General features: G+C 48.9%; 3 protein-coding genes and 1 long non-coding RNA gene across 9 annotated transcripts in view; 1 reads left to right on the forward strand and 3 right to left on the reverse strand.

The window, feature by feature from the left end:
- Positions 1 to 4,316, reverse strand: part of ESPNL (espin like) — a 27,505-nt gene extending 23,189 nt beyond the window's left edge. Inside the window, exons 1-3 of the mRNA XM_040637054.1 lie at positions 4,023 to 4,316; positions 2,605 to 2,795; positions 638 to 824 (exon numbers count right to left, since the gene is read on the reverse strand). Coding sequence (XP_040492988.1) covers positions 638 to 824; positions 2,605 to 2,795; positions 4,023 to 4,316 — 672 coding nt within the window. The remainder of the gene's footprint in view (positions 1 to 637; positions 825 to 2,604; positions 2,796 to 4,022) is intronic.
- Positions 4,317 to 5,410: 1,094 nt separating this feature from the next.
- On the reverse strand, positions 5,411 to 42,253 carry SCLY (selenocysteine lyase). 3 transcript variants are annotated; one of them, XM_040638651.1, is made up of 12 exons: positions 42,121 to 42,253; positions 39,356 to 39,468; positions 35,241 to 35,341; positions 30,589 to 30,769; positions 23,060 to 23,187; positions 22,483 to 22,647; positions 21,491 to 21,597; positions 12,813 to 12,849; positions 9,963 to 10,046; positions 9,354 to 9,456; positions 8,152 to 8,227; positions 5,411 to 6,510 (listed from the first exon to the last, which is right to left on the reverse strand). In XM_040638651.1, exons 1-12 carry the CDS (start codon positions 42,207 to 42,209, stop codon positions 6,357 to 6,359), a joined length of 1,338 nt encoding a protein of 445 aa, XP_040494585.1. In that variant the 5' UTR covers positions 42,210 to 42,253; the 3' UTR covers positions 5,411 to 6,356. The 3 variants fall into 3 exon arrangements, with proteins under 3 accessions (XP_040494585.1, XP_040494580.1, XP_008688503.2); XM_040638646.1 differs by having other exon boundaries at positions 39,356 to 39,471; positions 42,121 to 42,239; XM_008690281.2 differs by lacking the exon at positions 42,121 to 42,253 and adding an exon at positions 35,761 to 35,858 and having other exon boundaries at positions 39,356 to 39,474.
- Positions 42,254 to 43,531: 1,278 nt separating this feature from the next.
- LOC103662624 lies at positions 43,532 to 57,757 on the forward strand. Its single transcript, XR_568503.2, has 3 exons — positions 43,532 to 44,284; positions 44,553 to 44,972; positions 57,627 to 57,757. It is a non-coding gene; the product is annotated as an uncharacterized LOC103662624 (long non-coding RNA).
- UBE2F (ubiquitin conjugating enzyme E2 F (putative)) lies at positions 53,336 to 107,799 on the reverse strand. 4 transcript variants are annotated; one of them, XM_040638658.1, is made up of 11 exons: positions 107,643 to 107,799; positions 103,178 to 103,311; positions 93,712 to 93,741; positions 90,292 to 90,357; positions 74,536 to 74,603; positions 67,120 to 67,190; positions 62,952 to 63,009; positions 61,833 to 61,910; positions 60,255 to 60,287; positions 57,723 to 57,785; positions 53,336 to 53,963 (listed from the first exon to the last, which is right to left on the reverse strand). In XM_040638658.1, the coding sequence occupies exons 2-11, from the start codon at positions 103,293 to 103,295 to the stop codon at positions 53,913 to 53,915; spliced, it is 636 nt and encodes a 211-aa protein (XP_040494592.1). In that variant the 5' UTR covers positions 103,296 to 103,311; positions 107,643 to 107,799; the 3' UTR covers positions 53,336 to 53,912. The 4 variants fall into 4 exon arrangements, with proteins under 4 accessions (XP_040494592.1, XP_040494595.1, XP_040494599.1 ...); XM_040638661.1 differs by lacking the exon at positions 90,292 to 90,357; XM_040638665.1 differs by lacking the exon at positions 61,833 to 61,910.
- Positions 107,800 to 129,868: the final 22,069 nt, after the last annotated feature.

The following is a 129,868-nucleotide window of genomic DNA, read 5'->3' on the forward strand; positions in this document are numbered from 1 at the left end:
CTCCTCAGAGAGACCCCCTACTCTGAGACCCCCCTGGGCCTCTGTAATGAACCCTCAGGGGTCCCAGAGACCTTGCCTGGTCCAGTTTTCTGTGGTTGAAGCAGGAAGTCCCCAGCCCATCCTGGGAAAATGCATCCCCCCAACCCGGGCCACTATGCGTCTGGGGTTTTGGGGCTTCCTTCCAGAAAGTGGCCCGAATGCCCCCTCCCCTGGTCCAGAAGGGAAGAGACTGGGGACTGGCCAGGGGCTGAGAGAGCAGAGCAGGAACAAGCGGCCAAATGCAGGGCCAGGAGCAGCCATTGCCCCCTGCGGGCCCCCAGCCCTGAGGACGCCAGGAAACCCACCAGGACTCCTGGGGGAGGCGCCATCAGAGTCCCCACTGTCCTGGAGGGGCCACTGCCCCTCAAAGCTGCATTCCCGGGCCCATGCTGGGCCTGAACAGCCCGGTGCTCAATGTGATGGCTGGACACACCTGACCCGTCCCCAGTTTTCCTGTGGGCAGACTGAGACCCAGAGAGGTAGAGCCCCCACCCCAGCCAGGCCCTGCTCGCTTGGAGGTGGCTCTGGGGCTGAGGAAGGAGCAGGTGCCAGCCTTCCTGGACTTCCCATGCCCCCAACACCCCTGGCGCCCCCTTACCAGCCAGACGACCAGCGAGTAGTGGCCGCGGGCAGCAGCAGCGTGCAGCGCGCTCATGCCGTCGAGGGCACGCAGGTGCACATCGGCACCACAGTCCTTCACCAGAAACTGAGCCAGGTGCAGGTGGCCCTCCTGGCAGGCCAGGTAGAGCGGGGAGGCCCCACTGCGTGTCTGCCGGTTCACGCCGCTGTGGGGAAGGTGAGGTTCAGAGGGTGCTTGGTGGGGCTTGCAGGAGGCAGGGGCTGCTCCAACCAAAGGCCCAGATCAAGGGGAGGGGAGGCCCAGCACGTGGCCGGACTGTTTGTGCCCAGCCCCCCTTACTGGCTGAGGGGCCCCCTAGCTGGTCACCTGTAGGGGTGTACAGGTTGTGCACTGCCTCACACCCCTAGCCCCCTCGCCCCTGACCACTGGGATCCTGGAGTCCAGATCTGCACACTCCCCATCAAGCCGTTCAGCTGGTCACGGTGCTGGGGCCTGCTGGTAGGTGAATAGCCTAGTGGGGCTTGCAAGGCGCAGGTCATTGAACCTCCAGAGCCCAGGGCCTGCTCTGCAAGAAAGGGGCATTGTGAGCAGTGCCCAGACCTGGCATCCGAATTCAGACTGGAGGAGGGGGGTCATGCGTTCCCCCAGTCCCGCTCTGCCTCTGAGCTGCCACGGGGCCCGGTGAGCTCTTGGTCCTCAGTGGAAGGCTGCAGGGAGGGACAGTCCCCTACCCAAGGCCGACCCCAGCCCCTGGTGACGCAGACGTCACCTCTGGCCCCTGCGGTCGGTGCCAGGTGGGAATGGGGCGCTGGGGCATGAGACACTGCATGCACACTGGTGTGTTTAAATGTGAAGTCTCCAGGTTTTTCATGGTAAAAACTACTTTAGGGGCGCCTGGGTGGCACAGCGGTTAAGCGTCTGCCTTCGGCTCAGGGCGTGATCCCGGCGTTCTGGGATCGAGCCCCACATCAGGCTCCTCTGCTATGAGCCTGCTTCTTCCTCTCCCACTCACACTGTGGCTGGCCAGGCCCAGGGTGCCCACAGTGTCTCCAGAAGCAAGTCCCAAAGACCTTCGCCAAAGGGGTGGGATGAGCAGACCAAGGAATAGAGCGCTACTCCACAGCTGAGCTGCGGCCTTGCTGGGGAGCAAGTGTGCGGCAGCCGGAAGAGCCAGCCATCCAGAGGCCCCCAGAAGCAGAAGAGGCATGGCTGGAGGCGGGCGGGTTTGGGAGGAAAGGCTGGGTCAGGCGTGGGGTGGACGCTAAGTCCCACACCCGGCCAGGCCAGCAGCCCTGGGAACAGGGGGCAGGGAGGCCATGTGCATGACACCCCCAGATGGCCTATCACAGTGCCCACGGCATCCTTTGTGTGGGCCAAGGACTGGACGGGCTCTCAGGATGGGAAGGGGAACCTGGCTGCCCTCTGCCTCGGCTGGGCCCATCCCATCCCTGCCACTCTGTTTGTCCAGCACCAACTCTGGGCAGCGGGCACAGGGCCACCGGCACAAGACTGGCCACCCTGGAGGGGTTCACAGTGACAGAGAGGGAGGGCACAGTGTGGCAGGACAATCTGGGGTGCCCCTGAGAGTACTGTAGGCCTCTGCTGCTTGCAGGTGACTTGAGGGTGCCCACCTTCCCAGCTGGGGGAGTGTGGGTCCTGACATGGCCCCAGGCAGACCAGGAGTAGCCTGAGCGTCGCGGGCAGCTTCCAGGCCCTTCCCACTGCCCCTCCGCGCAGCTAGACCGCGCCTGTGTCTGCCCGAGGCACTGCCCTCGGCCTGCAGGATCAAGGTCCTTCCCCCTTCCCTGAGTCTCATCGGCCCTCTGCCCCCGCTCTGGCCCCACACTTGGCCCTCCCTGTTCCCCCCCAGTGTGCCTGCCCTGCAGGGCCCACCTCACCGGCCACCAGCCTGTCCCCTCAGCCACCAGTCTGTCCCCTCAGCGCAGCCTCCCCGGCAACCAACAGGCGGCGCTCGGGCTCCTCACCTGCCATGGGCCGCCGCCAGGAGCTTCAGGCAGGTCAGGTCCCCGCTGACGGCGGCGTGGTGCAGGGGCAGGGCCCTCTCCAGGGTCTCCAGGGCGGCCGCGTGGCCCTCCCGAAGCAGCCACTGCACTAGCAGAGGGTGCCCGAAGCGCGCGGCCAGGTGCAGTGGGGAGACGCCCGAGTTGTCTTGGTCCTACGGGGCACAGAAGGGCAGGGAGCGTGTGGCAGGTCTGGACCCGCCCCGGCTGGGCAGTGTCCGTGCCCAGGAGCCCGCCGCCCAGCCCGCGCTGCCAGCCTGGCCCGAGAGTGTCTGCTCCTCCCTCTCTGCCGCTGAGCCAGGCGGCCTGCTTGGGGCAGGGTGGGGAGTCGCGGGGGGGAACGCAAGTCCAGATCTTCCGGGTCCAAACCCCTGATCCCCCTGCACCTGGGCCCCTCTCTCAAGGGCAGTCATGACCCTTTCCTGCACTCAACTCACAGGAAGAAGGGCTTCCACGGGTCCAGCCTTGCCCATGTCAGGCTCTGTGGCCTCTTGCCTGTCCCGGGGTCCTGCCTCCGGGCCTCTGTCCCCTACCCCTGCCGAGCAGCCGTCTGCCAGCCACGAGTCCTCGAGGCCAGAAGCATTCCCACAGCAAGCAGCTGGCAGGCCTGGGCGTGCTCCCAGGCACGGAAATGGGCGATGCTCCCCCCTGCTGCCTCTCAGGGTGGGGGAAGAGCTGATGGGGCCGGTGTGTCTTCCCTGTCGGGGACCCAGCGCCACTTCTCAGAGGCTGCCCTTACATGCCCTAGCGGAGCTTGCCCTCTGTCCCACGTCCTCCTGCTGCACAAAGGGACACCGGGCAGGCAGGAAAAGGGAGAGGGCGGGCCCTGCTGGAAATGCTGCTGCCGAGATGATCACTGAGCCCTGGAGACCCTCCTTCTTCCCACCGCCCCCCACAGCAGGACCCACGCCGTCACCCGCCAAGGCCTCCAGTTGTACCAGCTGGGCCCACAGCTCCTGAGCCCGAGTGCCCACCGTGCTCCCTACAGGCTCCTGTCTGGACCCTTGAGGAAACAGGCCCCATGGGTCCGGCCTGATGGGAACACCGGAGCCCCTGCCCCCGGGCGAGGCCAGGCGCTCCTAGGTGGGGGAGGGCACCGGGAGAGCGCGTGCTCTCTGCTGCTCTGTGCCAGCCCCGGGGAACACTCGGTGGGAAGCGGCCTGGGCTTACAAGGGCTTGGTGCTGGTTTGGGGTGAGGCGGGCCTGGGGCAGAGACAAACACCACTGTCTATGCCGTGGGGGTTCCACGGCGAGTCCCCGAAACAGAACCCAGAGCCACAGTGCCCAGGGGAGCCCGAGGGCTCTGGATTTGCCGGCTCACAGCTCCCGTTCCCCCAGTCCACACGAACACTGGCTCCGCCTCGACAGATCTCCCCACTCACCTGCAGCCCGCAGCCCCCGTCACGCACCAGCCAGCACAGCTCGGCCAGGCTGCCCGTGGCAGCGGCGTCGTGCACCGGGGTGGCCCCGTTGTGGGCCCGCTGGTTGCCGGGCAGCTTGGCCTGCCGCACCAGGAACTTGACACAGGCCAGGTGGCCGGCCCGGGTGGCGTGGTGCACCAGGCCAGCCCCCAGGGCGTCGATGATGCCCGCGCCCAGGGCACCAGCCTCCAGCAGCCGCTTCAGGGTGGCCAGGTCCCCGTCCTTGGCAGCCGCGAGCGCCCGCTGCCCCTCCATCCTCCTGCCCAGCCGCCCGGTGGCTCTCGGCGGCTCAGCACAGGCCCGGGCTTCCTGTTTCAGGCGTGGACGAAGCTCCCAGCTCTGGTTACCCGATAAGCAGTGCACAGGGCAGATGGGAGGCGGCGAAGTGGCGGGGGGGGGACGGGGTGGGCAGGCCTTGGAGACTGGGCCTCACAGCCCTACCGCAGCACTCCCGCGGCACCCAGAGCTGCAGCGGGCGGAGGCCCAGGGGAAGGGTCTGCGCTGCGCTCAGGTCAGGGGTGCTGGCTGGCAGGTGCGGCCCTGTGACTGAGCCGTGCCTCTTCCTCCTTCAGAGCAAGTACGGAGGACACACGCTGTGCCTCTCATCCTGAGAAGGACTTCCCGCATCTACGGGGTGTTTATGGCTCCCAGGATTCTTCCAGGAAGGCAGGGGCTCGCCAGCATCTGCCTCCTCCTGTCTGGGCAGCAGCCCAGAGGCTGTGCTGGCCCAGGGGGAGGCACCTGAAGGCTCCTCTCATGGGACAGCAGACCTGTTCACAGAAGGGCCCTCTGGGAACTTAGGACCACGTGTGCCGGAGTTCCGGCTAGGTCTTCACCCAGGGAGCCAAGGGCCTGCCTGCCTCCTGGGAGAGCTATGCCGGGTCCTGGCCCTCCGCTGGCCTTGGGCCTCAGAGGCTCCATGAACCTCTGGGGAGCAGCAGCTTGGCAGAGCCAGCCATGCGCCCAGGCCCCTAACACTGGACAGGAAGGCCTCTGAGGCGAGTGAGGGTCTCTGGGGCTGCAGCTGAAGGTCAAGGGGGTCTCTTGGGGGCTGCCACACATCTTTTCCCGGACTCTTCTCTTCAGTGGGGCTGGACACCCGTGGCTTTTTCCTGGGCCAACCGGGATCAGCGTGGCCTCTACTTGGAGGCAGGAGGACGCTGACTTTAGTGACCCACTTTCTAGGGACCCACAGAGACACAATCTCAAGCTGAATTTGTTTGGCTGAAGCCTAATCGTACAGCGATAAACTGGGGTCACTACACAACCCCCCAACGCCACTCTGCGGCCGGCTGAGACACATCACTGACCCCCAGAGAAGCACCCACTAGAGAAACCATAAACGCTAATACCAGCACTGGAATATTTTATTAGTTCACGTAATTTGTGACAGTGGCTTCCTCAATGCCATCATGTAGTTCTTTGCACCTTAAAACCGTGTGTTAAGAGTGTCGCTCCATTAGGACGTCACTTCCATGGGATACTAGTATCTCCGTCAGTCGTGCCACCCAAGCAGGACGCCGCAGAGCATCGGTAAAGACAGAAGAATCCGTCTGTGAATAACATCCTGATGCCGGCAGAGCTAGGGACCAACTGGTTTCCCACCGCAGGAGCGACCCGGTGTCACATGAGCCCGGCCACCCTGTGACCCTCACGTCTGAGCTGGAACCCTGAGGAAATGACAAGGCGGCCGGGGCCTGGTGGCTCTGGGTGGCCGGCAGGCTGAGGGAGGGACAGGTTTCGTGAGGAGGTCAGGTGGGGAGGGGAAGTGGAGCGACACGGAGCAGGGAGCGGGGCCTGACCTCGGAGGCCCCTCTGCCAAGGAAGGGCTTGGGAAGGGCGGAGAGCAAGGTCAGGGAACACACGGGCAGACGGACCTCGGTGCCAACAGGCAGGGGAGGCCAAGATTGCAGCAAAAATCAGGTTTCCTATGTTCATCGTAGCAACTGACAACGGTTTATAAATACTTGGATTTTATCTTCCGGATGAAAACAGGCTCACCCCGCTTCCCAGAGGGGAGCACTGACACAGCCAGAACGTTTCCACTTCAGCCTGTGCCAGCGGGCGGTGGGGACAGTCCTACACAGGTGTTTGTGTCCCGGGCCTAGAAGCACCTGTGGGGTCTGCCTGCCCGACAGACCAGCTCTCCACTGACCCGAGGATGGGGGAGGGGGCCTGGAGCATGTGCGCACGCACCCACCGCCCAGTCACCGCACCGGATACTCTGGGACAAATCAGGAGGAGAGCCATCGTGGCACGGCCCTCGGAAGGGCTTCCTATGAGGCGCCCCGGGCGCTAGGCCTGTCCCTCCAGCCGGGCCACAGCCTGCTTCAGGTCCTGCACGACGAGGTCCACCTCGGCCCTGGTGGTGCTGCGGCCCACGCTGAGCCGGAGCGCGTTCCTGGCCACATCGAAGGGAATGCCACAGCTCAGCAGCACCGGAGATGGCCTGGGGAGGGGGGCGGCGAGAGCCTGCATCAGCTGTCGGAGGGGAGAGGCTGTGCTCCCCGGGGCACAGGGCAGGGACCTGCCCCTCCTGCTCTCCACCAGCACCCCAGGTTACGGCTGCGCAGCCCATCTCCCCTCTCTACCAACATCTCTAGGCCCCCGTCCTCCGGGTCCACTGTCTTGTGCTCGGACTCCTGCACGGAAGGTACTACGGTCTTGCCCGGCACGGCCCCTCTGCCCCAGGGAGTGCTGTGTCTGGCAAGCCTGAGAGCCCCCTTCCAGGGCTTCCGACCCCCGAGGAGTGGGACAGGTCTCAGAGGCGATGGGGGGCGAGGCGCGCCTGGCGCCGGGCTCTGCGCACCTCAGGGCCCCACCAGTGTTTGGGGGCTGTGAAACCACTGGGGGGGGCAGCTCTGGAGCCCTCCCACCCCCAGAAGGTGTGCAGTTCAAGGGCCTGCGGGCCGTCCACATACCCAGGCCCTGGGGCTGGAACAGCACAGCAAAGGTCGCTGTCACATTACAGAGCTCCTAAAAGCCGTCAGCATGAACGCTCCCCGCTCCCAGTGCACAGGGCTAGGTGGGAGGGGTGACTTTCATCACCGTGGTTCCTGAGGGTCCATGCCAGAGACCCCTGCAGTGCAGGTGGAGAGGGGACAGGGCCCGCAGCTCTTGGTCCCCTGGGTGGGTGGCCTCACTGCCTATTCCAGGGGAACACCCCCAGAGGGGCACCCCCGCTTCCCACAAGAGCTGTGAGCGTCTGCCTCTATCCTCTTCCCCTCCCACCCTCGCAGGGGCCTCACTGGACACCTGCCCCCTCCCAGCTGTGTCGCCAGCCCCTCCTCATGCCCCTCCTCCTCTCGCCCTCATCTTGTGGCTGGTGAGACTGCAGACTGCACCTGCCTCAGCTTCCCCATCTGGGAATGGGCCACTCAGATGCTTTCCGGAGGCCTGTGGGGAGCACTCTGTGAGCGGTGGCCCTCTTTCTGCAGTCCAGACTGGCCCCACCTCACGGCCCCCGATAGCCACACGGCTGCCACACGCCGACTCCTGGCCTCACCCACCCTCGCGCAGCCCTCCCTGGCACAGCTCTGCGCCCTGTCGTCCCCACCCAGCCCTCAGCCCTCAGGAGCCCCCTGGCCCGAGGTGCTCAGACTCCCGAGCAGCCCGCTGCTGACCACGGCTCGGCTCTTTCTGGGGCCCCTGCTGCCCCACCCGACACCACACCCCCCTCTGCAGGCTCCCCAGCTCATGGCGAGCAGGAAACCGAAGCCCTGCTCTTCTTCCACCAGGGTTGGGCACCATCTGGGATGCCTGGGCCCCACATGCTCCCCTCCGGCCTTGGCCATGGCCACTCAATGGGCCTGCTCTCCTGCAATCCCCCTGGAACCAACCTAGCCTGTCACAGCCCTTCCGAAGCCCCTCACTTTATAAGGACAAAGGGAGCTCCTGCAGCCTGCCCTGCCCCACCCAGCCGATCCTCCTTTAGGCTGCAGCTTCCCCTCCTCCTCTCAGCCCTGTGACGTCTGGTCACCGTTTGTGTCCCTATTGGCTGCGCAGCCCGGAAGCCCCCAGTCCAGTGGCTTGCTCTGGCTGCCCACCGGTCGTGCCCTGGGTACCACAGCCCAGCATGTGGAGCACTTACCGATCCACGTGGTCCGAGTGGCACGCAGCCCCCACGCTGGCCAGCAGCGTCCTGCACTGGGCCAGCACCGCGCGGCCTGCAGAGACAGGGCACGCGGCTGTGAGGCGGAGAGAGCAGGTGGGGCTCCACCTGTCCGCCCTCCTCTTCCCGCTGCAAGTTTGGAGGCTCCCTCGTGCCACCTTGGTGGGGGGGGGGGTCCCAGGGCACAGGCCCCTCTCATCCCAGGTGACAGTGCAGCAGGGTCCAGACAAGATGGTCCCTCCCAGACACGATTCTGCCCCTAAAACTGGCCTCGAACACGTTATTTGCGGTCAGCTGCCAAGGGATACCCCCAGAACTCTCATCAGCGGCCTTACTTCATACTTTGTTGTCCCACTAATAACATTGAAACTGACATCTGTGTTTTCTAAAGGTGGGGACACTTGGGAGCTGTCTTGATTAAACGCAAGCACAGAGATTAAAGTTACAGATCCACTGACTTCTTAACAGAATCTGTCTCATTTAAGTGGACACAGGCCTCACTGAATACAACACATGTGTCCCCACAAAAACGGGGAAGAGGACCGAGGAGCTCTCCCCCAAGCAGCAAGGAGAGCCGGAGCGGCGGCCAACAGCAAGACTGCATCCCAGCGCGGGGTCCCGTCCCCGGGCACAGTGACGGCTGCCCAGGGACTGTACGTGGTGCAGACACGCAGCGTGGCCTGCGCCACCCTGCGAGACAGAGGGAACCCCCTCCTCCCTGAGAAGCCCCAAACTGCCCTGCGGACGTGCCTCCCTCATGCCGGGGCACAGAATCTCCTCTTGGTCAATGCCCTGGATGCGCCCCAGGGCCCTGGGTGAGCCACATTTTATCTTCTGGATTCCGGTAATCCTGACGGTTTCCAGCCGGGAAAACGCGAGGCAGTTATCGCAGGAACAATGAGTCCCACGCATGTGCACTTCATCCTGACTCTGAGCCGAATTTTAAAGTTGACTGCCTCTCCTTTCCCTTATCCTCATAAAATATTTTGTCAAACCTGCTGACGGAAATGGATGAGCTAGCCCGAAATTTGGTCAAGCTCATCTCCTTCCCTCTCAGCTTGGGGCAGGCAGACCGCGCCCCCTGCTCTAGGGCGAGGAGCCCAGCCTCGCCTCGTCCCTAGGGGCCGCTCTGCTCCCTCTGGCGCCCCCTGCCCCACACGGAGGCCAGGAGAGCTCCTCACCTTGGAGCTGGGGTCCCCGGATGGAAAAGTTGCATGTGTTGGGGAGTCGTTCGGTCCCTGGAAACTGGCTGTTCAGATGGATTCTCTGCTTATCAAATTCAGCCTGAAAAGTCAATGAAGTATTCAGAGATAGTTTTAAAGCACACAGCGCCCCCCCCCCCCCCCGCCCCACTGTTTGACCTCGAGCCTTTTCTGGAAAACAAAATCTCAACCTTGACACATAAAGTAATTAGTTCGTCAATAAGCATCTACCTATAATAGTTACGGGACTGACTTTCCGGGAAGCAAAGTTAGCCAGGAGAAAAAATTCTGAATACGTGTGACTCTCCTCCGTAGAACCACCAAACACACTAGCTCTGTGCGTTTCTACCACGACTTTATGAAGATCAGCCCCTTGGTCTAGAGCCCAACTTGGGGGGTCTCCTGACTCAGGCTTCCGTCCTCTAGCCTCTGCCCTGACTCCCTGCACCGAATTCCAAACAACCCCCATCCTTGTCCTGCCTGTTGCCTGGGGCGGCTCCCACCCCGACCCTCAGCTCCTCGGAGGAAGGCTGAGGCCCCCGCGGACTCCAGCCCCTGCCCCCCACCCTCCGCGGACCCCAGGCTCACCGCCAGCCGCTCCTCCAGGTAGTCACGAACATCTCGCATGTGGGCCTCGTAAGCCTCACAGTTCCTGGTCACCAGCTCGGCGGCCTGGGGGCAGGGATGGCAACGCAAGAAAGCGCGTTCAATTGTCATAAAAGAGGGAGACTAAAGCAGTCTTCAAGAGCGGAGGTGAGATTTCCTGATAGAGAAGTGACATTTCCTCCAGCTGCTCTTTTCCGGGAACATCAGGAACAGACAACATTTACGGCGTGCAAAGTGAGACAGGGGCCATGATAAGAGTTATCCTCGCTTGTTCAACAGGAATTTACTTTATCAGGCGCTTCCTGATACCTCCAGGCAACAGAGATACCGCCAGAAAGAGCGAAGAGCACTCCCAATTTTCAAGGCACAACCATTCCCAATTCTCGAGGCACAACCATTCCCGAGACCAAGCACCGAAGGGAAGAGGGAACAGCATCATAGCAACTGGGGAGAGCACTCCGACGGGTGCGCAGGGCACGAGGTGTGAAGGTGACAGCGCACGGGGCTAGAGTGTTCATGGCCATGGCAGAGGAGGGGCAAGCACGCTCCTGGGACGGGGTGACCGAGGGGGACAGGGCCCCGGTGCCCCATGACAGGTGGGGTCAGGACACAAGTGCAACAGCACAACTGCACGTAGGTTTTGAGAAAGAGGTGAGATGCCCTGACTTGCATGTGTAACCATCATTCTGGATCTGGATGCTGCACAGGGGATGGAAAGGACCAGGGCAGGCGTCTAGACTACAGATGGGGATGACCTGCTCCAGAGTCCGCAGCCACGGAGACACACAAGATGCAGACCTTGATACACTGTGGAGATAGGACAGATAGGACTGACTAGCTGCCCACCAGTGCAGGGAACAGGACCCGGTGGGACCAAGGAACCACCTAGACTTCAGAAGTGAGGTCCCGGATGGCGGGAGGCACTATGGGGAGAGAGGGGAACCAGGGAGGAGAGACACACACGTGGGGCCAGAGGGAATGTCAAGTAAGCAGGTGGGGACCTGGGTCTTGCAGGAGAAAGGTCGGGACCTGCCCCGAGAGGCCAAGTTCAAAGCCCTGAGCACAGGTTGCTGCTGGTGGAGCTGCAGGACAGGAGGAGTGCTACGAGGGAGCCGCTGTGCAGAGGAGGCTGGGATGGTGCTGGGAGGCCCACCAGCAGGTGAGGAGGCAAAGGCCTGGCCAGGGCGGATGGGAAACGAGCCGGAGAGAGGCTTGCCAGCAGCGGAGTACAGGGCCGGGCCTCCTCTGCAAGTTCCGGGGAAGCAGAGGAAGGAGCGAGACTGGGTGTCGGGAAGGGAGGGAGGGGAGGAGGTTGCAGGGCTGTGGAGGCTGAAACATTCTAGTGGAGAGGAAGAGGAGGACAGGCAGGGGGGACGACTACAGGAGGCGCACAGGGAAAGGGGCGGTGGGAAGCCGGGAAGACACCTGGACTTAGCTGGGGACGTAGCTCTGGGGAAGCGGGGCCTCGTGAAGCTGGGTGTGTGAAAGGCCAGACTGCATGCACCGAGGGCAGTGGGGGGGTCAGGGAGGGTCAGAGAACCCGGGCGAGGTGCAGCTGCAGGCTGGAGCTGAGGGGCCAGCGAGCCGGGGGGCTGCCATCACGAGCAATCGCTTTGGGAAGCTGTGTCTTGTAGGTGGGACAGCCAGGGCTTGGGGGGTGGAGACGGCCCCAGGGAACAAGCCACCCATGGGCCTGTGGGTCTCTGCTGTAAAGACGGCTCTGTATTTCTTAAGTTAGCAGAGGCTTGAAAAGAGCTTTTCGTGTCAGGGCTAAACAAATGCAATCGATCACTCTACAGATCTCAAAAAGTACACCTCTGGGGTGAGGAATACAATGTGAGGCTTTTTCTGACCTCAGTGCATATTTTGGGCTCATGAACATGATCTCCCCAAGGCCCCGGATACCTGGTAAAGCTGCTGGGGGAATGGACTGTAAGATGATAGAAAGTACACAGGTCTCTGCCCCGGTCCCAGCACTGAGCTCCTGAAAGCCCGGTAATTTCCTAAGTGACAGGAACACCAGGAGCCGCTCTTGTTCTAATATTTGGACTTTGGTTCCTGACACTGAGTTCCTAAATCCCTTGGAATTTCCGGGGAGATAGGAGTGTCTTTTGTTCTAATACGTGACTCTGGGTGGGCTCCTGGATGGGGCTGGCCACTGAAAGTCACGAGTAGAAGCTTGGAATTTACATCCCCCACCTCCATTCTCGGAGAGGAGAGAGGGGCTAAAAATGGACTTATTGTTAGATCAAATCCCCAAAAAAGTCCCAATAGCATGGGTCTGGAGCACTTCCAGGTTGCCCGAACACATGCGGGTGCTGGGAGGGTGGCGCCCCCCACCCCCTGCCCCCGGTCCAGATGTTCATCTGTTTCCTCTAGTATATACTTTCACAGTAAACCAGTCATCTAGTAGCCAAGTATTTCCGAAAGTTCTGTGAGCTGTACTGGCAAACTAACTGAACCTCAGGAGGGGGTCACGGGGCCCTCCGATGGACAGCTGGCCAGTCAGAAACATAGGTGACCCTGGGACTTACACCTGGTGTCTGAAGGGGTGCTGGCTGCGGCAGTCCTGTGGGCCTGCGCCCTGTGTGGGGTCTGACGCAGCCTCCAGGTAGCCAGTGTCAGAATCCAGTTCAATGGCAGGACACCCAGCTGGTGTCACAGACCTGCTCTGGGTGGAAACCTCCCCCCTACACGCACGTCCGGCATCGGGAGTGCTGTGCGCTGGGCAGGCATGGGGGAGTAAAGGAGACTCTGCTGGAGGAAGACTCAGGTCTTCCTACACGCGAGACAAAGCACCCGTTCCATCGGCCCGAGCTCACCGAGGCTTACCTTCCCGAGGCCGGCGATCATCGGCGTGTTCTCTGTCCTGGGAGAGACAAGGGATTCAATCATGCCAAGTAATGAACCAACGTCCCAGGACGGACTCCCGTCTGTGAAAGTCATGAGTTCAACTGAAAACATCACACCCACGTCTTCCTGAACACGGGCCATGTGCTTGCCCCCATGGCACTGCTGCCCCCAAACCCTCCGTGCCAAGCTTCCTGGTCCACTTGTGTCCACACGGCCCGCCCCGGGCAACATATGCTGGGTGTCCACAGGGACAATTCTGTCTGGACCCTTTTCCTATGCAGGAGAAACTCCTACTCCAGCTGCAGAGCCCGGGGCCCCCCAGGTGGGGGTCCAAAGACCTCAGCTCCGCGCTGTTCCCTTCAGCTGACAGCTCAGCGGCAGCCTCTCGACTGACACGTGGGATGAGCCGTTGGTCACTAGAGACCGTGTGTGCAGCAGAGGGGCAGGGGGACCCTGAAGACCAGAGGCTCTCTCTCAGATCCAATGAGCTGAGAACAGAACTCTTCACTCTATTTTCAGCAAAAACAAAATAAATCACTAACGTAATAATTTTCTGAATTTTGTTTTGGCTGAAGTTTTCTTAAACCTTGGGAGCTGGCTGCTACTTGCTGACCAGCAGATAACAAGATAAGCGAACAGGAGGCACAGGGCGTTACAGGTAATGCGAGCCTGCTGATCTCCCTTTGACACGTTCATTGGTCACTTCAGTTCCCGGAGACGGGCTCTGACACCTGGGGGTGGGCTGGGAAGAGCAAGGGCCTTAGCTTGACCTACATGCGGACTCCTCGACCACTGTGGGATCCTAAAGCCATCCCCTCTTCGGGCCTCTCCCCCTCATCTGTGGGACAGCACGGCTGGACCAAGAGCATCTCTCAAGGTGTACTACCTGCGAGTGCCTGGAGGGGCTGCCCAGGTGCAAGAGCCGGGACCCTGTGTAGGACCTGGAGCCTGTCCCGCCCCCCTCACCCACCAGCATCCGGTCAGCCTCCTCTGCCCCCATCTGGACTCATGCAAACCCTGCTTCCCACCCCCAGTCCCCATACTGAGCTACCCTGTTAGGGCTTCCCGAACACCTATGATCTACCTCTTTTTTTTTTTTAAACTTTGTTTTAAAGGTAATGTAGATTCATATATGGTGATAAGAAATAATACAGACATTCTGTGTACCTGTTACTCAGCTTCTTCCCAGTAACGCTATGGTACAAGATCACAACCAGGATATGGGTAACATACAGAACATTTCCACCACCACGAAGGTCCCTCCTGCTGGCCTGTTACAACCAGACCCACGTCCCTTCCGCCCCACCCCTTCCCTAGCCCCGGGCAACTGCTAATCTGTTCTCCGTCTCTAATTCTGTCATTTCAAGAAAGTTCTATAATCCGAATCATAGTTATAATTGGGGGGGACTGGCTTGTTTCATTCATCATAATTCTCTGGACACTGCTTCCAGGCTGTTGTATCAACAGTCAATCCCATCGTACCGTACTGTCCGCACACAGATGTGCCGCGGCTCGTGAAGCCGGCCTCGCGTTAAAGGACATCTGGGCTCCCTGCAGTTTGCGGCCATTGCAAATAAAGCTGCTAGACACGCTTGTGTACAGGCTTCTGTGTGAACCTAAGTCTGCATTTCTCTGGGATAAACGTCCAGGAGTGAAATTCCTAGGTTGTATGGTGGGTGCATATTTAGTTTTAAAAGAAAGTCCCAAGGGGCGCCTGGGTGGCTCAGTCGGTTAAGCGTCTGCCTTGGCTCAGGTCATGATCCCAGGGTCCTGGGATCGAGCCCACATCAGGCTCCCTGCTCAACAGGAAGTCTGCTTCTCTCTCTTCCTCTGCCCCTCCCCCCCTGCTTGTACAGGGGTGCACTCTCTCTGTGAAATGAATAAATAAAATCTTGAAAAAAAAAAAAAAAGGAAGGAAAGAAGGGAGGGAGGGAGGGAGTTAGAAAAACGCCAAGCTGTCCCGTTTCCGCCTCTAGCTTGTTGTAGCCGTTCTGGTAGGTGCGATGTCTCATTGTGGTTTTAATCTCCATTTCCCAAACAGCTATAGATATTCAGTACCTTCTCATGTGCTTATTTGGTGAAATGTCTGTATCTTTTGCCCATTTCTGACAGAATTGTTTGGGGGTTTGGGTTGAATTGTGAGTTTTATGTATGTATTCCAGAGACCAGTCCTTCGAGGGTATATTCTCCAACGTACAGCTTGTCTTTTCATCCTCTTAAGTTCTTTTGCTGGGTGAAAGGTTTAAATTTTGATGAAGTTCAATTATCAATTTTCCCTTTTATGGATGCTTTTGGTATCAAGTCTAAGATCTCTTTGCTGAGGCCTGAGCCTGAAGATGTCCTATTTTTCCCCTAGAAGTGTCCATCCTGTTTCCTGAGTTAATATTTTATAAGGTGTGAGAATTAGGTAGAGGTTTGTCTTCTGGGGAAGGATGTCTAATTGCTAAAGAGGGTCTTTCCTCCACCAAATTACTTTTGTATCTTCATCAAAAATCATTTGGGCACATTTCCGGTTGCACGTATTCTGTTCCATTGGTCTACTTGCTGGGCTTTGACAGAAACTGGGCTAAACGGATTTATCAGTTTGGATAGAATTGACCTTTACTGTATGGAGTCTTCTGATCCATGAACATGTATGTCTCCCCACGTATTTGGATCTTTGCTTTCTTTTAGCCACACCAGGAGCTGTCAGCGTACAAGTCCTATATCTGAGTATTTCTGAGTGATTATAAATAGTACTGTGTTTTTAATTTTGTTGTTCTTACGTTCGTTACCAATATACAGAAATACAATCAATCTTTGTATGCTTATCTTGTAACCTGTGATCTTGCTGAACTCACTCATCAGCCCTAGGAGTTTTCCTATCCGTTCCCTGGGGTTTTCTACAGAGACCATCATGTGTGGTGATCGGTATTCCTTATATTTCCTTTTCTCGCCTTCTGAACTGACTAGAACTTCCAGCACTGCTGAGAAAGAAGTGAGTGGACATTCCCAAACTGTTCTGGTCATAGGGGTGAAACATTCAGGCCTTCGCTGCTGAGTGTGATGTTGGCTCTGGATTTTGTTGTAAATGCTCTTTTCAAGCTGAAGAAGTTCTCTCTAGTCATATTGTAAGAGTTTTTAATGAATGTTGAATTTTATTAAATGCTTTTTCTGCATTAAATTATGTTATTTTTCTTCTTTTTAAGTAAGCTTCATGCCCAGTGTGGAGCCCAGCATGGGGCCTGAACTCATGATCCCGAGATCAAGAGTCAGATGCTCAACTGACTGAGCCACCCAGGCACCCCAATTTTTCTTCTTTAATATGCAGATTACTTTGATTGACTCTGGAATACTGAAACAGCCTTGCCTCCTTGGAACAAACTCTGCCAAGGTGTATATATTATTTTTATATACTGCTGAATTCCATTTGCTAATATTTTGTTAAAGACGTCTGCATCTAAATTCATGAGGGATATCTGGTCCATAGTTTTATTTTTTTGTACCATCTTTGTCTGGTTTTGGTATAAATTCATAAAACGAACCGGGGAAATGTTCCCTCCTCCTATTTTTCTGGAAGAGACTGCATAGAAATGGTGTTAATTCTTTAAATGTTTGGTAGAATTTTCCTGTGAAACTACCTGGGCCTGGAGATTTCTTTTTGGGGAGTTTTAAAATTACAAAATTAATTTCCTTTTCATAATGGTTATAAAGCTATTTAAATGATCAAGTCTCCTATGAGGTGAGCTGTGGCCATCTGGTTTTTGATGAAGTATTCCACTTCATCTGAATTGTCAAATTTGATACTGGCAATTTGTTTCTTCTTTCCCTTTTCGGTCAGTCTTACTACAAGCTTGTCAGGTTTTTGTTTTTTTTATTTATTAAGTTTTTCTTTTAATTCCAGTATACTTAACATACAGTGTTATATTAGTTTCAGATATACAATATAGTGAGAGATTTGTCAGTTTTATTAATATTTTTAAAAGGCTATTTCTTTGTTTCAATTATTTTTTAAAAATTAATTTCGTTTTCAGGGAGCCTGAGTGGCTCAATCGGTTCAGTGTCTGCCTTTTGATTTCGCCTCAGGTCATGATCTCAGGGTCCTGGGATCAAGCCTTGCAAGGGGCTCTGCACTAAGTGGAGATTTTCTCTCTCCCTCTCCCTCTGCCCCTCCCCTGCTCTCGCTCTCTCTCACTAAAAACAAATAAATAAAATCTTTTAAAAATTATTTTTGTTTCCAATTTCACTAATTTCTGTTCTTATCTTTAGTATTTCCTTATGTTTGCTTTGGGGTTATTCTGCTCTACTTTTTCTAAGTTCTTCAGGTGAAAGCTTATTGACGTCAGAGTCACCATCTTTTATTTATTTATTTATTTATTTATTTATTTATTTATATTTATGTGACAGAGAGACAGCCAGCGAGAGAGGGAACACAAGCAGGCGAGTGGGAGAGGAAGAAGCAGGCTCCCAGCGGAGAAGCCTGATGCGGGACTCGATCCCAGAACGCCGGGATCACGCCCTGAGCCGAAGGCAGACGCTTAACGACTGCGCCACCCAGGCGCCCCACCATCTTTTTTTTAAATTAAGATTTATTTAGTTATTTATTGAGGAAGCACTCATGAGCGGGGAAGGGGCAAAGCGAGAGGGAGAGAGAGAATCTCAAGCAGACTCCCCACTGAGCTTAGAGCCCAACATGGGGCTTGACTTCATGACCCTGAGATCATGACCGGGGCTGAAATCAAGAGTCAGATGCTTAACTGATGAGCGACCCAGGTGCCCCAAGAGTCGCCATCTTTTTTAACATATACATTCAGTGCTATAAATTTCCCTCTCAGCTGTGCTTTAGCTGTCTCACGAATTTTGATAAGGTGTATTTTCATTTTCATTCATTTTAATGTATTTAATTCTTTTTTTTTTTTTTTTTAGATTTTTTTATTTATTTATGTGACAGAGAGACAGCCAGCGAGAGAGGGAACACAAGCAGGGGGAGCAGGAGAGGAAGAAGCAGGCTCCCAGCCGAGGAGCCCGATGTGGGACTCGATCCCGGAACGCCAGGATCACGCCCTGAGCCGAAGGCAGACGCTTTTAACGACTGCGCTACCCAGGCGCCCATAATTCTTTTGAGCCTTCCTGTTTGACCCACGGCTTATAGAGAAGTGTGCTGTTTGTTTCTAAGTGTTTTGAGATTTTCCTTTTACCTTCTAGTTACTGATTTCCGCTTTGATTCCACTGTGATGAGAAAACACTCTGTATGATTTCAGTTCTTCAAATGTACTGAGGTTCGTTTAATGACACAGGAAACGGTCCACCTTAGTGTATATTCTGTACGTATCTTGCTGTTGTTGGGTGAAATGCTCTAAACACTTCAATTAGGTCCTGTTGGTTGCTGGCTGTTACCGAGTCCTTCCATACCCTGGCTGATTTTTATCTAGTTGTCGTGCCCATTGTTGAGGGAAGGGTACTGAAGTCTCCATCTGTAATTGTGGATTTCTCTGTTTCTCTTTTCAGTTCAATATGTTTTTGCCTCACATACTCTGCAGCTCTGTTGTGTACTCCATCACCATTTAGGATTGCTAGGACTTCTTGGTGGACTGACTCTTATCATTATATAATGTCCCCTTTGTGTCTCTGGTAAATTTTCTCTGCTCTGGAGTCTCCTTTATCTAATATATAGCCATTCCTGCTTTCCTTTGATTAATGTTTATATGATACCTATTTTTCCATTTTTAATTTTCAACCTCCCTCTATCAATATATTTGAGATGAGTTTCTTGTAGGTACCACATATAGTTGATCCTTGAACAACACAGGTTTGAACTACATGGGTCCACTTTCATGCAGGTTTTTCCACACCACTATAAATGTATTTTCTCCTCCTTATAATTGTTTTAACATTTTCTTTTTACTAGCATGCTTTATTGTGAGAATATAGTACATATAACATACAGAATATGTGTTAACTGATTGCTTATGTTACCAGTAAGGCTTCCAATCAACAGTGGGCTACTAGCAGTTAAGTTTTACGGAGTTAAAAGTTACATGCAGATTTTCAACTGTGCAGGGGATTGGCACCACTAACCCCTACGTTGTTCAAGGGTCAACTGCAGTTGGGTCAATTTTTTTTTTTTTTTTAAGATTTATTTAGAGAGAACAAGAGCATGCACACACGAGCACAACTGAAGGGGGAGCAGAGGGAGAGAATCTTAAGCAGACTCCTGCTGAGCATGGAGCCTGACATAGGGCTCAATCTCACGACCCATGAGACCACGACCTGAGCTGAAATCAAGGGTCAGACACTTAACTGAATGAGCCATGTAAGCACCCCAGTTGGGTCAATTTTTTAAAAAAATTCACTCTACCAATCTCTTTTAATTGCTATATTTAGGCCATTTGCATTTAATGTAATTAATGTTAGGGCTTAGGTCTAATTCCATTAAAAAACTTTTTTTCCTGTTTGTTCTGTTTTTCTTTTCTCTGTTTTCTTCTTCCTACCTCTCTGTGGGTTACCTGAACATTTTTCAGAAGTTCAAGTGAACAGAAACCTTATCTCTTTTTACATACTTTTAGTCTCCTCCATTTATAATTACCTTAAATTTTTCTTCCACATATATTTGGAGCCACACCAGACAGTGTTATAATTTTTGCTTAAGCCATCAAACATAATTTAGGAAACTGAAGAGAAAAGCTTGTTTTATTTACCCATACTTTGCTTACCCTGCTCTCTTTCTTTCTTCTGATGTTCCTTTAAAAAAAAAAAAAGGTTCCATTTTTTTTACTGTTTCCTTTCTGTTTAAAGAACTTCTTTTAGTCATTTTTAGCATAGGTCTTTTGGTGACAAATTCTGTTAGTTTTCCTTTATTTGAGAATGTCTTGATTTTCCTTTATTCCTGAAGGATATTTCTGCTTAACAATGCTTTCAACACTTGCTAATACTTCATCACTTCTTTCTGGCCTCCATGGTTTCTGATGAGAAATACACTACCATTTGAATTATTTTTACACCATAGGAAAGGTGTCATTTTTTCCCCTCTGGCAGCTTCCAAGATTTTTTCTTTGCCTTTCATTTTCAGAAGTTAACTATGGGCCTTGGCATGGATTTCTTTTGGTTTATCCTGCTTGGGGTTTGTTCAGCTTCTTGAATCTGTACGTTTATGTCTCTTGCCAAATTTGGGAAGGTTTCACCCATTATTTCTTCAAGTTCTTTTTCATCCTACTCTTTTTCCTTGCTTCCTAGGATGTCAATGAAATGATTGTTAGATCTGCTGTAGTCCCACAAGGTCTCTGAGGGGTGGTTCAATTTTTTTCCCATCTAGAGTCTCCCTTTTGTTTAGATTGGGTAATTCTATTGTTCTCTTTCAGTTCATGGGTTCTTTCCTCTGTTGCCCTTTTCTGCTCGTGAACTCATCCTCTGAGCTTGGTTGGGCTTTGGTTGCTGTAGTTTTTAGTTCTAAAATTTCCACTTAGTTCTTCTTTATATCTTCTTTGTCCTTGTTGACACTTTCATTTGTTTCAAGTGTTCATAATTGCTCGCTGAAGCATTTTTCTTGTGTCTGCCTTAAAATCTTTGTCAGATAATTCTGACATCTTTGTCATCTCAGTGTCAGGACTAGAATCTATTCTCTTTTTTTTTTTTAATTCAATTTAAGATCTTTTTTGTTCTTGATATGATGCATGGTTTTCAATTGAAACCTGGACATTTTCATATTATGTTATGAGAGTCTGGATGTTACTTAACCTTTCTGTTTTAGCTGGCTTCTTCTGACACTGCTGTGGCAGGGGAAGGAGTATGCCAGCTCACTGCTGCCAGGTGGAGGTAGGAATCTAGGTTCCCTTCTCAGCTTGTGTCAACACACAAGGGGAGGACACACCGTGTCAGGAAGGCTGTGCGTGGAAGCCCTTGTGGTCTCCACTGACACTACGGTGAGGGTACCTCATAACTGGCTGCCAGGGGTGAAAGTCCTGGCTCCCTCCTAGGACCTCTCTGACACACCTGGTGTGGGTATGGGAACATCCTGTCACAGGCTGTGCAGGTGGAAGTCTGGGCTCCCTATTCTGCCTTTGCTGGCATGGGCGGGGATGGCAGCAGTTTACCATGTGGTGATTGGTGAGAGTAAAGTGGGTATTGTCTGAAAGTTCTCTGTCTTGCTAGGCTGTCCTGTTCCTGGTCCACTGTCTAGAGAGAGTTGGCTGTGGATGGACGTTTTTTTCTGCCGTCATTAGTGTTTCTGAGTTACAGGCTACTTCAGCTCTAAGTCAGGGATAAAGGAGGCGAAAGAAAACCCAGGGAACACACCACCATGTTGTTCCTGTTTCTCCTTCTTGTTAGAATTTCTGATAGAAGATGTCACCCTAGTACCACTTCATTCCCTGGTTACAGTATCAGCTTATAGCACAGGGACACAGGAGCTACCAGAAAGGAAGCCAGGTGCTTATGTGCAACTCTGCTCATCCCACCATCATGAAAACAGCAGCACATCTCAGTCTGGAGGGCTCCAGCTTAATCATCCCCATAGAGACTAAAGACGTGTGAATCTACAGAATCCATCAGTGGAGCAAATTCTGACTCAGTAGTGACATAGAATGTGCTATTACAGTTCTTCCAGGACAAAGAAAAGTTACTGCCCTACAGAACAACAGGATGGCCAGCAGGTCAGAGACTTCGTTAACTTTCCATCTTACCCTGGCCTGAAATTCCGTTCTTGTCCACCTCCAAACAGCATAGGGTACAGAGGGGTAAGTTCACCGAGCCCTCGGACGTAAAGTGCTCCAATCCTGGGACCATAGAACTGAAAGGAAAAGTCAGTCATTTATTCAACAAGAACCTTCTGAGTTCCTACTCTGTGTGCATGCTGAGTGCTTAGAGGCACACAGAGAAATACTCTACTGTATGAGCCCCACAGCTGTGCCACCCATCACCACTCTGGACATGTCAGAGTCACAAAAGCCTTGCGGGTGCAGGGCAGAGCCTGGACTCTTGTTCTTAGCCTGGCGGCAGCAGAGCTTAACTGCTAACACAGAACAGAATTTGTAAAAGGAGAGGGGCTGGAACTAGAGATTGCCAAGGGCTTTTCCTGGGTATGACTCCATGTTTTCAAACTGACATTCTCCAAAAATCATTAAGTGCCACAGTGTCAGGTCAGCACACACTCCTTTGGAAACTAGCTGAGCACCATGCTTCAACATAGAGGACTACAAATATTTCGGGTTCTAGTTAGCTGCCAGAAAGATGAGCAAAGTCTCAGAAGTGTCTTCACTATTTAAGGTGAGAGCTGCTAAAAACTGACCTTTGCATTCAGGAGCTGCACTTCAAATCAAGTTGGAGAAAGCATCTTGAATCTCACATCTTCCGTCCTTGGGGTGGGGGCCTATTGGTGGGCTGATGAGGGGTCTACAGGCGCTCTCTGCCCACTGCAGAGAACATTCAATATCTGGCTAAAGCCACCTGCCTTGTCTCCATGCCCTCCCACAGCCCTGCCTGGGCACCCCTGTCCTGTCCCAGGTTAGGGTACTGCTACTTTCTCCTTCTTCAGCTCGTGAGGGTGGGGACTGCAAGTCATGCCACTGTGCCCCGCGTTTGCACTGGTCAACAAATGGATGATCAGTGGTGCTGTGGGCTCTGCTCTAAGGTGAGCCTCAAGGTCATGGAGGGAAGGAGGCCTCCGTGAATGTACCTTGTGCCCCACAATGGTCAGGAAGTCCACGCCCAGGTCCTCCACATCCACACGCCGTTTCCCCAGGGCCTGTGCCGCATCTGTGTGCAGCAGAATGACCGGCAGCCTGGAAGCTGCCCGCTTCTGGTTCAGGGCTTTGATTCGCTGACTGATATCAGAGATGGGCTGAAGTAGGGAAAAATCAACAGTTGAGTATGTTGCTTTGATTTCATGAAAACTGAATGAAAGAAATAAGGAGTCATTAATGAGGAGAGGAGAAGGAAGAGGGAGGAGGAGGAGGAAGGAGGGAGGAGGAGGGAGGAGGGAGGAGGAGGGAGGAGGGGGTGGAAGGAGGGAGGAAATAAGAGGGAGGATGAAGGGAAGAAGAAGGAGAAAGGAAGGAAGAAGGAAGGAAGATGATGAAGACAACAACAAAGACGAAGATGATGAAGATGAAGACGACAGAGACAATGAAGATGATGAAGATGATGAAGAAGAAGGAAAAGAAGAGGCCCCAGGTGGGATGCGTGAGAATACCAAGTAGAGTCTGGGCCCCCTTCATTCCTCACTAGATCTTCTTAAGGGATAAATAACTCACCATGATGACACCAGTCTCGTTATTGGCCAGCATGATAGTCACCAGGCACGTGGCCGGGCGGACAGCTGCCAGGATATCCTCGACCTCCACCTGCCCATTCACCTTGGATACTGGCACAAAGGTGACCGCTGAGGGGAAAAACACACGTACCAAGGTTAATCTTATAAAACAACCTCTTTTGAAAGTTCATTAAGATACAGCTTAACAAAAGTATTTTCCACATTAAAAAAGCAATTTATTGTAAAAGTTCAGAAAACTATAAGGAATATAAGCCGCCCATCACCACAGCACACGGATATAGCCAACGTGAATGCTCCTTTAACGCAGCTTCAGGTGCTGAGTTTGTTCTGTGGAACACTCTCCATTCTGCTGCTGAAGGGCCCACAAGGAGGTAATGCACTCTTGGTTCATGAGGGCATCTATTTAAAAAACATTCTATTTTAATTCCAGCATAATTAACATATGGTGTTATATGAGTTTTGGGTCTACAATATAGTGATTCAACACTTCTATCCATTACTCACTGCTCATCATGGTAAATGTACTCTTAACGCCCATCACCTATTTCCCCCATCCCCCCCACCCACCTGTGATATATATCTCACATCTTCTTCCATCTATCAGTGGGCACTCGGGTTGCTTCCATGTCTTTACTATTGTAAACAATGCTGCAATTAACATAGGGGTGCATATATCTTCTCAAATTAGTGTTTTCGTATTCTTTGGGTAAATACCCAGTAGTGTGATTACTGGATCATATGGTAATTCTACTTTTAATTTTTTGAGGACCCTCCATACTGTTTTCCAAAGTGGCTGCACTAGTTTGCTTTCCCACCAACAATGCACAAGGGTTCCTTTTTCTCCACATCCTTGCCAACACTTGTTGTTTCTTGTGTTTTTGATTTTAGCTATTCTGATAGGTGTGAGGTGATATATCATTATAGTTTTGATTTGAATTTCCCTGATGAGTGACGTTGAGCATCTTTTCATGTGTCTGTTGGCCAACTGGATGTCTTCTTTGGAGAAATGTCTGTTCACTTTTTAATTGGATTATTTGATTTTATGGTGTTGAGTTGTAGTTCTTTTTATATTTTGGATATTAACCCTTTATCAGATGTCATTTGCAAATATTTCCTCCCATACAGTAGGTTGTTTTTTTGTGTTGTTGATTGTTTCCTTCGCTGTGCAAAAGCTTATTTTGATGTAGTCCCAACAGCTTATTTTTGCTTTTGTTTCTCTTGCCTAAGGAGACATACTTTGAAAGAAGTTGCTATGCTGATGTCAAAGAAATTATGGATTGCTCTCTCTTCTAGAATTTTTGTGGTTTTGGGTCTCACATTTAGGTCTTTAATCCATTTTGAGTTTATTTTTGCACATGGTATAAGAAAGTGGTCCAGTGTCATTGTTTTGCATGTAGCTGTCCAATTTTCCCAACATCATTTGTTGACGAGACTGTCCTTTTCTCCATTGCATATTCTTTCTTGCTTTGTCAAAGATTAATTGACCACATAAATGTGGGTTTATTTCTGGGTTTTCTGTTCTGTTCCAGTGATCTATGTGTGTATTTTTGTGCCACTGCCATATTGTTTTGATTACTTCAGCTTTGTAGTATATCTTGAAATCTGGGATTGTGATACCTCCAGTTTTGTCTTCTTTTTCAAGATTCTTTTGGTCATTTGGGGTCTTTTGTGATTCCATACAAATTTTAGGATTGTTTGTTCTAGTTCTGTGAAAAATGCTGTTGGTATTTTGATAGAGATTGCATTAAATCTGTAGATTGGTTTGCGTAGTATGGACATTTTAACAATATTTGTTTTCCCAATTCATGAGTGTGGAATGTCTTTCCATTTGTGTCCTCTTCGATTTCTTTCATCAACTTTATAGTTTTCAGAGTATGGGTCTTTCACCTCTTCGGTCAGGTTTATTCCTAGGTATCTTACTGGTTTTGGTGCAGCTGTAAATGAGACTGTTTTCTTAATTTCTCTTCCTGCTTCATTATTAGTGTATACAAATGCTATGGGTTTCTGTATATTGATTTTGTATTCTGTGACTTTACTGAATTCGTTTATCAGTCCTAGCAGTTTTTTGGTGGAGCTGTTAGTGTTTTCTATATAGAGTATCATGTTTACTGCAAATAGTGAAGTTTTACTTCTTCCTTACCAATTTGGATGACTTTTATTTCTTTTTGTCTGGTTGCTGTGGCTAGGACTTTCAGTACTCTTTATTTTTTGCATACCTATTACTGGTTTTTAATTTGTGGTTACCATTAGGTTTAAATATAACATGCATAATAGCAGTTTGTATTGAGTTGATGGCTGCACCTGTTCTAAAATCACTAAATTCTTCCTCCTCTGCCCCACAGTTTTTAGGTATGTGGTGTCATACTTTACACCCTTTCATTTTGTGAATCCCTTGACTGATTTTTATAGATATACTTAATTTTACTGCTTTTGTGCTTACTTTTCTTATTCCTATTTATGGTCTTTTATTTCTACAAAAAGAGTCCCCTTTAACATTTCTTGTAGGACCGGTTTGATGGTAGTGAATTCTTTTAACTTTTGTTTGTCTGTTTATTTCTCTTTTTATTCTGAAGGATAGGCTTGCTGGATAGAGTATTCTTGACTGCAGGTTTTTTTTCTTTCAGCACTTTGTATGTATCACACCACTCCATTCTGGCCTGCATATTTCTGCTGAAAAATCAGCTCATACCATGATGGGGTTTCCCTGGTATGTAATTGTTTTCTCTTGCTGCTTTTACCGTTCCCTTTTTACCACTACTTTTTGCCATTTTATTTATTTTTTAAAACGATTTTATTTATTTGATAGAATGTGGAGCAAGAGAGAGAGGACGAGTGGCAGGGGTGGGGCAGAGGGAGAGGTAGAAGCAGGCTCCCCACTGAGCAGGGAGCCCACTTGCAGGGCTTGATCCCAGGACCCTGAGACCATGACCTGACCCAAAGGCAGACACTCAACCAGCTGAGCCACTCAGGTGCCCAAACTTTTTGCCATTTTAATTACTATGTATCTTGGTTTAGACCTCCTTGGGTTGATTTGGTGGGAGCTGTCAGTGTCTCCTGGATCTGGATTTCTGCTTCCTTTCCCAGATTCAGAAAGTTTTCAGCTATTATTTCTTTAAATACATTTTCTGCCCCTTTTCTCTCTGTTGTTCTTCTGGGATCCCTATGACACCAATGTTATTACTCTTGATGGTGTCGCTGAGTTCCCTTAATCTATTTTCATTTTTTATTATTCATTTTTCTCTCTTATGTTGTTTGATTGCTTTCCATTACTCTGTCCTCCAGGTCGCTAGTTCCATTCTTTTGCTTCCCCTAGTCTGCTATTTATTTCCTCTAGTGCGTTTTTAATTTAAGTTATTGAGTTTTTCATCTCTTCTTGGTTCTTCTTAATGTTTTCTATCTCTTTGAGGGTTTCCCTGAGGTCCTCCACTTTCTTCTCAAGTCCAGTGAATACTAAATGACCATTACTTTAAATTCTCTATCAGGTGTATTATTCATCTCCATTTCATTTAGCTCTCTTGCTGTGATTTTGTCCTGTTCTTTCATTTGGGACATATTCTTCTGTCTTCTGATTTTGTCTAATTCTGTCTCTTTCCACGTGTTAGGAAAGTCAGCTCTATCTCCTGCTCTTAAAAGTAGTGGCCTTCTGAAGGAGAGGTCCTATAGTGTGCCCTGCTGTGTGGTGTTCCCCGTTCACTAGAACCTAGAGCTTCAGGGGTGTTTCCTATGTGCACCCTACTATTGTGGCATTTGCCTTCAGTCCAATTGTCTGCAATGGCTGTCTTTGCCTGTTGTAGGCAGGGTTTGGTCACTGTGTTGTTGTTGGGTGGGTCTGCAGGAAAACGTGGGGGTGGGATATGCAGTGCCAGCAAGGTCCACACCAGTCCCCTGCAGGAAGAGACCTGCTGCTGCCTGGGAAAACTACCCGGGCCAGGATGGAGGGTGTGGGTCCACTCGTGGGGCACACTGTTACCAAGCCAGGTGGAGAGTGTTGCACTACACTGGTTCCCACAGGTGTCCATGTATCTGGCTGGGAGGTGGAGGAGGGAAATGGCACCCACCAGCTCCTTTGTTCTTGGAGAAGTTTACCAAAAGACACCCTGCCCCTCCAGCAAACACTCTGAGATTAGTAAATAAACCTCCTTCCCATACACCCAAGGAGTTTATCAAGCTGCTGTCACTATGCTGTATCTCCATGGGGCTGTTAGTTGTACTGTCTCTGTTAGGGTGGCGCCTCAGTTTCCTCTTGGTCTCCCTGGTCTTCCAGAGCCAAGCCTGTTGATTTTTGAAGTTCTAGGTATTAAGCCCCACTGACTGTAAGAACTCACGAAGTTAGGCCCCTCTGGTTTTCAAAGCCAATGTTATGGAGATCCACCTTCCCAGTGCAGGTACTTCATACCTGGGGTTCCTGGATGGGGTCTGCTCCTCTCCCTTCTCTGAGGCCATGGTGTCCCTCCCCCCCGTACAGTCCCACAGGTCCATCTGGCTTCCAACCACATCTCTGCCCTTCCCACCCTCTTTGATGTGGCGTCTTCTCTATGTTTAGCTGTGGAGAATTTGTTCTGCCAGTCTTCAGGTCATTTCTGGGGTTCTTTACACTGATGTGGACGCTATCTAGGTATATCCACAGGACGAGGTGAGCCTAGCATCTTCCTACTCCACCATCCTCATGAGAGCATCTTAATGTACCAAGTACCTAACCTTCAGTCACTCGACACAGAGCAAACGTTCATTAGTCACTTACTAGGTTCTAGGCACTGCTCCAAGCTCTTATAATCTCCTTACCGCAGATGATTAATAAGCAAAGGTGACTGAATCAAGATTTTGGTTCAAAATGGTATAAGACAGGGGCGCCTGGGTAGCTCAGTCGTTAAGCGTCTGCCTTTGCCTCAGGGCGTGATCCCGGCTTTATGGGATCGAGCCCCACATCAGGCGCCTCTGCTGGGAGCCTGCTTCTCCCTCTCCCACTCCCCCCTGCTAGTGTTCCCTCTCTCGCTGGCTGTCTCTCTCTGTCAAATAAATAAATAAAATCTTAAAAAAAAAAAAAAAAAACCACCCAAAATGGTATAAGACAAATGCATCCACTCTCCGTTCAAGGTCCAAGATGAGAGAACAGATATTTTCTAAATTAGGGGTATCACCTGTGGACGAGGAATTCCTAGAATATAGAAGGATGATGGCATCAGATTAATAAGAATAGGAAATAAACACTCAGAACAGTAATAGGCGAAAACTATGAAAGGATCTAGTGGTCACCCAAGTGCAGAGTGCACAGCGTGAAGAGGGCAGCCTGCTGAAGCAGGCAGGGCTGGGTGTGACGACCTCGCTCCCCCACTACATACCCTGCAGGTGGGTGGCCAAAGCACTGGCTATGACTGAGAAAGAGCACCACGTGCCCAAGAGAGGACTGGCAGGCCTGGACGGGCTCCAGCGACAGGGTAGGGGCCAGAAAGAGAAGGGCAGGACTCATGTATCCACTACAAGACTCAAAGGAAAGCAAAGGAAAGGCTGCTCTGGCCAGGATTCCTCGACTTGGGGCACCCGGGTGGCTCAGTCGGTGAAGCGTCTGCCTTTGGGTCAGGTCATGATACCGGGGTCCTGGGACGGAGCCCAGCGTCGGGCTCCCTGCGCAGCGGGGAGCCTGCTTCTCCCTCTCCCTCTGCCCCTCCCCCTGCTCATGCGCACTCTCTCTCTCAAATAAATAAAATAATTAAAAAAAAAAAGGAATACTCTTCTTTTTATTAAGCGCATGAAAGGACGCTCAACATCATCAGCCATCAGGGAAAGGCAAATCAAAACCATGAGATACCGCTGCACAGCCCCCTGCACAGCTATGATAAAAGATACAGACAATCGCAAATGATGTGGAGGATGCAGAGAAACAGGAACCCTCGTGCCCTGCTGGCCGAAACACAAAAGGGTGCAGCTACTCCAGAATGCAAAGGTCACCTCCAAAGGTTAGACACAGAGTCACTATGTGACCCAGCTATTCCTCTCCTAGGTATACAAGCCCAAGAGAAATGAAAACATACGTCCACACAAGAACTTGCACACAAAGGTTCACGACAGCATTATTCGTAATGCCAAATGATCATCAAATGTTCATCAGCAGATGAACGGATAAATAATGTATTATTTATATAAACTGGAATTCACATAAAACGGAATATTATAAATCCACAAAAAGAAATTAGGTACTGGTACATCATGAATGAACCTTGAAAACATGCTAACTGAAAGAAATCAGTCAAAAAGACCACATATTCTATGATTCCATTCATACAAAAGTCCTATGAAATAGGGCAATCTTTAGAGACAGGACATGGATTAGTGGTTGTCTGGGGGTGAGGCAAATGGAGAATTACAGTGGATGGGTACAGGGTTTTGGGGGTGACGAGAGGTTCTATAACTGATTATGGTGATGGCTGCACAACTTGGTGAATAAACGAAGAACCACTGAACAGGAGGGGGAGAAGCAGACTCCCCGCTGAGTGGGGAGCCTGATGTGGGGCTCAATCCCGGGACCCTGGGATCATGACCTGAGCCAAAGGCAGACGCTTATCCGACTGAGCCACCCAGGTGCCCCCAAATCTGTGTAATTTAAGCAGGAGGTCAAACGCAACAGCAACTAAGAATAATGTGTTGCCCTTCCCTGTAAGTACAGAAAAGTAAGAAAGAGGAAAAAAAAAAAAGGTACCAGAGATTAAAAGGAAAAAGAGCTGAAATAAAGTCAGACTTCATCTCTTTTTTTTTAGTGAAAGTAGTGCATCTAGGTAAGACCAGAAAGAGAAAAACTCTTGTAGTCAAACAGGAAAATCCATAGGAAGCTTCCTTCCTAGTCAAGTGGAACGCTATGGTACAGTCCTTTACCTTTATGATAAAAATACTTTCCCTCGATTCACCTTTAGGTTTCCAGGCAGATTAGAGAGGCTGAGAGGAAAGTCACTCTGTTTAAAGGAAAGCATTCACCTCAGCTGTCTTGGGGGAGAAAAGGGCTCTGTGTCTGTGTCTTGAGACTTCATAGCACGGGAAAAGTGAAAGTTCAGAGCCGCTGCCACTGCCGGCCAAGCCTCCCTCCCCTGTGTTGAGATGGAGTCGTCCAGCAAAAGCGCAATTATTCTGGTGTTTACGCCCTGAAGCTGATGTCTATTTCACCCTTGTTCTTCTTACCAGAGGAAGTGGAAGCCAAGTTCTAATCATTAAAACCCAAGTGAAGAGCACTGTGTACCATTTCAATATGTTTATATTTATTACACACAAGAATCCGAAGTGTCTGGACTAGACTGGATCTACACGTTGATGCCCATCTTTTTCCTAAGGGACAATCTGGCAGCATTTACTGGCTGCCATGTGGGGACAGGCTGTGCAACCTTTGCACCTGTGTAGGGCCAGGGAGGCTGCGTGCGGAGGGTAAATGATTCACCAGCTCTGGGGCGCCCCCCCACCCCCCGAGAATCAGTGAGCAGCAGTAAGCAGAGCCGCCCTGCGGGATCCGCCAAGCTGGTCACTCACCGGCCGCCTGCTCTTGCACCAGGTGCTCCAGGGGCAGACGGATGGAGTCGTGTTCCACGGTGCAGGTGACCAGGTGGGGCGCGGCCCCGTCCAGCGGGCTGCTCAGCTCGGCCGGGCTCCCCTTGGAGGGGCGGGTTTGGTGGAAATGTTTCACCGCGGAGTGGATTACTAAGTTGTTTGACTGCAGAGAGCAGAAAGAGCACTTACGAGACTTGCGCTAAGGGGAGAGCGACAGTGGCACTTTCTTGGACTTCCTTTTCCTTGTGGCTAACATTTAAAAAGGAAAGAATGGTCTCAAAGACATCCAGCTTCCGAGCTGCACATCTGAATGCACAACAACAAAGATTTGGGGTTTCAATGTTTCAAAAGTGTCAGAATTCATTTCCAGTCAATTAATGCCTGTCTTATTAAACAATGTTATAATTTTTTAAATTTTATAAGTCTATTGAAAAAGAATATTTTGTCCCTGTACCCACTACTGATGGGAGTATAATCTGGCATATTAAGAACCATTTGTCATATCTATCAAATAAGCCCTGTGACCCAGCGCGTCGGTGTCTTGGACTCGATCCTATCACTACACTTGCATGGAAGCAAAATGACGTACAGAAAGGTCGCTTATGAGGTGTAGCTCACTGTTCGTAACAGCTCAACCTCAGAGAGCCCTTCGATGTCTACCATTGAGGGGACTTGTTAAATAAATCATACAACACTGTTCAACGGACACCGAGGTATAAACACCAAGGAAATGGTTTATGTGCAGAGACCGAAAGATCTCAAATACAAATATACTTGCTAAGTAATAATAAAAAAAAGGTAGCAGACATTATATACAGTATTCTACCCGATTTGTATAAAAAAGGAGAAATACACATTTGCTTATATATGCAAAAATACCCTTGAAAGGGTAAGCAGGGAAGGAGATAAGAATACATAAATCTACGTAGTTACTTGCTTTTAATGCATGGACTCTCTGGGAGACACCAGGAAGCTGACAATATTGGTTTCCTGTAGCCAGAGTGGATAACTAAAGGACTCACAGTAGGAGAAGACTTAAAACAAAACAAAACACAACACTTTTCTCTTATTTTAAATTACAACATATATACAGAAAAGTGAATAAAATACAGGCGTAAGTCTAACAGGGAAGTATGGCGGTGAGTACTGAGTGACTGTCACCTGACCAAGACGGTGGACACTGCCCCACGCAGAAGCCCCCAGGCCCCCTCAATCACTGTCCCCTCCCCACCCCCAGGAGCCGACTACCAGCCTGATTTGTACAGTCATCCTTTCCCTCTTTTCTGGATACTCTGACTTCCTATGCAAGCACCTCTAAACAACACTGTCTTTTCGACCTTCACATTAGTAGAGCTGAAGGAACTTTTTCTCAGTAAAGACCCAATCCCTTGGAGCATCTGGAGGTACCCCAACTGGTGGGGGGCGGCACTTGCGCTGTGCTGAGGTGCGCACGTGCTGCCATCCTGTGCGCAGAGGACTTAAGACAGTGTCCACCTGGTGGCATGCAGAGTCTGCCCCGCTGTGGCTCATGGATGGGCGACATATCGGATTGGGGATGGACGACTCAGATGGGTTTCTCCAACCAGTGGATGCTTCTTTAGAGATCCCAGGTCACACTGCTGGTGCCCCACACAGCCACGCAGCTATTCTATCCACAGAGAGGTTCCATCGGGGCACCACATGGCTGGAGAGTCCCCACAAGCCCATTTAAGGCCATCGTGGAGCAGTGTAAGAGATGACCCGATGACTGTGAACAGGATGGAGATGCCCAAGCCCCCGCCACGTACTGCGTGTGTCTGCTGAAACCTGGAAATGGCTGCCCTGGGCCACAACGGGAGCACAGCGGCCTCAGGTCACATCTGAAAATGCACCACGTGCTCGCAGGCCACGAACCTCCTTCGCACCAGATGAGACCAGGATGGCCCTACCGGGCAGCTGGGCCTGAGGTAGCTCATTGTGGGCCACCGAGAGTCTGGTCTCAGTGGTGTCACAGGGCCCAGGGGCGTGGTGGCAGCTCCCTGACCCCTTGCTCAGCCAGACCAGGCTCAAGAGACCCTTCGACTGACTTCATTCATTCGGCATCTCAAGATCCGTGCACACTGCTGCAGGTGGCCGTGTGACGTCCCGCTACAGGAGTGCAACACAATGTATTAACATTGGTCCATGCTAATTTTGAGGGACACCTGGGCTGCTCCCACTTCCGGCTGTCGTAAACAGGCTTTACCTGCCCCTGGTGTGCATGCGTCTCACTTGTCTAGGCTGCGCCCCACGAGTGAAACTGCTGGCTGGCAGAGTACGTATGTCTTCAACTCCACCAGATAACGCCAAGCGCTTTCTCAGACGGCATTCCAGGCTATGCTCTGCCATCTGTGAGTGCTTACTGCTCTACGGCCTGCGCCCATACTTACTACCATTGCAATTCTTAATTTTTATCATTCTGATGGGCGTGCAGACATGTTTCAAGGTTTTTTCCTCTGATGACGAGGCCAAGTATTTTCACATGTAGAAACTGGGCTTCTGCTTTGTGAAGCACATTCTCCAGTTTCTTGCCCATATTTCTGTTGGGTGACCTGCCTTTATGTCCCAGATGCTAGTCTTTTGTCAGTTATATGTTGCAAATGTCTTCCCCCACTGTCTAGCTTGTCTTTCTGTTTTCTTCATAGGACTGTTGATGAAGTAAAGTCTGTTTGGTGGTGGTGGTGGTGGTACGATTTATCAGCCTTCTCCTTTATGGTTAGTGCCTTCTGCATCATATATAAGAAATTCATTGCTCTTAATCATCACAAAGATATAAACCTGTCACCTGAATCTTTCCAAATTTTATTTCTCATAACTGGGTATTTGTAACACCTGAAGTTATGATTATTTTATGTTGTGAAGCAGAAATCCAATTTCCTTTTTCTTTGTGAATATACAGTTGTCCCAGCACCACTTACTGGAGGCCATTCTTTCCTCCTGCTCTCTTAGGCTACCTCAGCCATATATGGTGATCATATAACCGAGCATCTGAGCCAGAAAAACTTGAGAATAAGAGGGCATTATTAAAATTATGTCAGGACAACGGGCATATCTTGGGACTGTCCTGAGCAAACCAGGATACACAGCTACCCCAGTCATGTGACAAGTACCCATACATGCAGTGTTGTTTCTGGTCACCGTCTGTCCCTGCCCGAAGACCACCTGCCTTAATTAGTAAGCTTTACAAAAGGCTGGATATCTAGTGGAGCAAGTCATTTCACTGTGTTCTTAATCTTTCAAAGGTCTTGATAGTTCTTGGCCTTTGGTATTTCCATAAAAATTAGCTTGTGAGATTCCACCAAAAAAGTGTCAGGATTTTGACTGAGGTTGCATTGACTCTACAGATCAACTGGGAAGAACTGGTGCGTTTATGACACTGGGTCTTCCAATCTGGGAGCAGGTGAATTGCTCCATTTTTTCAGAACTTCTTAGAAGGCGGTATACACTAATATTTCTATTACTTTCCTGGTGGGGTGGGGTCTATTAAAAAAGTCTTACAAATTCTTTTTTGTTAGATTTATTTCCTAAGTATTTGATGTTTTTCGTGCTCTGGTAAAAACCCGAAACCGCTATAGAAATGCAGGGATGGTTGGCAATTAAGAGGGACACACTAATGCTCCAGCAAGGTCTGACTTCAAACGGAACACATTTTTCTCCTTCTCATTCTTAAAGCCACCCCCACCCCTTCACTGCTTTTCTGCAGGATCCTTTATTCCAGGGACTTGGTATCAATACTTAGTATGAGACTCAGATGGCCAGTGCCGACACTGGTCATGAGACCACCATGGAGACATGACCAACAGGGCTGGTAGGACACACCAGACTCCTATCGACGCTGCCCGGATCCTGTATTTTCCTATGAAACCCCTCAGCCTTTTGCCTGGGGTGGGTCTGCAGTTCTGATGCATTAGCCTGCTGCAGCCTCCCTTGCCTGGCAAAGTAATAAACTATCGTTCCTCTTCATCCCCAAACTCTGTCTTCGCTCTAGAAGAGCGAAAGTCCCCAAACACTTTGGCTCTAGAGCATAGAGATCAATTTTTGACAACATGCCTGCTTGTTGCTGGTACATTAAAAACACGATTGATTTTTGTATCTAATTAACTACTAAATTTTCTTATTAACTCTAATAATCTAGCTGCAGATTCTCTTGGGTTCTCCATGTGGACAGTAACATCACCTGTGGGTGACAGTCACACCCTCCTTCCCAGAAAGGGAGACACTATTACTAATTGAGCAGAAGCCCTGATGCCATCCCACTGCCTTTGAGAATTTCTATCAATCTAAAAGTACATCTGGAATGGGTCAAACCTCAAACTCTTAATAAGGCAAACAATTTAGTAGGGATTTAAATGGATAATTCCAGGGCAAAATGAAGGGGAAACTCTCTGTTGAAATAATGCAAGTTAATTTACACATTATGGTCTGAATATCCTATCAGCCGCCTGGAATTTACTTTTAGGATAAATGCTGGCTAATTATATGAAGCTAATTTGCAAAACAACAAGACCAAGACCAAGCATTACTCTTAAAAAAAAAAAATACCAAGAGGGAACCATGTCCTATTTTTTTTCATATAACTTACAGTTAAAAGACTGTGAGCCTGTTTAGAAACTTACCTCAGTGCCGCCAGAAGTGAAGATTATGTCCTGAGGTCTCCCACCTATCATCTTTGCAATGTTCTCCCGAGCTGTGTCAATAATGTCCTTGGCCTTCCTACCTTGAGAGACCAAAATGGAAACTCATTAACATTGCTTCACTAAGCCCAATAAACACATGTTTAAAAGAACAGCCAGACATGGGGCACCTGGCTGGCTCAGTTAGTGGAGCGTGTGACTCTTGATCTCTGGGTGGTGAGTTCGAGCCCCACAATGGGTGTAGAGATGACTTAAAAATAAAATCTTAAAAAAAAAAAAGAACCAGACATGAAGGAACAACTCTAAGTGGGCAACTCTAAGACGACCCATGTCCCATTAACATGAATACAAGAGGCCACAACCTAAAAATAAGCTGGTCGAGGGGCAGGAGCAAGATAGGAGCAACTCGGTGACACCTACTGAGACTTAGTAAGAGGTGGAAACAAATACGGGGGGACGCGCGGGAACCCTAAAATCCCCGAAGACGTGGGCTTCCTCTTACCGGATGCTACAGGAGAGGGGAAGCTGTGGCCATCTGCCTTGCTCCCCATTCATCAAGACAGGAGGGTGAAGGGATGAAATAATTTGCTTAAGATCACGCTGCAAAACAACAAAAATAAGCAAAAAGAATGCTCGTGACTCCTCAACACAAGGTCCAACGCAGCACCTCACAGTGCAGGTCCCCCGGGCGCATGAGAGAGGTCCCTGCCTCAGGGACAGATCTGCCGTCACACGGGGGCCGTGCACCCCAGCTGTGAGCCAGTTCCACTGGCTGGCACAAAAGAAGGGACCAAACTGTATGTGGCAGAGAAAGGAAGGCGCCAGGACGGGAAATGTGACGATGTCAGTGGCCATTCTTCGTTGGTCTATAGATCGACAGTCTCCAAAGTCTGTTGACTATCCAGCCCTACTTGTAAGAAACGCGTCCTGGGAACACAAGCTGTTGGACACTCAGAATCCGGAATCACGTCCACTTTGCACAGGTCAAAGAACTGCCAGAAATGACCTTGTGGTTGCTCTTATCCTTTACTTACAATTTATATTTTCATGAGATATTTGCTAGCACTGGTTTTCTCCCCCACCCCAAGCTGCTAATTCAGTTTTTATCTTTTTAACAAGTAATATCCTCAATTGAGGAAACGGGAATATGGCCTGAATACAGAGCAGGACCTTCCTGTCGTGTTCTGAGGTTTACCCACGGCACTGTGATGGGACAAAGTCCCTTCTTCTACACACACACAGGTGCTTCCCCGTGACGGGGAAGTATCATGCTGCCTGCAACTCATTCTCCAGGGCTCATGAAAAAGCAGTAAATTTAGAAAAAAAGAGATCAAGGTAATATGGCAAGACTGTTGCGTCTAGGTAGGAGACACATGGGTGTCTATTTTCTTACTCTTAAACTTTTGGAAAGTCGAAGTTGCTAGTGTAACTAAATGTAAAGGGTGGTTGGTAATTGCAACTGACTTAAGAGAAGTCTCGGAACTCCTGCTTTTCAGGATGCAAGATGGATAGTAAGGGGCGTGTGTGGCTCCCAGGATCCATTAAAGCAACCCTCCTTCACTTGGCCGTTCTCACACCAGAACCCCTCTACTTCCCCCCAGCAATGGCCCGTTTCTCCTTTCCCATCTCCACCATTTTCCATTCCCTCTTGAACTCACTGGCAATCAGGTATTCTGGCCCCTGGCCTCCCAAACCTACCCTGACCAAGGTCCCTGTGTGCCAAATCCAGGTCCCCGCCTCCTCCCCTTGCTGGGCGGGGCTCCAAATCCAGATGCCCCCCGCCCCCCCCCCCAGCCGTGTGGGGCCAGGTCCTCGGATCCTCCCTCCCTCAGCAACTCAAGACTGAATAACCAGCACCGTGCTGCAGACTCTACTCGTTCCACCCGGGTATCCAACAGGCATCTGAAACTACACCTGCGCCAAGCTAAATACATGATTTCTCCCCCAAACTTGTTCGTCTCAGCCTTTCTTAGCTCAGTAAATAAATAGCGACTCCGTCCTTCCGGGGCCTGGGGCCAAAAGCTTTGGCTATTGCCTTTCTCATAACCTGTTATCCAACCCATCAGCAAATCCTGTAGGCTCTGCTGTCAAAAATACCTGGAATCTTGCCCCACCTCTGCATTGCCCAGCCCAGCTGAGTCAAGGCCGCTGCTGAAATATTCTCCTAGTAGACACCAAACTCCACTGACCCCATCGTGGTCCACTCTCCAGGCATGCCCTGAAGACCCAAGGTACTTCGTACCCTGTGCCTTATCCCTCACCGGAACAGTGCTTGGCATGCAGTGAGTACTCAGCCAATACTGGTTAAATCAGCTACTCTCAAAGTGTCTTCTGGGGAGCCCTTGGGGTGGGGGCAAGGCACTTTCAGGGGTCCACAAAGTCAAATCTAGTTCCATAATAACACTAAGACACCATCATATTCATTTTCTTGAAAGTATATAGTGAAGCCTTCCAGAGGCTGCGTGATGCGAACATGCAGCAGATCGGATGCAGAAGCCTTCCACCTGCTTAAGCCCTTGTGCTGAAGCTACTGCTATGTGGGGGTTTCTGCATCTCCCAGCAAAACGGTACCTTTTCCATACTTGCTCATACACAATTTTTCTTGAACGGGGGGTATAAGAAACAAAGAGACCATACTGCACATGGGGTTTCATGACACGCCTTTCCCACTTGAACCACATGCTGCTACTCTGCTTCTGGGTCACTGACCTAGTCCACACCATGGCTCTGACAGGGCCTGCAACTCCACTTAGGGCTTCAGCACACTCAGTGTGATCAGTCCTTGACTGATGGACATGGAGGTTATTTCCAGGTTTTTACTATTACAAGCAAGGCTGTGATAAACATCTTGGGTATCGAAACTCTTCCTATATGTCCTTAATATTTTTCCCTAAAATAAATTCTCCCAAAGGAATTATTATCATGATTAAATCATTATTATCATTAAATTTGTGAAAATAAACCATTCTATCTTAAAGGTGATTTTCTTTTCTCTTTTCTTTTCCTTCCCCCTTCCCCCCAAATCTATGTGAGTACCAACAAGTGGATCGCAACGTGCACTTTAGTTATGGTTCTTAAAGAAATGTAGGCTGTCGGCGCCCCCAGAAAGCCACTGACAGGCTTCGTCAGTCGAGAAGGGGAATTTCTCCTTCAGGATTATTCCTAAACTTCTTTATAAGAAATGTTTTCTATTAGCATTTAATTGTCCTCCATATTCTCAAGTTTAACGCATCAGAAGGTACAATTTTACTAGAGGAAAAATTACATCCAAGGCAATGTTCAGAAGATTAGCCAGAATACACATACCAAATAAACCAACAAAGAAGTTAATGAATGACTAGTACCTGATCTTGAAAAAGCTTTTAGTTATCAAGTTGTGAAGCTCATACCAAACAGATACGAAAATCTGCGAAAGCCTGTAAAGTTGCATATAATCATTACTAAAATCTAGGGTTTGGCAACAGTCTGTCTGAAAGCTCTTTTAGTTCATCATAATCCACAGTTAAGGCAGTTCACCTTAATTATCTCTGAGAAGCATTAAATAAAAAAGGTACTACTAGCTCAGCATCTGAAAAACCTAATGTAGCTGGGACGTAAAACTACTGATTTGGAGCAAATTATTTTCTTAAAACTGCCAATTTAATGATCTCCATTAAAACAAGAATAAACAAGAAATAAGAATATTTTTTATTATAATGAAAATAAAGAATTTTAAAGTAATTTTCATTTTAAAAAAAGGCCAGGATTATATGCAATCCTGATGATTTAAAAGATCTATTTTGCAAATTTTTTAAGTATCCCCTGAGACAGATACATGAAAGGGTTTTAATGGGTACTGTTATTACAAATAGCTCTTAATAAGACATCTTTTTCATCTGGGTGAGGGGCGGGAGAGTGTGAAAAATGAAACGTTATGGTACCAACAAGCTCAATGACAAGTTTCGACTTCTCTGAAAACCAACCAACCAAAAATTACACCGCAGGTTTGCAGTTAACAGAAAATCTATTCAAAACCAAGTGATCACATGCGGTGTACGATTTCTCTGAGAGCCTCTGCCCCCCATATCTCCGGATCTGTGAGCGCCTTCTAGGATTACCTGCTGGGTAAGGACTGCTGGGATTTCCCCAGGCTTCCCTCATGGCCTCGGTCATGGCCTGGATGACTTCTGGCTCAAGGGGGGTGGTTGCATTATAGTCCATGTAAACCTTCCTGCTGGAAAGAAAACATAGACGTGCCTGTTAAGGACGAGGTGATGGAGTACGGAAGCACAGTTGCGCTCTGTCGGCTCAACAGAGCAAATGCCATCAAGGTCAGGTGCTCCCCTGCAGACACCCCGTGCAGCCTTCCACAAACTGCACATGGACATCTCCAAATCTTCACGAATTATGGAAAGGTATGCATAATTTCCAATAATCGAGTTTTGCTAGTTTCCTTTATAATCGCTAGACCATCCATTTAGATTTTCAAAAGTTTTTTCCACCCCTTGGTAGGATCAATGGCCCCCTGAGCCTTGAAGCCTACCCATCTGCTCCCAATGTGGGAGCTCTTCTCCTCCATACGGAAGTGGGGGAAGCATGAGCGCCCAGGAAGCTGCACCTTCCTGACGGCTAATTCACTGGTAGTTTTTCTTCATTTCTTTGTATGACGGCTAATTCACTGGTAGTTTTTCTTCATTTCTTTGTATGACGGCTAATTCACTGGTAGTTTTTCTTCATTTCTTTGTATGACGGCTAATTCACTGGTAGTTTTTCTTCATTTCTTTGTAATCTCTGTGCTGGCAGAAGGCGCAGGTGATCTGGGCACCCATTGTTCCCAACACTGTCCACTTGGTCCGGGACCCTGGGCAGGCCTACTTCTCCCCTCCCACTTCCAGTTTCCGAGCCTAGCATGACCACGCCCCCACCCCACTTTTCTTCTTAGGTCTTTCTTCCACCTTGACTTTCTTGTGAAGCTCCCTGGAGCTCTAAATAAAATTACAGCCACCAGTCCCTTTCCTCCTTCCTCTGTCTCTCCATGGTACTCCTCAGCGTGTGACACACTAGACTTGGGCCCTGTTTACTGTCGGCCTCAGTAGAAAGTTATGTCAGCTCCAGAAGCTCACAGGCTTTGCCAGTTTCCCTCACTGCTCTGTCACTTACACTGAGGACAAGGGCTGGCGCACAGCAGGGGCTGGATTTACAAGAGAACAAAGTGTCACAGAAAAGCACAGCTCCTGGAGGATGCCTTCTCGAAAATTTATCTGTGTATCTTTTCAACAATATCAGAAACTTTCATATATATATGTATATATATATATATACATATATATATACAATAGGTAATCCTGTCTAATACTATTAACTGACCTGATTTTAAAATCAGTAACAATGTTTAAACTGATCCACATGAAAATTCAATACAATTACCAACCACGACTGTTAAAACACAGTTTTTTTTAAACCAGAGTGTTTTATTAATTAATTAATTTTTTAAAAGATTTCATTTACTCATTTGAGAGAGAGAGAGCACAAGCAGGGGGAGTGGCAAACAGAGGCAGAGGGAGAAGCAGGCTCCCCACTGAGCAAGGAGCCCAATGCAGGACTCCATCCCAAGACCCTAGGATCATGACATGAGCCAAAGACAGACACTTCACTGGCTGAGCCACTCAGGCACCCCCAAACCACAGGGTGTTTTAATGCAACATCTTCTCTATAGCTGTCCAAAGTCACTTGGTAGGTTTAAGGCTTTGGGAAGTTTGACCTGCCACCGTTAGCCACTCTGGCCTTGGGTATCTCCTGGTTCTGCTGTGACTTAAATCTGCATGTGTCCTTAATTTTGCTCTCACTTCCTGTAAGTACCCCACATTTCCTCAAGCTACTTGTGTCTGCTCAGCGACTGCAGCAGAGTGAAACATTAATGGCTTGAATTTCAGATTAACATTTTATAGATAACTTTGCTCCATTATTTGCTTGTTCCTTAAAACGCTATCAATATTGGATAGGAAAGCTAAACTCTGTTAGGTTCATAACCAAAATATAATAAAAAGGTATGGTGACTCTCCTCTCCACTCAAATCTCCCTCGGGGGCTCCCCCCCCCAACTTTTGCTCAGGCTCAACCGAAGTAGACTGCCTAAGGAAAGAAATGGTCAGGTTTAGACCTGGACCCAAATTTTAAAGACAACACACTCCTCACATTCAGGCAGAGAGGATTACAGAAAAGGAGTAAGTGAAGTCTCAGCAACAAGAAAATGCATAGTTGGCAGCAGGCTGAGGAAGTACTGTGCGCTGGAAGGCCTCCCTGGCCTCCTCCCCACTCTGCCCGCCGCTCAGGCCCTCCTTGCCCCACACCAACGCGTCAGCCAGCCCTGCGGCTTCTGTCTCGGTACCCCCCTGCTCCGCGCCCCGACGGCCAGCGCTCCGGGCACACGGCGTTACAGCACGTTCCCAGCGTTTCCCCGCTTCCTCTCCTGTCCCGCACCCAGCCACCCCGAGACGGCATGCCTAAGTCCTCCCTGAGCTCCGCGGCTCTGCCCTCTGACCGCGGCGCCGCCAGGCCCCTGCCGCCCACGTCCGCATCCCGGGCGCGCTTCCCTAGAACTCGTGCGCTGACCTCCGGGCGTCACCTCCGCGGGAGCCCTGCCCAGGCCGCGCCCCCACCCGCCGCCCTTCCCGGCTCGCGCCCCCGAGACGCAGTGCATCCCCGCGCGGGACCCTCAGGCCTGCGGTGCCGCCAGCTGGCGACCCCTCCGGGCGGGACCCCCACCGTCCTCCCCGCTCCCCGCCTCCGACCTCCCCGGGCGGGGCACCAGCACCCCTCGCCCCACGGGGCCCCGAGGGCGTCCCGGAGGAGGGCGCCGGCCGCCTCCCCCTCACTGAGCACACCTGTCCGGCGGGCTCTTCTCTCCGCGGCCGCGGGGATGACTGGCCGCACGCCCCCGCGCGTCCCTGCTGGGCGCCGCCGCCGCCTCCATCCCGGCCCCGCCGCGGCTCAGCCCCGACTCGCCCGCAGCCTCGTGCGCCTCCCCGAGGCCCAGCGGAGGGGCGGGGCCGCGAGGTCCGGGCCGCGTCCGGATTGGCTGCGCTTTGCACTCCGACCAATGCAGCGCCGGCCCCGGCGGGATGCCGATTGGCTGCGTGCGGTCAGGTGACGGGGGCGCGTCCCAGGGGGCGAATCATAGAGGCGGGGAGGCGGGCTGCGGCGTGGAGAGCGGGCTCCTTCGCGCGCAGGACCCCGAGCGTGTCAGCCGTAGCTACCACGGCGTCGTTGCAGCGCGGGAAGGTCGGCTCTGCAGAGTCCGGAGCGTGGGTGACGCGCAGTGGGCGGGAGGGGTGCGGGAGCCAGAGCTGAGGAAGGGCTGCCGGAGCCTGGGGCAGCCCGAGGAGCAGGAGCGGGGAGTGGGCTGGAGCTGTGGGAACGTGCCGCCGTGTGACCCCGGAGGGTGGGCACGTGTGACGGTGCTCCACGCTGCCGCCCACAACGGAAGGCAGCCGTGCACGCGCCAGTCTAACTGAGCCCCGAGCACGTGCACCGCTGTGAGCACGTTCACTTACTCACTGACTTGATCTTGGGAACATCAAGTGGGCGCTGTTAGGAGGAAATTGGGGGAAAATTAAGCATCTTGCCCAAGTTCACACCGTGTGAAGGACCAGAATTTGAATTCGGGAATGCTTTGGCAAGAAGTTGAATTTTAATGGGCTTTTCGAAGACTTTCTCAGTTTGATCTCCTGTTGGGGTCCGGACGTTTTCTCTTCCAGCTCTGCAAGCCTCTAGGTTTCTGGGTTCCTTATTTCTGTTCATTCTTGCTTGCAAACTGAGCTCATGTCTTGTCAAATGTAGACATAGCAAAGGACACACCAAAAAAATTTTTGTAAAGATTTGAGAGAGAGAGAGAGAGAGAGAGAGGATGAGGGGCAGAGGGAGAGAGAGAATCTCAAGTAGACCCCATGCTGAGCTCAGAGCCCAAGCTGGGGCTCCATCCCACAACCCTGAGATCATGACCTAAGCCAAAACCGAGAATCCATACTTAACCCACCAAGCCACCCAGGCGCCCCAAGGACACACCAAAATTTAAGAAGCGAAGAGATACACGGAGCTCAAGGACAATCCAAAGAGGATGAAAGGAAAGGGAATTAGGAAAGAACGTCCGAGAACAGATAAGAGTGTAAAGTGCAGCTGAGAGGACATGTGGCAAGTGTCTACCTTATACAAGGATTAGGAGGCTCTGATCCATTTCGTTCAAGAACTTTAGTACGGCAGTGGGGAGAGCGCAGAAAAGTGTGCAGTGAGTTGAGGGATGAATGGAACACGAAAGAATGCAGAATGTGGCCAACCCTTTCCCAAAGGTTGAGAAGGAGCCAAAAAAAGGGGGTACAAGATTAAGGGAAATATTTTAGAGCCTGAACGTGTTTCTATGCCGAAGGGAGGCAGCTGACAAGGACACTGAAGATAAGAGAGAAGAGCTGAAGTCCAGGAGGTGTTGAGAAGGCAAGAGACTAAGAGCAAAGGTGGGTGGGGGAAGTTGAAAGGTAGGGGGCAGTTTTCATTCTCTCAGTCTGCAGGGAAGGCGTGGATGGGAGCAGGAGGGCGCCCAGGGACAGGTGACAAGATGATTCACCCCAAGCCCTTCTTGGACCAACTAGGCATTAGTTAGAGGGTTTGTGTTTCTGGGTCGCTATAGTGAGTGTAGTAGTGGAGTCAGAGAGACAAGATAGTGCCCACATGGCTGGTGACAGACCCCGAGAAGTAACAGAGTACCCGCTTACAGAGGCTGCTGAGGCAGCACCTGTTCTCCTCACTCTCAGTAAACGCAGTGTATGGCGCAACGGGCCACTGCCGCCACAGCTATCCCACGTGGACTGTCAAACAGATGGAACCGAGGAGGACCGGAAGGATGTCTTTATTACCAAGATAAGTGCTCCCGGAAGACCAAACATTTGAGGAATGCTCTCTCCATGAAAGCGACTTAGTGAGCGCCACCGACAGAATTCATGCCCAAGGGCAAAGGTAGCAGAGCGATCAGTGTACATCTTTAACAGAGGAAGCTCTGTAAGGAGATAAGTGGCTGGTTGTTTTTTTTTTTTTTTTTAAGGTAGTTAGGAAACAACAAGTAAAAATAGATGTTGGACAAAAACTATAATCAAGTTTTAAAAACTCAATAGAATTGCCAGGGGTTGGAGGGGGAGGGAAGAAAGAAGAGAACACAGAGGATTTTTAGGGCTGTGAAAGTATTTCGAATGATACAGGCATAACTTGTTTTACTGTTCGATTGTGCTTCTCAGATCATGGTTTTTGTTTTTTGTTTTACAAATTGAAGGTTTAAGATTTCAGTGGAGGAAGTAAGTCATTGCAGAGGGGCTGGAAACAGCAGAACTGGAATTAAAAGTGGAGCCTGAAGATGGGGCTGAATCGCTACAATCTTGTGATCTTGCTGAGAAGACTGTTGAAGAGACAACAGAGGATTCAGGATACTAAGTACATTAGGTGATAAAGCAGCGGCAGGAAGTTCTCCTGTGGGTAAAATGCCATCAAACAGCATCACGTGCGAGAGAAATTGTGAAAAGAAGTCGGTCGATGCAGCAAATTGTTGTCTTATTTTAGAAACCTGTCACAGCCACCACCCTGATCCGTCAGCGGCCACGAACTTCGAGGCGAGAACCTCCTCCAGGGAAAGGATTCTGACTCAGTGAGAGCTCAGATGACAGTGAGCATTCTTTAGCAATAAGGTATATTTAAGGTATGTATGCTGTTCTTTTTAGACCTCATTCTATTGCACAACCAATAGGCTACAGTATTGTGTAAACCTAACTTTTATAGACAGCAGGAAACCAAAAACTTCATTTGACTCGCTTTATTGTGATATTTGCTCTCTTGTGGTGTTCTGGAACCAAACCAGGAATATCGTGGAGGTATCCCTGCGCTATCATAATGGGTACATTTTAGTATATATTTGTGAAAACCCATATAATGTACACCAAGTGTGAACCCCCAGTGAAAACTATGGACTTCGGGTAACAATGTGTCAGTGAAGGTTCATCGGTTGTAACAAGTGTTACATTTGTGGGGTGTCTACAGTGGGAGAGTTTGTGCATGTAGGGGGCAGGGGTATATGGGAACTCTACTCTCCACTCAGTTTTGCTGTGAACCTAAAAGTGCTCCAAAAAATAAAGTCATTTTTTAAGGTTATTTATTTATTTGAGAGCATGTGCGCAAGTTGCAGGGGGAGGTGCAGAGGGAGAGGGAGAAGCAGACTCCCCACTGAGCAGGGAGCCTAATGTGGGGCTCGATCCCAGGAGCCTGGGATCATGACCTGAGCTGAAGGCAGACGCTTCACTGAGACACCCAGGCGCCCCAATACATTCTGTTTAAAAAAGAGTAGACGGGATGAATAGAATAGGCACAAAGAGAAAATTAGTGAGCTGAATGTCTGAGCACAAGAATTCTGTTAGATGATTGCTCAAAAGCAGCAAAGGGATGAAAAACTTGAAAGAGAAGAAAGCTCTATCCAGTACAGTGATTTTCAACAGGGAGAGACTTTTCCCTCCAGGGGACATTTGACAATGCCTAGAAATAATTTTAGTTGTCATACCGGGGGGTAGGTGCTTCTGGGATCTAGTGCGTAGAAGCCACTAACGAACACCCTACAACGCACGGGACCGCCCCCACAACGGCAGGTATCTGGCCCACAGTGTCGCAGTGCTGAGGGTGAGGCCCTGGCGTGCTTCTGCGTTGCCGTTTCGCATCATATTCCTTCTGAGAACTTGGTTCAGAATTTCTTCTAGTGCTAGTCTGCTCGTATGACTTCGTTCCGTTTTTGCATGCATGACGACTGTCTTTATTTTGCCTCCATCTTTGATATTTTCCCTAAAGAATTTTAGCTTGAATATTTGTCTTTTTTCTTTTTTAAGATTTATTTGAGAGAGAGAGAGCATGCATGAGCACAAGCAGGGGAAGCAGCAGAGGGAGAAGCAGACTCTCCACTGAGCAGGGAGCCTGATGTGGGGCTCGATCCCAGGATCCTGGGATCATGACCTGCACCGAAGGCAGATGCTTACCTGACTGAGACACACAGGCGCCTCTTTTTTTTCTTTTAGTAAAGATGTTTCTCCACTGTTTTCTCACTTGTCTTGTTTCCAATGAGAAATCTGCTGTCAGCCTTCCTTACCTCTGTGCCTCTAAGTATCATGTATCTTTATTTCTGGATTGCTTTTAATAGTTCTGCTCTGTCATTGATTTTCAGCAGTTTAGGATGTGATTTGGTACGAAAAGTGGGTTCCATCTGTGTCCCAGACATTTCGTCTGTCTCATTAGAAGACTGTAACCTCAGTTCTGTGTAAATTTTTTGTTTCAGTGGGCAAAAGGGCCCCCAGGAGCAGCATAACCTCTGCAGTGTTATTTGGTGGGCTTGGTTTCCGTGGTGCTGCTGGGGTTCCTGCTGATGGTGGGGAGATGGCACCTTCCCCAGGCTGGGCTGACTGCTGTCTCTCACGGGGGAAAGGGGATCTCAGGTCTGCAGGGAGGAAGAGACTTGTCTGGCTGGGCACTCGTGGTGGGCTTCCAATGGTCTCTGGCTGCCCTAGAGCCTCTATCTAGATAGTGGACACCCTCAGGCCCATGGAGGCCAGAGGTTTTGGGGCCAGGTGCGCATTGTGGAATTCCCTTTGCAGGCGCTCTCTGGCTGCCCTGGTGCCTCTGGACAGGGGACGGTAACCCCAGGCTTGCTGAGACAGAGGCTTCTGGGCTTGGCTGCTTGTGGCAGGTCCTGGATTTTTACTCTTTTGTATTTTTATTTTTTTAAACAGATTTTAGAGAGAGAGCTTGCACATGTGTGAGCAGGGGGAGGGGCAAAGGGAAAGGGAGAGAAGAATCTCAAGCCGACTCCATGCCAAGCGGGGATCCTGACGCAGGGTCCTATCCCATGACCCTGAGATCATGACCTGAACTGAAATCAAGAGTTGGCTCCCAAACCGACCAAGCCACCCAGGTGACCCAGGTTCTGGATTTTAAAAATTCCTATTCGTCTTTGTTCTGGGACACAGTTCATTTGAAATAACTTGATCCTTTTAAGGCTTGCTTTTATTTTTTTATTTTATTTTTTTTTAAAGATTTTATTTATTTATTCGACAGAGATAGAGACAGCCAGCGAGAGAGGGAACACAAGCAGGGACAGTGGGAGAGGAAGAAGCAGGCCCACAGCAGAAGAGCCTGATGTGGGGCTCGATCCCAGATCGCCGGGATCACACCCTGAGCCGAAGGCAGACGCTTAACCACTGTGCCACCCAGGCGCCCCTAAGGCTTGCTTTTAAGATAGTCGGGACTAGTGCAGCCGTTAGTGTCTATTTTTTTGTTACTGGGCTAGTACTCTCCCCAGCGCCCCGTGGACCACAAATCTGTTCTGGTTCGTGGGAATGTAGACTATTCCTGGCCGTGTATGAACTCCAGGGGTCATTTTCTCTTCTCCTTTTGGGTGGTGCTTTCCCCACACACAGGTACACATGCTAGTCAGTATCCAGGGGACGGCCTGAAGGGTCCCCGCTGCAGGTAGGTCTCCAGAGCTGGCTGGCTGTGCAGCCCTCTCTCCTGGGAACTCTGGCTCCTCTGGCCTTCCTGCATAATCAGTTCCATCTCAAGGTCATGCCTGCTGGGTTCCACCTGGGTCTCCCCTTCCCGGGCCGAGGCGATCCCTGAGACCTAGGGTGAGACCCGCCTGGCCTCTGCCTGCTGTCTGACGTCTGAAAACTGTAGTTCTGTCTCCACTGTCAGAGTTTTGCTTGTTCAGATAGGGTTCCCCAGTCCTGTCACCCCATCTTAGATTAGTACAAGTGCCCTCTGTCCTTTCTGTTCTCTTCCTCCTGATGGCTCCTCTTTGCTGTTCTCTTCTGCACTCCGGGAGAATTTATCCAACTTGTCCCCACACCACCGTCTGTTTTTCCAGCATCTGCCCTGCCCTGAGGTGGAGATGTTGTCACGGCTACAGTTTCATCCTATTGTCCTTTCATTTTAGCCTGTTGTCCCCTTAGGACTTTTTGATTCCAAGTCAAAGGTGCAATTCACTGCATTTTCCTAAATATGTGGTTTTCTCCCCTGAAAGTTTCTTTTAATACTACCCTCCATTTCCGATGTCCTGTTCATCCTGTCTGCTCGGTATTTCTTCTCTGCAAGTTTTTTCACAGTCCCACCTCAAGCAAAGCCGACTGTTCAGACTCGGCGGCTGCCGGCTGCCAGAAGGGCGGCTTGCTCACCTGTGTGGCAGCAGGTGTTCTCCTCAGCCGTTGCCTTGCTGGCCGGCATGCCCCGCTTCCAGTGACTTCCAGACAGGACTGTCTTGAGCAGACCTGCTGGTGTACTTGTGCTCTGAAGCTCCGGCTAGACTTACTCAACGTAAGTGATTGCCTTGCAATAAGCCATTCAGTTACTGCGGCATGGCTAAGGCCCTGTGCTCCTCTTGCCACCTGACACCTGGGACGGGCAGGGTTACCTACGGAAGCCTGGGCAAGATGAAGACACCCCAGGAACGGCCCATCTGCCTGTCAGGCACCACGTGAACTGAATCTTGAAAGGAGCCCCGAGGGGTGTGGACCTCATCACAAAGCATGAAAGCACTACTTTGAGGCCAGGCAGGGTCTTCAGGGCAGTGGCTGGCAGAGTGGACAGATGACCAGTAACAATACACTCCTACCCTAAGCACAGGGGGCTGATTCTGGAGGCAGGGGGAAGGGCTTGGTGAAAGGCTGTCTTAGAAAGCCCTCTGGCAGTAAGGTGGGGAGGGTGTGGAGAGGCCATCCCACCAGTTTGTTCTGGTCTCACCGGGGTGTTGGCCAGGTCTTCCTCCACGCCGCTGCTCTTCCTGCATCGACTGTGGTTCTTGTTACGCATCACTGACTGGTCTGGCAAGGCACACACCAAGCACAGCGGGACCCGTGCTCCCTGGATTCCACCTGCTCCCGCTCCACTGAGAACCAGGGAGACAGTTTTCTCTTCTGAGACTAACTGGAGGCTGAAGCCCCTTAGGAAGAGGAAAAAGGCTCTTTACCCATGGTGCTGCACCCACCTTTTGGCTTCTGAACACCACCCTGGGTGGGGGTAGGGGGGGGAGGGAAGGACACAGGTGAACAGCGCTGTTGAGGTTGGAATGAATTTTGAAAGATGTTTGGAAAGAACAAAGGACGAGCGCCACACGGTGCATGGGAGCGATGAGTGGGGAGGAAGGTCAATGCAGTCTGACAGATGATAAAAACCCAACACCGAAACCACAATACAGATGAGTCAGTCCTGCGAGGCCAGAGACGAAGCGGGCTGCAGGGAGGTATTGAGCAGGGAGGGAACACTGCTGGGTGTGCACCATGGACCAAAGGCTGGATGGGGAGGCTACATCAGATGCTACGCCGTTCACGGCTACAGTCTTTCCTGGCCATCGGCCCCTGATGAGTACTTACCCCACCGTCCCTGCAGTGCTGGGGGCCCTGCCCTGTCTCTCCTCCAGCACCGGGAACTCTTGGGCAAGCACTGCTTCTTCCACTGGCCCTGACATAAGCTAAAAAGGGAACTTAAGAACTCTGGCTCAGTGAACTTGGCAATGAAAATGAATGAGCCCTAAAATGGATTTTTTTTAAAAGATTATAATTCAGTTCTTTATACAGCTTAACACGAATAGACATTCTTAACAAGGCAAGGTCCCCAAAAGCCTTCATCAGTGGGCTTTTTGAAGAACTTTTTTCAACAATTCTTTCAATAGATCAGTTTCAGTAACCCACGGAAACCCAGGGCGTAAGTGGGGACTTCAGTGGGCAATATGGAACCCTCTGAATTAGCCGCTCCAAGCTGTTACTTTGTTTGAGGGAGGGCTATGGGAGGGAGGAAAGGGAAGTGACGGGTGCTCTCATTTTACAAGTTCTTTGGCAAAGGAAAAGTAAAATATTATTTTGCTAAGACTATTAGCATTTTACTAGACACAGTTTGATGAAGAATAATGAACTTGCTGCAAACCTGACTTTCCAAGGGGTAACAGTTTTACGTGGATAAAAGTGAAAAAACGCCTGGAATAGACTGTACTAGCTGGAAAAAAAGTCTTGTTAAAGACTGCAATTGGTGGCTAACCAGTTTTACAATTGGTTGGAATTTTACATTAAAAAAATTCTGGTTGATTTTGATAAATCTGCATAAAGTCTGATTTAATAGGAATTTGTGATTTTTTTCATACCAACTTCTTTAAAGAATGTGAGGGGCTGAGTAACAGAGCAAGCCTAGGGAACAGCGGGGCATGTCCTCTGAACAAGTTTAACGCATCTTAGCAATCACCACTGCCTGGGAGTTTGCCCGCCCTCTGGGATTTTTTCTGCTCAACTCCAGAGCCCAGCAGAAGTGCTGTTCAATCTGTTCCTGCTGCTGTAAGAGGAAGACATGCTGGCTTTGCCACCAGGTGGCCTGAGACTCTGATGACTGGTCTGGTTGCGGCTGAGTCATGGGGAAGGATGCTATTGCCTCCTGCACCCACGACAGTGTAGAAGTCCGGGAGACTAAGGGCAGAGGAAAAATATGCCTGGACACTTTGAAACATTTAAACTAGTAAATACTAAGTGTTCCTTTTAAAGACGTTCAAAGTATTTTAGCTACTGCAAATAGTCTGAACCAGCTCTTCGCCGTTTTCTCATGAACTTCTGTACTGCAGCCACTGCCCTAGCAGGTGCACAGCCTGGCGTAAGTCGGGAGAAACCATCAACAGCCCTCTAAGGCTCTCAGTGCTTGTGGATGATAGTGATAAAACAGGGGGTCTTGGGACGCCTGGGTGGCTCAGTTGGTTAAGCATCTGCCTTCAGCTCAGGTCATGATCCCAGGGTCCTGGGATCGAGTCCCGCATCGGGCTCCCTGCTCAGCAGGAAGCCTGCTTCTCCCTCTCCCACTCCCCCTGCTTGTGTTCCCTCTCTCGCTGTCTCTCTGTCAAATAAATAAATAAAATCTTAAAAAACAAACAAAACAGGGGGTCTTGTTAAGCAGAACCCAAGACACTGCACCCTGGGCCAGGGCTCTGCAACAATCCAAATACAGTGATGAAAATAACACAGAAGATGAGCAAGGAACACAGCCAGATCAGCACTTAACGTTGGAGTCATACACTCGCCTGGCTCCTTATGAAGACTGCAAAGGGACGTAACTTGCAGGTGGTGTGTCTGAGGAAAGGTAAGACGGGAGACGTGAGGCTTTTCCTTCTGACAGGTCTATCCTGAACTGTTTCCTTCTGAGCGTGCTTGAAAAACATGCTGCTGACCTACCAAATCCTAAGCAGCAGAGTTATGGGGACGCAAGTGGACATCGGAGAAGTCCCAGAGCTTCACGTCCCCAGGGCCTGCTCCCTTCCTGCCTGGCTCCAGGCCTGGCTCCGTATACCCACCCCTGGCAGACGGGAAATCATCAACTATCACCAGCCTGGTGGAGCACATGAACTAGAACCACAAGTGTTCCTGTGACCTGAGTGGGGAGGAGACGCCAAGAAACCAAAAAGCCTGGAAGTCAGGGTTCTGCAGCCACTAAAAGAGGCCGTGGGCCCCGCTGGCCAAGTAGGCAGCACAGTATCAGTTCTCCACTGTGATGGGCCAGGCTGGGTGCACTCTTAACAAAAGGGGGAAGGGGCAGGGCCCTGAGAGATTTCCATTGGACAGAAAGGGATGATCCCGTCATGTGGACAGGTCATTTTTGAAGAATTACTGGATCTCTAATAAGTAAAGTATTTCTCTTCTGTGCAAACATTTTGAGGTCAGAGTTCACAACAGCTGTCCCTTCCAGTCCTTTACCTAAAATATACATACTTCCATTCAACTGTGGGCGCTGATGTCACTTCTTCACCTCCATCTGGACCACCAGCTGTGCAGCCTGGGAGCTGCCCAGACAGCTGTGAGGTGCGTCATGACTCAGGCCCAGGATTGCCCGGGCAGAGAACTGTGTGTCCTGCGCCAGAGGCAGAACTCAGGCGTGTGGACAGGCCAGCTGCTGGTCTGCTGACCCACCTAGCAGAGGCCAGCCCTAGGTCCAGCTGACCGGGTTCCTGTGAAACCGGGCAGAGCTCCAATTAAACGTGTGTAAGCTGCAGCACCTCCCCCAGGCTTTCAGGAGGTGAGATTACTGTTGTCTTCTCACAGGCCCTGAGCCTCCAAGATGCCACCGTGCCCTTGATCTAGCCCCGCTCTTCCTGCTCTGTGCACCAGCAGACCATCAGTCAGGCCCCCCTCAATCTAACGCGTACAATTCCTGATTACAAATGGGAAACAAGGCCTACATTCCTTCCCTGCCGATCTCCAGGAAGACTAATCTCATACTCAGAGATTTATTATAAATTAAGAACAACCATCCAGACTGGGTAGATGGAAGACGAGGGAATCCAGAGCTCAAAGGAGGCTGTCAGTTAAACTTGAGTGTGCCAGGCAGGCAGCAGATGAAAACCATACATTTATTTTGCATTTGATTTCACTCATTCAGATGTCTAAATACTGGAGTAAATCCATTTGCCTCTTTAGTGTTCTTACTCTGAAGTGCAGTGGCCTGACCAAATATGGCTATATGCTGCTGCCGATTCCCGGCCCTCCAAGGCCTAGGGGGCTCCCTCGAGACGGCCCAGAACCGCAGCAGATTCAGAAGGCCACAGGTACGGTCTCAGTGACATCAGACATCGGTGGGCTGATTCGCGAGGTATCTCTCCCATCCCTCAGGACACGAGGGTCTCTCTCTCTGGCACTGCCCACTGGCTCACAACCACAAGACTGCTGTGGGAACACCAAGCCCCTGGCTAGTCTGGGCTCCAGCCAGTTTCCTCCGGGCAGCATGTGAGAAGGGGCTCCCTTTTTTTCTTTTTCAAAAATCATCCTGATCTAGCTTCAAAGGGTTCTAAAACTTCCTCGCCCCATCTGGACCCAAAAGCAAGAGCTGATTTTTAAAAGTCAAATTCTCGTTTCATTTGGACAGAAGGAATAATGTCTTTCATATTTTCTTTGTATTTCTCTTCAATAGTTGCTTGACCCAACATCTTTCTGTCTGCTCTATACAATGAAAATACAAACTAAATGAGAATAGAAAAAAATAATTAAAGCATTAAATTGTACAAATTACAAATCTGTTCCAAAATATACTTACATTAAATAAAATACGCATTTCAGTAAGAGATCTACAGTGAATGACTATGCATTCTGGGAAGCTTCACGACATCTAGGCAGGGCCAACATCCGTGGGAGGAGCTAAGAGAATTTGCATCCAATCACAGTATGTAGCGGGTTTCTTATCGCCCCTCTGCGAGCTACACTGAGCACATCATCAGCATCACTTGTGCGGGGAAGGATTTTGTTTGGGAAAAGGGGAAGAAGCAAGCGCTAGCCTCAATTCTGAGTTCATTACAACTTCTCAGGAATCTCATCAATAGCCTATACAGTACAGTTTCCAAAAAGTAAACATGTTAAGGGAAGCAGACAACTCTTTAGAACCCCAAACACATTTTCTTGCTGTATTTATGTGGGACTCTCCATCTACAATGGGCAGTCGTGAAGAGGTTCTTCCTTGGGACAGCATGGTCACAGATGTCGATGACCCTGTGGGTCTCAGGGGAGTGCGAGGACTGGGGAGGGGGGCTCCCTCTTGGTTGAGGTTGGAGACAAGCCTACAACACAGTCCACAGCCCCACCATCTCCTCCTCCTATCATCTGGCATAGCGCTTAATGTAGTCTTCCACTTTATTCCGGAAGTCCTCCTGTGGAGGGATCAGGGAGAGAAAGAAGAAGGGGGAGCGCATTAGCGAGGGAAACATTTCCAGAACAAGTGCCACCCACCCCAGCTGAGGAGCCGCTGTGAGCTCTCAAGAGCGTATGAAGGACTTGGCCTCCAACCCCCCCTCCCCACTCAGCTGCCAAGGCTGCAGGACAATCAGAGGCCTGAGGAGTGGGGTCCCTCTCCCTACTACTCCAGGGGACTGGTGCACACAGGACGCTGCGTGCAGGGCACGGGGCACTGTGCTGGGAGGGCTGGGGGTAGGGACCCAAACAAAGAAGCTCTGAGCGGAAGGCAGCCTAAGACCCTTTGTTTGCAGATGGGGAGAGTGAGGCCCAGAGTGTGGTCGAGGTGACAATGTAGGTCAGGATAGGGCTCTTGACCTCAGCTGGGGATAAGTCAGAGCTGCTGTTCTCCAAAGACCCCTGTGTCCAGATATGTCTTCCTAGAACCCCCAGACCATGCTGCCTATTTAAAAGGTGCCCACTTTTCATGGTGCGAGTGCAGCCCATCACCTGAGTGACTACCTTGCCCAGAAGCAGTGGCTTTGCTGTAGAGCTCCCTGCCCAGGCATCAGGCAGAGGCCACCTGGGTGCCTGGCCTGATTCCTCGGGTGAAAAGAGGCAGTGTGGCCCTTGGTGTCTCCAGGCCAGCATGGGCAGGAAAGTGTCCCAGGAGCGCCCCTCAGTCTTTTCTAATGTTAGGAACTAAGTTCCTTGGCTTTGCAGGACTGGGCAAGGGCCCCTGGGGCCACATGTGCCATGAGGGACTTGGAGCTTGCCCACCTCAGAACACATGTATTCAGTGTTCAAGGACGCTGTGATCTGACAGGTGGAACTCAACCCTCTTACTCCTACCACGCAGCTGCTGGGTCACCGATGTCCATGAGGTTACACTGCTTCAGTCCCATCATGTGACAGGTAACACCACCCGCCACACCGCCCAGAGAACACAGCTAAGCCCCTGGCAGGTGCTGCGCTGGCTGCACCTCTTGTGGCCAGTCCTTGCCTGGAGTGGCGCCTCCTCCAGAGGATGCGCCTAGAAGGGGCGGGGCACCAAGCGGGCTGCCTCTTCTGCCACTTAATTCACATGGTGACCCTTTCAAGGTCAGGGTAGGTTCCTGGTTTGAAGTCTGAAAATGGTTTGGTGGCTTGCCTGCTGTCTCAGGCGAGGAAGTGGAGAGCTGCTGAGCCTGCGCTTGCGGACAGGACTGCATTCAGAGGCTCCCACGAGCCCTGACTTGGCCATTTCCACAGCACCCAGAAGCCAACGGTACCGTCAGCTGCTAAGGAGCCACAGCTCACAGGATGTGAAGTGAAGACCCCACAGGCACTGCTGCCCCCATCCGGACCTCGGTGCTCAGTCTCACCCCCTTTGCTCTCTCCTGGCCCTGGACAAAGCTCAGAGCCCATGGCCTCCAGAAGCCCTCTGTCCTCAGCCTCTGCTGCCTCCCACTCCCTCCTCTGCCTGAGCCCACAGAGCAGAGCCCACATGAAGACTCGGGGGCCAGACTGCCTGGGTTCACATCTTGGGCTCTGCCCCTTCCTGCCAAGTCTCTTACCTCCATGCTCCTTCCTCAGGAGCAGATTAGGGATAACAAGAGTCCCTCCCTTGTGGAGATGTCAGGAGAATAAATGCACTCCAGGAAGTGGGTGGGACAGGGCCTGGGAGGGCCACCCAAGGATGCTGCTGCTTTTGCATTGCCGCTGTCCTACTCTACTCACGCCAGCCTGTGTGCTCTTCCTCAACACCCCTAGCACATTCCTGCCTTAGGGCCTTTGCACTACTGTAATACTGTCCAGAATACTCCTGCCCGATATCCATTTGGTTCACATCAGATCTCTACTCACATCTTGTCAGAAAGGCCTTCTCTGAGCACCCTACATAAAGCAGCAAAACCCATCAGTGCTCCCCGCCCCCAGGCCCCCATCCCCCTCACGTTATGTTTGCTTGTCTATGCTCTGCCTCCACCCACTAGCATGTCTGCTCCATGGTGACAGGGACTGTCCATTCATCAATCATCCTGAGCATTAGCACCTCACCTGGCACTTTAGTGGCCACCAGTCAAACTTGGGATGAACAATGAGCACGAAATAAAGTAAGGAGAAAGTTCAGTAAATGTCATCATGACTCAGCATGAGGACGGGCATGGGGCTGGGGCACTTCTTAGAATTCATGTGAAGGCATCACTGTCTGGAGGATTTTAGGTCCATCTTACTGGGGCTAACAGTTTAAAAATGCAAGTCTTCCCCTTATTTCATACAAAGAGCAGGAAGCAACCTTCGAAGAAAAATAAAAGGATAGACAATTTATAACAGGTCTTTCTCTACCTGGCCCTGTAAGAGTATTCCCATCATTATCGATTTCTTTCCCTGACTCGGCTTACAAGACACGGTGCTTAGTGGGGAAGTCCAAGTCAGGGACAGTGACAATGTGAATGGAGCTGCCTGAAAAGGTACTGGGGCGGGGGGGGGCAGGAGAGCACCTGCAAGGGCTTATCATCGCAGTGGACAAACCACAGCTGTGCCAGGCAGCGAGCCAGCACAGGTGGTGCGGGGGGCTGACAGCCGCGGGCGGGTGATGCCGTGAGAGCGGCTGCCCGTGCCCAGAGCCGCCTGACACCACAGCGCATCGGCTGAAGCCCTCTGCTGCTCCCAGCCTCCTCTGCCTGAGCAGAAGCACCCACTGACCCTGCAGTCCCACTGACGGCCCACTGGTCCCTGCTGTGCCTCCGCATGGTTTGTGAGCCTGTGCTGGGCGACACGGCCCTCGCGGTGCCCGCTCTTTAGTTGTAGTAAACATCACAGACAGCACATTTAAAACGCCCCCCACTCTGGCGCATAGCAGGTGTCACATAAACATAGCACCGCTCTTCAGCACGGTATTTAGAACCAGGTCAATGGCATTTAGAACTTTATAGATTCAAGTTAGGTGTTGGGTAACAGCCTTGGGTGGCTGATTTCTGGGGTGGTGAGGATTCACCGGGAATCTGGTTCAGAAAATGAAACTTGAGGCTCTATGACTAAACCAAATTAGCCCTGCAGGGCTGTCTGCTGAGGCCTAACTGGCCCCAAGTGAAGCTGTACAACCTCTACCAGCCTTGTTCCGATGCCAGGGCCACCTCCCAGACTCCTGCTCCTAACACCCAGTCCGTGCACTTTTAAGGATGTGTGTAAAGGGGGTATTTATTGCGTTATCATTTGTAGTTGGGGAAAAAAAAACCCATGGGGAAAACATGAGTGCCCACCACTCACAGAATGGTTGAAAAAAGTACGGTAGAGCCACTTCATGGACTATCAGCTCCTAAAATGAGTAATGGTTTATGCACTGATTTGGAAGAAAAAAGTTTTTTAAAAAAAAAAGGGAACTAAGGATTAATAATAAACAGGATCCCATTATTCTGGATGGAAACCAAATGGGCACGCGTGTGCACAGGCACACTGGAAGGACCTGAGGATGTGAACACTGTAGCCCCATACTGTTAATAAGATAAAGTAGCAGTGGCCTGTTTTAAATCCCTCAGATTGAATTCTACTGGGAAATCACATCTAATAAAAACGCTTCTGTCTGACCTTGGGTCAAATACTCTACTGAGACTACTCACGTTCATCACAACACACTACTTATCAGTTGCTTTCAATTCCAGGCATGGACCTACCATTCTGAGCCTTGTATCTGGCTGAGCGAGAGCCAGTCATCTTCTTAGCAAATCCATCACCCTCGAACGCTACCACTAGCTTACCTTGTCCCTCAAATGATGTTCTGCAGCTTCAATATTCAGCGGATCGTCAAAATTCAAAAGATCCTTAAAAAGAGAGAAACTCAAAGTAAACAATGGAAAGAATGTGTTTTTCTGCTGTCCTAAGTCTTCATTTTCTAATCAAAAAACAGGAGAACCCAGAGAGTAGAGAGTCCATTACGGATCGCGGTTCCTGTGACGGAAGCGCACGGTCTGTGTGGGTACTTCCTGCACGCTGGTCAACGGCTGACTGAAGGTCGCCATGTTCACATGAACTGTCCAGAGTCGGGTGAAATGGAGGCCAGTGATATCACATTAAGTTCTAATGTTATTTTTGATAAAGAACCACTCTCATTACAAGCATTTCCAAATAAAAATCCCATTCTTTTTTCCTCAAAAATTCATTTCTTCTTTTAATTTTTTTTTTTTTAAGATTTTATTTATTTATTTGACAGAGAGACAGCCAGCGAGAGAGGGAACACAAGCGGGGGGAGTGGGAAAGGGAGAAGCAGGCTTCCAGCGGAGGAGCCTGATGTGGGGCTCGATCCTGGGATGCCAGGATCACGCCCTGAGCCGAAGGCAGACGCCCAACGACTGAGCCACCCAGGCGCCCCATTTCTTCTTTTAATTTGTGATGAACATCTTTGCCTCTCTAAGTCTGTGGTTTCCACGCTGACCTTAACCAGATCTTCTCTTTTTATTCCCCTTCACGACACGGCACTCATACCCAGCAGGGATGGCGTATGAAGCCTGAGTGCAGGACAGCGCCAGGAGGCCTCTGTCCCCCTTTCTACCTTAGAAAACCCTGGGGGGCGCCTGGTTGGCTCAGTCCTTGGAGCGTGTGATTCTTGATCTCAGGGTTGTGAGTCTGAGCCCCATGTTGGGTGTAGAAATACTTAAAAAAAAAAAAAAATCTTAAAAAGAAATGGAATGGCTATTCCCCTCTCCCCACAAGAAACACCATGGATTTCAAATCGGATGCCATGCCTTATCTTTATACCGCCTACTCCCCTTCTTAAACACCAACGTAGTGAGATTTGTTCTTAAGAGAAGTCATTGCTTTCCAGAAACATCGATGGTCACTGTAAAGACAACGGTACTTCTGCTCAGGAGAAATGTTAAATTTGGGGACTGTATTTCTGATTTGGAAATAAATATGGGGTATGACCAATATGCTCCAAATACAGCAAGGAAATCTCTTAATTCTCTATAATCACTTGTAAAGTTGATCAGACTTCAAGTCCTAGAAACAGGCAAAAGTATTAAAGCACACAGATGAGATAGCCAGTGCATATAAAGACCACCAGACACACAAAATTCCTTATCTTCCTTACCATATTTCTGACCTAAAATGAATACATTGGCTGGAATAACCATTACAGGTTTAATCAGCAATTTTGGTTGGCTCTCTAGTATTTGGAGCACTGGAGAGATGGGGACTGCACCAGATTAAAGGCTAAATCAATGAAAAAGCAGCCCGACCTGTTGGGCAGACTTTAAATCATGCTGCACCCTTCACAGCTCCAGAAGTAAAACCGTGCACATCCATGACAAAGCCAAACCAGAATCACAACAAAACGCGGGCACTACCTTCCCAGGGGGTTACGGGAGGGCCCGAAGCCAGAAGTGTCGGGCTTGCTGCTTATGCTACAGGAGTCACCTGGGACAACAGATGAGAAGGCAAAGGGAGGCAGGGCCTTTGGGGGGGTCTAATTTTGAAGCTCTTGCTGCCAGTAAGAGCAAGAGCACTGCGACCTCGGATGGCAGCCTGGCCCCGGGTGCCGGCACTGTGTCAGCACACCTGCTGTGGGCCAGGAAGCTGCCCCTCCAACGACCCGCCATCCCGTGGGCTGGCCAGGGTAGGCTCGCTTTCATGGAGGGTCAAGTTTTATCAAAAGTAGCACAACTCCCTGCCCTGCCCTGCAGACAGAGTCCCTGAAGCTTCTTTCTTTTAAAGCTCTTTTATGATCAAAAAGCAAAAACTCAAAAGAATAATATTATATTAAAAAAATCCAAACAGCAGCTTTTGGCTTCTCCCTATACCCCTCTTGCCCCTCCAGCCCCTGCCTGTAATGTGCTGTTTTCTGCAGACAGCAAACTTCAGCAGCTCGTCACTGAGGAGAGAACGGGTCTGTGGTTCTGGTTTATGAAAAGCCTAGAGGTCAGGTGACCACACACTCCTTCACCCAAGCCAGGAGGACACCTGGGAGGGAAGGGGCTGCTGGCGAGGGCAGACACGGAGCAGCAGGGCCAGGCCAGGTGCCCCCAGGGGAAGAGCCCCCCACGTGGAGAAGGCTGCAGCAAACGGCCCGGGCCCCAGCACTCCCTTCCCTGATGACTCCCCAGGTGCCACCCCAAAGGCCCCCCCAGCTCCCATCTCACTGTTCCTCTGGCTCATATAAATCTGACAGAAAGGAGGAGTGTAGCGTGTACAGGGTGCTGTTTTTAACCCCTCTAGGTTATCCTTAATGTGATGTTTAAAAACAGTAGTCAGAGGACTCAAGAAAAACTTGAGATTCTGGTCAATATACTTACAGTAAACAAAGAGTTTAATCCCCAAACAACATCCTGGAATGAGAAAGAAAGAAGAAAACAAGTTTCAGGCTCCCATGCACTTAGTGTTTCAAACCTATGACCAAGAAGTACGTATCGTGCCAGGTCAGAACTGATCTTTGGCACGCTGTTTCTCCTAAGACAGAAACTGAAAACAACTTCTCCAATGTGACAACAGGCGCTGGGAAATTTGGAGATGAGTAGTCACAGGTAGTAAATACAGAATCAAGGACGACATAAGTGCCCAAGGAGCCCACAGGCTGTCTGCTCAGGAGAACCCCAACTTACATCCCTCTTCTTCGTCACTTCCCACTACAGTTCGGGACTTCTGAACAGTCATCTTTACAACACAATCTGCTATTTCTGCATCTGTGTCCTCTGGGGGACTGCAGATAAGCTAATTACCCATGGTCCCACAGGCCTCTAACAATTTTGCTCTAATTACTTAAAAAAAAAAAGTGGAGGACCGATAAACACTTCCTAACGTTCAAAGATCAGAAATTCTCATTAAAACAAAATGGAAAACCAGTGTGTTCTCTCTGGACTGACCTGTCATCTGTGACTCAACCACAAATTTCCTCTCAGCCTTCCTCATCATCAGCTTGAGTCTTGTGTTTTTTAGGCTGATTCTCAGCCCCGGCTGATACTCAGCTAGTTGGCAATTTTAATCGCCCCCTCTGCTTTGTCTCAGCCATCCACCTGTGTCCTTTTGGGGTGAGCTGAACCTGGGGCTGGAGCTGGGGGTGAACACATGTTCTTTGTCTGGTGGAGAGGTTAGACAGACAGGCCTGTCAGCAGAACTTCCATACAAGTGTTCCCACAGAGGAACCAGCAAGGAGGAGATGCTTCCCAGAGGAAGTGGGGCCTGCTGGGTAGAGGGACAACAGGAGGGAGCACCTTCCAGGTAGAGGGACCCCTGTGCCAAAGCTAAGTCTTAAGTGGGCAAGACATGTCCAGGGTGTGGCGAGAAGACAGGCCAGGCTCCGGTGGCAATAGAGAGCACACCTTGGGAGGATCCAGTCAGACCTGTAGGACATCTGCAGTGTCCTCCTCACTCTGGCGGAGGGCCCCAAACTCCTTCCCTGTGTTCTTCCCCCAAAGTGCCTACTTGGTGATATTCAATGACAGTGCCTACACACCAGAGTTTGCACCTGCCGCCCATGAGGTGTGGTCACGTAAAGAACTAGACCTGGTCCAGGATCGATGCAGTCACTGGTGGGCTGCTGTGACCCATGCACACCTCTCTGGGCCTCAGTGTCCTCCTTTAAGAGCAGTGGGGCTGCCTAAGAGCAGGGGGTGGGAGTGAGGACAGTCTCTAAGAGGTGAAGCAGGAAGTTGGCATATAAGGAATGAGGTCAGTTTATCCACAGAAGGTCTTTTCAAAGGCAGGGACTACAGAGTTGAACTGTGAAGGATGGCGGGGAGAGAAAGCCTGGCACATGTGTGCAGGGCAGGGCCCAGGCCTGTCCAGTTCCGCTCAGGCTTCCCCTTGTGGCCCGAAGGACAACATCCGATGCAGCATCTCCGGTGGTTTTGTGTTTGGTGCAGAGGACGACTTACAAATGGTTTTAGTTCGGACGACTTTTGTAATCCATGCATGACTGAGCCAAAGTTAACACGTGTGCAAAAATGTTGCTCCTGAGACAGAGACAGAGAGGAAGATGGCATTGTGCGATGTGCCAGGCAGTCTGCGAGCGTCACGAACTCGCTGCTTTGACACCCATAACCCTTTCAGGCTGACCTGGGACAACTGTCAGCCACAGAGGAGGAGGACACAGTCACCAGGGAAGACGGGCCAGGTCTGGATGACCACGCCTTTGTGCCAAGTCCCGGGCTGAAGAGCACAGGCTGGGAACCCAGCTGCCCTTTGAACCGAGAACTGGGAGAGCGCTCCTCAGGGCAGCACGGACCCGGCACAAGAAGGGCAAAAGCTATGATGACTGCACGGACTGCTTAGTTACCCATCGGAAACGATGGCAGGCGTCAGGCAGCTGTTCATGAACAAACTGAACACTAGCCGAAGTCCTGACGACTTCTGACGAAAAGCTCAGGCAACATGAGGAAACTCTAGGTGTCCCGTGGATACCATGGCAGAAAAACTGAGTTGAAGCCACAGCTGGTGGCCTCATGTAGCGCCCGTAACATGCACCCCCGGAACCAACTACAGCCTACACCACAGAAGCAACTGGGGCCACCTGTTCAGTCCCAGTGGCTCCCCTCTCCACCCCTCCCCTGGGTGGGGTCCTCCCTCAGGGCATCCCCGGCCTCTGTGTTGCCACCCTTCGTTTGGCCAGGCTAGCTCTGGGTAACTCGGAGCAGACGGAGGTCACATCTGCCCTTTCCCTCCTCCCCATACCCCATCCTGGCAGCTCTCGTGTCCTCTGAGAGTGAGGCGCCACACACGACTGGGGGCCAGAGGAAGGGAAGAATAGAAACTGCACGACCTGAAGCACAAACGGTAAAGGGCAGAGGGGAGAAAGATCACTTGAACCTCCCACTGCCCCGGGATGAAATGGGGGCAGAGGAACCAACCGGGTCAGTGCTTGGCTGAGCGGCCCCAGGTTGGCAGGAGGGAGCAGGGTGTGCCCGGCCACCTGGGTAGACAGGACAGCAAGAAGTCTGGTTCCCGGAGGGAGAGGCCTCCAGGCTGGGGCGGTGCTCGAGCGCACTGCACTCTACCTTTAAGGTCCTTGTGGGAGCCCAGCCGGTGCCATCAATCGAATGTTCTCTCAGTAAGCTGAAACAGACAGAAAGGCACAGTGGTCAGCAAGGACAGCCTCCAGGCGCATGAGCTGCAGGTTTGCCGAGCTGCTGCCGCCAAGCCCTCTGGGCCCACATCTCTTCAGGACATCTGCTTTCCCCAGGCCCCACCTCTCCCCCGGCACCTCGCAGGCCCCCGTCTCCCTGCAGAAGGCCGTCTCTACCCCCAAGTCTAACCTCTTGTGTCCTGTTTATTGCTTATACACCCAGGTCTTTAATCCTGCAGGCACATGAAATTTTAAGCAGGAAGAAAGTATGCTTAAAATAACATACGAAGAACACTTGTCAACTTGATATTCAGAAAAATGACAACGGATGCTTAGGGCTTCCTGTGTGCGTCAGCACGATCCTAACCTCACTTAATGCCTCAACGACCCACGAGGGAGGCGCTGCCATCTCTCTAACGAAGGAAAGAAAGCAAGGCACAGAGCAGCAAGGGCATGGGCCTGGGGGATGGTCCTTCAAACCCGGGCAACTCGCCTGGAGCTGCAGGTGAACACGGATGACAGCTCCTAGCACACATTCTAATACCTTGTTTTTGCTTTTTAAAAAAAAGTTCAAAAGGGGAAAATGAAGGATAAAGGTAGATTAACACAAAATTCTGGATGGTCCTTACCAGTGGGCGGGAGGACCGTGTTGAGAGAAGGACGCATGCGCTTTGGAGGTACTGTGAGGTCCTATTTCCTAAACTGGACCCAAGGGTCATTTTCATCACTTCCATAGCTGTACGTGCGCATTACGTACTCTCACAGAAACGATTATTCCACACTTTGAAAAATTCAATTTATTGCCAAGTTTCCTTCTGGGGAAAAATTAGTTTGGCATTGTTGAGCTGTATCCCGCTGCTGCTTTGATGTGTACATAACAGTCCCTAAGCTCACACGGCAGTGTCAGGCTCTCCGCACCTTAACCGTTACTGTGAAGAGAAGTTCTAGATCTGAGCATGTGCGAATTCACATAATTAAGACCAGGAGAAAATATAAATATGCTATAATCTTAATTGTCCATGAACATCAGTTAGAATAAACAAAACCTTAAATTGACCACTACCACTTACTTTGAGCCTTAAAAAGAAAACAAGAAAGAACAGATATCTCCATGCTGCAGAGGCCCAGGCCCTGTTGACACGAAAGCCCTGCAACTTCTGAGTAACTGTTTGAGAACCACGTGCTGGGTCCTAGTGGTCTATATGACCCAGTGAGAGGTCTCCTCACTGAGGCAGGGACAGAAATCAGTTCTGACTGTCCTTGTCCTTTTGACAGATCTCGTCACAATCCTTAGCCATCTACCTGTTCAATGCTTGTCTCCCCAGCAGCCGGCAAGCCCCACAAAGCAAAGAACAGCAACTGCTCCCACCGCGTCTGGGCTCGACCACCGTTAACTGACGGGGTGGGGTGTGGGGGGTGAGGAGGCAGCTTCACTGGCTGAGCAGGCAGTATCCTCTGACCTCTGTCAACAGCACAGCCAGAGCAGGAGGGCTCTGAACCTGGAGGCCAGCTGTGCCCACCCAGGGCAATGGCAGATAAGGGGGGGTGGTGCCTATCATCAGGCAGGCTGTGCCCAAGTCTGCAGGCCACAGGTCTGGGCAGAGTGATACTGCGGAGGGGACACACCATCACTGTGCAAATTCTAGCCCAGCCTCAGCAGGAGGCAGTCCTGCAGGAGCTCAGGTGACAGGCCCTCAGAGAGGGAACCAGGCAAGGGATCAGACGGTGCCTTGGGGGCTACACGAGAAGCATGGACTGCAGGAGAAAAAGTCTCAAGTGTAACCACCAGGGTCCTGGCCCAGGGCCCTCTAATCCCACAGACATGGCCCCTCTCACCTCTGACCCTGAGCCAAAGCAGGCAAGGACCCTGGTGGGAGCACAGCAACGTCACAAAGAGAGGTAAGTGTCCTGTGTACTAGACAAGGCCCCATGGAGCACCAGCACCAGTCAGTGCTGCTGAGTGAGGTATCCAGGTAGCTGCTGCCCGGCGGTCACTGGGGACCAGGAGTGGCTGGCCCAGGCTTGTCTTTCTCTTCGCTCAGGAGATGCCATGAGTCAGTGGTGCTAAGCCCCTGCTGGACACTGTCTAGTTTCCCACAAATAAATCCCTGCAAGTGCCCTGACAAATCCAAGGGCAAATACAAGTTAAATATAGAACTTATAGCTGAAGGACCAACACAGGTACACCTCCCGGGATGTGAGCGCCTGTTCTTCCCCTCCCTCCCTCCCTCTCACACACCCCCACTGGGCATCTGCTTCTGCACCAGGCAGCATGAGGAGTGGTGACGGCGTCTCGTTGTTTCCACGAGCCTCTCTCTGGCTACTACGGAGACCGAACGTCCCTCTGGTGCTTACTGCCCACCTGTAACTCTCCTGAGTCACCACTTGTAGCAGGTGCTTGGGTTCCTAGCGGGCGTGTCTGTCTGTTTCATCCTAACTGGCAAAGACCTTTTACACACGGATGTAACCCAGCTGATCTTTTCTCTCTCACTTTTGTGTTTTGTATTTTTAATTTTAATATAGCTAAATCTATCAACGATTTTCCTTTAAGGTTTCTGGCTTTTGTTGCTGGCTGCCGCCCACGGAGTTCTCCCCACACTTTGCTAATAATCTGATCTCTCAGAGGACAGCAAAAGTGACGAGAAATTCCTGCTCTGGCATTAACTCTGGCAGAGGACAGGGTATGACAGGGAGGTGGTGTGCAGTGGACTCCCAGGAGAGCAAGCACCAGCGATGGCCTCAGGGGAGAAGGCTGGAGCAGATGCCATCTACAGCCTGAAGCTGGAGGAGTCAGATTTTATAAGTGTGATACTTAAAGGACAGATGGGGAAAAGGTGGGCTCTTACAAATGCATTCATAACTATCTACAGAAAAGGAGGCGGACAGGAGAGAACAGGGGGCACTGCACACAAGCTAAACTGGGAGCCGGCTGCTAACTGTGCTTTTAAGAAGGAAGAGGGGGCGCCTGGGTGGGGCATTCGGCTAAGCATCTGACTCTTGATTTCGGATCAAGTCATGATCTCGGTCCTGGGATGGAGCCCAACATGGGGCTCGGTGCTCAGCAGGCAGTTCGCTTGTCTCCCCCTCTGCTCCTCCCCCAGCTTGCATGCTCTCTCTCTCAAATAAATAAACTTAAAAAAAAAAAAAAAAGAAGAAGAAGAAAAAGAAGAGGGGTCCAGCTATGCTGGCACCACGGGCAGTGGGTAGCTCCCCATCACAGGCAGGGGCTCGTGTTCCCAGGGTGGGGACGGAACATGACAGGACACCGACTTCATCACAGAAAGAAGGCAGAGCAAGGTGCTAATGCTAACAGCTACTCTCTGAGCTGTGGCTGATGTTACATAACCTGCCGGTCTCCCGCGGCCGGCGCGGCTGCTGCTGCTGGAGGCGCCGGCCTCTAGCCAGGCAGCCTGGCACCAGAGCCCTGGCAACCCACTGCTGCCTCACTATAGAGAGTGACGAGACGCAGAAGATAAAGCCCAAGTGCCAAATTTACTTAAGAACAACAAACCCCATACCCTCTCCAGTTCCCTACATTAGTGACTGGCAGCCTCGAGAAGCGGGAGTCATGGATCCCTGATCATCTGCCACTGGACTGAGGGTGGGGGGGAGGCAACACACAGAGGCCACAACCGACATGAAGCTCTGGGAAAGCTGCCCTGCTCTGTGCACATCAAGACTACTTTGCTAAAGAGAGGACATCTTAAATAAAAACGTCCAGGTCTTAAACTTGCCATCTACATTCCCCCCCAGCCTCCCTGGATTTTATAAATCACACTTTTCCTTCTTAGCTAAAATCAGCTGCATGGAGGGACTGCAGCCTCTCATTACCGCAGGAGGGGAAAAGGGTAAGGCGCCCTGGAGGGAGCACCAGCAGGGGTCTGAACCACCAGAGGGCCCAGACGCGGTTCTGGAGGTGGAGGCGGGCTGGGGGTGGGGTGGGGAGTGGAAGACTTTCCAGTCACTAGAGTGCAGCCCAAAGCCCTGACCTCCCTCATCGTGGCCCAGCCTCAAAATTTCCTCAGGGGAGATTATGTGTTAGAAAGCCCACGCTCACACAAAGTGCTCACAAACACAGAAGACGAGAAAGAGAAACCCACCTTAGACATATTTCGCCTGTCTCTGTGATGTTGGGGTGCCAGATCCTCGTCAGGCATTTCACTTTGGGAGGCTGCAACACAGACAGAAAGAGATCACAGGCTCTCCAAATCATGCCTGCTGCCACCGAGCCCCTCGTTCCCCTGCTCACTTGGCACTCACTTGGACCGGCCCCAGCCAGTGTTCAATTCTGGACTCATGTCACCCTCATGTCTTCACGCTGCATCCACAAGTGCTAGTCTGCCCGTACCCCCAACACGACCCTTCTACAAGTCCCAGGGCCGCAGGGAACGTGGGGCTGGTGGCGGGGCCTCGGCCACCTCTGACCCACCCTGCCAGGGCTGTGGAGGAGCCCACAGACGCCACGCTGTGCGCTACGCTGCTGAGCTGCGGTGACTGAGAGTCACTGCTCCTCACGGTGGTGGCTGGGTCCCTGTGCACGTGTTTCTGAAGATGCTATTGCCATGTACATTGTCCTACAGCCAAGCCTTAGTCTGCTTTACGGTTTCAGGAGGGAGAGAGAATGACAATGAGCACGTGGGAATAAGGCACATTGACATCGCTTATAACGAGGCATATTTGGATAAAGTTGTTCTTTTAAAATGATTCTAGAATATAAGCAATCCATACTCATTGAAGACAAAAAGACAATGAAAACAAAAGCAAGATCTCTGTCTTTCCTTTTGTTATATATGGTAATTCCACCCAGAAGTCATCTCTGTAACACCTCATACCCACCTTATGAGCCTCTCTTCCAGGCCCCACACGGAGATGCACGTGCGTGCACGTTCATTTTTCTTTACGGAAATAGGGACGTGTGCGCTCTCTCTTCTCATACTCTTGCCACCACTTCAGGTAGCTTTGGGCTTTCTTGCCTTCTAGCATTTCACAAGCCAGTTCCTATTACTGGACATTTAGGTTGCCTCCCACCTCTACCACGGACTGGGTTAAATCCGTGCACTCATCTCTGCTCACACCCATAGGAAAGGTCTGCCTGGGAGGAAGCCCAGGTAGAGGAACTGCTGGTCAGAGCACACAAGTGTCACCTGGCCGAGTCTCACAGACACGTCATCTTGTAGACATTCACGTGTCAGCCCTTTGTCACAGAGGGGCCACGCTTTCCACATTTATCATTTGGTATTAATTTGCATTTATGATGCTATTCTTTGTAAAGTCTCTGTAATTAAATTTCATCTTTGTTACCAACCACCCAAATACTCTCCTGCACTTTTTCTAGTACTTGAATCGTTCCGTCATTTTACTTATACAAAACAGACATACCTTTCCAGCACTCTTGTAATTACGTTTTTCTACTGATTTTAAAACACCATGACATCAAGAAACTCCCCCAGATAATTAATCCACGTATGCAAATGTAGGTGTCCAAGCTTAGAGAATTCAGGTTCAGAGTGAGTTTCAATTAATTTAATATGCTCTCATTTGCTTTCCTGCAAGTAAACGGAAATGCGTTTGACAGAAAGTATGCTAGTTGTCATGCATTTCCAGCGAGGCCTTCAGGCTCAGGAAGGCCAGCACTGAGGGGCTGCATGAATCTAAGTAACAATACTGGGTAGACTGAATCACCAGCTCGGCATCAGAGGGAACCTGCAGGCTCTATCTCCCTCCCTTCTAGAGAGTCCTTGACATACCTGTCATCCTGCCTAGTGTTGTTCACTAGATCACCAATTATCCGATTGTATTTGCCTCTCTCCTCCTTGTCCCTTCACACCTGCCATAGTTAGGTGTTGGCACAGACACCTCCCATCAGTGGTCCTCTTAACTGCAGTCCCCAGACAAGAGAACAAATCAGAACCATGGACCCAGATTCTGACACACACTTTCCAAACAGAACTTGTAGACCTGAGTCCACCCCAAAGCAAGACAGACAAGAAATACCCAGTTCCACCTCCTCCCTGGCCTTGCCACCTGTAAGAGTTTAATGTACGACAGCCACTGCATTGCAAACCAATGGGAAAAAAGGTATTCGTCAGTGCACAACTGGCTAACCACCTGGAAAACATAGTTAGATGCCCACTAGGAGCTGGACTCCAGACGCATCAAGCACAAACGATACAGAACTATGTGAGCACTGAAGAGGATGCAGACGAGTTACCTCGGGATCTGAAGGCCTGTTTACGTTTCATAAGAAGAAAAACTTATGAAAGAAAAGTAGGTTTCAGTACAGTAATGAAGCAATAACAAAAGAAAATAAAACCTTCCCCCCAAAAAACCCCTGAAGTTTTATAGAATAAAAACAATAAAAAACAAGGGAAAATCAGAAAAATCTTTATAGTACAACTAAGAAAACTAGGGAAAATATATAAATTCATATAAATTCTAACTGAGAACTCTTATAAGAAAAACAAATATCCCAATGGAAAAAAGGCCTTAGGACATAATAACAGCTCATAAAGAACATAAAAAGCTAAGAAATAGGAAAAAATATTTAGCATTCTACTTATTTAAGAAATGAAAACTCAAATGACAATTAGATACCATTTATTTCCTCCCCAAAAAGCAAAAGGAAAATCAAAATATTCCATCTTTCTGAGGAAAAAGGGCATTTTCAAACAGTGTTGGTGGGGAAGCCACTGGCATAACCTCTCTGGGAACTAATTTAATAGTATTGATGAAGAGACTTAAAATTAGCATTAATTACTACACATTCGTAATTCTACTTCTAAGGATTTATGCCCAGGACAGAGGCAGACGTACACCAGCTGCCGTCTGGGACACGCATGACAGTACTGCTTACACCCACCGTCAGCGACCGACAGCCTGTGCACCACCAGCAGGGGCCTGCTTTTGCATGGGAGCTAAGTATGGTTTCTACATTTTGAAAAGATTGTTTAAAAAAAAACCCACATATTTTGTGGAGAAAAAGTATATGTGGTAGAGACCATTTGTGCTTCACAAAGCCTAAAATATTTACTATTTACAGAAAGTCTGGTTCATACTATCAAAAACTGGTCAACTAGTGACCAACAATAAAGGACTGATTTAAAACCATGATGGGTCATATAATGAAGTGCTCTTATTAATGATGATGTAATGATATATTAATTGACAAGAGAACATTTGTTCATCACGCCATAATGTTAAAAACCCCAAGTTACCAAGCTGCGTGGTGGCATGATCCCATTTGTACGTATGATTATATGTCGCCCGTAACATATATCAGAAAGTTAACAGTGATCATCTCTGGGTGGAGAGGTAACAGGTGCTTTCTGCATAGCTGTATTTTCTCAATTTCCTAAAAAGTATACATTACATACAAGGAAGAAGGGAGTGGACTTTCAGTTCACTTGCAGTATCTCTGGCTCCCCCCTTACCCTCTCTGGGGCTGGTCATGGCCATGTCTCTTGATTTGGTTACGTTACAAAAATGTGTGACGGGAGGGGCGCCTGGGTGGCTCAGTAGGCTCAGCATCTGACTCTTAGCTTCTCAGGTCATGATCTCAGGGTCCTGAGATCAAGCCCCACATCCGGCTCCATGCTCAGAATGGAGTCTGCTTGTCCCTTCCCCCTCTGCTCCTCCCCCTGCTCTCTCTCATTCTTCTCTCATAAACAAATAAAATCTTTAAAAAAAAAAAAAGTGTGGGGGACATAACATGTCACTTCCAGGAGGAAACTGGAGGCAAAGAATGAAAAGCCATGTCCCTTTCTCCTGCTTCAGCGCATGGTCTCCACCGACCAATGCATAATCGACATGCCACGGGAGCATCGCAGGACTTGGGGACTGTGACACCACCCTGAGGATCTGCTCCTCCTCTGGCCTCCTGGTCACCCAGGGATCCCCAATGCTACGTCACCACCCTGGCTCATCACTGTCTGTGCTGTCTCCCACGAGACTGGGGTCCTTCAAAAGCCGGTGTCTGACATAGAACCTCGCACATTTTAAAAGCTTATTTCATGTCACTAAATAATTTCAGCCAGTATCTTAGAGAGATCACAAGGCAGGCTTGAGGCTGTGAGGTAAAAGGTCAGGGACAAAAGGACAAAGAGCCAAAGGAAAATCTGAACTTAAGCTGCTGGGGTGTAGGGGCACTGAGGGGGTAGGGATACCAAATAGGTATTTTCTTCCTTTTAAAAGTTTACTCTAAAATAATGAGCTATTTTACTGATTAGAAGTTTTTGAGAATGACAATCTTAATAAGTGACTTTAATTGAAGAAGCTATAAGTGTCAGGGTTTTCAAAAAGTCCTTACCAAGTACAGAAATCATATAAAGTCATGGCATAAAAGCAAATGAGCCTGAGACAGCTCCACAGAGGTCTCTCAGGCTGACCTTCTAAAAGCTGGCTGTCTCCTCATCCAAATAAAACACAGGGGCCTGAAGTTTACTCGCACAATCTCTGTCCCACATGCCCACAACCTGGCATTTTCAGATGCTGGTTTCATTTTCTACACCACAGGTCCGTAGGGGCAGAGAGCGCCAACCGTTGGACAAATGTGTACTGTGCGATCTCGCAGAGCCCTGGAAATACAGTGTAAGTAAGACACTCTCAGTCTAGTGGAAGGAGGCACCAAGGAGTTACATAAGCAAAGACTAACTACAAAAAAAGTAAACACAAGTACCTCTGTATCGGTTAGGCACTACATCACATGGCTTCCCAGGGACGGTATCACCCCCCAACTCCCTACCCTGAGCTAGTGGATAGTAAGGCTGGTAGTAAGGCTGTGGCCTCAGCCTGGACGTGGAGGCAGAGAGGACATGCAGGGGCTGCGGGAGCGCAGAGTGGAAGAGGCCCCAACGGCGGCAGGACAGGGTCTGGGTCCACCCCAGACAGACTGGCCTCTCAGTGCCTCTGGCCTGAAAACATGGGTTTCATTCCTGATGAAATCAACCCAGCCCATCATTTAGAAATTTCCCAAAGGAGACAGAAACTAAATACAAGAATATAAAACCATCATAAGTCACCAATTAATATAAGAAACATGTCCTTGAGGTTCAATGGTTTTCTACCCTGTTTATTCCGCATCCTACTTCTCTGTTTCTTGAGGTCACACAGGGACAGGACAAGATGACAAACATTTGCTCACACAAAGTGGTCACTGGGTTTGCGGGAAGGGCGCATATCACGTAGCTGGGCAGCCCTGGACAAGAATCTGCTTCAGCAACGGAGCCATTTATTCTGGCAAAACTAACAAGGTACGTCCTTAACTCTACCTCTCTGGGCCCTAACTTCCAGACCTGTCAACATGGGAGTATTAACGTCCCCGGGGAACTGCTGGAGAGTAACTCAAGGAAAGTGAGTGGGTACCTGGTACATAAAAGCTCCCAACAAAAACCGGTTCCCTTGGGGTGCCTGGGTGGCACAGCGGTTAAGCGTCTGCCTTCGGCTCAGGGCGTGATCCCGGCGTTGTGGGATCGAGCCCCACATCAGGCTCCTCTGCTATGAGCCTGCTTCTTCCTCTCCCATTCTCCCTGCTTGTGTTCCCTCTCTCGCTGGCTGTCTCTATCTTTGTCGAATAAATAAATAAAATCTTCAAAAAAAAAAAAAAAAAAAAAACGGTTCCCTTGGTGTCTTCTCATGCTCTGCCTTCTTCCGATGCTGGGACCGAGAGGCTTTGCCACTAAATGATACCTAATGTTCCTGAAACAGTGGTCCTCAGATTCCGCAGGACTTGTCTGAAAAGTCCGCCAGCTCATGATAAGCCCCTCCCCACGCCGTCCTCCTCCTCCAACACTCACTGCCTCTCCGAAAAGACTGTGTCACGTACCACCCTTTAGCATTCTTCCGACGAGGAGTCCTTCGAGACGGCAAATGTCCGCACAATTAAAAGGTCCAGAATTTTAAGTGCTCTATGCCTGGCTGTTTCCAGAAAACATCAAACTAGCCCCTGGAATTCAAAACAACTGTACTTCAACCAAACCTCTCCAACTGCATCTCACCTGAGGGAGTCCACTGTTCTATCAAGCCAGACTCCTCAGTGTGTGATTAGGGAAACAGAGGAAGTCAGCAGGGAGCTGAATGGATGGACAAAGACCTGAGATGCACATTTTCCTGTCTTGGTTTAAAAATTAATTTTTTTCTTCTTGAATTCTTTCCTATCCTCATAAACTGCATTCAGAAAGAACTTTTAATGTAGTAGCCTAGTAAAGACCAATTCCTTCGATAAAGGTTTGGCTGCAAATAAAAAAGTGTGACAGCCACTGAACTGTGCCCTGGTGGTGGAGCCCAGGGCAAGGGACCTAATCCCACTTGCCAGATAGAACAGTAACTGCAGGCAAACTAACAGGGCACATGGGGCCCCCTGTACCCACAAGCTCAAGTGAACAAGAGACTTAATTTTACCATCAGATTTTTTTTCCCTACTTGATAGGCCTAGAGAGGGCTGGGAAACATTAGGGGGATATATATATATATATATGTGTGTGTGTGTGTGTGTGTGTGTGTGTGTGTGTGTGTGTATACACACACACACATAAAATTGCAGAGCTGTTCAGAACTGTCACTGGTTTCTCACTGCCAAAGAGAAAATGCCCAACAACCCTCAAATCTGAGTTTCTTGTTCATTTCCACTTCTCCCCAACCCAGACTCCTCCTTCAAGTTGACCTGGTCAATCCACCACACACATGCCACTCGTTCTCACTTGTGGACCTACTAAGCAGTTCCAGAGATTTCGACATCACCTAGACCACCCTCCCCTGGTTAAGGGTCAACCCAAGTCAGGATAACTCCAATCCTATTTCTCCTGAAAAGCTCAACTGGCCTGACCACTTTCCCAAAGTGAGCCTCTCCTTTCCTTCTTGGAATCCCCGTACATTAGTTTCCTGGCCTGTTCCATATCTCTCTTGTCTGCTACTTATGGCTTTTATCATTTTATGGTAACTCACACTTTTTCTCACCTTCCTAATTGGTAAATTCCTTAAGAGCAAGGACAGAATGTGACAGTACCTGGTGTTAATTATTACCTAGGTGGGGTCTTTGAGAGATTAACACATAGCTCCAGGCATAAATTACTTATAGTTTAAAACTATGAGTCATTCCTCTTTGCTAAAATTCTAAAATACATGTTTTCTACACCTTGGGAATTTTGGGGTTATACCATAAACAAAACTACAGCTTTAAATAAAATGCTTTCTTCTTCAGTGCCAGAATTTAACAAATAAGACTGGTGTGAACCACACAGGCAGCTCCCAGCAAAGGTGTCAGTCTCGGGACAGCTGTTCCAGACTCAGCCGAGCTGTATCCCCAGTGCGCACTGCCCGACACACAGCACTCACAAGTGCTTGTTGAAAAGTTAATCTCTCTCCTTTGGCGCAGAATACTGCCAACAGTAACATTAATCACAGAAATATCGGCCAGTCTGTATTTAGCCCTGGGACTGGGGGGACCCAATGCGGGGGGGGGGGGGGTGATGACCACCAGGCCACGCGAATGGGGAACGATGGCTCAAACGCAGTCTACTCACCACCATGTTGTACGCATCAGGAACTTCAGTTTCAAACTGAAATTTTCCACCCTGGTAGTAACCCTCATCTATCAAAAACACAAAACAAAACAAAAAAATCCTTTAAATTAAAAAAAAGGAAACGAAAAGCAAACACTATGTTAGGATATGGCAAATACAGAGAATTAAGAGTTAAACAACAGGACTGCAAGGTTCCTTGTTAATTCACCAAATCCTGCCCCTGCACTAATGATGAACCCCAATCAGCTCCCTGCTGGCCTGCCTCTGTCACCCCACTAGCCGTGCACCCTCAGAGGAGGCATAGGCACCCTTCTGGGGGGCTGGTTCCTCTTCCTCAGTCTCCCAGGACCTGCCCAGGGAACACTGTTCTCACCTCGGCCCACCCCACTCCACATCCCGGCACCCGTGGGCCCCCTTCAAGCACATCTCACGACAGGTAACCATTCTGTTTGAGCTGCAGGGTCATGTTTGCAGCTGGTTGCCCTGTGAGAATGTCAGTTCCGAGGGGTGCTCCAGGGCCGGCGGACAAGCAGTGGAGCACACAGACGATATCCCTGCCTCAGAGAAAGTGCACAAGCAAAGCTTTCAGGCTAGCTGGCTGAGTGCTGGCTGCAGCCTTCTGAACAGAGAGGGCCCTCTGGAAGAGGGCTGGTGAGCATGCAGGAGAATGTCTGCAGTCAGGGCAGCACTGGGTCAGACCCTACAGCGCAGTCCCAACTCCTGTGATGGCATCAGCCACCTCTCAGCCTCTTCTAGGGTCGACCCCCAGGGTGAACCTGGCCTGCAGGTGCCTTGTAAATGCTACTGGGGCTGCTGCCAGCAGAGGGCGCTCCACCATGAAACGCTCCACCATGCTTGAACCTGAAACACTCCCCTCCCCCAAATTACTCGGAGCTTCACAACTTCAAAAAATTAACACCATCTTTAAAATGAAAGTTCAACTCCAACCCCCCAAATATTTATCACTGTGAACAAATCAGCAATAATACATCGTATTGCTTCCCTCAGCTGTTTATGTAAATGAACATTTAACAGGAAGTTGTTAGTTTCCAATAAATCATCACTAAAAAAGTTTTTTGAGATCGCGTCAACATTTATGTTGTCCAGCAGTTAACACTAACATTACCTGGAATTCAACCTTTTCATTCTTTGCCAGTGTGTCAAAAGAGAAATATTATGTTTCATTTTACATTCATCTGAAGAAAAGCAGTGAGGCTGAAATTTATTTCATATTGAGTCATTTTTTTTAAGAACAGAATGACTGATGTTCCATAAGTATCCTTGAATTACTGAGGTACCCACATTTTAATTATAATATAAAAAAGCTCATAAGAAGATTAACCTTTGCCTTTTATATTTGTTACAATGTTTCATAGTCTGCTGTTTGTCTTATGGTTTTGTGGTTCAACTAGTTTTCACTTTTGAGAAGCCAGTCTTTCTGTGGTTTCTGTCTTTGGTATTACCCTTAAAAGATCTTTCCCAACCAAGATTATAGAAACACTTGATTTCTGTTTTCTCCTAGTGATCCTGTGATTTCATACGGTCCATCAGCTCATCTGCTCATCTATAATAAGGTGGTGTGTTTTTTGTCCTTGCTTGCCTAACCCATCACATAGCATTTATTATTCGACCCTTCCCCACTGAACTGATGTGTCTATTTCTGTGCTTACAAGTGCACTTGGATTCGTGACTGACAGTACTGAATCTTTGGAAAAGACTCTGGGGAAAAATTTTACCTCTAGATACCAGAACTTTCCAAACAAGTGGCATCTCAGGTATAAAAGTAATCAGAGCACATTCTTGCTCAGCAGAGGCTCCCGTGTTGCACAGCGGTCACCGTGGCAGAGTGGCCTAGCACTGGGCTCTGTAAACCATGCAGCGGCCACCAGAACCCCAGCTTCGCGTGCAGAGTTCCTTCTGCTCTCCTCTCTTCTTGCTCCCCAAGGCTGTGCTCCAGCCACACCACTGTGGTTCTTCTCTAGCTGGCTTTCCATACCATGATTATATAGTTTCAACTCTGCTATCCACCAGTTTCAAAGAAATAGGGTTTTGGTTTTACCATATTCCTCTGTCCTAGTCAAGCTCTCAATTAGTAATTATTAGAATTATATCATCCCCAAACCCACTGAAAATAGAGAGCAAGCAGACAGTTTAATTTTTGTTCTATTTCATGAAATACGTCTTTCAGGAAAGATTACCAGCTCCTGAGCCAGTACTTCGTTTTTCCTCTTCTAAGGTACGTAGCTTTTGGACTGGATCAACCCTGGCTTTGCATTTGCCTAGAAATGCCATAGTCCCACTTACAAAGCAGCTAAGGAACAGACTGGACTGAGAGGAAACTCAAGAGGATCTCGCTTCCTGTGATTTTTCTCAACAAAAGGGCCCAGTGAAGAGTCCTTGCTGATCCACCTTCCGGGTCTGGCTCCCGAGCTGGCAGTTTGCAGGGCGGAGACTGGGAACGGCCTACGCAACTCTGGAGCCAGCGGGCAGAGGGGTCATTTACAGCGTCCGTAACCCAGTGTGCACCACATCCGAGTCTGGGACAGGCCCGCTACGTCACTATCCATGGCTGCTGTGGCTGAAAACATCCTGCTTCTCAGATAACTGGGCATTCAAGTACAACAATGAAATGCAGTAGGAAAGTTCCTGGCATGCAGCTCTCACTGGACCGGCCTATCCCCGCCACCCAGGGTTACAATGACAGGAACCATCTTTCCCTCCTCTTGTATCCTGGAACCCACTCCCTCCTGCCTTCCAGGAATCATACACCACTATCTCTCAGTCAGGTTAGGGGTACTCCTGGGAGAAGACTGTCCAAAGGGTAGGTGGGTATAAACAGCTTCAAGAGAATCCACTACTAGGTGGTCAGTGTCCAACTGCATTCTCTCCTAAAATGAAGCTGCCTGATAGTCTCAAGACGGCCAAAGTCCTGCAGGCCATCCTTCCCTTTCCTTCTCACAGCTGCTCCAATTGGGAGCAGAAGGCTGACTTCTCAGCTCTCCTCTTACCATGATGCACTGCCCCAAGGCACAAACATCCCAGAGGACAAAGGTCACAGGAAAGCCCTCTGAATGGAGGCATAGGGCAGGGGTGTGCTTTCGCTATCCCACACCCAATTCCGTTAAGGGCAAAGTAGGGTATTATAAATAAGCTATCCCAGTTCATAATGGAATGTCTTAAATTCAGACACATCGTAGCGTCTGATGGTAGGGATGATTAAAATTTCATTTAGCAACTTCAATCCCTAGACTACTGTAAGAGAAGCCATTATCCCCATGAGAAGCAAACAGGGAGCCAATAAGCCACAGGCACAGCACCTTCTTCCACCCAGGTGACTGGCTCCATGCCTCACCTACCCGCTAGGAATCAAACTCAGAAGAGAGGTGGCTGATGGTGCGCCTTAGAAACAAGTAAGACTTCTCCTGAGAGTGAGTCTGACTGCTGAGTGGGCTGACAATTAGAACTGGTTCTGCCTATTTATGCACTGGGGAGACAGTTCTGATAAACTGAATGAGCTAAACCTGCAGCTTCAAGCTTTTGAGGAAATATAAAGCGTATGTTTTCAGATTGGTAAAGGTATGACAAAATCAGTAAAATCACAAAATTCTCAACTCTTGCTGAGAGTTTCAGATAAAACGACAGATGTTTTTAAGTGAAGACAGTTATGACTAATGGTCAGTTGACAGGTCTTGGGAAAGTGGTTTTGGTGAATGCCTCAGAAACCGTGATGCTAAGGGACTCTAATGACTGTGTTTGGAAAGTCTTCTCCAAGGCAGGTGGGTTCCAATTCTATGCTTTCAACAAAATGGAAGAAGGACCCTAACCTAGTAATCAGCAAAAGATCAACAAAATATCTTATATGGTATTTTTGGCCTCTAACTTTGAAGTCCAAGGACAGAATGTCATAGCTGTAACAGACACCTTCCAGGCCTGTATGAATAAGCAGTCCTCAGTGTCTGCATCTACAAAAACAAAAATTAAGAAAGAAAACTGATACTGAACCCTTCTTTCTAGCATAAAGTCATTCACAAATACATCAACTGAATCAGAGAAAAATGCTAAAAGTAATAACTCCATCATTCTCAGATACATTTCAGATGAAATAGTATTTTATGTTTAATAACCATTAAAGCTTGCAACATATTGTTTAAAGTCATTATTCGTTCAACAAATATTTGACAAGTGCTTATGATGTGCCAGGCACTGTTTTAGGCACTGGTGACACATCAGCAAGAGACTTTCCTGCCCTTACAAAGCTTACATTCTAGTGGAAGAGAGACAAAATAAATAAGGAAATCATATAATAGAAGGTGAAAGAGCTAAGCCAGTAGGAGCTGCGATTTTAAATAGGGTGGTCAGAGAGAACAAAGGCCTGAAAAAAGAAGGGTGAAGAACACTCCAGGCAGGGGAGCTGGGTGAGGCCCATAAGAGGGCCTGGTATGTTCAGGGAACACTCCAGAGGCCAGAGGGGAGGCAAGGGAGGGAGGACCTGAGGCTGAAGACGCCACTGTGAGAGTGCTGGCTTTTATGCACAGTGAGACAGGGAGCCATGAGAGAGGTCTGAGCAGAGGAGGGACAGGCTGGAGGCCCTGCGGAGGCTATCAGTTACAGTAACCCCAGTGAGACATTAAGCTGGTTAGGACCAGGGTGGAAGCAGTGAAGTGGGAATACTCTGATGGGAGCAATACCAGTGTTTGCTGACAGATTGGGCGAGGGGTGGGGAAAAAGGAGCCACAGAAGAGCTGAGTTCTCTGACCGTGCAATGCCAAGGGCAGGGTTGCCACTGGGAAGATAAAAAGGCTGTGACAGGCACCACTGCACAAAGTTCCATCAGACAGGTGAATCTGAGGTTTCATGTCAACATCCAAGCGGAGATGTCAATCGGCAGTCGACCGATCATTCTGGAGTGTGGGGGAGGTCGGGGCTGGACGACGGTAGTTTGGGAGCTGTTCAGTAGACCCAAGCACTCAGATTTCATGAGCTGACTATGGAGGTCCAAGGAAGGACAGAGTCTGAAGGACCCCCACCTGGAGGGGTGGGGAAAGGAGCTAGGAGGGCAGCCGGCACCAATGGAGGAGGAGGGAGACAAGGAGCCAAGAGTTGGTACAAACAATGACTAACAATCATTCAAAAGAAAATGCTTAAGGCCTAAGAGTCTTACAGTTAAAGAAACTTTTAAAATAATTTTTATATATACATACATGTGCATAGATATATTTACAGAATAGTATGACAGGGTGACAAAATACTTAGCAGAAATATGTTTACCCTGGGATAAAATTCTACAGGACCAGTGGAATAAAACGGAGACTGCAAGGAGAAAAGGCAGCAACGAACATTTTCCAACCACGGCAATAGAGCTTGCTCATGTTTCCACAAAAATGCATGATAGTGGGCGTATCCATGCTGTTTAGATTCTACTGGAAACATTTTAAAGAGCAATATAATACTTTTATCTTTAAATGTCAATATTTACAGCACACTGGAAATCATACTGTATGCACATTTTAAACCTAAGTCAGGGAAAACACCGTCCCTGCCAAAGATGAGCCTGTAGACTGGGGTCAGCAAACTTGTTCTGTAAAGAGGCAGACGGTAAGTACTTCAGGCTTCGGGCCACAGATCTCTGGTCACATATCCTCTTTTGTGTTTTTTTCATAGTCCTTCAAAAATGTAAAAGTCATTCTCAGCTTGAGGGCCACACAAAAACTGGCCCAGGGTAGAATTTGGCTCACCTCTGGGATGGGATCTAGTGCGCCCACCCCAACATGAAAATACGCAAAAGGGGAGCCTGGGTGGCTCAACTGGTTAAATGTCTGCCTTTGGCTCGGGTCATGATTTCAGGGTTCTAGGATCAAGCCCCATGTTGGGCTCCCTGATCAGTGGGGAGTCTGCTTCTCCCTCTCTCTCGGCCACTCCCCCCCCCACCCCTGCTAGCGCACTCTCTTTTTTTCAAATAAATAAAATCTTAAAAAAAAGAAAAAAAGAAAGAAAGAAAAGAAAACACACAAAGACAAACTGGTGCTGACCTGTGTGACACAATGCACATAAAGCTGGCTCACTGACGAGGGGAAGCTGGTGTGGGCTGGATTACTCAGGGGAAGCCTGGGGGATATGCTGTTAGGTACAACGTGAAAATCAGGATGACAACTGCCACAACATTAACCACATGGACACACGGAGCATGGACCACACGGTCACTGACGAAGTCACCACAGTGCAGTGGGATGGGCACAACACCACTTCAAAGAAGAAACTGGGGCGTGTACAGTAAGTAACTGGCTGCAGCCCCACGGCTAAAAAGGAGCATAGCCACTTCCGATCAGGCTGTCTCACTGGAATCTGAGGGTAAGCAGGGCAGGGGAGGGGAAGACAAAGAGACAGTGTCCATGAGGCAGGCGGAGTGGGTGCGGAGTTGCAGATAGGACTGCCATGAGCCAGCTATGGCAGACGTGTGGCCTGGTGCCACTGAGGAGGTGGGCAGGTGCTTGGTGATGACATGGGGTCAGGAACCAGCAAGGAGCCGCAGACAGACACTAAGTCAGCTGTCATGTAAAGATGCTGAGATTTAGAGGAAACCATGGACATAACAAGGAAATAAACATTAACGATCAAAAAGAAGCAAACAGAACATCAACAGCTAAAAAAACCTTAATAACTGAAACGAAAACTTCACTGGATGAGGTCCACAGTAAATCAGACCCTGCAGAAATAGGAATTACCCACATGAAGCACAGAGAGAAAAGTGAACATAGCCTTGTGACCCAATGGAGGTATAGTTTCTATGTAGAGGTAATATATATGCAAGAGATATTCATACAGGTGGAGTCCCAGGAAGGGGTTACAGAAAACATATTTAAAGAAATGCTGGTCAAATTATTTCTAAGTTTGATGAAAACCAAACTCACAGATCCAGAAAGCTCAACAAGCCCAGGTCAACAAAGCACATCACAGTCAAACTGTTAAAATGGGATAAAGAGACTATCTTAAAAGCAACCAGAGAATAACATGCACATCGCATGAAGTGGAACAAAGAATCAGCACTAACTCAGGAGGCAGCAGCATGAGGCCCCTATGATGCTGAAAGCGTCAGCAGCAGGGCTGCACTACAGGCAGATACTAGGGTGTTCTTCAGGCAGAAAGAAACTAACAGATGGAAACAAGGAATAAAGGTCACTGGTGGTCAGTATGTTGATAAACACAGAAAGCAAGCAGACTGTCTAAAGCCAGGTTACAACATATGTAAAGGAGACATGAGAACTATAAAATGAAAGGTGGGGTGGGGAAATGGAAATACCCTGTTATCTGTCCAAGCTTCCACCTTCAGAACCGGAAAAAGAACAACAAATTAAATTGAAAACAAGCCGAAGGAAGGTAATAAAGATACGAGCAGGAAAAAAAATATATTAGGGGAAAATCAATGCAACCAAAAGCTGGTTCTCTGCAGAGACTAAAATCGATAATCCTCTAGCCAACCTGATCAAGAAAAAAGAAAACACTTTCAATAGGAATTAAAGAGGTGATATCAACATAGACTCCACAGAATTTGATAGGGTGAGATATTAAGAACAACCTTACATCAACAAATCTGAAAGTGTGGATGACATGAAAGCCACAAATTACCAAAGCTCACTCCAGAAGGAATAACCAAAATAGCCTTCTATCTACTGAAGAAATTGTATTTGTGCTTAAAATGTTACCACAAAAACAAAAAAAAACATTCCAGAGCTAGGTGGCCTCCCTGGTGAATTCTACCGCTGACTACAGAACGGATACTAACTCTTCGTACACTGTCCCGGAAAGAGAAGGAAGCACGTCGCCCTTCATTCCAGGAGAGGGCAGAGGAGGGGGAGAAACTAGACCCTTATCCTGCACCATATGGAAAACAAACTAAAAATGGATCACAGACCAAACTGCCAAATCTGAAACTAAAAAACTACTTTAAAAAAATAAGAGGAGTTCTTTGTATTTCTTAGATCTCTTAGGGCACAGAGAGCACAGCTCTCTGTGTTGGCTTGTATGGTTGCTATAATAATTCACCACAAATTCAGTGGCTTAAGCAATACAAATTTTCTAACTTCTGTTGGTCAGAAGTCCAAAATGGGTGGCATGGGGCTAAAATCAGGGAGTGCGCGGGGCTGCGTTCCTTTCAGGCCACTCTGGGGAAAATCTGTTTCCTTCACTTTCCAGCTTCAGGAGGCTCTTCCTCCACCTTCGAATGCAGTGACGGCCAATGGAATGAGGACACATGGCAGCACACGGCAGAATCTCGAGAGCACCATACCGAGTAAAAGAAGCCATATACAAATGCTACATACTATTTTGGCCCATTTATATGGCATTCTGGAAAAGGCACAATGATGGAGACAATGGCTGCCAGGAGCGGGGGGACCTTTCTGAGCTGACAGAAACATCCTGTATCTAGACTGTAGTGGTGGTTACACACTGTGTCAAAATGTAGAGAACACCCCCGAACAGTGAACTGTCAATTAGATCTTCGCTACACATGATTTTTGAAAATTTAAAAAAAAAAAAAAAAAGCCTATTATACATAAAAGGCACTAACAGATGGGACAGGAAACCAAGAGTGCTGGCAATCTTTACAATATGTCAGAAAGCTCAGCATTTAAACAGCTTTATACACATTATATTGGTTTTTACTGGTGACCATAAGAATATATGTTAAGCATGGTAATGAACAGCTTTAAACAGTGAGTCAGACATTTAATCTCTCTGTCACTGGAGAAACCTGAGTGTCCTGAGAAGAATGTGCCTCAGAGTTATGTGCCAGGCAGGGTGTGTGTGTGTGTGTGTGTGTGTGTGTGTGTTGTGTGTGTTGTGTGTGTTGTGTGTGTGTATGCAGAAATCGGAGTAAGAACAGCGTGCATCAGACACATGGGATGGTAAGTCAAGAAGCTTACCTGGAGATTCTGGAAAGAGCCAAGAAAAGAGCAGTGGATGTTTTCCCAACAAAGGTTAGCCAATGTAAAGTCAGATAATGGACAGTCTTAAGAGCTCACATCACACTTCTATTACATATAAAAAGAGAAGAACTGGCACCTGTATTTCTAGGGTTAAACTGAAAGAAAAGACTTCACCAGGAAAAAGTCTGTTCCTCTTCAAATTTATCCCCTCACGATAGTTATCTCCATCTTAAAACTAAAAGTCAATCTGGAAAGAACCAGGGAGAGTACGCGTTCCGGGTCCGAAACCTTGACGTGCTAACCACGCACAACTGCAGTGCAGGTCAAGGCAAAGGGCCTGCTCAGTGCTCTGCTCTATCTCAACAGCTTTCAGAATCTCCACGAGTATTTAAATGTTGTTCCAAATGCTCAAGAGTGGGAAGAAACCCATGTTTCAGGCTTATCAACCATATTTCTTTGTTCAGAAATTAGGATCTTACTGTATTTCACATTTAGAAATTTTCTGTAAATCCAAAGCTCTGAAACAAAGAAGGGGCCATTAATCAAACATTAATAGGGGTAATAGATAAATCAATTAAAATTTTATGACTTAATGTACGCTACACTTTTACTGTCATTATCAATTAGAGAGTTTTTATAAATTAAATGTTCAAATTAAGGAAACACAAATAAGCTAACACATTAGAAACAAATACACAAGATTTACAGTGCAGCTATTGAATTCCCTAATCGGAATTTTTATATATGTAACATTAACAAAAAAGATGTTATTAACCATTAAAAAACCCCCACATACCTAATAAAGAACTTATATCCAGTTATATAAACTTTACAATTCAATAACAGGACAAGCAACCCAAATGTTAAACAGGAAAAATATCGGAACAGACACTTGAACAAAGATACACAAATAGCAAACAAGCACAGGAAAAGATGTTCAATACCATTAGTCACTAGAGAAATGCAAATAAAGGTCACAATGAGATACATTCCCACAAAAATGGCTAAAATTGAAAAGGCTGACAATACCAGTTGTTGCCAAGAATGTGAGGTAAATGGAATTCCCGTTCATTGCTAGTAGGACTGCAAAATAGTACTTACACTCTGGAAAACTATATAGCAGTGTCTTATGAAGTTAAACTTACTCTTATCACATGACCCAGTAATTCCATTGCCAGGAGAAATAAAAACATAATGGCAAAGACCTGCACGCAAAGGTTTTTATAGCAGCTTTATGCACAATGGTTCCAAAGTAGAAACAACACAAAGGCTTATCAACCAGTGACCTGACAAACTGGTATACACACATAGAATAGAATAGAACTCATCAAAAAAAGATACAAAATACTGATTAATGCAACAACACAGGTGAAACGCAAAAGTATTATGCTAAAAATGTAACATGTTACACCTCAACCAATATTGCTTTGAAAAATTTTTTTTAATCAATTATCTAAGTTTCCACCTTAAGAAAGTAAAAAAGGGAGCACCTGGGTGGCTCAGTAGGTTAAGCAACAGACTCCTGATTTCAGCTCAGGTCATGATCTCAGGGTGGTGAGATCAAGTTCCCTGTCAGGCTCTCTGCTCAGCAGGGAATCTGTTTGAGATTCTTTCCCCTCTGCCTTTCCCCAACTCACACCTGCATATGTGCGCATGCTCTCTCTAATGAATAAAATCTTAAAAAAAAAAAAGAAGGTAGCAAAAGAAAAGCAAATTAAACCCAAAATATAAGGAAGGAAATAATAAAGAGCAGAAATCAATGAAATGCACAAACAACTCAGAAAAACAAAAGTTCTTTCCAAAGATCAACTGGATAAACCTCAAGCTAACGTGATCAAGAAAAAGAGAAGACCCAAATTACCAATGTCAGGAATGAAAAAGGGGACATCAGTACAGGTCCTACATACAGTGGTAGAATAAGAGAATATTCTGAACAACTTTTATATCAATAAATTCTACAACTTGGTGAAACATTACGTGAAACAGACAAATTCCCTGGAAGAAAAAAATTACTAAAGCTGACTTAAGAAACATAGATAAATAACCCTGTATCTATTTTTGAATTCATAAGTAAAAATTTTCCAGAAAGAAAACTCTAGGTCCAGACTATTTAACTGGTGAATTTTATCAAATATTTAAGGAAGAAATAATACCAATTTTTTACAGACTCTTCAGCAAACAAGAGGGAACACTTCTTCATTTATTCTACCAGGCTAGCATTGCTCTGATGCCAAAACCAGACAAAATAATCACAAGAATAGAAAAATACAAACCAACATTCCTCATGAATATTGATATAAAATTCTATATGAAAATATTAAGAAATTTAATGTAAATATGTAGAAATATATATATTTCTATATTGAATATAAAGAAAATAGATAACATATCATGACCAGGTGGGGTTTATGGCAGGAATATAAGGTTGGTTTAACACTCAAAAATCATTAAATGTATTTTACCATATTTACAAAATAAAGGAGAAATATCATATGATCGTATCAACTGATGCAGAAAAAGCATTAGAAAGAATTGAACACACATGATAAAAACTCTCAGCAAATGAGGAAAAAAAGGTAACTCTTCAACCTGATAAAGAAGTTATTTTTTAAAAATAACCCTACAGCTAACATCATATTCAGTGAATAATGAGCGCTTCTCCCCTAGGATTAGGAACAAGGCAAAGACATGTGCTCTTACTACCTCTATTCAACACTGTCCTGGAGGTCACAGCCAGTGCAATAAGAAAAAGAAATTAAAGGCATGCATACTGGTAAGAAAGAAGTAAAAATGTCTTTATTGTAGATGAAATGATCATGGATATAAAAATCCTAAGAATATATAAGAAACTACTAGAATTTAGTAAGTGAATTTATTAACAAGATGATAGGACACGTGATCAATATATTAAACAATCAATTGTACTTTACATAATTAGTAACAGTTAAAATGGAAATTAAAAAAATACCATTTACACCAATTTAAAAAAACATGAAATACTTGGTGTTATATCAGCAAGACCTATACACTGAAAAGTACAAAACCCTGCTGAGAGAAGTAAGGACAATCTCAATAAGAGGGACATTCACGTGCTCATGCATGGCAAGACTGAACACTGTGAAGATGTCATTTCGGGCAGAACTGATCTATAAAGTCAACACCATCTCAATCAAAATCCCAGAACTAGGTAAATGCAAATTAAGACCACAGTGAAATACCATTTATAACTAAATACTGAGCAGTATGTAGAATAATTGCAATTTCTCACACACTGCCATACAGTACAACCCCTATACATTACTGCTGAGTGTATAGCATGACCCCTTCAGAAAGTTCTTACAAAGCTAAACATAGATCTTCCTGTGACTCAGAAATTTCACTCTTAAGTGGAATTAAAGAGAAAACGAAAGAATGAAAAAATAGGAGTATAAAAAGGATGGTATGAAAATGCTAAGAGCAGTTGTATTCATAATAGGGAAAAGCTGGAAAGAATTCATGAACAGGAAAATGAGCAATTATGGCATACTCATAAAACAAAAAGAAACACCACTGATACAACACATACGAATTTTAAAAATCTTATATGAAAGAAGTCAGAGACAAGAGTACATATATAAAATGACATTTATATGAAATTCAAGAACTGACAAAAGTCATTTATGGTAACAAATCAGAAAGGAATTTTGGGTGGTAGCCAGGTGCAAGAAATTGACTGGAGAGGCAGCAGAAGGGAATTTTGGAAATGCTTTACTGGGGTTGTGGTTACACAGGTGTACACATTTTCTCAAAACTTATTAAGCTACTGTCCAAATTAGTACATTTTATTGTTATTTTATACCTCAGTAAAATTTATTTAAAAAGTAAAACTAAAAAATAAAATTTTAAAAAAGATTTTATTTATTTGAGAGAGAAAGAGAGAGCACAAGTGGGGGGCGGGAGGGGCAGAGGGAGAGGGAGAAGCAGACTCCCTGCAGAGCAGGGAGCCCGACATGGGGCTTGATCCCAGGACCCTGAGATCATGACCTGAGCTGAAGACAGATGCCTAACCAACAGAGCGCCCCTAAAAAAAAATTGTTATTTAAGTCCATGTTCCTCTCTGCCTAAAAGATCCATATCACAGTGGGGCAGGCTGAGGGGACCCCCACAAGTTAGTAGGGCAACAGTTTCTCAAACTGTCTAACTTCACCAAAGACTCCAGAGAGTATCTCAGCAAATCTTTTAAGTGTTCGCTTTGTCTCGATTCTTTTTTTTTTTTTTTTTTTTTTAAGATTTTTTTATTTATTTATGTGACAGAGAGACAGCCAGCGAGAGAGGGAACACAGCAGGGGGAGTGGGAGAGGAAGAAGCAGGCTCATAGCAGAGGAGCCTGATGTGGGACTCGATCCCGGTACGCCGGGATCACGCCCTGAGCTGAAGGCAGACGCTTTAACGACTGCGCTACCCAGGCGCCCCTCGATTCGTTTCTTACTAGTATTTCTTCTTACTTTGTGAGTTGATGTGGAGACTTTTTTCCCCTCTTAAATTCAGTTTTGTTTTCCTCTACCACCAAAATACATTTCCATCTTTCCTCTGAAGAGTACATTTATGCCCAAGCATGAGGGACATTCTAAAAACTAAACTATGAAAATGTTACCAAGTATGAACAGGAACTATCTTGCCAGGAGCCAGGTAAAAAGGAGCTGTGAGCTTCAACTACCGATAGAGTTCTCCCACCCTGACCACCCAAATATCTAGATCTTATTAATTACTGAGTGTGCAAACTACTGGCTGCTTCCAGTGAGCCGGTTTCAAAATGATCTGCTTCATACACGGTTAAAACTTTTATCACTTAGGCATATCTCTATAATTTCTTTCCAATACTAAGAGGAGCATGACTCCAAAACGTTGTTTTAAGACCACGATATTAGACAAGTTTTTAGGGTTGGCAGATCTCTGCCACGTTTCTCTTAATAACAAAGGGCCGGAACCACAGCAGCTTTCCGACACCCTAACACCACAAAATAAGGGCAAACACACAGCATCTGAAGGACACGCTGAGCACGCAGCTCAGTGTGATAATCGTGTCCCTGACACACACTTACTACAAATATAAATGCTAAGGTACTAAACAGTTACGGGCACCGAAACACAAGCTACGTTTTAATCTGATGGAACAGTGAATACCAAAACTCAAGCAACTGTGCTCCACTTTCAAGAACAATAAGAACATCAAAGATGGCGTCATGTACATAATCTCAGTAATCAACAACACCCACGTAATTCCATTAAAAAAAATTCAGTTAAAAAAAAACAAGAGCAAAAGGAGAAACTCTTATTCAGAGGCCGGACTTGACACAAACCCACAGAAGATGGTAACAAGCCCAGCAAATTCAACAGAGGTCTCTGAGTGGCTGGGAAGGACCATGGAGCCCACTCCTGGGCAGGGAGCAGAGCAACAGAATCCCTGCCAGCCACTGAAAATGCTCTTAGGATGTTTACTACAAACACACAGTCTGAGACCACTTAGTACACACAGAACCAATCTCAATCACCACAGTCATTTCTGAAAATACCCTGCATCACTCAACAGTAACAGTAAATGTTGTTCGGAATGGTGACCCTGAGTCACCAAGAAACATTAAAGTGTGCTTAATACCCCTTGCTAAAAACAGCACAATGTACCATGTTTTATGAACGCGGCCAAAGGATGGTTATAATTTTCATCATTTCCTAGCTTAAAGTCCTGAGCTTCAGTTATCTCTTGATGTCAGGCGTGTGCAATGCCCCACATCTACCGACTGGGTTCTGATATTAACTCCCTCCTAGTGCTTTCTAAGTGCAAATGGTGCCAGACTGAGTTTACAGACATGTCCAGAGATGTCTGTAGAACCACCACACAGATTAACCGAGTTTTAAAGTTTTCAAGCCCATGTTGAAAATGGGATTTCTCCTGTTATTATAAAACATTTTCCACAGAAAATAATCCATCCTACCTGCAGGGAGACAACTGCCAGGTCTTATTTGTGGGTTCAGTATCGCCTACTGAAATTCTGTATTCTCTTTCACTTTCTAATTAGCTAGTGACTCATTATTCTCAGTGTCTTATTCCCTTTCCATGCCCCAAATAAAATCACACCCTCCATTTCCTCCACAACATTCCTGTCCCCACCTACCCTATAGCAGCCCCGCTGCCCAAAGCACAGCACCCTCTGCCCAATGTAAACACTGGTAGTCTGTGCCAGGTTAGAATCCGCAACGTTCAGAGCTGCACTGCAGTAAGAAAAAACTCCAGTCCTCCATCTTACTACCCAGTCTGACCAAGGAGGGACAGGTTACCATCCCGGAGCACCTGGAGCTTGGAGGCTTACCAGTCCTAACGAGGACAGCTGGTAATCTGCTTACCTCCCTGTGCCAGACCCTGGGCTGAAATCCTTCACACACATAACCATCCCACGGGATAGGTCCTATTTGATCCCCACTTTCTAGCTGGGTGGGCTGTGCAAAGAGGTTATGAAGCAACTGAACCATGATCACACTGCCACGAATGGCAGAGCAGGATCAGAACCCAGTTACGATTTCAAAGCTCACACTCTTCACTGTACCAACAGCTCCTGCGGCCGTTCACTCCAGCTGTTAGCCTGTACTTCATTTCCGCATATACACCGAATGCCACCGGTTCCCTTTATTCTGCTCTGACTACAAAGCACATATCTTGTCTTCATGTGGAACAGTTGTGACTTTCGTAACTTTCAAAAGTGAGAGGACAAATCAAGCCAAAGATTCTAGATTTAGGCAGCCTTTAAACTTTACTGTCTGAAAATCACTTTAACACTTAAGTATGTAAGAATATTACCTGGGGTTACAGTTAGCTGAAAGCAATGAAGCTTGTTTGGATCAGGAAAATGCACCTTACATGTACCTGCAAAAGAAACAGCACATCAGGAAGGTCTGACAGCTAGCAGCAGTCCTTATGTGGAGGCTAACCTTGAAACACATGGAGTTGAAGGTGCTAGAGGAGTTTGTAGACTCCTCCTTGCTTCTGGTTTGACAGTAATTGTGCCACCGTGCTAAAATTGCAAACCAGTGATTTGCCATACAGCAAAACCAGAAAAACCCAGGCCAAACTTCTAGGCTGTTCATCCACCACCATACTTACTCATACCCACCACAGTAAACTGAAGTTCAAAAGAAGGGTGCCCGTGAAGTTAACTCACACCCAGAGTTTACCATGGCATTAAACAGGAGGGGAAAAAAGTCTTCACAGCCCAAGTGGCAGCTCAGTTTGCTCTGCTGTTCAAATGATGCTCTGCTCAGATGGCAACACCCTATGTCCACTGTACTACATCAGAAGGGATCTGGTAAATCAGGACAAGGAGTTCTCACTGGGAGAAGAGCTAATGGTTAGTGGTAAAGGCAGGGGAAGCTGGCTACATCCTACATCTGCTTCCTTCAAACAAATGGTATCAAGGAATGGTAAATACACAAAAGGAATAAATACCCATTAAATTGGGAAGGAATGATGTAGAAATTGTCTATTATTTTATAAACTCAGAAAATATGCTAAACTCCTTGGGTCACTTGCTGACTTTATTTCTTACAAGTCCCACCACTGAAAACATTTGCCTAGTTTTACAATGGTATGAAATTTCATAAAAAATAGGACGATTCAAATTCAGACTTAGAAATGGCCCTTACAGATCATCTAGTTCAATGTCCTCAAGCACGAGGTAACACAAAGGTCCAGAGAGGTTCGGCGACTAGCCCAGGATCACACACGTTATCAACAGAAGGTTTTGTTCCCAAATTAAAGATGAGTTCATGGCTCTTCTCCCTATACCACGCCTCATTTCATTACTTCATGAACATGCCAGGTGTGAGGCATAAAAACCATAAAAATCTGTTAATGGGGTTTCTTTTTTTCTTTTTTGCCAATCCCCCAGAAAATCAACGTAGAGTAAAAGGTAACTTAATCCAGAAGAGCAAGAAGGGGTCTTAGAGATTACATTGTTACATTCCTTATTTTACAAATAATGAAGCAGTGAGCCAATGGAGTTCAAAAGACTTCTGCCAAACCACACATGTGAACTATATATGGGCTTCATTTCTCCTAATCTTGACTTGAAATGAGCAATACTATCTTTCCAGTGAGATCTATGCAACAGAAACGTAGGACAAGGGCTTGGGGAACGTCTCACTTATTGGCTGAAGTCAGCAGCATTTCTTTGTTTTCATACTTGGCATTCCCCTTTGTTTCAATAGAAGGGCAGACATAGAAATCCATCCCTCTAGAACAGACTGGCCCACCAATAATAACAAAGTTATCAAGGCAGATTTACAAACAAGTACTAAAAACAACCAAACATTTTTAAAGCTCAATAACAAAAAGTTAAGAGACAGGTTTTTGCTTTAGTTCAAAGCTTTTCCTCTGTCTGCAGGTATGGGCTAGCATCTTGTACTTCCATCTCTCTGGAACAGGTATTCTTGTCAACAGAGAAACTTCTATAAACGCGCATGTAGAGAGCTCCGAGCTAGTTCTGAATGATTACTAAGCAGCACTGCTACACAGCAGGTTATTTTGTTTTTCTTAGTTAATACTTCAGAGATATTAGTAATACTAGATAAGATACTAGAGATTTATTCTTTGGTGGCTTCTCGTTTCCTCTTTAATGAGCTGCGTACTTTTGGAAAGCATGGCTTACTTGTATAAACTAATTTAGACCTCCCCCACTCTGATGGCACAGAGGGTAGGGAGAAAGCGAGAAGAGACAACATGCAGTCTCTTTAATCGGACACTTTAGCCATAAGTGCTAGGGAGATGCCTTTTTCAAACCTAAGGTGTTTAGTTAAAATCCTGGTTTGAAAACCAATTACACAGTTTGTTTTTATAATTTCTTTTTAAGTAGACCCCCTGCCCAACATGGGGCTTGCACTCACGATCCTGAGCTCAAGAGTGTACGCTCCACCGACTAAGCCAGCCAGGTGCCCCCCAAAGTTTAACAGTTTTCAAACCAAAATTTTGGATAAAGTTAAAGCTATCCTCTATGGGTTAAAAACCAATAATTTCTGTAAGAGTATATTTAAGGACAAAATGAACAGTGCGTAAGTGGTTAAGTTTTTGTGGCCTTTGATTAAATGTATGCGTGTGTGTGTGTGTGTGTGTATATACGTATATGTGTATATGTGTGTGTGTGTATATATATATATATATATATATATATATAAACCCTTTAAGAAAACCCCGAGACACTTTCTTCCAGTTCTGACTAGAAGAAAACTTTGAGGTCAAGCAATTCAGGGATTTAAGGCATTTTTGGCTGAGACCCATACTAAGAAACCTATTTTATATCACAACCCACCACACTCACAGATAAATACCATACACTAAAAATAACTTTTCAAGAAACTATGTGTACTTACCCTTACAAATGATTCTATAACCACTTAAGGGTCACACCAACTATCATCCTTCTAACTGTAGTTGGCGGCAGGAACGGGCCCTCTCTTACCTGTGTCCGGTAGGCCAGAGAGACCAAGCTCCCTAGAGCATTCACCCAAACCAGGAGACCCACGTATAAAACATTTCACTCACACTGACAAACATCATCAGCCTCAGAACTATTTTTAACCAAATATGATGATAGAAAGTTCTAATTAAAAAAAAAATACTAAAATGGTCAAAACTTTCAGGCTTTAATGGTATTATAAAAATTTGGGACAAGATTAGTAACAGGAAAAGAAAAACAACCCTTTGACAAATTAACTGCCCGGTAAACGAGTATGTTCACAAGTGAGGACTGCACAGCAGGTCTGTGTATCTGAGCTTCCAGAAAGGACCAAGGACACCTGGTGATGTAAGGGGTGTGGTCACCCCAGCTCACGAACGGAGATACATTATAGGCAAGCACTTTCTGGACCAAAAAGGTGGTACTGTCAGTTATGAAAACAGGACCATCTGTCACTGATTTACAGATTTTTACACTCAAAGAGGACATGGGACAGAATACTGTGGAAGAGATACAAACCCCAACCAAGTCACCTCTGCCACAGGAGGAGAGAGGAGGCCCCTCCGTGCTACAATCACGAAGATGGTAAATACCTCACTCTTACCCGAGCCTCAACAAAACTCTGCTACCTGTTTGCACAAAATTAAAACCTACTCCCAACACGCACGAGAAACAGGCTTTTGGCTGTACAAGGTCACTAAAACGTAAAAAAGCTTCTCCATGCAGTTACTTTGCAGCACTTACTGTCTGGGCAGGGATGCTATACTTACACGGTAAATTAGCTTCAAGCTCCGCGACCTCTGTGGAAACAAAAAGACTGTTGTTAATACCAGTCAGGTCTCCACATAAAACCGCCAGCTCTAAACTGGCAACTTCTCCCAGAATGCTGAGGGACAAAAGGGACTGACGTAACTAAAACCTACACTTGGTCTAACGTTTAGACTTCAGACCACGGAATTGCTTTCAAAGACTCAAAGGGACTTGTGGGATGCCAGCAAGTACAGTCACAGGCCCTTGGAAATGTACTTAGTATAAATGAAAATCATTTAAAATTCACACAGAAATCACCCATAGGTAAATAGTCACTAAAGTGTTTTCGAAAGTCTTGTTCCCCCACGTAGCAGAACTACTGCCCTTGGTATCTGATCTATATATACACCTTGTGTCTCCTCCAGTTCTTTCAGACCTGGCTTTCTGTGCGGCTCACCCAGTGTGTGCTTGAACTATTCCAGTAAGAGAAAATTCTGCCTCCTGCCGGGGCCCCAGGCTGTGCTGTTATCCATTAACATCTTGCTAAATGCCCGAGAAAGGGGGGCTTGGAGCCTTGGCTCTTTGAATCATCACTCGCTCAGTGTTTAAGCCCAGCGCCCGCTCTGCCAGGACAAAGCTGCAAACCCTTCACTACAACTGTTAAGAGCTGAGGTCTGGGGACACCCAGAAATAAGTGGGCAGGCAAGTCAGCAGTGCCTCAGACATAGTAAAATGTGCTCTGGAGTTCTGGGAGCACAAAGACTCCCCCCAGCTGTGGAGACGAGAGAAAGGAGGTCTATGGGCCACGATTTAAAGAAGAAATAGAATGAAGTCCAGCAGAAGAGGAAAAAATGCATTCCTAGAAGCTAAGTTAGTGATGTGCAAAAGCACAAAACATAGGCCAGCATAGAAACCAGAAGGCACACAACGCAGCCAGAGCAATGGGTACAACAAAAGAGCAACAAGAAACAAGGTGGAAAAACACGGCCTGGGTGTTGGAGGGGCCCTGTGTGCATGGCGTAGAATTCTAAACTTAAATCTACAGCAATAGGGGGCAGAGGGACATTTCTGAATAAAAGTTTCCAAACTTTCCTCAAGAGGACAACTTTAGAAAGGGCAAAGCAGAGGCCAGGTGACCTGTGAGGTGGGCACTCCGATAGGCAGCAAGGGCCTAGCAAAGGCAGGGAGAGCCCTGTGTGCACAGAGGACAAAGGGATCTGCCACCTGTGTGTGTGGGGGGGGGGGGGGCAGAGACGGCAGAGGGCTGACATGCTGGGGAAGTCCTGGGAGGAGGAAGCTGAAATCTGGGTGCACGGCTAGGGCTGAGGAGTCCCCGCAGTGATGCCACCTGAACGACATGCGACTGACAGAGGAGAGAACAGTGAAAAGACAGAAAACACAGGACAAAGGCAAGGGGTCCCTCAAGACAAAAGGCGGAAAAACAGTAACTCAGGAGACAGACTAATCCAAGGGAAATGAGGTCCCAGTCAAGACCATGAAGTGTGGATCAGACGTTGCTGAGGGCACTGGAAACAGCAAGAAGGCAGGTGGCAGGATGGAAACCAGATTACAAAAAACTAAGAAGTAAATGGGTGGTCAAAATATAGAAGCAGTGGATATGACAACTCCTTCATGTCAAGTACAGAGCTGTGGGCAGGAGAGGGGAAGAGGATGGCAGAGGCCATCATGTGGCACAGCTGAACACTGAGTGCATTAGTGGGAAGACTGGCAGATGGCTCCATTCTGAGGCCAAGGGTTTGAGAGTCCCATAGGCCTTTAATATCAGCTATCTGAGAATCTGGGTACAGACAGGGGACCCACTAACTGTATTCACTCTGGGGTCCAGGTATTTAGAATGGGCACTCAGCAAAGAGGAGTGGGGCAGAGGAGGGAGGAGCTAGGGAGTGGAAAGGTGCCCGCGTGGGCTACAGTGCTCTATCCGATGCTCCAACCAGGGAGAGAGAAAGAGCACATCTCTTCAGTGGAGCTGGGCACGGGGAGAGGAGTGACAGTTAATGACTGTCTTGCTGTGACTGGAAAGGAACAGGTTTTGCGATGAAGTATAAGCCTGGGAACTCTGTTTTCTTGGCTGCCTTGTGTTGTGGTACATTTAAAATACAGTAACTTAACAAAACGTAATTAAGAATCCTATGAATGTACACTATTATTATTCTTTTAAAGACCAGAGTGATCTTTAGTTTCGTCCTTCTGACTGGCGCATTCTCACCCTTCCTCGGAGCAGGGCACTCACTTAAGAAAACTGTGTGCAGCAAAGGGGGGCTGAGACCACAGTGCTACCACTCTGAGGTCACTGACACGGGGTCCTCTGAGGGCCACCTAGAGCCACATTCTGCTCCAGACGCTCACACAGGGCATTTGTTTTATCAAAAAAGCACATATTATGTCAAATGAGTCATTCATTAATCACTTTAAAATAAATAATACCTATATAATTAAACTGTATGCTTTTAAACTATATGCATTTGCATATTTTATTATACTATTATCTAGCTTGTTGGTAAGAACTTACAAGAAACTGTCCTTGGGGGCCCTTGTTTTGAGAAACTGATGTTGGAATTGGCTTCCCTTGCAAGTCTGTCCTGTCTACAGTTGTGAGAACTCTGGCAGTCCAGTTTTTTAAAAAAAAAAACAGTGAAATAAAAAACATGCCCAGAGGATTTGAGGAGAAGGGGGACACAAAACAGAAGTAAAATGTTTGAGAAGACCGTCTGGTGCCAAGGGACGGGGCAGAGGGAGGTCAGGACACAAGAGGGCAGCAAGGCACTGACCAGCGGTGTGGTGGTGATCGAGCAACAGAACCGGACCCCTGCACCACAGGGACGGGATGGGGGGCCAGAGGCTTGTGTCCCGAGGAAGCCTGACTGTAGTGGGATGGGGAATCAATCTCTGCCCTGGCTGCACATCACTCACCTGGAGAGGTTTTTGCTGCCCCTCTTTTAAAAACAGCTGTGGTGAGGTACCATTAACTATAATAGACCCACTTTTAGTGTATGATTCAATAATTTTTAGTAAAACCTGGAGTTGTGCATTTATCACCATAATCTATACCTGCTGAGCTTTTAAAACTCCTAGTCCTATGCAGACCCATTACACCAAAAGTTTTACGTGGGGCCTAGGCTTCTGAATTTTTTACTCTCCCCAGGTATCGGAAACTGCTACAGGATATTTGGCCATGTTAAAATATTCACACACAGATATTTACATACGCAGATTTAGTAACTTCACATTGTGGTCTAGAGTTCAACTCCAAAGATGACCATTATGCTTGCATTTCCAGGTCAGTGTTACTCAGTCAAGGGAGTGGACAAGGGCCAGGAGAGTCCCACCATAGTCAGGGCCTCCGTAGGCTTTTGGTCCAAGAGCAGGCAAGAAATACAATCTTGGGAGCACAGGAATTTCAATAAAGATAATCAGCATTTTAGTTCAGTCCAGTGCAGAAGGTAAAATAAGCCACGTACTCTCATGGGGTTGTCACAAATGACACAAGTTCCTCTACACTTCAAATGATGGCAAATAAGAATTCATTACTATCAGTAGCTATCGCCTTAGACTCGTACAAGAAGTCTACGGCCAAAGAAACAAGCAAATTGCTTCACAGGCTTGAGAGGCCTCTTTGCAAAGCAGCAGCCCTTCCCTGCATGACCTCACTGCCTGCAGGACACAACCCCTACCTGCAAAATAGCAAGAATTCAGGTATTTTTAACCTGCTAAAGTCTCGCCTGTTCCAAGATGCTAACACCTCTACCCCTCACTGGCCAAGCCTTTCTGGGGGGCACCTTGCACAATTCCGAGGCTGCACAACTTCCTTCTGAGAAATTAGACTCTTTTCCTTTCTAACTAAAAAACAAACCACAGAGCCCACTTGAAGCACGACTGCACCGAGATATCAGATTACAAAATCCACCCGATGACCACAGTGGCCCCCACACGGCACGTCTTCACCCCTTTCTGCCACAGGCTGCTCACAATACAGTGCTCTTCCTATTTCTCCACTGCCTGCCCCTCAAATCTGCGCCCTCTTCATGGTAGGGACTGTAGTCTGACCCAGCCCTGCGACCCCATTACTTGGCCCTGGGCTTGGCACACACAGGGAGCTCAGGAAACGCCTAACAAATAAGCACACTTGCCAGCAAGCTGGCCGTGCTCTTGGTGTGAACGTCCTGAGATGTGAGAAGCCTTTCCCCTTGTGTAGTTAGGGACCAATGCATTCCAAAGCTGCTGTGGAAGTGTGTTCCCCCCAAATTCCTATGTTGAAGCCCTAACCCCGCCCCGCCCCCATTATTAGGAGGTGGGGCCTTTGGGAGATGATGAGAGTTAGATGAGGTCATGAGGGTAGGGCCTTCACAATGGGATCAGTGCCCTTATAAGAAGAGATACCAGGTGCTTGCAAGCCAGGAAGGGGTCCTCACTGATGCCATGATCTTAGACTCCCCAGGCTATAGAACCATGAGAAATAAATGTGTGTTGCTGAAGCCACCCAATCTATAGTATTTGCTTATGGCAGTCTGAGCTAAGACAAAGGGCCAATCACCGAAACAGATGGCTCTTGGGAAGAGCCAGCTCCAAGCCCCGTCGGGCAGGGCAGCTGTGCCATTCCACCCAGGGAAAGATGTAGCTACTTCCCAGAAGACTTGATTACCTCCTTCCACCTGAACCACTACCTCTTAAATTTCTTTGACTGGAACTTTCTCTGTGAGCTTCCCACCCGTCTTTAGGTGTCGAGCACCCCCTCTGCAGTCTCAGCATCCATGCACAGTGCCCTTATCTGGGAGACACCTGAACTAAGAAGGGCATTAGCCCCTCCACAGGGACAGCACTGCTAGAGCCGAGAACTGAGGACCTCACGGCCCCTCCCATCAGCCCTTCTACTCAGGCTAGGGGCCTTTTAGTAGCACACTGCCGAGTGCCAGCCCAGAGCACTCACAGTCCCCTCCACACACTGAGGAAGCAAGGCTATCACCCTGAAAATCAGCACAACTGCTATAGCAGAGACTGGTATCAATGAGAATGAAACCCAAGGCCTCAGGCTACCCCCACTTTCAACATGAGCTGACAAGGTCAGCAACTGGCTTCTACAATTCTCCCTGCACTACAGGGCTACCGGGTATACCTAAGTGGGGCCACCAAGCTTTCTGGGCAGCCTGACGGTTATTTAACCCTTCGACAAAACATTTTTTAAAGGTTAACCTTGGAGCCAGCTGCAATAGCTCCATTTTAGCAGGACTCTTCCTCTCTGGGTCACTACTCCAGCTTTTATTTTTTATTTTTATTATTTTTTAAGATTTTATGTTTAAGTAAGCTCTACACCCAGCATGGGGCTCAAACTCACGACCCTGAATCAAGAGTCGTGCACTTTACCAACCGAGCCAGCCAGGTACCCTTCAAGTTTTTAAAATACATATTATAGTGCCGCTAAGTGCTCTGAATATTCTGCCAACATGCAAGCCAAACTCTGAGCCCACCCCCAGGGTCCTGGGCAGGGCCTGGCATAGAGAAAGCAGCTCTGGAAAACAATAAATGGTCCTCTTTCCCCCACTCTTCCAGGAATTGCTGGAATGGGGCCCTCCCTATCCCATCCCATGACTGAACAGCTCATGTGGACACAGCAGTGCACCTGAGGTGGCACCTGCACCCTGCACCCTGCACCCTGCACCCTGGGAAGCATATGCTGGTGGGCAGCCAGGCCTCTCTGCTCCAGGCCTGGAGCATGGACAGCCACACACCACAGCCACGGAATGCCAGGAAGCACCTGGGGTGTGGGGGCTGGGATGGATAAAGGTACACACAGATTCATTCCCTCTTATTCCCCTAATTCCGGAACTGACCCTGAACTCAGCACAATCCAAGTCTCCACATTTAATAAAGACTAATAGAGGTGAAAGGTTTCTGCCAGCATGCCTGGAGCCCCTGGGGTCTTTAGGGGGCACTAACAGTAGGGTGGCACACAGCAGGGACTAAAATGTCTGTTCAGCGAAAAAAATGAAAGAACAAGGAGACACACACAATCCCATTACATAAAAAGTGCCAAGGTTCTGCTAGCTAAGACCCTGCTAGGCTATTCTGGTAGGTGGGAAGCACCATCGGACTTTGAACTTGCTGGACTCAGTGGCCCCACAAAGGTCCACCAGGAACTCAGTACCATCTGCCCTGTGACTAAAAACCCTGGTGATAGCTCCCCAGTCAGGCTCAGACCTGCACAGATCTGACACTCTCTCCACATTGTCCCCAGCTCCTAGGATTCAGGGCAGACGGCAGCCCTCAGTCCTAGCCCAGAAATACTCGATTGTTCTACACCCTCCAGGGACTGCTGCTACAAGTATCTTTCCAATTCCAGCCTGAAGGATGTCCCCGAGTTACCTGAGGGGTGCAAACGAAAAGGTGGTGTGACCAAGGTGCCAGCACAGAAGCCTCCCCTGGCCAGCTGCTCCAAGGCAGGCTCTGGTTTTTCCAAGGAGAGGGGACTCCAGCCTTCCAGAGGCAAGAAAAGGAACAGGAACTACAGCTCTGCAGCCACTACTGGCCCTCACCATTAGCACCAACTGTCCCGGCCAACCCCCAATCTCCCCCATCCATCAGCTCAACCTTACAGCCATCTGCACCAAGCCAGATCCCGTACCTTTGGGCTACGGGATACACAGCCCTCCCACCCCCCCCACCCCCCCACAGGGCTCTCAGCAGATGGCCTTCAGCAATCAGTCCTTCCAGGGACTGTGTAGGTTGCACAGACCCCCTCACCCCAGGACCCTCATCCCTCTCAGGGCAGCCTCTCTGGCAACTGATCCATGCAGAGCAGGAAAACCTGACCATCTCATCTGACTGGGGACTGCTCTGAAGGCTATGCTTGCCCTAAGCAGAGGCTGTCTGGGGCCTTCCCCAGAGGTCGATTTCTTGCTCTGCCTGCTCCTGAGTCCTTCACCTCCCTCTACAGGTATCAGTCCCAGGGATACTCCTTTATAACTATCCGGATACCAAATTCCCCACTCCTGGGAACCCAGCCTATGGTACTGAATCCCAAGACACATTAACATACTTTTCTACAAACTAATGATCCTCATGAGTAACATTCCCACATGAGCCAAAGCCACAGCCCAGGATGACACTGCTGACTATTGCAATCTTGTTGAACTCAGACATCCAACTTTTCTCAAAGTTCCCAAAGGGGGCTTCCCCTAGAAAGAACTTCTCTGTAATCACCCCTTAAGTGCTCACAATGCCACAGACTCCTAGACTCCACGCACCACTTCCGGCATCCGAAATCCCCAGAATGAAGATCTCCTCCACATCTAGCCAAGCAAAGGAGTGCTTTAGGGGCAGATCAGGAAATCATGGACCATCAGAGCATGCTTCATTATGTGCCTGTTCTTCACAGCCCCCTCTCAGGCCAGGGCCACCCTTCCTCTCTCCCCACCCTTTACCACATGCCCAAACTGCTCACCACTCAGCCAGCCCAGCCTGGTCCAACAGTCCCCAGAGGCAGGAGGGAGCAGGCCACATGAGGTGTGTGTTACACTGAGCCCTGCTGCCCACAGCTACCCCAGAAACCTGATAATCACCAGTGCCCTGGGAGGATGGAAACAGGTGGCCCCACAAGGTGGTTTTGCACCTCTCTCTCTGATGAGTCTCACAAAGTCAAAGGACTTGAGCAGGGCCCTGTAAACCCAGCCAAAGGTATCTGTCCTGGGAGCAGGGATGGAGTCCAGCCTCCATGGGCTCCCCAGGGCTGCATCAGGCCCTAGAGCCATTTGCGAGCTGCCAGGTGAATCCTCGGGCAGGGTGGAAGGTGTGCAGGAGCCCCTGCGCCTCCCTAAATGCTCTTTTCAGTGGACCCGCACTTCTTTCCTGCTCCTCCAGCTTCTGCTTGTTGCGTCTGCTCCCCCAGAGCCTGCCCCACCCCAGACTGTGGGTCTGGCTGTGCTGCTACAACAAAGTTGTACTCTGGACACGTTTCTTAACCTGAGTCTCAGTCCTTCAGCTGCAGAATGAACCACCCACCTGGCAAGGCTTAGCAGTCAAACAAGAACTGCCTTATGAAGTGTCCAATGCAGGGCCTGGTCCCAAGTGCTCTGTGTACAAGTTACTAATATCTTTACATGATAAAGATATGGTGAAGAAGACAGGACAGTCTACTCACTGCTTCCACCTGCTCCTCCTCAGCTAATATCTGGGCCTTCTCGCTGTAAGTCCCAGGCACTAAAACAGCCTTCACTTAAAGACCACATCAACACATCCAACCCCTTCCCCAGCTCACCTGGCTCCTGGCTTCCTCCGTAGATGGAACCCTTGAGCCAGCATCTGGGAAAGAGACTCAAGTCCTATCAGGCCCATCCAAGTGAGGAGCTGCGGCCCATGTCCCACCCTCTGAGCGCTGCAGTCCATCACAAATTCTGAATTCAATCTGATACAGTGGGTAATGTCAAAACGTAAGAAGTGATTCTTACTCCACCATTAGCCAGTCATCCATTAAGCTGGATAAACCAGAGCTAGGCCAGATTCAGGGGTAGGGAGGATAAGGAAGAGTGCACCACCCAAGACTCCCTGAACCTGATGCATTCCTGGTGCCACTCCTGCCAAGCTCAGCAGTGCCTCATTTCTGAGAAGGACAAACAGTGCATGCACTCACACCAGCTCTCCTGCTGTTAGGTGTGTTTCAAGACACACAAATGCCAGCAACCTCATGGTGTCTACCTGATATGACAGGAAAACAGGCAGTCCTAACCAACTGTATAGCTCGTGGCTTCCTAGCTCCTATACACTTAAGAAATGTAAACATGTGCCATAAAGTAAAAAGTGCTGCAAATTCTAAGCTTAAGGCAGGAACTGTTTCTTCCTCACCTTTTGTAGTCTTCATGACCCCAGGAAACTGCCTTTGCACCTCACAGTTGTAAGTCTGATCAATGAAAGAATGCAAAAATTCCATACAAACACACGCATATTCACACACACTATATAAACCCTTCTCCAAAGACTACAGCTCTAAGACACTCAAGTTATTAATTCTGTGACGGGAACTAATTTTGTACAAGGCTCTCTTCAGGCTGTGACTTGACTGAAGTACAGAAAGACCCTAGAGATTACTGAATTCCATTCCCTCCCTTTAGAAACTGGTGCTGAGGTGTCAGAGAGGGGCTCTGGAACCCCTTGTGATTAAGCACGAGAAAGGAAGATGCTCCCCTGACCACCACACCAGCCAGACACTGACAGCACTGAGGCCAGAGTACCACAATCCTCCCACCGGCACTCTGGCAGCCCCTACAGAGCATATTCCAAGTGGCAAGACATACCACATTTTCTTGTCCTTAGTATTCCCACAGTACGAAGTCCTTGTAAATGACAGGCAATTATATTTTTAAATATTTTCAAACAGGTATTTCTACTCAGCAACTGGCTGTTTCATATCCCCAAAGAGCCTCCAGTCAGACTTCGTTTTGTTATAGTAGAGAAACCAGCTTACATGGATGACGTTACCTTTAACAAGCAGCCTGTCTCTCACAGATACCCTCCGAGTGGAGTCGGAGGCTGTGGCTGACGTCCGGGACCCTTTGAGACCGTCCTCCCGCTTCAGTTTGCTTGCCAGCGTCAGCATTACTGCTACCTTTACCCTGAAAGACAGACCAAAAGTAGGGTTACAGACATGTCTCTAGACAATGACTGGAAATTGAAGACAAGGCCATAGGTAGTTAACTTTTACCTATACTTTAGTCACAGAAAAATTCAGCATATAAGGCACATTCATAAGACTGGATTCCTTATAATTGATTTGGGAAATCTCTATGCCATCCTCTGTAAGTCTGATTTTTTAAAGTACACAAAAATTTTAAAAAGGGACAGCCATGCATTTAACATTCACTGGGCATCAGGCCCTGGGACACCGTGGTGACAAGGCTCCCATGAGCTCGTGGTCTAGGGGAGCCTCCACCAATGGGTTCCATTTTGCCCCACCACTGTTCTCTAAGTGTGCCCCTCTCTGCTGCAGGGACCGTGCACCTGTGTGTGTGGCCCCTGTGCCTGGCCCATCGCAGACTGAGGGGAGCGTCAGCCCTGGTGAGGAGGAAGCAATGCAATGCCTCCCTTTTCTTCTCCCTTAAGAAGCATCTTTGCATTTATTTATGTTGTGTCTTATTTACATTTTTTAGGCAATATCAACATCAATATTAAGTTAGAATTAATGCCCCAAACTAGACTCTCTTCACTGGCTGCTTCCGACCCATCTGTGTTTCAGGCACCCCCTGAAACTCACTCAAAGCTCACTGGGAAGGACAATAAAGACCAAACACAAAAACTGGTTACCAGCCCAATATTTCCATAATTTCCTTTGTTGCTTTCACATTACTTCAATACCGATTGTTTTCAAAAGAAAATGATCTAAAACTTCCAAATGAAAAACTTGACCCAAACACAAAACTTTTAGTTTGAGGCCAAGATACTGAAAGCCAAAATAAGAACACATTTCCCCCATTGGTATTTTTACTATTTTTAACCCAGGTTCTTTACGTAACTTCTCATACCATCTTCTTCTGTGTATCTCCCCCTCCTCCAAAGACTGTCAGATTTTATTTTCTATTATGTATGCCATAAAAAAGAAACATACTGAATATGATCTTCTGTATCGTATATGACCCCCACGCGAACACACACCTAATCCCTTTTAGAAATCACTGGTCTAAATGCTTCAAAAGATGCTTCTATTACACATGAGCATTCACAAGCTCCTAAAATTTCAAATCTGGTAAGGACTTCCCCCTCCAACCCTCAGTTCCCACTCTTTTTTTTTTTTTTTTTAACTGATGTAGATCCTGTGATGATAGGAACCCAGGAACTGGCTTGGTTGAGGCCACCCAGCTGCCAGAAGCAGTCACCACAGAAACATCAGTTTCCCTCCTGGAGATGACACAAACATTCTGAGTGTGGTGATGGTTTCAGTGGTATATACATACACAGATCTATCTGCATACTTTGAATATGTGCAGTTTCGTGCACTTCAATCACACCTCAATAAAGCTGACACAAATGTGAAAACAAACCAACACTAGTTTCTTCATTGCCACTTGACCATGCCATCTCCCCAGATGAACCTACATAGCAGCCTGGACCATAACCAACACACATCTTCTTAGCTTTACCCAGGGCAGGAAGGTACTGGTTTGGTAACCTCACAAGGGGGGCTTCCTGGGGGTGGGACGAAAGCCAAACACCCATAAGGGCTCCAGCCTATAGCTACCAGAGACAGAAGGACCATCCAGAGCCAGGTTCTCTTGCTCAGCCCCCACCTGGAATGATCTTGTCAGGAATCCCTTAAGCAGATCTGGATCACAAAACAGTGTCTGCCGCCCCAGCCAAGTCCACCACACACCCAGACTTGAGCACATCAATCCCACCTGGTTAGGGTTGCCTGAAGATGGACCAAGACATACATCCTTCACAAAGTCCAATTGATTTTTATCCTCTAGCTGACCTTGCCAATACAAATATGGCAAAAAAATAAAACAAAAGCCCAACATAAGTAAAGACAGTTCCACAGGCAGTACCCTAGGAAAGTCATAACAAAGAGCCCCACGGAGAAGCAAGTGCCAGGGCACATGCCTGGTCTGCACTGAACTCCCTGAGGGCCTGCACTGAAGGAGCCACTTGGAGGGTCCTCGGAAGACTTGTTTACAAAGGCTCACACCAAGACACTCTTCTGTGTCACTGCAGTCTGAGGATTCTGCCTTCTTTTTTTTTTTTTTGAGAGAGACAGCAGGGGTGGGAGGGTGGAAAAGGAGAGAGAATCCCAAGCAGACTCCCTGCTGAGCGAGGAGCCCAACTCGGGGCTGGATTCCAGACCCTGAGATCAAGACCTGAGCTGAAGCCAACGATGAGACGCTCAGTGGACTAAGCCACCCAGGCTCCCTGCTGCTTATTCTTTTATAACCCTACTACCCACACTGAAGTCTTCTCTGTGGGCAGAATATGCCCCACACTCAACTCCACTAGGAGCCAGATTTCTGGCTTGCAATCATCAACAAGTTTGTGGCCCTTAATAAATACACAGGGCACTGACTGAAAGGTATAAGACAATGATACTTGTGTTTTGTTGTCTATCGAAGAGAACACTGAACTTACTTTCCCAGCATTCTAAGAAGTCTGAGTGTATAATGACCACCTATTTGTCCACCATCCGTATTACTACTCCATGCCACTGTAGGGATAAACCTAAGGCCTAATTTGGAAATGTTTCCTTAGCTGTTAAATTAATTCTCTACAAAGAGATCTGAACAAAGAGAATTATTCAAACTGTCAAGAGGTTTGCCAAACACCTGCAGTTGCTTCAGGATTCTCTTTTCCTTCTATACTATGCTTCACCCACAGAGCTTAACACAAAACTACCCCTTGACTGCAAAGCACACAGTGTTAAGGCAGCATTTCTGGTGACAGATCAGCTGCATCGAATAGATGCTGTCTCTAAATCCCACAAGTCCCAATTGGCCCATTTACGTTCCTCCTCTGGGTGGGACTTGCTCTCGGGCTGTTCAAAGAAGATTCCTGCGTGCTATTTACTGGTCTCGTCATCAAGGAGTATTTACTTGGCATTCCTGCCTGTAGTGGCAACATCGGGCCATGTCACCTGTGCAGGATACCAGGAGCCAGTCAGCTCAGTGTGAGGAACTCCGCATTTGCAAATCTTCCTGCTGTGGAAAAGTCGCAACCTCAGAGTAAAAGATGGAACCACAGGTCACCAGGGGGCAATCAACTTCTCTAGCCAAAGAGGCCCTTATCAGGACACAAAAATGTCCACACTGTACCCTCCTCCTTCAGAATGCCAGGGTCCAGAAACCTCCCACCTGTCAGGGGAGTCACCCTGGTTGGCTGAACGACCTTTGGAGCCCAACCCTTTATTTTCATCAGTAAACATGCCCCCTCCTGCACTACCTACTACCTGAACCGCAGGCAAATCTGGGTGGAGGTTCTCAAGCCCCACACCACCTAGCCTGGTGATGATTTGTCTCCAAACATCTCTCCCACCCTCTGTCCCCCACCACCCACCCCTCATCCCCATACCCAGCCAGAAATCCTCTGCAAGCTGGCCTCCTCCCTGTTCCTCAATACCACCGTGCCCATTTCTGGAAGCTTCTGCTCAATCTGATGATATCCAGGTCTGGAGTGCCCTCCTTCCCTTCACCACCTACTCCTATTCCTTCCTCAGGACAACAGATTCCTACCCAGATTCCAACATCTCCTCCAAGAAACCTTCTCTGGCCACTCCAACCCATCCTGCCCCTACTCCAGGGCTGGAGGGAATGCAGACAGGGGAGGGCCCAGTCCCCTCATGTGACAAATGAGGAAACTGAGCCCTGGGAGGGCAGGGCCACACCCAAGATTACACACCAGCGGAACCAGGTCTAGAATCCAAGACTCGGTTGTTCAGATCGTTCCAAGATACCCTCCCCCGTCTCGGTCCGGGTAAAATCCTCCAAAAGATCCGAGGCCGCCCCCAGCCGCGGGGCAGCTGCAGGCAGGCTGGGGAGGCGGGAGTCCCACTCCTCACCCCCGCCGCTCTCCGGGCCTAGCCGGACTCCCGAGGCAGAGAGGAGTCCGACGGCCCGCGTCCGAGTCCCGCTGCCCCCCGCCCCGGCGGGCTGGTGACCTTGGGCTCCGTTTCCTTCTGGACAATGCGGCCCGCGGCTCCCCCGCGACGGCGGGCGCGAGCGAGGCCGTGCGGGCGCCGGCACAAGCAGGCGGGGGCTGCGGGCTGCCCCTCGAGCCCGGCGGCGGCTGGCGCCTCGGCCCTTTCCCGGTCAGGCGGTCCGGCCCCGCACCGCCGGCGCCCGGCCGTGAGGAGCGCGCGGCCTGAGGCGGCCCCGGCGCCGCCCGCCCTCCGGCCCGCCCGCGGTACCGGCGCCGCCCGGAGGCCCGCGGCCGCCCGTCGCCCGCCGCGGGGCCGCGCGCTGCTCACCTGGACACCCCGAGACAGGCGAGGCGGGCCCGGCACCTAACACCATGCCCGGCCGGCCGGCGGCGGCGACACACGGCCCCTCACAGCCGCACCGGCTCCGGGCGGCGGGACCGGAAGTGGCGGGGCGGGGACTCGGCCGCTCTTGCCAGCGGCGGCCGAGATGGCAGCGGGCGCTTTAAAAAAAAAATTCAAAGCCCCGACGAACTTTATTTGGAGCCTGACACGCGAACAGCGGCTTGCGCCGGCCGAGGCTGGGCTCGGCAGCTGGCCGCCCAGGACTCGCTCATTGGCAGAGGGCACGGCCGGGGGCGGGCGTGAATCTCGCCATCCCTGCTGATTGGCTAGTAGCGGCCGGGGGCGGGGTCGTCCCAGCTGTTCTCGAGCCTGCGCACCCCGGTGCCCGGGGCTCTGAGCCGCTTTCCTGCCTCCATTCATTTCGTCGTTTGTGGCACCTGGACCTGCTATTCCGAGGTGCTGGGCGCAGCCTTGCGCTGCAGGAGCGGCCGGCCCAAGCTGACCGCCTCGGTGGATGGGGCGCCTGCTCTGTGCCCGGCCCAGTGCCCAGGGTGCGAAGGACCAGGCGTCAGGGGCGAGGGGCGGGGCGGTCAGGCGAGCCGCAGCCACAGATCAACCCCAAGTGTGCTTGGGGGCAGTCTGCAGGAGTGCCCGGACCCTTTCCTGATCTTGTCTGAAAGGCTTTTATTCCTCTTTTCTCCTCTACATTTGTAAAATACCTACTTTATCTATTTCTAGCTTGTTGAATACAAATTCTCACGTCCATTTGTGTCCCTGTGATTGAAATAGGCGCCGGGATGAGGGAGTCAGACAAGACGGCTCCTGGAGGGATGGGCCGCCTAAAAGATGAGATTCACCACGTGGACCGGGAAGAAAGAGCCAAGGAGTTAGAATTTATTTCCAGAAGCCCCATTGAATGGTTTTAAACAGTGGAGTGACTAAGTTTTCTTTCTAAAAGAAGCTTCTGGCTCTCATTGAGCTCGTGGGAGGGGAGCCAGGCAGGGAGTCAGGAAGACCAGTGAAGAACCAACCCATGGTATTCCTTCTGTTCTGGAACACTTCCCACCTTCTTCGCCTGGCTAACTCTTGTCTTCCTAAACTTAGACACTACTTGCTCAGAGAGGCCCCACAGTCAGGGAGGTGCAGGTATCCCTCAGTGACGTCGCTGGAGTTCTGTGCTTCCCCTTCTTGGTGCTGGAGACTTCCTGCCACTGCCTGTTTGCCTAAGTTCAGCTCCTCAATCCCTCCTCTGCCATGTTCCCCATCCTTCTATACCCCCTCCCCCATCCTGTCACACAACAGGTGGACAAAATACATCTGCTTGATAAGTATGGCGTGTGCTTGTTGCTGGAGTCCCGGCGAGAGAAGATAAGACCTTGAAGCAAGGCAGCAGGTGAAGATACAACTGGAATGACTTGAAGGCTTGTCTCTCACTAAGGGGCCACTCTGTAAGGGAAAGGCTGCAGTGCCCAGTGCTCCAAATCTCACCATTGTGGGTAAATGCAGCCATTTCTAGCTCCATTTCACGAGGCTGCCTTGTGCCTTCACCTGATGTTTATTTCAGGCTTACTAGATTGTAAACTCACGTAATCCTCACAACAACCTCATGAAACAGTCATTTGGTCACAGCAGTCCTCTCCCTTATCCATGGTTTTGCTTTCAAGGTTTTAGTTACCCTCAGTTAACTGCAGTATGGAAGCAGATGATCTGTCTTCAGATGCATTGTCAGATGGTCAATAGTAGCCTAATGCTACGTCACAGTGCCTATGTCATTCCACTCACTTCATCTCATTGCGAGAAGAGGAAGGGTGAGTACACTACAATAAGATATTTTGAGGGGCGCCAGAGTGGCTCAGTTGATTAAGAGTCTGCCTTCAGCTCAGGTCATGATCTCAAGGTCCTGGGGTCGATCCCCGCACCACCCTGCATCTGGCTCCCTGCTCAGTAGGGAGTCTGCTTCTCTCTCTACCCCTCCCCCACTCATTCTCTCTCTCTCTCTCTCTCTCTCAAAAAAAAAAATAAAATCCTTTAAAAAAGATATTTTGAAAGAGACCACATTCACATAACTTTTCTTACAGTATTGTGATATTTATTTGGTGTTGTTATTAGTTGTTAATCCCTTACTGTGTCTAATTTGTGAATTAAACTTTATCATAGGTATGTATGTATAGGAAATAACGGTCTATGCAGGGTTTGGTAGAATCCATGGTCTCGGGGAGGGTCTTGGAATGGATACCCTGCACATAAGGGGGGACTACTATATCCCCACTTCATAAATGCAGAAACTAAGGCACAGAACTAGTCTACCTGACATGGCAGAGCTGGGATTTGCCCTCACCGAGCACCATACACCTTAGGAGCTGGTGGTTCCAGCAGCCAGGAAAGGAGTCAAATTGACCTTCATGCCTCCTAAGGAAGCAATTTGTCATCATCCAGGGCTTCTGCAAAAATGGAGCTTGTACTAACTAGCTTGAGCACAAAAGATTGAGAAGACTGGAGTGTTCACAGAAGCCAAGGAGGTCACCTCTGGGGACCTGGGGGACAGCATGAGGAGCTTGTCATGTGCAGGCCTCTTGTTCTTAGTGGTTCCATCTGAGTCTTGGCCTCTAGAGGCTGGCCATGTCCTCCCAGAGGCCTCCTTGGAGCTGGGGTCTGGCCTCAGACACATCTTTACAATCCAGGCCATCAGGGGAGCTATCCTCTTCCTCCCAATCTCACATTCTCTGGGAGGGCTGGCTGGGCTTGGATCACACACCCACTGTGTGTGCATATGGGAAGGAAGGGTAGAGGTTCAGTTGTGAGCCTCCCAGAGGAGTGCAGGTGCCAGAGGAAGAGCAGGCAGACAATTCACCAGGTGTTCTTCCCACCCCCTACACCCTTACCCCAAGAAGTTCAACCAGCACTTCCAGCCGGAGTGTGGAAGGGAAGATGTCCTCTATCTGTTTTCAGCTAGGCCTGCCTCTGGACACACAGGCTGCACGGCAATCCCAGAGGCTGTCCTGGCTTGGCCTGGGGCTCACTGACCTGGATGACACGGTGTTGGCGAGCCAGGGACCTGGGCACTCTTCAGCCTAGGGCAGCAGGCCAGTTGGTTAACAACGTCTGTTGCAAGGGCCTGGGTGCCTGGTGTGAGGCCTGCTCAGCAGGAAAAGTGACCTCTGCTGGTAAAGCCCCGGAGGGGCAGCCTTCCTTGGCCACCCACTCCGGGTTTCTCTCTTGCACTCACTGCGGACGAAGCAGAGCTCTCCCACATCAGTGGTACCCCATTGGGGCAGACATTCCTGGCTCTGTGTTTCAGTGAGAGGTAAACTCTACAGGCTGGGTGAGTCGACATGAGAGCCAGGCCCACAGGGTCCAGTGCTCTTGCTCTCCTGCTCCGCACTGTCCTGTGGACTCCAAGCTTTCCCAGGGCAAGACCTTCACGATGTTTCAAAGCCAGCCCCTTGCATGGACTGGGAATAGCCCTGGAGGCACTAGTTGTGGAGTAGATGTGGGTGGAAGGGTCCAGCTCGGTCCTCGGCTGGTTCTTGTTCCAACCTGTTCTGCGTTGTTCCAGGTTATTCCAGGGTGTGCATCCCGCCCTCCAGCCAGGACTGGTTCTCCCTGGGAGCAAAGCCCAGGGCACTGGAGAGCAGGCCTTGACACACACAGGCCCCTAGTTCCTATGTGTCTTCTGAAATCTATTCCAACCAGAACTGTATGATGACCATCTACCAAGTGCTGAGAGCCTGAAAAGGACGGTGTATAATCTATAGACCCTGGCCTCCAAAAGCATGAGCTCTGCAGGGAACTAGTAGTAGGTAAATCCCACCGATGGGAGGGGGGAGGCTCATAACTGATTCCTGAGGTTTGCTGTGCATGGGGGAGACCCGTCTGTCCCACTGGAATTTAGAGACTGTTGGGGGAGAAGAGCTATGCTGACCATAGCCCTTACCTTAGAACCCAGCTGGAGAGGCTGATAACAAATGTGCAAACCCAGGCCTTCCGGGTGCCTTCTGTTGCCTAAAGCGGAGACAGGGTACTTGGAGACAGGTTCCTTGTTTCTAGGAAAAGCTTTACCGGGGCTTTCAGGGCAAAAGAGCCCTGGGTCTAATCTGGAGAGGGGAGAATGAGGCACAGATGAGAGCAGCAAGAAGTGGCCCAGAACCTAGGCAAGTTGTCTTAACCAAGACCATTGGCAGCCTTGCTGACCCAGTTCTGGCATCCACTGTGGCATGAGGGAGGGGGCCGGCTCCGTGCCGTTGGGCCAGATGGGAGCTGTGGTGGTGATGGTGATGGTGGTGATGGTGATGGTGATGGTGATGTGGGGCACTATCCAGACAGCAGACAATCAGATTCTAAGTACTGTGACTTTAATTACATATCTGGTATAATTAACTTTTGACTGCTCTTAGAACTAGCCCCCAGGGAAACATTAGTTTCCTTTTATTCCTTTGAAAGATAATAAAAGAGGCTGTGGCAGCTATCCTGGAAAGGGACTGAAGCAGAGCGGTGTTTTAAATATTATAGGACTGAGATTTTCTTCATTCACCCTCAAGCAACAGTGGGCACATTTTAACAGGAGTTGTGCATTGTGACTGGAATGCAGACATTTGGAATCCATCCCCTGCCCCCCCCCCGCCCCTTCCTGCAGGCCGCACTCAGGTGATGGTCCCCCCGCTCCCAGGCTGCCCATCAGATCAGGCCCCCAAGCTGGCAAAGCTCTGAGGGAAGCTGCTTCCTCCAGAGCCTTTTGGTTTGATTTTCTTGCAGAATGTGTTGAAATGGCAGCCAGCCTTTGTCACACTCTGTCCGGTTTTGCATTGCATGTTCTTCTGTATTAGTCACTAACCAAGGTCGAGTCATATTTTCAGGTGTCTAGGTTGCTGATGCAAAGTGTGGTGGGTGTGTGCCCATGGACGGTAAATAATAGCCTTGTCCTCGTTTCTGGAGCCTAGGAATTTGTTACTTTACATGGTGAAATGGACTCTGCAGATATGATCAAGGTGGGTGCCCTCAGCTCAGGGCTCGTCACAGCACACCCACAGGGATTCAGATTGCTGAACCCACACCTGCAGTGAAGTCCTGTGGCCTTCGTTGTATATTTTGTATCGTACCTATAGTTTTCATTACTTTACGTTTCTGACCTTGTCCACTTCAGTGAGTGCTACAGGCAAAATGCCACAGAGCACAAAATGTTTTCCCTTAAACATGATTGAAAGTGTTTACCTTGTGGAGTTTATATAAACACTCCTGTGAACAAGGCAGGAACACGATCAGGAGTAACCTTACGATGTTCTGAGCATTGATAACAGCCCAGGATGTGTCCCTGACTGCATTGCAGGCTGCAACCCTAGGGCCACACTGGGGTCACCCAAGGCAGTCCCACCTCCGTGTCGAGCCCTTCCCCCTGCAGCCACAGCTCTCTCTGGCTGGAGACGGGAGTGAAGCACCAACATTCTGGTGACTCTTTTCCAAACCATCATAACTAAATCCCCACTCCAGAACTCTGGTGACAGCAATGCTGCGACAACCTACTTGTGAAGAGAAGGAGCCGCCATTCAGAGTGGACCTGGGCCATGGCTTGCTCTGCTGGTATCAGGGGACCCAGCACAAACCCTTAGGTAGGTAATAAAAGTCCTACCAGTCTTACCTATTTTTTTTTAACATTTATTTATTTGAGAAGAGAGAGAGAGCATGAGCAGGGGGAGGAGCAAAGGGCAAGGGTGAAGCAGACTCCCCGCTGAGCAGGGGCCTGACTCAGGGCTTGATCCCAGGATTTCAGGATCATGACCTGAGCCAAAGGCAGATGCTCAACAGACTGAGCCACCCGGCACCTCAAGTCTTACCTTCCCTTGACGCAGCAGTTCCACTCTAGGGATTGGCTTGAAGCAGTGAACCAAAGGCAGAAGCAGCCCTGGCCCAAAACTATTCACTGTGCGCACACGACAGAACCTGGCGTGCTCAGTATCAGGGAACTGGTTAGCTGAGCGCAGCCCAGCCACGGAGCTTGATCATTATGCAGATTGCGTAGAACCGTGAACATACTGATTAAATTAAATGAAGCAAGCAAAGCTCAAATTGTAGAAATTCAACGCCTGCCATTCTGAAAAAGACAAATAGATGGGCAGAGACAAGTAAATGAACCAAAACGAACATAATTTTTGTGTCAAGGTAGTAGGACTTTGAGTTTTCCTTTTTATTCTTTTTAAGCTTTCATTTATTTTGTTTATTTGTCTTCATAGCAATGCAAGGGTCTCCTTTAAACACCACCGATCCTTCACTTGGAGCACGGGTCTCACCAAGTAAGTGGCTTTAAGGTTGTTATTCACTATAGAAATAAATACGGAGAAGCATAAATTCTTCCCTAGACAGTGTTTTAAAAGGTGATTGGGGCGCTTGGGTGGCTCAGTCAGTTAAGTTCTGCCTTCAGCTCAGCTGATGATCTCAGGGTCCTGGGATTGAGCCCCACGTCAGGCTCACTGCTCAGCGGGGAACCTGCTTCTCCCTCTGCTCCCCGCTCATGCTCTCTCTCCCTTTCTCTGTCCCTAGCTCTCTCTCTCTCTCTCAAATAAATAAATAAAATCTTTAAAAATAAATAAATAAATAAGAGGTGATTCATACCATGTTTCCAAAGCCTTTCTGGGTCCCCAGAAGACACAGTCACTTTGAACTAAATGGTGACTGATAGACATAATAGATTAGCTTTAGGTCAAATCCATGTGGTGGTAGAATCCATGTGCTCTCCATATGGTACATTCAGGTCCATTCTATGGGATTCTGAACACACATTTTCTTTCCTTTTTTTTTTTTTTTCTAAAGCAGCCTCCACGCCTAGCATAGAGCTCAGTTTGGGGCTTGAACTCACAACCCTTGGGATTATGACCACAGCAGAGATCAAGAGTCAGATGTTCAACTGACTGAGCCACTCAGGTGCCCCTGAATGTACATTTTCTACAGGAAAATGCAGTCTGTCTCATGGCAGTCCCCAAACACATAGAAAAGCAGACACTACCTCCATCGGAGAGGTGGGAGTGTGGTCCTCGGGCCCCTGGTGCAGATTACCACGAAGAGAGGATGCAGAGGCCACAGACAGCAGGAGGAAGACAGATGCAAAGACATCCACCCTCTCCAGTTTACCTAGTATTATTCTGGAAGTCTGGCTAACTCAGTAAGGCAGGCACCAGAAATAGAATGTGATTATTAGAAAAGAGGAGGCAACATGACCATTACATAATGAGACAATGTGATCAGCTCCAGGGAACATCCAAGTAGCAACCGAAAACTAAAAGGGAAGAAAGGAGAAGAACAAAGTGACCCCGCTAAAAAAAAAATCAACAGGTGTATTTTCTGTACCAGCAGCACCCGATTAGAAGTTATCAAGCAGCCCTTTCTACAGTAGTGGGGAAAAAAGACACTAAAGTATTTAAATAAGCTTAGTGGCAGACAGGCATGATCTGGATAAAGAAAATTAGAAATTTAGGTTTCTCAAAACGCACATGGCAGAGTTAATAACGTGCATGACAGATGTGCTAGGTGCTCATACCTGAAGGAACGGCCACAGATCCGCTGGCAGGGAGGAGGGAAACCTGAGCCCCGGGAAGGCCCCTGCTAGCCTCTGTGGGACAGCCCCCACAAGGATGGCCATTGCGAGACGGTGGAAACATCACCCGGTCACTGCTCTGTTGTTCCCAGCAATAGCCTGGACCTAAGTCTCCCCGCACAGGGCCCTGGGGAGATAAAGGCAGGGGCTCAGGGAGTGCGTCTGAGCAGCCGCTCACAAGATCGAGCAGATGCACGGCACATGTCGTAAAATGGAAAAACCAGTGGCACGATGGCATGAATACTACAATGACATTTCTGTAAAAACAATGAGTGGAGATAGAGGTGAGTTTCCAAACTACTAGAAAATATTGACAAGTGTACCATATTACTTTGCTGGGATGCCAAAACACAGAGCCACGAATGGAGTGGCTTCAACAAAAATGCACTGCTTCTCGGCTCCGGAGGCTAGAAGCCCGAGGTGAAGGTGGGGGCAGGCTTGGTTCTCTCTGAGGCTGTGGGGGAGACTGTTCCAGGCCTCTCTCCTTGGGCCCCATCTTCTCCCTGTGTGTATGCCTCTGCCTTCAAATTTCCCCTTTCTTATATGGAGTCAGTCGTAGTGGATTAAAGCCACCCCCAATGACCTCAATTAAATGTTATCTCTGTGAAGACCCATCTCTAAGGTCACATTGTGAGGTTCTAGGGGCTAGGACTGCAACCTGTGAATTTGGGGAGGGACACAATTCAACCCATAAACATATAGGCCAACTGTTAACAGTTGCCCTGGGCAACAGGATGGGATAGGGGTGGGACAGAGGTCTTTTACGTCATGGAAACTGGCACCATTTGATTTGTGTGGTGGGGGAGGGGGGGAGGGAATCTAGGACCTCGTTCAAAACACTCCAGCTCAAGGGCTACCTGAGGGAGGAGATAATGCTAAGTGAAATAAGTCAAGCAGAGAAAGACAATTATCATATGGTTTCTCTCATCTATGGAACATAAGAACTAGGAAGATCAGTAGGAGAAGAAAGGGATAAAGAAAGGGGGGTAATCAGAAGGGGGAATGAAGCATGAGAGACTATGGACTATGAGAAACAAACTGAGGGCTTCAGAGGGGAGGGGGGTGGGAGTAAGGAGGGCACATATTGCATGGTGCACTGGGTGTTATACGCAACTAATGAATCATCGAACTTTACATCAAAAACCAGGGATGTACTGTATGGTGACTAACATAATATAATAAAAAATCATTAAAAAAAAAAAAAAAGAGCTACCTGAGGAGTGGGGGCTGCACTCAGCAAAGGACCAGGTGGGGAGGGGGGTCTCTTCCTAACCTTCCAGATACAGAAGCCAGGTGGGAGCTGCAGCCCTGCTTGGCTGGGGCTCCTGGGCCGCCCAGAAGGTAAGGTAGCTGGAGCAGAACAGCCTCTAGTCTCCCATGGGCATCTCAGAGAGACTTCTGGAAATAATCTTCCTAAGGGTCTGATACCAGAACTGTTCTGGGAGAAGCAGACTCCCCCCTCCTCCTGGCACTTGGCATCTGTTCGTGGGGGCCGTCCTGACCTCGGCCACCAAGAGGAAGGACAGCTAAGGGCACACCAGGTCAACCTCCAGTCCTCTAGGGGCAGCCCCCCAACCAAAGAAGCGGGTTGTGGGGGCGGGGCTCGGACAGGGCCGGTTCAGGGGTTGTCAGAGGAAGAGAAGGGCAGAGTGCCCGGCAGAGCTTGGTCCTTGGCTCGTGACCTCCGCCCCCGGACCTGGGCTGCCTCTGGGGCCACGTGGAGGAGCCGCCAGGGCAGCGGGAGGGGACGCGGAGATGTACCAGGGGTCCGGGGCCGCCGCGTCTACGCGGGCGGGGAGAGGCGGAAGGTGGGCGCCGGGTGGGGCCCCTTCTCGGCACCGGCCCCCCCCCCGCCCACGGTCCCTGGGCTAGGACCCCGCCTGGCTGCAGGCGCCCGGCCCCTCCGGAGCCGCCCCCACGCCGCAGACGCCGGCCTGCCCGGGGCACACTAGGGAACGCGGGGCGCGGGGGCGCGGGGACGCGGGGAAGCGGCAACTCGGGGCGCGGTGGGGGTGACCGCCCGGCCGGCCGCCCCGCAAGCGCTGTGGCCTCGCGGGAGGCCCACGTGGGGAGCGGCCCGGCGCCGCAGTTTTGCGGAGCCCCGCAGCGGGTGCGGCCGGAGCTGGGCGGGGACCGCCGTCGGCCCGTGGGCTGCGGGACTAGGCTCCGGGGCCGGGCCTGCGCCTGTCGCGCTCAGAGCGGGGCCCCTCGGGGCACAGGGCCCCGACTTACCCCCGTCCCCACCCAGGCCCCAGGGCAGTGACCTGCGGCCGGGCATCCCTGGCCTCGGAGGAGGCAGGACGAGCAGCGTGCAGGGGGCAGGTCGGAGGAGCGGCGGAAGAGCAAAGCAGAGGAAAATCAGCGAGGGGAGGCGCTTTATACACATTTGGGGCTGTTACCCCTCAGCTTGGGCTTCAGGACCCCGATGCCAGCCCCCCCCCCCATCATTGCTCACCACCTCAAATGAGATTGCAAAGGGATTTAGCTTCCAGATGGGCTCTAGTTCTAAATGTGAAAGGTAAAGCCATAAACTTTTGGAAGAACTCATGGGAGAATACTTTCATCCGGGGAAGGCAAAGATTTCTTAAACAGAACAGAAGAGGCACTGACTATACAGGACAAGAAAGATGCATTGGGTGGACTACATTAACATTTACAATTTCTCTTCATCAAATGACCCCATTGAGACAGTAAAAGACAAGCCGTAGAGTGGAGGAACAGCATGGATATCCCACAGAGGATTCATATCCAGAACCTATAATGAATCTCTAAATTTACAAGAAAAGGCAGAAATTCCAAGGGAAAAAGCCAGCCGAGGACTTGGACAAGCACTGCACAAAGGAGGCCACCCACATGGCAAGGAGCGCTGCGCCGGGCACCTCCTCACGGGTCAGCAGGGAGAGGCGAGTAGCAGCTGCCATGTGCCCTCTCTACTCTCACCAGACTCACTAACACAGAGAGGATGGGAAAGAGGAACGCCTGCCAAGCCCGCGGAGCAAACGTGATTTATGTACGAATAACGGTGAAAATTGGTGCACTGGCTTCGGAGAATAGGCGGGGTCTCCTAGGCTGAACAAATGCTCACAGCCCAGCAATCCCACCCTCCGGTCCATATACATAGATTCAGGGAAAAAAGGTATTTATTCCATCACTTGGTTTTTAAACTTCATACTATGGTTTTGAAATCTATTCGTGTTGACATACAGAGATCCGGAGTATTCGCTTTAACAGGTGCCCGTGATTCCTTCGTGAGAGTAGTTCACAGTGGCTCATGCAGGTTCCTGTTGCTGGACATTGAGGTTGCTTTCAGTTACTTGCTATTACCAACAGTGCTGCTGCAGTAAACACTCCCGGAAAAGTGACCTGCAACACAGGTACGGAGTTTCTCCAAGGCTGATCCCCAGAAGGGAAAGTGCTGGCTGGTGGAGTACGCACATTTTCAACTAGGCTAACATTGCCAAATTGGTCCTTTAGGTGGTCGTACTACTTCGTATGCCTGCAAGCAGTCTACGACAGTTTGCATTTCCTTGTACCTCCTGGCGCTGACCGCCTTGGTGTGTTTTGCCATGTGGTGGGTATGGAATGGTCTCCTTGCTCGGTTTTCATTTGCATGTCTCGAATGGTGAATTTGGGCTTCACCTCTCCTGTCTACTGGCCATCCAGAATTTTCCTTCTGGGAATGCCTGTTCATAGCCTTTGCCCATTTTTCTATTGCGTTGTCTTTCTCTTGTTGATTTGTGGAAGTTCTTTGTACCTTCTGGAGCAAATCCTCCATCAAATATGGCAGATACACTCTACATGGTGCAAAATCTTCTCCTGGTCAGTGGTTTGGCAATGCTTTGTTATGATTTGCTTGCCCTACAGAAGTTTTAAATGTGGATGCTGCCCAATCCATCAGTTTTTTCCTTTATGAGCTTTTCCACTAAGAACTCCTGTTCCCTGAGATTGTACACGAAATTCTCCTATTTTTTTTCTAGTAGTTTTGTAATTCCTAATATTTGCGTGGTTAATCCTTCAATCCAATTGGCATTTACTTCGGGGTATGTTGATAGGTAGGAATCCAGTTACATTTTTTCCACATGGAAAACCAGTTGTTCCGGTGCCATTGTTTTGTCATCTCTCTCCCCGCAGAGGCGTGATGTAATGGCAGCCATATGTCACGTTCCCAAGTGTGTTTGAGCCTGTTTCTGGACTCTCTTCTCTTCCATTGAGCTATTTCTCTGTCCTTCCACCAACACACACTGTTCTCATTATTGTCCCTCGCTAACAGATCTTGAACTCAGGTGGCATAAATCCCCTTCATCCTATTTTCCCCAGAAATACCTTAGCTGTTCTAAGATCTTTACTCTTCCACAGGAATTTTAGAATCTGGTTCTTCTTTTTGGATTTTTAGCAGAATTCAGTTGAATGACATAGCTGATCTTGACTTAATTTAGAAAACAATTAAATTCTCTTCAGAAAGATGTTTTCTAGTCCAGGACAGATCCAGGTTTTTTAGGGGTCTAAGTCTTGACATACGGATGGGGGGCTCTCTTTAAGAAAGACTATACTCAATAGTATAAAGTTACTACACAAAATATACTCAAAGAATGCAAAGTAGAGATGAAAGTGAAGATTTATTTAGAGTGGGAAAAAATAATAAATACTACCCATATGACAAAACCCAGAAAAAATATGATCACATAATATTTATATATAATATGTAATGTAAAATAAAATTATACATGTATGTGTGACATATCTTTTTCTGTTTTTCATGTTTGTGATATTTGCAATTTACTTTCTCGTCCTAAATAATATTTGCTTTCATCCCTAACTCTGTGGTCATAATTGAGTATACTCTTTAAAGAGGCCGCCCCAACCATGTAACAAACCTCTCCAAGTTTCTATAGGCATGGTGGTGGGCAGAATGATGCCTCCCCCACACACCCCAAGATGTCCACATCCTAATCCCTGGAACCTGTGAATATGTTACCTCACATGGCAAAAGGGACTGTGCAGATGTGATTAAGAGAAAGGTTTTGAACTGGGGGGAGATTATCCTGGATTATCCAGGTGGGTCCTAACTGTAACTATACGAGAGAGGCAGGAGGGTCGAAGTAGGAGGGAGTGAGCTGTGAAGATGGAGGCAGAGGTCAGAGAGAAGGAGAGAGATTTGAAGAGGCTCTGCTGCTAGCTTTGAAGATGGTGGGTGGGGCCCTGAGCCAAGAGATACAGGTGGCCTCTGGAAGCTGAAAAAAGCAAGGAAACTGATTTCCCCCTGGAGCCTCCAGAGGGAACACGGCACCGTGGACACTTTGGTGTTGGCCTCTCCCCTCCAGAACTGTAAGGGGATAAGTGAAGCCGTCAGGCCTGTGGTCACTTGCAACAGCAGCCGCAGCAAATGATACAGCCTCACGTCCACATCTACATCAGGACATTTCTGGGCTCACACTCGACGTAAGCCCGGCAGCTGGCTTTCCCCTCTTTTTCCCAGCTAGCAACAGATCCGGAAGGTCTTTCACACACACACACACACACACACACACACACGCACCCGCAGAGGCGGTGATGCTTACTGACATTCCTCCCGCTCCCCATAAGTCCCAGCCCCTGCCGGTAGGGGGGGGCATATGCCCGGTATGGCTAATGGGCTGTGGGCAGGAGCGGCTGGGCTGGCTCTGATTCAGACAGGAGGGAGAGGGGAGGAGCAGTCTGGTTTAGTGGCAAGGCCGAAGACTCCCGCTTGCAGCACGCCTTCCCCAGCGGGCGTCCGCGGAGGGAGCTACAGAGCCGCGGGGGAGGACAGGGACGTTAGTTGCTGCTCCACCATCCATCCCTCTCTTACTTCTCAGTAACAAAGCCCTGATTTCCAGCTGGGCAAATTGCTTACTCTCCCTTGCCACTAGAGGGTCTAGTGTCTGGGTTGTGAGTCTGAGCTGTGTGTCTGAGGCGGCTCCGGCGGGTTTGACTCTGGCGGGGGAGAGCTCTCTTTGTCTTCCTGCACCTCCTGGGTTCTTGGAACTGATTCGGAGAAGCAGGCGTTTGACAGTCCAGAAGATTCTCTTTATCCATCAGTTGGCTTAATTGAGGTGGTGGGGGCGGACCCTCTCGTCAGCATTCCCAGTGCTTCCCTTGTCTCAGAACCCTCCACCCCTACCCCTACCCCCACCGCCACCCGGCTCGCCCTAATGCAGGTGGGCTTGAATGCTGGTTCTGCTCATGCTCAATTACTCCATTACATTAGCAGTGGGAGAGGGGCGGGTGGAGATTCTGGGGGCTCAGGGGTCTGGGCATGTGAATGCAAGGGCACACAATAACATGTGAACCCCAACACAGCTCCTCTCTGGGCCATGCAGAGAATTCATAGGCCCTTTCTGCTGCCCTGTTTCCGTTCCACCCGCTGTCAGTCCATGCTGTTCTGATGAAAATTCTTTGGTAGCAGCCCACAGAAACCCTCTCAAACTGGCTCCAAACTTAGCATCTCTTACCTGGGGGCAGGTTAGGCGGCAAGTGTCAGGATTCTAGAAGGCATTCAGGGATGCAAGTTCCTGGGTGCCTGTGTGGTCTCGCACACCGCTGTATATCCCTGCCTCTCTCCATCACTCACTCCCCTTCCATCGGGCTCCCTTGCTTTTGTAAAGCCTGGCAACGCCTCCCTGCTCCCATAACCATCCACGTGACCGGAGGTCAGCCAAGAGGGCGCTTATCTATCAATTGATTAAGAACACACCATGTGCCAGACCCTGTGTTAGGCTCAGCAGCCATGCTGATAAAAAGAGGAGGTTGGCTCTGTTCTTGTTGAAGAAGGCACTGGGGGCAGGCAGTTTACAGTTTAATGGGATCTGGGCAGCCCTAGAATGGGAATCACAGAGAACTAGAATATCTGCATAAAAAATCCCTGGCTCAGAGGGAACTCATTACCCACCATCACACGATTAGATGGGAAAGCAGAAATCAGCTGATAGGAAAATAACCACTGTCCCCTTATTAATAAAATGAGCATTCTTTGTGCCATTTAAAAATAAATATGGCAAGTGACAGGAGTGAAGCTGCAGTAAGATCTCTGAAATTCTGCCCCTTTGAGGAAGCAACAAAAAGCTGGCGAAAACCATCAGAGTCAACTCCTTGGAAGTCTGGAAATGAACCAAAGATTTGCAAGAACTCAGGAAGTTCTCATCAAAAAGAGCAGCTGCGGGGCGCCTGGGTGGTTCAGTGGTTAAGCGTCTGCCTTCGGCTTAGGGCGTGATCCTGGCATTCTGGGATCGAGCCCCACATCAGGCTCCTCCACTGGAAGCCTGCTTCTTCCTCTCCCACTCCCCCTGCTTGTGTTCCCTCTCTCGCTGGCTGTCTCTCTCCCTGTCAAATAAATAAATAAAATCTTAAAAAAAAAAGAAAAAAAAAGAGCAGCTGCATCTTGGTAAGAACAGCAGACTCTGCGGTGTCTTAACTTACTCTGCTCCCATCCCCTGCTCCCAGCCCAGCAGCGGCCTGGAAACGACTGAAACAGCCAATGGCCAGACCACATGTGAAAATAGAACGCTGACCCACACCGGCAGCAGCGTGCCCCGGACGCTAACCTCTGCGGACCACACTCAACCCGGGACGCCAGCCGGCTGGAAGTTGGCCTTGCAGGCAGCCAGACTGCCCACTCCAGGAACAATCCAGGGAGCTGAACCGTTACTTCTGTAACCGTGTGCCGTGCATGGCCAGGGCTGAACGCTCGACACCTTCCCTCAGTTTGACCCCACTTCGAGCTTAGGACCAACCAGACAGAGCCAAACATACTAACCAATCACATGGGACGCCCCGCTTCTACTTGGCTGCCTCCGGCTTTCCCAGCCCGCAGGCTCCCATCCGGGCACACCTGGAACCTTCCGTTTCTCCCACTCCTCTGCCTGCCTGAGAGTCTCTGCTCAAACGTAACGGAGGGCGGCTGACTCCCTTGCCAGAGTAAGGTCTGAGAAAACAGCCTTTGCTTGTCTCATTTGGTGGGTCTTTGTTGATTTCTATGAAAATAACAGCCCACATTGCCGGCAGGGAGAAGAGCAGCCTGCTTCGTAAGGAATTGTCGTTATTTGACCTGTTCGGTAACTCCTTGAAAGACCAGCTGGAAAGTTTCATCTCTATTTTGCCTGACGTGGACCTCGTCCGGTGCCGAAGCAGTGTGGAAAATATGTCCAGGCGTATTTTGGCTGTTGCTTCCAGAAGCATAGATAACAGTGGGAGCAAACGACTGTGTAACCAAACAGCTTTATTCTTTTTATTCGAAGGTGGCATTGGAGACCAATGTCTGGGTGCTAAGCCTGCTGGTTGCCACGGGGTGTTGCTTCCTTTAGGCCCTGGCAGCTGACAGAAGAACAAATGCATGTGTTTATACCAGCCTGTCACACAGCTCACCTGTAACAGGCATCCAATCTATAGCTGTCTCCATTAGTAGCCACCCGAATTGATACTAGACTGAGCATGAGCTCACGGTGCTGCGTGGTCTACCACCGCGTGGATAATCCCAGCTCCTTCCTCTTGCTTCTGTGCAAACTCCCGTTTCATCAGGGAGAATCGGCCACCCACTGACTTTCTTGTTGGTTTCCAGAATCCATGTGCCTGTGTGTGTCATCCCTTCGCCTCCAGTCTCATGCCCGAAGCGACTCAGGTCAGCACCTCATCCCCACCTACGTCAGCGAGGCCATAGTTAGATCCTCTTGCACAGTGCGCATTCCCTGCTGGCGTCTCACAGCGGCCCCAGTGAGAACACCTCTAGGACAGCAGTGATTTGTGATCAACAGGCATCCCGCAATCTTGCTAGAAACACTTACTCATTCCAGACTCTTTTTGTCAATTCTTTGGGATTTTTACATGGACAATCATATTTTAAAGATATCAATCCTTTTTTTTTTTTTTGAGAGGAGGGGGAAGCCAGAGGGAGAGAGAGAATCTTAAGTAGACTCCACACCTACAGCAGAGCCTGATGCAGGGCTCGATCTCATGACCCTGAGATCACAACCTGAGCCAAAATCAAGAGTTGGATACTTAACAGACTGAGCCACCCAGGCTGAGCCCCTAAAGATATATATTTTTATATTATATGATTATATAACTATATATTGTATGTTATAGTATTATAATATGTAATTATATAATTTTATATTATATATTATAGTTTTATATAATATAATATATTGTATTAATACAATGTAGTATTATGTATTTTATAATTATACCCTATATATATTAGTTATATATATGTAAAATAAGGCAAAAATCTTATATATTTACCCACATCATTACTGTTTCCGACGTTCTTCATTTCTTTGTGTTGGTCCATACATCCAATCCATCTGGGATAATTGTCCTTCTTCCTTTAACATTTCTTGTAGCATAGGTGTGCTGGTGATAAAGTATTTCAATTTTTCTGTATCTGAAAATGTGTCTATTTTGCCTTCCGAATTTTGGTATTTTCTCTGGGCACTAAATTCTAGGTCGACAGTATTTTTGTTCAGTACGTTAATGATGTTGTCCCTCTGTCTTCTCCCTTGCATTGTTTCTGATGAGAAATTTGCCTTCATCCCTGTCTTTCTCTGTGTGTAATATCTTTTTTCCTCTGGCCACTTTTAAGATTTTCTCTCTATCACTTGTTTGGATTATGTTTCTTGTAATTGGAGTTTGTGGAGATGCATGGATCCGTGGATTTATAATTAAATCTGGAAACATTTATGTTATTATTTCTTCAGATAGTTCTTCTGTTTCCCGGTCTGTCCTCCTTGGACTCTAATTACACGTGTATTAGGTTGCCTAAAGTTGGTCCCACAGCACACCGATGCTCACTTTTTAAAAAATTCTCTTGGGGGCGCCTGGGTAGTGCAGTCGTTAAAGCGTCTGCCTTCGGCTCAGGGCGTGATCCCGGCGTTCCGGGATCGAGTCCCACATCGGGCTCCTCTGCTGGGAGCCTGCTTCTTCCTCTCTCACTCGCCTGCTCTGTTCCCTCTCTCGCTGGCTGTCTCTCTGTCACATAAATAAATAAAATCTAAAAAAAAAAAAAATTCTCTTTTCTGGGGTGCCTGGCTGGTGAAGTTGGTTTAGCGTCTGACTCTTGGTTTCAGCACTTGGGTAGTGATCTCAGGGTCGTGGGATCAAGCCCCGCATCGGGCTCTGCACTCAGCACAGAGTCTGCCTGAGAATCTTTCCCTCTCCTTCTGCCCCTGCCTCCCCTGCACACTCTCTCAAATAAATAAGTCTTACAAAAATTAAAAAAAAATTCTCTTTTCTCTCTGTTTCATCTTGAATAGTTTCTATTACGTCTGCAAGTTCATTCATCTTTTATTCTGCAATGTCAAACTGCCATGAATCCCAACCAGTATATTTTCCATCTCCCACATTGTGATTTACATCTGTAAAAGTTTGATTTGTGTCTTTTTTTTTTTTTAAGTAGGCTCCACATCCAGTGTGGAGCCCAATGTGGGGCTTGAACTCACAACCCTCAGATCAAGACCTGAGCTGAGATCAAGGGTTGGATGCTTAACTGACTGAGCCACCCAGGCGCCCCATGGATTTGTGTCTTTTATATCTTCCATGTCACTACTTTACTTTTTGAACATATGGAATCGGTTACATATTAGTCTGCATTCAATAGTATGTGGAAAACACATAGTGATTTAAACAAGAGACGTTTAGCATAAAGAGGTGTTAGATTCAGATAAAAGAATGATTATAAAATATAAAAAGGCTCTGTATGGTGCTCTAGGACTAAGGGAGAGGGCCCAAGGAGAAGTCTCCCCAAGGCTGGGGTTTGGACCTTATTGGAGAGGTGGTAGGTGTAGCCCACTGGAGAGCAGAGAAGTTTACTGGTTCATCCTGGCCAGAGCTGGTCTGTAACCACCGGGCTAGCAGGAACCCATCCTCCAGACTTCAGGCTGGGAACAGGCCATCAGCCAATGCTCAGGCACATGGGCATGGGGAGGGGGTGGGGGCCTGTGCAGGTAGGTGGAGGTGAGCCATAGCTGAGGGCTAGGTACACAGGTGAGCAGAAGCAAGTGGGGGCTGGGGCGGGCAGGGGCCCGGCGTGTGTGGCGTCTGTGTCAGAACGGTCATAGGAAGGTTGTCACCAGGTCAAACCTCAGGACTACTGAGGATCCGTGTGTTCTGGGCACACACGCTGGGGGGAGATCACTACCACACGTTCTCACACTCACCCCACTGACCCATCATGCAGGAGCCGGACACAGTAGGAGAGCCCTTCCGCTTGAAATGTCCCTCCAGGGTGCTCCGCTGTGAAAGCTTGTCACTGTGCTCACTGCCAGGGAAAGGCTTAAAGGAATTCACCCCATTCCACAGGGGGAGTTAGGAAATGAGAGGGGATAAATTGATTACTGGCACCAGTTATAATAAATTTCTAAATATTCTGGGGGTGAATCTAACATCTGTGTCAGCTCTCCATTAGTTTGAATTGATTAGTGTTTGTCCTCATCATGGCTCACATTTTCTTGTTTCTCTGTGCACCTGGTAGTTTTTGCTCGGCTGGATAACTGTATTCCTATCAATGTCCTTGACCGTCATTCTGGGATGCAGTGACGTCACTTGGAGACAGTGTGATTCTTTGGGGTCTTGTTTTGAAGATTGGTTGGTTGGACCAGAACAGTGCTCAGTTTAGGGCTAATTATTTCCACTACTGAGCAAAACCCTCTTTGTCGGCTCTGCTGTGTCTCACGAGTCGAGGCTTTCCAGTCTGCCTGGTGGGAACAGGCACGACTCCCAGGTCGAAGTGAGCTCTGGGCTCTGTCCACTCTTCTGGCTGTTTCCACTGCAGGTAGTTTCCTCACACACGTGTGCTGAGCGCTGCTTTGCTGAGGTCTCTCCCTCTGCCCCTCTCCCCACTCCAGATCTCTGGAGCTGTCTCAGTGCAGCGCCCTCCTCTCCAGTGCTGTGTCCTGAGAACACCAGCCGCCGTGGTCTCCCCGGACCCTCGGCCCCATCTCATTGCCTCAGGGAGTCTGCCAGGCTCTGCTTCAGTCTCTCTTCCTGGGCCGCAGCTCAGAAGCTCTCGAGGCAGAGAGCTGGGGCAGTCGTAGGGTGAAGGTGAGCTCCTTTCTACCCACCTCCTGGAGCTCACTGTTCTGCGTACTAGTGTGCTGTGTCTTGGAAAGTATTCTTTCATAGATTTTGTCTGCTTTTATTTGTTATTTCTGCTGTTGTTCCAATTGTGTAAATTGGGTCCTTATTACTACTTGTTGGCTGGGATCAGAAGTGTTTTGAGATGCTCAGCAAACATCCAAGTGGAAATATTGAGAAGATGTTAGACACGCTTATTTGGAGCTCAGGGAAGAAGTCCAGACTGGAAGAATACATTTGGAAGTCTCCCACAGATCCATGGACATGGCTGAGATCACCATGGAGTGAAGACCAAACTCCAAGGCCTGGGTCACTTTGAAGTTTAGAAGGTGGTGAGCTGAGGAGGGCCCTGGGGGGGAGACTGAGACAGGGTGACCAGTGAAACAGAAGAAATAAGAGGACGTGATGTCATGAAAGCCTAAGGAGGACAGTGCACAAGGACCAGTGAAACCGCCCTGGGAGTCTCTGATTGCTCAGGTGAGATGACGTGAGCCTTGACACCTGGGTTTGGCAACAGGGAGGACATTGGTGCCCCTGCAGGAGGTGTTCGGCAGAGTGGTGGGGATGAAAGCAAAGCCTGCTGCACTGGCTTCAAGAGCAGACAGGAGACAGGAGGAAGGAGCTGGACACAGCCATTTAGAAAACTCTTTTGAGGTATCTTGCTCTAAAAGATAGCGGAGGAATGAAGTAACTAGAGGGAGCGTGGGGATGTCAAAGGAGGGTCCTTATAAGGGCGGAGGTTTTTAGTGTATTTGTAGGCTATAGGGAATCATCCCATTAGACAGGAAAACACTGATGATGCCAGAGAGAGGTGGAAGGTCCTTGCTTGCGGGATGTCCTTGACACGAGAGGTGGGGCTTTAATGAGGAGCATGGACCGAACATCCATGGGCAGGGGAGGCGGGGCATGCGGCACGTGCAGGTGGATGCGTGTGGGGCATGTGGAAGCTCTCTCCTGTTTGTCAGCAACACAGGAAGCAAGGCCATCAGCTGAGAGTGAGGAGGAGGTGCTGGACACTGAGGAGGGAGAAGAAGGTGTGGAGTCATCACCCCTGGGTGAGGTGGGTAGGTGAGCAGGACTAAAGACTTCCAGAGCATCCCAAGAGCAGGCTGGTCCCCAGCCCTCCTCAGGATGTCAGGTCTTATAAGACTGGACATATGACAAGGCAGACTTTTTTTTTTAAAGATTTTATTTATTTATTTATTTATTTGACAGAGAGAAAGGCAGCGAGAGAGGGAACACAAGCAGGGGGAGTGGGAGAGGGAGAAGCAGGCTTCCCGCTGAGCCTAGAGCCCGATGCGGGGCTCGATCCCAGAACGCTTAACGACTGAGCCACCCAGGTGCCCCAAGGCAGACATTTTTGAGCACAGAATTCATTTCTTTTCTAAGGCCAAGGGTCAAAGAATTGAGTTGCCTAGCTCCTCACCTTCCCGAAAATGAACCCAGGCTCCAGGGGGTGGGCTTCCCAGCTGCTCCCAGCCTCTGCCGAGTGCCTCATAGAGCATAGAGGTTCTTGTTCTTCACTATTTGGGGGTTCTCTATGGGAGTCTCCCCTTCCTTTCTCAAAAGTGGGAGAGGAATCACATAGGTGGAAGCCAAGGATCGAGTGAGCTCGTAGACCAAGGCGAGAGCACCCACCACCAGGAAATCTGCCAGGGGAGAGGGCATGGTGGCAGTGGCACTGCTGGATAGCAGCGTCTCTGTCTCCAGGTCAAAGGTGACCACACAAAAGTTATGAAAGGCCAGGACTCCATTTAAACAAAATTAAAGTGGAAATTTTGCTTGGGAAATTGAAAGCCAGTTTGATCTGATTTTTTACTGAGCCTGTTTCCATTTGGCATCAGGTATGCCAGAGAGAAGTAAGAGGTGGTAGAATGTCATCATGCAAGGAAATGCAAAGCAGGCACTATTAATTCATGAGAGCCAAAGACATTCCCTGTGGTTTTCCACTCATTCGTGATTGGCCATGTGTAGGAGCAAGTTCTTATGGCTGACTTACTGTGCTGGAGAGACACAGGTGGAGCGCTAACACAGGCACCATGAAGAGTAGTGAAACCTGAGGATGCCACCGACACAGGTCCACAGGTCACTTATACCTCACAGGTATCTGTGTCACGTAGGTGAGAGCCAGGCTTCCGTGCCAGGCAGACCGTGCCATCCCAGCTTGACCTTCATGTGACTGGGGTCTAAGCTGCTCCGATCCACAGTTCTTTTTCTCTGTACATTGGGCATCATAATAGTACCTGCCTCAGAGGACTATCAGGAGAAGCAAATGGGTGAAATATGTAAAACACAGCAAGTGTTCAATAAACAGATGGCATTGTCATTTTGAGTTATAGAATTAGCAATGGGGGCACCTGGGTGGCTCAGTCGGTTGGGCGTCTGACTCCTGATTTCAGCTCAGATCGTGAACTTGGGGGCATGAGGTCAAGCCCCATGTGGGGCTCTGTGCTGGGCATGGAGCCTGTTTGGGATTCTCTCTCCCCTCCCTCTGCCCCTCCCCCCACTCACACTTGCTCTCTCTCTCTCTCTCAAAAAAAAAAAA

The sequence above is a fragment of the Ursus maritimus genome, unplaced genomic scaffold (genome assembly GCF_017311325.1).
Source record: "Ursus maritimus isolate PB19 unplaced genomic scaffold, ASM1731132v1 scaffold_1, whole genome shotgun sequence".
Lineage (NCBI taxonomy): Eukaryota > Metazoa > Chordata > Mammalia > Carnivora > Ursidae > Ursus > Ursus maritimus.

What these genes read in the sequence shown, in the direction of transcription:
- SCLY (XM_040638646.1), bottom strand. Translation starts at nt 42,209, where the DNA reads ATGGAGGCGGCGGCGGCGCCCAGCAGGGACGCGCGGGGGCGTGCGGCC. An exon ending in GAGAAGAGCCCGCCGGACAG is followed by an intron (nt 39,472 to 42,120) that starts GTGTGCTCAGTG and finishes TTTTCTTTCCAG; the next exon opens with CAGGAAGGTTTACATGGACT. An exon ending in CCGGGGACCCCAGCTCCAAG is followed by an intron (nt 8,228 to 9,353) that starts GTGAGGAGCTCT and finishes CTGTCTCTGCAG; the next exon opens with GCCGCGCGGTGCTGGCCCAG.
- UBE2F (XM_040638658.1), bottom strand. Translation starts at nt 103,295, where the DNA reads ATGCTGACGCTGGCAAGCAAACTGAAGCGGGAGGACGGTCTCAAAGGG. An exon ending in ACAGGCGAAATATGTCTAAG is followed by an intron (nt 63,010 to 67,119) that starts GTGGGTTTCTCT and finishes TGTCTGTTTCAG; the next exon opens with CTTACTGAGAGAACATTCGA. An exon ending in CGTCCGAACTAAAACCATTT is followed by an intron (nt 60,288 to 61,832) that starts GTAAGTCGTCCT and finishes TTCTCATTCCAG; the next exon opens with GATGTTGTTTGGGGATTAAA.